The sequence below is a fragment of the Eptesicus fuscus genome, chromosome 22, assembly GCF_027574615.1.
Source record: "Eptesicus fuscus isolate TK198812 chromosome 22, DD_ASM_mEF_20220401, whole genome shotgun sequence".
In the NCBI taxonomy this organism is placed as follows: Eukaryota; Metazoa; Chordata; class Mammalia; order Chiroptera; family Vespertilionidae; genus Eptesicus; species Eptesicus fuscus.
In genome coordinates this window covers 19,152,414-19,274,309 of record NC_072494.1, presented here as the reverse complement: position 1 = coordinate 19,274,309, position 121,896 = coordinate 19,152,414, and the positions used below count along the sequence as shown (strand labels likewise).

The 121,896-nt window shown below is 43.2% G+C and overlaps 2 protein-coding genes and 1 pseudogene across 2 annotated transcripts; 1 reads left to right on the top strand and 2 right to left on the bottom strand.

The window, feature by feature from the left end:
* Positions 1-1,601: 1,601 nt before the first annotated feature.
* On the top strand, positions 1,602-50,716 carry SLC9C2 (solute carrier family 9 member C2 (putative); the record flags this gene model as incomplete). The annotated part of the gene is made up of 27 exons (XM_054712258.1): positions 1,602-1,761; positions 4,428-4,528; positions 5,676-5,804; positions 9,551-9,716; positions 11,490-11,606; positions 12,997-13,158; positions 15,821-15,920; positions 17,899-18,042; positions 19,815-19,983; positions 21,670-21,751; positions 23,180-23,346; positions 23,849-23,959; positions 26,866-26,963; positions 28,037-28,156; positions 30,104-30,302; positions 30,986-31,174; positions 32,127-32,276; positions 33,360-33,411; positions 35,756-35,904; positions 37,273-37,398; positions 40,201-40,299; positions 41,903-42,070; positions 43,082-43,213; positions 45,518-45,703; positions 47,081-47,165; positions 49,006-49,067; positions 50,634-50,716. Coding segments are annotated over 27 exons (3,459 nt in total), but the record flags the coding sequence as incomplete, so codon positions are not given.
* Positions 50,717-54,436: 3,720 nt separating this feature from the next.
* Positions 54,437-63,555, bottom strand: PRDX6 (peroxiredoxin 6). Its single transcript, XM_008145862.3, has 5 exons — positions 63,383-63,555; positions 58,775-58,931; positions 57,643-57,789; positions 55,603-55,749; positions 54,437-54,708 (listed from the first exon to the last, which is right to left on the bottom strand). The coding sequence occupies exons 1-5, from the start codon at positions 63,475-63,477 to the stop codon at positions 54,580-54,582; spliced, it is 675 nt and encodes a 224-aa protein (XP_008144084.1). The 5' UTR covers positions 63,478-63,555; the 3' UTR covers positions 54,437-54,579.
* An 11,329-nt stretch (positions 63,556-74,884) lies between these two features.
* LOC129148039 (small nucleolar RNA SNORA44) lies at positions 74,885-75,006 on the bottom strand (annotated as a pseudogene).
* Positions 75,007-121,896: the final 46,890 nt, after the last annotated feature.

Sequence of the window (121,896 nt, the reverse complement as noted above, 5' to 3'; positions counted from 1 at the left end):
AAGAGTTTGGGTTGAAGAAAGAAAAACAGTGTATATATTTTTAAAAATTTAGGAGGAGGTTCAGTCTACATGGTCAATGACCAGGTCAGCTATTATTTCAGGCAAGGAAAATCAGTTAAGACAGTTGTTGGTACCGACACAGCTTGAGCAGTAAGCAATACAAGCTTCCCTGGAATTGGATCACTTAGCTGCTTCTGGATTGGGGGTGGGGATGGTGTATGTAGCCAATCAGAATGAAAGTGAGTTGGCAAGAAACCAATAGGAATTGGGCATGGAAATGGCTTTCAGGGTGATAACAGTTGGCAGTACTGACCTTGGCAAACAGACGCAGAGCTGAGTGAGCATTGTTCTTGGTGGTTTTTGACAGCCTTCATCTGGATTTCAGTTCAGAACCGCTGAGCCTTGGAAGAAGATACCACTGGTCTTGGTAGTTTTGGAGAACTTGATTTGAGAGTGATGCTGGAGATACAGGATGTGAAGATGCCAAGGACCTAAAGACAGGTGAAGTGATTTGAAGACGTAACATTTTAACTGTCATTTCTGGCCCACCCTCTGCTTCCAACTGGAATCACTGTGCTCTACCAGGGGTAAGGATTGACTTTCTTGCTTCCAGTAGTTGAGGTATAATTGACATGTAAAATTATAAGACAGGATTGACTTTGGGGAAGTCAAGCTGGAGACAAGATGGAAAAGAGGAGGTGGTGTCTTAGTCTGCTTGGGCTGCTGTAACCAAAAAACTATAAACAGCTCTAAACATTATTGGGGATACTTCAGGAACCTCTAGGAATTTTCAGGTTAAGACTAGCCACAAGGAAAAAGAAAAGAGATTGAGTCCTTCTCAGGACCGCCATACAGGCTATGTGCCACACAAGGGAACCAGCACACGGGGGTGTGGAGGCTGACACCCAGGCTGTTGTTCACATGCCAAGCCATGTGCCCTGTGGTCAGGAGAGGGGACCTTTTCTAATTCACTCACAGATACCACATACTTTAGTTTTTTCTTTTCTTTTTTTCGGGCTATTCGTAGACCTCACCACCCCTACCTAACTGGTGTAACTCAACTTTGACCTTGTTTCCCGTTTGCCATTTTGGTTTGGGAGGGTCCTGGAGAGGAAAAGGGGCCATGGGGCTGCAGTAGGAGAAGGGAATTCCAGAATGATTTCTCAGAGCTCAGTTCATCACATGTTCAGGGAGAGCCTATTGTGTGCCATGCGCTGTCCACAGCCTTCAGAAAAATTAATATCCAGCCCTCGCCCTTGTGAAACTCGCTGTCCAGAGGGAAAGGCAAACAATTACCATATCAAACAGTGGGAAGTGCAGAAATCCACACAAGCCCTCCCCAAGGGGCATGTAGCATCTGAGAAGCACTAATACTGCTGTCTGTTTCCTGCACAAAGTCCCGGAGCACAAGCTGCAACAGGAGGTCTGAGCGAGTGCCCTGTGGTGAGAAATGAGCTGGGATCTGAGTGAGGTCCACTCCTTGGTGGAAAGAAGGGATGTGTGTGCGTGGGCTCCTGGCAAGTCTCACTTCCTCCTTTTTGCATATTACCACAGGTTGGTCTGTAGTCGTGCAAGTATCAGTAATAACTCACCTATGAATTTCTCAAGGAAGGACTGAAAAAGCAGTGGCAAAAATGAATACCACCTTCTGGGGGACAAGAAGTGGTAACACAGCAGATTTGCTCTGTGGAAGGTCGGCTGACTACACTTTCGTGCATGGGTATTTTACAATGCTTGTATGTTTCATTACTGTTTTGGGAGGTAGGTAACGGCTTTTATTTTTTATTTTTTTAAACATATATTTTTATTGATTTCAGAGAGGAAGGGAGAGGGAGAGAGAGAGAGAAACATCAATGATGAGAGAGAATCATTGATCGGCTGCCTCCTGGAGGCCCCCTACTGGGGATCGAGTCTGCAACCTGGGCATGTGCCCCTGACTAGAATCAAACCTGGGACCTTTCAGTTCACAGGCCGACGCTCTATCCACTAAGCCAAGCCAGCTAGGGCTACATGGTGGCTTTTAAATCTCATCTTTCCTCTGCCCTTTCAGCCTTTGTCAGTGCAGAAAGTAAGCACAACTACATCAAAAGAAGGGTCGCATGCACTCATAAGATGTGAATGAATGCTGTCCCTCTAGCTCCCTTTAATTATAAGTAGCATCTACACTGTGTTCCTTTAGTCAGTGACATTGGCTGAGCACAGTAGTGGGGTAGGCATAGGAGAATAAGACAGCCCTTAACCTTCAGGAGCTCTCTCCTGGGGGCAGTGGGCAAGCAGATCATTATGATGCAGTATGGTTAGTGTAATAAAAGGCATGGCCGGCCATCTCTATGCAGGAGGCCTTACACTGCCTGCCTACACCTGACCAAAATAGTTGGGATGAGGGGAGGGCAATTGGGGCAAATAGAACCTAGACATTCAGTTCACAGGAGTGGGAAGATGAACCATTCATCCCAACCCCTGCTGAGGAATTAGGAGAGGCCTCCCGAGGAAGGGCCTCTGGAACAGCGATGAGGAGTTCAGCACGTATGGTGAACGATATTCATGCACATAAAACAGCATTCAAAAGTGCAGGTGCTTGGCTCCACCATTCAATGCTAGTGATTAGAGAAGTGTCCAGTTCCCTTTAAAAATGTTTATTTGGGAAAAATGCCAGCCATTTTAAAATCCTTTCTGGATGGATGGAACTAAGAGAGCATTATGCTAAGTGAAATAAGCCAGTCGGAGAAAGATAAATATCACATGATCTCACTCATTTGTGGAATGTAATGAACAACATAAACTGATGAACAAAAATAGAACCAGAGACATAGAAGCATTGAACAGACTGTACAACTTATGAGGGAAGGCGGGGGGGGGGGGGGAGGGGGAGGAGGTTTGAGGGGGTAAGAGATCAACCAAAGGACTTGTACGCATGCATATAAGCAAAACCAATGGACACAGACAGTTGGGGGGGTGAGGGCTTGTGCTTGGGGGAGGGGATGGCAGGAGAGAGGTCAATGGGGGGAAAAAGGAGATTCATGTAATACTTTAACCAATAAAGAATTTTAAAAAATCTTTTCTGGAACTAGGAAGACTATAAAGAAGCAAACAATGAAGCAAACACACCTAAAAAACTTCCATTTTACTCATTGTATTAGGTCTTTAAGATATTCACTAAAATGCCAAAACCGGTTTGGCTCAGTGGATAGAGCATCAGCCTGCGGACTCAAGGGTCCTGGGTTCGATTCCGGTCAAGGGCATGTACCTTGGTTGCGGGCACATCCCCAGTAGGGGGTGTGCAAGAGGCAGCTGATCGATGTTTCTGACTCTCTATCCCTCTCTCTTCCTCTCTGTAAACAATCAATAAAATATATATATATATAAAAAAAGATATTCACTAATGACCCGGTTCCCTGTTGCTACCAGGAGGTCTGGTGACCATGAACTTCATTAGTTCTAGATCTTTGATGAATCCAAAAGAGATAAGTGCTCCAGCAGTAAAGGGCATTGCAGAAATAGTTCGAGGAACATACCTTTGTCTGGTCTCACAAATAAGAAGTAGCCAATACATATTTACTGATTTGGCTAGACCTGCAGTTGGATGTCAATAAATGCAGGATCTGGGATGCCAATGAATGTCGCCTGGGGCACACATTAATGGGATTATAGTCTATATATAACTTCTGGAGGCAGTGAACCTTAGAGCAGACTTTCAAGGCACGAAAATGCACATAGACAGAGTTAACAAGTATCTTTGTTACTTACCCGGTGAAGGCAGTTTTCACTGTGGTTAGAACTCAGTTTAAAAGTACTTCTGGCTTTTAGGAAAATTATAGCATCTATGCGGCTTTAGCTCAGGATGAGTAATTATTAATATATAGTGTACTGTGTAGCTATGGAGTTTGACTTTCCATAATTTCTCATCAGTAGATCCATAGGTAAGTGACACTGGGTGGGCAAATGGGAGGTTTTTGGCACTTCAGTATTTTCCAAATTCACCTGTAAGAGATACCTCATTATGTGTATCTTATATTTAAGAGGCAGCATTTGTAATGAAATGACATTCAGCCGAAACCGGTTTGACTCAGTGGATAGAGCGTCAGCCTTCAGACTGAAGGGTCCCAGGTTCGATTCCGGTCAAGGGCACGTACGTGGGATGTGGGCACATCCCCAGTAGGGGGCGTGCAGGAGGCAGCTGATCGATGTTTCTCTCTCATCGATGTTTCTGTCTCTCTCCCTTCCTCTCTGTAAAAAATCAATAAAATATATATTTTTTTAAAAAGAAAGAAATGACATTCAGAGGAAGTTTTTTTTCCCCTGTTAAATTATTTATTCATAATTATATGACAGAGTAACTTTAAACTTAAATAACTAGAGCGAGGGGATATGAAACCATTTTGAAACTATACATGATGTCTAAATAACACATACATTTATTTCTTTAGGATTTCTGAAGTCCTTTATAAAGAATTCTGAAGTCATTGTTTTGGCAGTTCTCTCACTAGCAGGATTTGTGATAGGACACCTGGCCTACAGTTTTATTCAGGTGATGTATGTACCAGAAGCTAGAGAGTAAATAAAAGAACAAGGACACAAAACAAGGTCCACTCCCACTCATCCTGAACATATGGATTTTTTTTTTTTTTATGTGAACAGCTGCTGAAAAACAATCATCTGGTAGTAACGTTTTTGAAAATGAAAAACCATTCGGTAAAGGAGACATAAATTAAAGGTGCTTAAGAAAAAGCACTGATTTGTAAGTGTGGACAATGTGATTGCATTCTTGCGTTCTTCATCGTCTTCCTTTGGAGCCCTGCCCTGGTTTCCTGCCCCTGAACATAGATTGGCTTCTTCCGGGCTGTTGTCTTCAACACCTGTGGAGACGCTGGTTATAAAAAGCAGCTTCATAGTAAAATAGAAATATACACTGAGTGGCCAGATTATTATGATCTCTGAACGCATAATAATTTGGCCACTCAATGTGTGTGTGTGTGTGTGTGTGTGTGTGTGTGTGTGTGTGTATTTTTTTTTTTAGAGGCCCGGTGCATGAATTCATGCATGGGTGGAGTGATGTATGTACCAGCCAGCCTGGCCAGGGGGAGGGGACATGGGTGATTGGCCGGCAGGCAGGCAGCTGGTCAAACTCCTGGTTGAGGGGACAGTTTTCATATTAGCCTTTTACTATATAGGCTATACACTGAGTGGCCAGATTATTGTGCGTTCAGAGATCATAATAATCTGGCCATTCAGTGTATATGACACACATCGTATATAATATAAATACACTGAAAGATTTTTAAATCCTAAGCAAATGTCTGTGCAAGGGTTTTTCCCCCCTCTTAATGCAAATTAGAATAAATATCTAATAAAAAATACTTATCTGTGAACCACCTAAAATCATGTCAGAGATCTCCAATGGTAGGGGTTTCATTTTTGAAAACACTGTTTGCTTACACAAGCAATATGCATGCAGCCCAAGCCCACACAATTCTCTGCTGAATAGGCTAACACATATAACTCAACGGGACAGTTAGATCAAGAAATCTCCCTTGGGCCCCCAGGACTGGCCTTGCAGATAATCCCTCATAAATTACAAATTGGATTATTCTAAAATGTTGATTGACAGACCTTCAACCCAATTTCTAATACTTCAAAATGGCAGCAAACTAATTTGTTTGCTTTTGTTGATTTAGGTGCACCAAATTATCTATACTCTTCTAAGAACTCCAAGTTTTTCACTTTATTGTTATGTTTCACCTTTAATTATATTTATGGCTGCCTTGGATGTGGACTTTTATATCCTCAAGAATGTGCTTTGGCAGGTAAGAACACATTTTTAAAAGAAATTATGGTTGCCCAGCCAGCGTGGCTCAGTGGTTGAGCGTTGACCTATGAACCAGGAGGTCACGGTTCAATTCCCCGTCAAGGCACATGCCCGGGTTGTGGACTCCATCCCATGTGGGGCGTGTAGGAGGCAGCCAATCAGTGATTCTCTCTCATAATTGATGTTTTTATCTCTCTCCCCCTCTCCCTTCCTCTCTGAAATCAATAAAAATATATTTTAAAAAATAAAAATAAAATAAAATTATGGTTAATTCCTATTCATGTTGACAGAGAATATGATTGTCTGTAAAGAAAGGTACTAAGTCACAAATCCCACACTTTCAGTTGTCGTGCCTTCCTCATTCTGCAGAATCAGTAATTAGAGAGAGTTAAGGGGAGGGAGAAGGGATGACTATTTGCCGAGTGACCACTGTGATTGAGGAAATACCATCTCTCTTTGACGTATAAACAGACTGCGGTTCAGAGGTCACAAACCAGGCTGATAAATGGCAGAACCTGGATTCTAATTTCACAGCTGACTTAATCTCAACTGTATCTGTAGATACAGTTTTTTGCTAAGATTGTTTTTGGGGTTTTTTTGTGCCTTCTCTTTTTTCTTAACCATACTTGCCAGACTAATTTAGTTTTCCTTTCAAAGAACATTTTATTTTCTTTGGTTTGGTTTTGATCCCCTCCCCTAACATCTTGAGTTAGTTGTTTGATTTTTAGCTTATTTTTTGTACTTTGTACATTTAAGGTTTTAAATTTTCCTGTAACTACTCTTTTAGTGTAATCCTACATGATTTGATGATTAGTGTTTTTATTATCATACAAATCCTACCTAAGTTTATTATACTTTTTCCTTAACCTGTTAATCATTTTGAAATTACTTAAAAATTTCCAAATATGGCTTTTTATTATTATTTCTTTCCCCACAGTACAACCAGAGAATGTGCTTTGTATATCAACTCTTGTAATTTGTGGAGCTTTGCTTTGCGGCCTAGTATGTGATCAGTTTTCCAAATGTTCTGTGTTTGTTTTCCAAAAATGTATATTCTCTAATTGTTGAGTACAGGGCCTGAATTTTTTCAGTAGATTGTTTTCTTACTTATGAAGTTTGGTATGGTAATAGAATATCACTCAGCAACAACAAAGAACAACAACTGACAGGAACAACATGGAAAAATTTCAAATGCTAGAGAAAAAAACCCAGACTCAAAGGCCACATGTTGTACAATTCCATTCATACGCCTTCCTTCTAGTAACGGCAAAACTATAAGTGTGGAGGCCGAAACTGGTTTGGCTCAGTGGATAGAGCGTCAGCCTGCAGACTGAAAGGTCCTGGGTTTGATTCTAGTCAAGGGCATGTACCTTGGTTGTGGGCACATCCCCAGTGTGGGGTGTGCAAGAGGCAGCTGATCGATGTTTCTCTCTCATCCATGTTTCTAACTCTCTATCCCTCTCCCTTCCTCTCTGTAAAAAAAATCAATAAAATATATATATTTTTAAAAAAAAAAAATAAAAATAAAAAAACTATAGGTGTGGAGAACAGATCATTGGTTTCTAGGGACTAGGAATGAGGGAAGAAATTGACTACAAAGCAGCATGGGACGTGGATCTGGTTTATTTTTAAAAAGATTTTAAAAAATTGATTGTAGAGAGAGGAAGAGGGAGAGAGAGAGAAACATTAATCGGTTGCCTCTTGCACATGCTCCGACTGGGGACCAAACCTGCAACCTAGGTATGTGCCTTGACCGGGAACTGAACCCGCCACCTTTTCAAGGTGCACAGGACGATGCTCCAACCAATTGTGCCACCTGGCCCGGGCTCTGCTTTGTTTTTAACTGAGGTCATGGCTAAATGACTGTATGCATTTGTCAAAACTCATGTAACAGTACTCCCAAAAGAATGAATTGTACTGTTTTTGAATTAAAGATAAAATTTAAAAAATCAAAGGAAACAGATTTGGCTTTATTTCTCCCATATAGTTTTGGACTCTGTAGTTAGCATGCTTCCCCTTTGCTTTTTCTCACGCTTTCTTCTCTTCTCAATCAAGTTGATTCACTTTTCTTTATATATTTTTTGTCTCTTCTATTTCCCTTCTACTTCTATCTCTGAGGCAGCCACTGCCGATTGCCTATTTGATATGCATTATCCCTTTCCCCTCACTAACAGGAACTTACTATTGTTTGTTTGGTATGGTGTTAGAAGCTGCCCATTGCCTTCACTAGCAGAGAGGTGTGGACAAGGAGTTCGGAAGGCTGGTCAACCTTGAGGCTTGGCAAGGGTCAGAGCCATACACCCACTGTCTGGTTGAGACAAAGGGAGCTGAAGCAACTTCCACCTTAAAAGCAACTTCCACCTTATGTAAATCCTTAGGATAAGATAGTTTGCCTGTTACTGGAATTGCCTGCCAAAGGGCTATGGGTGGATCCTAAACCTGAATAAAAGGGATCGAAAGGCCAGAGCAAAGCAGAGTCCTCTCTTGGGCTTCCGCCTGGCCCCCACTTCCCAAATTAGTTATTTTCTTGTCTAGTCTCTTTCATTTGCGTGTGGCCTCCTCCAGAGCCCGAACCCTGAACCTGAACGCTGAACCACGCGGGACGTGGGGGGTACACTCGCAGTATGGTAGTGGTCCCACTGTAAAATACCACGTTATCTAACATCTCTGATATATGTGGTAGCCTAGAAAACTCTGGCCATTGAAATGTACTATACAGAAGTTTGTTAAATAAGGTTTCTTTAGAATGCTCTTAATCAGGGCCCCCAGTCAGCTGGCATGTACTTTTGCCCTTTGCTGTCCTTCTCTTTCTACCTGGAGCCCAGCAGATGGCGACACTGAGGAAACCAGGAAATGTTTTACAAAGCCATGGGAGAAGTTTGCATTCTATTTTAAGATCATCATTTTGATCTTGAGAACTCTTGAGCTGGAAGAACAACAAGAAATCTTGGGGAATCGGTCTTTTAACAATAAGATAGAATCTCACTTGTTTGGAAGGGATGGTTTCTTTGTGGGAGGTAAACTAGAATACCTTTTGAAGTGATCTTCCAGAGGAATTGTATAAAATACTAGTGGCCTGGTGCACAAATTCGTGAATGAATGGGATCCCTTGGCCTGGCTGGTGATTGGGACCAATTGGGGCTGTCTTGCCCTGTCCCAACTAATGAAGGCTGGCCAGCCGGGGAGGGACTGCAGGAGGGCTCCAGGGTGTGTCTGGCCCTCTTGTCCAGTCCCAATTGGCCGGACCCCAGCAGCAAACTAACCTACCCATCAGAGCATCTGCCCCTGATGGTCAGTGCACGTCAGAGCAACTGGTTGAGCTGTCCACTGAATGGTCAACTGATCAGTCGGACACTTAGCGCTTTTCTTATATAGGATGTAACCAGCCCTAGCCAGTTTTCTCAATGGTTAGAGTGTTGGCCCGTGGACTGAGGGGCTGGGCATTTGATTCCAGTCAAAGGCATGTGCCCTGGTTGCAGGTTCGATCCCCAGCCCCGGTCAGGGTGTGTGCAGGAGGTAGCCGGTAGATATGTCTCTCTCATGTCAATGTCTCTCTCTCTGTCTCTCTGTGTCTCTCCTGCTCCCTTCCACTCTCTCTAGAAATCAATGGAAAAAATATCATCTGGTGAGGATTAACAATAACAACAAAAATATGTAACCAAGATCTGATTCTTATGTAAGAACATGAAGTCATGCCATTTTTAGATGTTGAAACTAATACTGTGTAATGAATTGGTTCCACAGGTCTTATTAACTGGATTCATTAGCTTCTCTACGGCATTCATCATAGTTGGATACGTGGTTATAAAATTCAGTAAGGCTGAGTGGGATCTGCAATGCTGCCTGCTCTTCAGCATGACCCTTGGCATCATAGATCCTATTCACTCTGTGAATACACTGAAAACAATCGGTATGTTGGATGTGTTACTCTCTGATATCTTGAAGATATGATGACAAATTATCTGCTTCTGATTATATTTTTCTTGACAAATTGTGCACCCAGCGGAGTAGATGTTTGTGCTGCTATTCTTGGAGATGGGGCCTTGATTGACTTGAAGGGCACAATGCAAATAAGGCCACTCAGGATCCGGGTTAAATAACACCAATTCTAATCTCAAAGGATTTTTTTTTTTTTCAAAAAGAAGGTGATAAAAATTAGCATTCTTATTCCATTCCACTGAATTCTAAGCTATAGAGACTGTGCTTTACTCCAATGAAACGTTTTCAAGGCCTCACTACCTCTTGTTGGAACTCCATTTTGGATGAGCTAGCCTTGGGCAGGTGGTTGTGGTTGATTTAAAGGAAATGGGATAAGAGTATAGTCTGGTAACTATGTTATTCAATACAAGCATTCCATCTTATCTTATTTGGTAAAAGATGATTTCATGCTGAAATATCCTCCTTTTGTCACATTTTATTAACTCAGCAATACAAACATGAAGTGGTTAGATGCTATGTTTCTGGTTTTGGACTCAGAAATATGTCCCTAACCAATTTTCAGGTATTGGTTCTATTTTGTGGAAATATATTGCCTAATGATTGGAGTGGGAGGCCTCCAAGCTTTCTAGCAAGTGATATTCCCATTTTTACACCCATTTATCCCTACAGTTGGGAAAACATAGGAGGTTTTAAGACATTTGTGATGGTAATAATCTAAATTCTCAAAGAATCTGGTCCTGTCCTTTTTTCTTTCTCTTTATTTTCTAAGTACAACTTTTTTCTATCTTTCCTTCATCTGTCCTTCTCTTTTAGTCGTTGGTATTTCCCCCTTGTTTTACTCACCTCCTTCTCCCTTTTATGTAGTCTCTTTACTCTAAGTGGCTATAATAAACTATATACTCTAATTAGTTAATGCAGCTTCCATATTAAGAATTGTTTTCAGCAAAGGAGTAGAACAGAAGGCCTTCTATTTCTTGAAAAGAAAACTAGCAAAGGTATTTGGCTCTTAGTTGGTATTTTCTTTGTGTCAAAAATGCTCAGGTGGTACATGGGTTCTGGATCCAAGAACCTTTTTTCCTAGTAAGACAAATTTGCCTATTCTGGCCATTTCATATAAATCAAACTGTACAATGTGTGATTTTTGTGTCTGGCTTCTTTCCCTTAATGTAATGTTTATAAGGTTCATCCATAACTGTAACATGTATCAGTCAGAACTTCATTCCTTTTGGTGGCTGAATGATATTCCATTGTAGGGAGAGACCACAGATGTTTATCCACTCATCAGCTGATGGACTGTGGGTTGTTTCACCTTTTTTATTATTATGAGTAATGCTGCTGTGAACATTCATGTACAGATTTTTGTGTGGACACATGCTTTCAATTCTCTTCGATGCACGCATAAGAGTGTAATAGCTGGGTTGCATTTTATACTTATTTCTAAGACGTGATTCTTTTGAGTCTAATTATTCATGTTTACTCCAGCCAAATGTAGTCTCCTGAGAAGTGTCTTGTCTCAGTCTGAAGCTCAAACCTGGCTTGAGTCCATGGACACTTCAAGGAGCGCCATGGCTGTGTCCCTTTGCCATTAGAGATAGAGAAGGCACAGTGGAGGAATTAAAACCTGGTGACTGCGACCTATCCCAGGCATGGCTGCCTTCTTTTGTTTCTAGCATATTCTTTCTCTTCTGTCTTTTTGTTTCCTATGCAAGAGCATCATTTTCATGTACCATATTTCCTTTTCCAGGCATTTCCAAAATGTATACTGATATCATCCGAGGAGAATCCATGATCATCTGTGGCGTCACAAGCATTTTTTTTGGAATTCTTCGGAACAACTTAGTTCACACGTTCGTGTTTAGGGGTAGGAACATTTTTTTTTGTCTGTATATTTTCTTAAAATTGTGCTTACTGGGTGCATTTCAGTTCATACTGAAATTAAAACACATTTGAGATGTCTTTACCTCTTTTTCTTTTTCTAAATATGTTTTATTGATTTTTAACAGAGAGGAAGGGAGAGGGATAGAGAGTTAGAAACATCGATCAGCTGCCTCCTGCACACTCCCTAGGGGGTATGTGCCTGCAACCAAGGTACTTGCCCTTGGCCAGAATCAAACCTGGGACCCTTGAGTCCACAGGCCGACGCTCTATCCACTGAGCCAAACCAGTTAGGGCTTTACCTCTTTTTCTATACTTACTCTTGGACCAATTAAAACAGCATATCAGGCAACAAGAAAATAACTACAGGCCATCCAGGTCTTTTCTTGGACACTAAGGGGGAAAGAATATTAAATTCTTTCATCTCCCTCAATATGCATGTGCACATGTACGTGTGCGGGTGCACACCCACACACAAACACACACATTTTCCCAACTGGCTCAGATTTCCTTCTTTCCTGGATCAACCTGGATCCCAGAGGCTGGATGTGAAGACCTGGCGTGGTGCTGGTGAAAGCAGAATGGCTCAGGGCAGTGCTGGAGTGTCAGGTCCTTAAAGTGCTAATAGTCAGATTCGTGTGACTCACATTCACTGGGCTGTGGAGCACAGGGTCTCGCTAGGTTTCCAGACACGGTAACAGCAGAGTAGAAAGGGAAAACAATCCCAGTGTGAAGAAGCAAAAGGCACCCATCCTCCTGAAATGTGGGGAGAGAGGAGGCTAGGAGGAGAAAGAAATGTTGGGGTTACAGAGATGTTTGTAGTGCTTCTTGACAGGTATTGAGGATGGGGCAATCTTTGTTACGTGGAACTGCCCATGGCATTGCCTGAAACCTGCTCACTAATTGTCACTACAGCCCCCAGTTATTGTGACTTTAGAAAATTTCCCTCTCTAGTTCTCAAATGCCACCCGGGCTGGGGGCAGGGGCCACAAAGGGACTGCAGGTTGGTGAGGATCCTGGACAAGGTTTGCTTGGCCCTGACGTAGTTTGTGAAATATTTGAATTTGGATGGATAGTCAGGTATCTTTTGGGTGGACATTCACTTTCCAGCTTGTCACGGGCTTTTCACAGAATTCTCCCAGACTGGCTCCTGGGGGGCTGTCCTTGGATGAACAAACCTCAGGCTGCAGAGGGTGAGGGAAATCTCCAAAGAGTCTCTCTTGTCAGCCTTTCATGGGAAACTCCCATCTGCTGAAGATCAAGGCCTCCACTCAAAAAATGAGCAAACCAAAGTGGGTAGACCCAAATACCATCAACAAAAGAAACAAAAGTTATAGTTCAACTATTTTTTTTCTTCTCATTTTCTTTTCTTTTAGAGTTCCATGTACTCGTGGACTTTGTCATTCACATTTTGGGGAGCATAATAGTTGGATATTGGAGTGCAAGAATCATTCAATTCATTCTGACCGACCTATTTAGCAACACGCTGACTAGCATCATTCTTTGCATTTCAATGGTGTACATGACTTTCTACATTGGTAAGGCAGAACCAAAGACAAAAAGTGCTGTCCTCAGTGTGAACTTCTCTATTTTTCCTTGACCTTGAATCCAGTTGCCTTTTCCCAGTCGCTTCCCCCTTGTTATGGCCCTTCTGTGCATCTTGTCATCTTATCTTCCTGCCACCTCCAGCTCTTCCCTGGTCTCTCTTAATATCCCCTTAATTTCAACTCCACGTCCCTTCCCCCCACATTCTCTGTGTAGTGACTCTCTTATTCTTTCTGAGCTCCACCGCTGGACCTTACATCTAGTCATCGGCAGTCCCTGCAGTAGAATCAGCTCTGCGTGATTCCTGCTCTGACCCTCAGCAGCCCACCCCTCAGAGGAGGACATGGGGGAGATGCTCAGGTCTTTAATTCCACAAGCGCCAGACGGAGGGGACTGTAGAAACGGCAGCCCTCGCCTGAAGCGAGAGGGCAGGAAAGGAGGAGGAGGAATCAGGCACGTGCGTGTCTGACAGGGAAGCAGGAGAGGGGAGTGATCGCATGGGCACACCTCCCACCATCACCTGCCAGTCTAGTCCCGTGAGAGTGGGAGAGTTTATACCGGCCTCACTCAGGCCACCAGTCCCGGAGAGCCACAGCAACTATGGTGACCCAGGCAAATCCGGCTGCCCTCACACACGTCACACAGTGGGACAGACTCTATGCACAAAAGGCCTCGGGATTAGGAGGATAATTAGTATTGTGTTACCTAAACATGACTTCCTCTACACAGAACAAGTGCCCCTGGGTGTTGCTCACTGTCCTGAATCAGTCAGTAAAACTTAGAGAAAACATTCATTGAAGGGTCATTTCCTTCAACTTTCTTCATATTTTCCCTCCCCTGTGAATCTTTTATGGATGCCTTAAATGTCTGAAGAAAGTGTTTTTAATTTAATATATCCATTTTTCCACTAGACCAGGAGTTCTTTGAGGTGGAGGCTGTCTCTCATTCCTCTTTATTCATTCTCTTTTCTATGTTCCCGCAGCCAAGCCCAGTGCTTGCCATATGTCCATTAGTAATTTAACACATGTTGGTTGAATACACAAATATTAGTCTGTGAAGAGCTTTGGAGTTTGGCAGATTGGCGTTCGAATCCCAGCTTCACAATTTATTAGCTCGTGACTTTGGAATTTTTCTTAACCTCTCTAAACTTGAGTTAATACCCTCATCTATAAAAGTGATACAGTCACACTACCTTTATAGGCGTATTGCAGGCAGGAATGCGATCATGTGTGCCATGTGGCTCGCTCATGCTGGTGCGTTGGAGATAGCTCTGGCCTGTTTGAGAGCTGAGTGCTGCACCTCAGCCTTTAAAATATATTTAATAAATGTACATACACACTAATGTAGGCATTCATGCCATGTATATTCCTATAGCAATGGGATTATACTAAATACGATGACATCAGTTTTAAGATAAAGTTGTTCAGTGGTTCCCTCATTGCAGATGTTGTCTCTAAGCAGTGACTGTTACTGAAAAAGACTATGTTGAGTTTTAAAATCTAGAAATACTAATTATAGGAAATTGGAAATAAGAATTTGAGAGACATTTTTCCCTATCATCACAGTTCCCAGCACAACTGGTTTTACTGCTGTTGTTACTTATATTAAATTCCGTTTAAAAGTATGTAAAAAGAAATCCAAAGCAGATTTAAGGGATGAGATAAACCAAAGGAAAAATAAAATCCTGTTCAAATTAGTAAATGGTGTTGATTTACTAAGTAGTACAGCCAGACTGTAAAAACAGATAGCATAATAACAACAATGATGATCGTTTATTCATTCTCTTAAAAGTGCGCCGAGCACTTTTCACATTAGCTAATTTAATCCTCACGGCAGGTCTATGGAGTATGGTTCTCTTACAGATGCAGGATGGAGAAAGTGGGGCGGTCACCTTCCCAGAGCAACCAGCTCTGCCCTGCTCCAAAGCGCTTCCTTTTCTTCCTTTCTGCCTGATGTCTCTGTAAGGTTCCAGTTGAAGGCTCTGCAGCCTAGAACTGCTGTCATTTATGGTATTCAAACGGCCTTCGTGGTTGCTTTTCTTCTCTAGACTATCCTTACACAACTGTTTACAGAGCCCAAGGAATGGCAGTTACAGGGGAGTCTGTATCATGCAAAAGAACAGCAGGCTTCAGGACCTGCAGTCACTTGGACCACAACCCCTAGGCCACCCGTTTCTATTAGCCATATCCTCAACGACCATCTACAGCAGGGGTTGGCACTACAGCTCGTAGACCAAATATTCCTATTTTTGCACAGCCCATGAGTCAAGAATAGTTTTTACATTTTACAATGGTTTAAAAAAAACTCAAAAGAAAAATATATTGTGGCATGCAAATATTATTTGAAATTCAAGTTCCTGTGTCATTATTTATTGGACACTTACTCATTTACAAGTTCCCTGTGGCAGTTTATGTACTACAACAGCTGAGTTGAGTAGTTTCAACAGGGACCACGTGACCCGCCAAGACTGCTTATCATCTGGTCCTTTACAGAAGGGATTTGCTGACCCTTGAGCTACAGGATTAGGCCAATCCCTTGAAGCAACTTTCCAAGAACTATTACTCTTATGTTCCCCACCAATCCTTTACTCGAGATAAAGTACCTCAGTGTGAAGATCTGAATGCAACTAATTTTATTCATTTTTTTTCTCCCTAGTGGAATTTTTAAAATTGTCAGGTATGGTCGCTTTAATCACTGTAGGACTGAATTTAGATTCCTTAAGCTTTAAACCGAGGATGGAGTTAATAATAACTAAGTAAGTCTCCTATTGTATGCTTGGTATACATCTCATAGAAATTTAGAGCTTAAGTGGTCCTGCACTTCCTGGATACTAGTAAAACTCCCTTTTCATAACGTTTTTTTTTTGCTTTTTCATAAAAAAAAAAAAAAATCCTCACCAGAGGATATGTTCGCGTGATTTTTAGAAAGAGATGAAGAGAGAGCGAGAGTGAGCGAGCGAGCGAGAGAGAGAGAGAGAGAGAGAGAGAGAGAAACATTGATGTGAGAGAGAAACATCTATCGGTTGTCTCCCCTATGTGCCCCAACTGTTGATTGAACCCTCATCCGGGGCATGTGCCCTGATCCAGAATCGAACCGTGACCTCCTGATTCATAGGTTGATGCTCAACCACTAAGCCATGCCAGGTGGGCAAGATTTATTTCTTTAATGTAAAGACTATCCATTGTTCTGAAATTATAGCCTTCCTACTTTTTTTGGTATTTAAAATGTTCTTTCTTTTATGAAAGTCCTGTGATAGAAGATTGTACTTTTTTAATAGCTCTAGTTGGCAAACATTTTTAAATTGGCTTTTAAAGTTCAGAAGTTTGGGAATAACTAATTCATAAAACATATACTTTTTGTTTTGGACAGTTTCTGAGTTCAGTTGTGCTGTCTGTCAGCATCATTATAAATTATTCTTTTTATTTAATTGTTTATTCTTTTACCTATTCAACCAATCATCGTTTAATGTCTGCTATGAGCTGAACGTTGTATCTTAGGTTTGGGCTATGAAAATAAGTCCCTCTCAGAAGACACTCATTGGTAAGTGGTGGGTGTGTTGATGTAAGAAACTAATAAGTGAAAATAATTAGATGTTTATTGGGATCCTACTATATATAAGGTATATATATTTTAAGGTCCTGTAGAGACATTTTAAAAAGTATTCTACACAGTTATTCCTTCATTTCTAAATTTTCAGAAAATTAAGCATTGGGATTTGCAGTCCCACTCATACCCTTCCTTTCTAGTTCTTTTAAAAAATATACATTTTTTTATTTCAGAGAGGAAGGAAGAGGGAGAGCGATAGAAACATCAATGCTGAGAGAGACACATTGATTGGTTGCCTTCTGTATGCACCCCAACCAGGGCCGGTATCAAGCCTGCAACCTAGGTAGTTAGATGGGTCTCACCCAGTCAGCTGAAGGGGAAAGTCCCAACAGAGGGTCCAAGAGGAGATGAGATTTGAGATCTGCCTTAGAGGTCAGACCTGGCCCTGACCCCAGGCGTGTCACCACATGGACACAGCCCAGTCCCAGGCCCTAACTTCTGTGCTCTGGTCTACTCAGTAAGAGTCTTTGAAGGTGGGTGGGGCCCGCATGTAAATTTTTGGGAAGCAATCTGGGTGATCCTTAATGCTCTTCTCTGCTTACAAATGGTGTAGGTAATGGGCACTGACTGGAGGGATTCAGAGGAGGATCACCTCCAGAGACAGTGCTTAGCATGGTTTTGTGAAGAACACAGAAGTAGAGTTAGCCGTGCAGGATGTTAGGAATTCAGTAGGAGCAGACAGGAGAGACTCCTTGCAGATCGAAAAGGAAGAAGTTATGCACTGGCCATCGAGGTGGATCCAGTCAGCTTTCACAAAGTCAAGGTGACCCAGGTGTAGCTGTGGCAGGCTCACAGTTGATATGCTGCCAGCTGATCTCAGCAAAACTGCCACATCACTAACCTGAGGGTGCAGGGTAGGGGGTAGGTATCCTTATTTTCCTGCCTTGTTTTTATTATTTTGCCGAGAGGCCCACAGGTGTTGGTGTGATGAGGGCCATGGGGAATATGGAACTGGGTGTATTCTAGTTCCCACAGAATACTTTGGAATGCTGATTGTGACAGTGAGCGAGGCAAGGACCTCTTCTAAGGCAAGCATGGCAGATACATGATACATGCTTCTTTGTGAAAAGGAAACTATTAAAAAAAACCACATTACTTAAACATGATTTCCTTTCCATTCATCCTAGGTTCTTAGTCATGTTTTCATCTGTGTTCCAACAATTAATATACACTTTCTTTGGCATTTTAATTGGATGTGGAGAAAACAACTACTTTAAATTTCACACACTAGCTTTCATGTTGGTCTTATATATAACAGTGAATTTTGTAAGGTAAGAATTATATTTTAAAGTTCACTTCCTGGTCTTAGGTTCCCAAGCTCATAATTACAGTTGGGAAGCAGTGGGTTCCAGCACAAAAAAAGCTCTGGCTGTGCAGTCAGGAAGCCTATATTGTTGTCAAGGTCCTGGCCATAGCTGGCTGTGCCATGAGGGATGTGGGTGTCTATTTACTGGTCAAGATTTCACCTGTAATATGAGAAGGGGCAGGGCAGAACAGCAGCATCCACATAACCCAGGAGCTTGATAGAAATGCAAATGGATGGGCCCATCCCAATTTATTGAGTTGAACTTCTGAAGATGAGATTCAGGAAACTGTTTCAACATGCTTGTTCAAGTTTGAGCATCACTGGATCAGATTAATGGCTCCTAACATTATTGTTGACTTTCATCATCACTAATTATCATCCTAGCTATGATAAAGCCATTTATTAAGCAGTTACCATGTACATTAGGACACTCATTTGAATACAATCCAATGAGGTACGTGTTATTTCATCATTTCACAGATGACACAGAGAGGTTAAAAACTTGCTTAGCGTCACCCAACTTGTAAAGGCAGAGTTGGGATTTAAACTTGACCCCCAACAAGCATGCTTTTTCTAGACTGCCATGGCCTACTCGTGGTAGTCCTGTCTACCATAAGAATTTATGACAGTGTCTTTGAAACATCGTTATTTCCATTCAGGATAGGCCTGGCCAAGGGTGCTCACTTTACAGGATGTCCTCTTGGAATGTGGCTTCTTCATGCCACTCAGATAGTCACTGTCACTCAGAAGGTAGTGGATACAGCTCACCTTTCTCTCCACCACAGGAGCTCAAGTGCAAGTTGAGAGTGGTCAGAGAGTTGAGGAAAGACACATGGCCTTTTGCACACTGTTTGTCTCAGCTACATACCCGTGATCTCATTTCGTCTTCCTTACACTAGGAGATATGAATCATTATCTCTATTTTATAGATGAAGACACTAGCTAAAGAAAGGCAAAGTACCTTGTCCAAGGTCGATGTTTAGTATCAGAGATACCATGGGAACTTAACGGTTCCAACTTACAAGAAAGCCTTTAATGGAGAGAGTCATCGGAAGGGGGCCTCAGTATATGGGTGGGCTTTCCATAAGAGACTTGTTGAGAAGCACATTTCAGAGAGAATGAGTCAAACTAAGGCCAAGACATAATAATCATTGCTAACGCACTGAGCGCTGGCCACATTCAAGACGTCATTCTAAGCGCTATGAATGCTGTCTGTCTCATTTAATTGATCCTTCAGAACAATCCTTTGAGGCAACTACAATTATCATCACCATCATCTCCATTTTACAGAAGGAGAAACTGAGGCCCGGAGAGGTTAACAACACGCTGAAGTTTATGTAGTTAGTGAAAGAAGCCTAAATTCGAGCCCAGGTAGACCTACTCCAGAGCCTTTGTTATGCTGCCTCTCTTCGTCTGTTATCAGGACATAGCACACGTTGTTCTATTTAGTCTGGACTCACTGGGATTTTAGAGAAAGATTATTTAGTAAGACTGGGAAGAATTACCTCGCAGCCCTAACCGGTTTGGCTCAGTGGATAGAGCGTCGACTTGCGGACTGAAGGGTCCCAGGTTCGATTCCGGTCAAGGACATGTACCTTGGTTGCGGGCACGTGCAGGAGGCAGCTGATCGATGTTTCTCTCTCATCGATGTTTCTAACTCTCTATCCCTCTCCCTTCCTCTCTGTAAAAAATCAATAAAATATATATATTTTTTAAAAATGTGTTTTCTCTCCCCAGATTGTTTACTATTGTGTTAGTGAGCCCTATTCTGATGCGTGCAAGTTATGAATATAATTGGAGATGGGGAGTTGTGATAGCATGGTCTGGTATCAAAGGTGTTTTTAACTTGCTCTTGGCTCCTGATATTTATAATCTGGCTGAACACAAAGTGGAGTCACCAGAATTGGTAAGAAAACCATGTCTCATGATTATGCATATTTATTCATTTTGTAGCACTTGTCATTGTACCCAGTAACACAGTTGACCCTCTTAAAAATGAGATTGGAAAAATGCATTATTTTAAGTAGAAAGGAGCCTGCAGAGGAAGCTTGACTGATGTTGGCAATGTGAAAGGGACGAACAGTCAAATACAGATTATGGGCATGGGAGACAGATGGACTCGGGATCGAATCCTGGCCCGCCATTCACAGACTGAGTGACCTGGGGCAAGTTCCCTAAACTCGTGGAGCCTCCATTTCCAATTGAGGATGTTTAGTAAAAGCTCAATAAATGTTATTGGGCCTATAAATGCTATTGTTTAATAGCTGTCAGAAAGCATAAAAAAATACCCTGTCTAGAGCAGTCCAATCCCTACAGCCATTAGAGCAAAACCTGAAATGTTACTTAAATATAAACTAGGGGAAGAGAGATTTAAAAAATGTTTTAATTAAGAATCTAATTACATTTATGTCTTTATGGCTGATTTTTAAAAGTTAATTTCTTAAAAAATTTTTGGCTGAAGAGCACATTATGTGTATTGACAAACAAAACTTGGTTTCCTTTTCACTCTCTCTCAAAGCCCTTCCCCGAGGGGCTGGCCAATGGGCAACCTGGTGGTGGCAGCATCTGTGCGGAGATCCAAAGATCCTAGTGCATCTGCTGACCACGTGAGGGCACCTCGTCATTTGTGACAGTACTGAGGTTCGCACTGCAGATCTGTGGGAATGGTCTGGGAATTAATTTGGAGTTCAAACTAGCCTGTGGTTTTGCCAAGACTTTGATCCCTTCCACCATCCAAAGGAAAAGTATAATAACCAATATCTGAAATCCTTCAGTTTTCTTTTGTGCAAAAAATTGGCCTCAGAGCAAGTCAATGACATGTTAACTCACATTTGATTATCATTTCACAGTGTTTCCCAAATCTGTCTGATGTTAAGAATCCCTTTTGCAGCCCCGCCCCCGCCCCTCCCCCCCCCCCCCCCCCCAGACCTACAGAATAGAGTCTGCATGGAAGAAGGGGAGTTGGTGTCTATAACCAGCATTCCAGGCGCTCTGTTGTTACCAGTCAAGCTTGGGAAATGCTACCTGAAGGACATATTGCTATTAACTCCATTTTTCAGTGAAGGACACTGAGGCTCAGAGTGCTTAACTGGCCCCAAAGTACATGGGGAAAATAGCAGAGCCAAGAACTCCAAATGTGGTTGTGTTTCTGCTCCTGAATGGCCCCTCTCCAGACCCTGGCACAGCTCCTGCCTCCTGCAGAGCCTCCTGTCCAGTTGCAGGAAATGCTGGTGGTAGGCACACTTCCCTGTCCCGCCTGTGGTCCCCACTGCCTGCTGTTGCTGGGGTCTCTCCCCCACCCGTTCTGTGCTGGTTTCGTGGCTGCTGCCTCCCAGGGTTCTTCTCTCTCCCAGAAACTACGAAATCTTTGTTTTCTCCTTCAGATTGAAAACTGATTTCTGCCCTAGTATATTGTACTCATGCAGTGCTCACAAAAGAACCTTTGGCCTCAATTTACTTATCAGAGGCAGGATTAAAAAATGTGGATTAAGATAGAATTTTGTTGGTGGTTAACTGAACAATGTTTCCCTTTGAAGAACTTACTGATGTTTTGGCTCTAACTATTTGTGTGTTTTGTTTGTTTGTTTTTTAGTTTATATTTTATGTACAAGTACTATCATTAATGACTATGGGAATAAATTCATACATGATGATTCATTTAGCCAGGACATTAGGTAACGTATATCTATATTTCATTAACTAATTGGGGGAAATAATGTAAACAGATTATTGTTGGGGGTTGTAGGGACAGGTTTTTGTTATTGTTGTTGTTGTTAATCCTTACCCGAGGATATTTTTTCACTGAGTTTTTAGAGAGAGTGGAAGGGAGGGGGAGAGACAGAGAGAGAGAAACATCGATGTGAGTGGTTGCCTCCTGCATGTGCCCCCACCAGGGCCAGGAATTGAGCCTGCAACTGAGGTACCTGCCCTTGACTGGAGGAATCGAACCCAGGATGCTTTAGTCTGTGGGCCCGATGTTCTATCCACTGAGTCAAACTGGCTAGGGCTTATAATACCAATTTCCCTGGATAAACCAAGTTAGTAAGCATACGGTTTCTTAGAAAGCATGGAACCAGTGATAGAGATCATCTTCAACATGTTCATTCATTCAAACGTATTGCTCCCCGTATGCTCATGTTTCCCCAGAGCAACTTTCCCAGATGGGGCTGTGGCGCCATCACATGGGTAGGATGTAAGTAGGCACACGAATAAATTCTTCCACTGTGGTCTCAGCCAGGGGTATTTTAAATCCAAAGCTTCTAACTATAGTCAAACGCATCTTTGTTGGGACCATAGGGGACCCCAGAGAACCGACAAGGATATGCCTCCAGACCTTTTTGAATCCCCAGAATTTCAAACACTACCGTTGACCACAGTGCCCACAGAGAAGGCATCAAGTTAAACAGAAACATTGTGAAACCACTTATGAGGCATTTCGTGTGCAATCAGGAAGAAAGAATTGTTTTACTGAGATGGACCTTCGAGCAAGAGCAAGTAGGCTCAGCTCACTAATTACATTCATGGTTTTGGTAAGTGGGCCTTGTACCTATAACTTTACATTCATACCTCAAGCAAATACAAGCTGCTACAAGTTTTGGACATGTAGATTTGCCAGCCAAGGAAACAGAGATGTTGAATTTGAGAGAGGTCTATTGCAGTGGCCTTTAAACTTTATTACGTAGAAGAATCAGTTGGGAAACTTGTTAAAATGCAAATTCCCAGGCCAGTCTGCTTCTGCTGGCGCAGAATGGAGCCCAGGAACTTGCAGTTGAAGCAGCCCTTCTCCCTCCAGAAGACACACGGAGTTCTCCACACCTGGAGAAATACCCAGCGGTGCCTTGAAACAGCGAGTCAGGTCTATAGCTAGAGGGAAGGAAAGGAAACTAATAAAACATTCTTTAGCATTTGAGTCAGATAAAGGTAAGCTATACAGCTAAAAGGAAACAAATAGTTGGGTGATTTTCTGGAAAGTTCTGGACAAAACGTTGTCTTTGCCCGAAGCTATGCAGGTGATGCCAAGCTTTCACTATGTGGCGCAATGTTCCTGCTTCCCCTCGCAGTCGCCAGTGCAATCTATAGAGCTCTTGCCTTCTCTGTTACAGGTTTGTGCGTTATTTCTCTCCCAAGACAGATGGCCATGCAAAACGCCATTAACCACATCCAGGAGATAATACAGAACACGATAACTTTATTTAAAACGGAGAAAATTTTGACAAATGTTAATTGGACCTTAGTAGAAGAAAAAACGAAGATTAAATACAGAATTTCTGTGAGTTGATGCCTGGCTTCTTTCCCTCCCCGGGTCTGCCTCTCTTGCTTTAGTTTATTATGAAAAACTTAATTCTGCTAATAAAATGTCAGAAAACTTGGGAGGGGGTATGTTTGCTAGCTTTGCTATCTTGGTGAAAAGACTTCTTTGAACTTTGTCTTGGTGATCTAACCCATTTGGCAAATATGGGAGAATTAGTGTTTTCACCAATTGGCTGATTGAATAATCATAAATGGACTTTCAAGCTGGTGCTTCCAACCAGTTCAGGAACTGAGAGATCTCTCTCCAGATTAGTATTATAAAAAGCAAAAGAGCAGTCAAGCATAGACCATTTGGGGGAAGAATTTCACTTCTAAATCTCCCCAAATAAATAGTTACTTTGCCACAATATGCAGGAGGTTATCCACATGTACATGGTCCTTCATTTGAGCAATTCCGAATGAGTATTGAAATCTCTGAGTGACTAATCATTTTCACTTATTTTAACTTTATCTATACACAGTCTAATGCTATTCAGTTTCACCACATTTCAACTGGTGTAAAAGAGCAGGAGTCCCCAACTGATGAAGTTTTAATAGAAGAAGCCAGATTGCATGTAGCCATCATACAAATGGTTAGTATTGTTCACATAATCTGCTTTTAAGTTTGTTTTTATTCTTGCAATGCTTTTAATTTTTACTTATGGTTTACAGGTGACTAGAAAAACATTTTTTTTCATCATTTGATAGTCTATTGGTTGTTAAATTTATGCTTTATTTATGAAAGTTAAAAATAAAAATTAAAAATCTCTTTAGGCTTTAAAGTTCAAGTAACAAATCTCATTCTGTTTTTAAGTCTAGTGGATTTTTATAGTTCACTTTTTGGGGGTCTGAATGATGCGTGATTTCATTTACATATTTAGTAAAGTAAATATCCTCAAATATTTGAGTTCCTTTTATAGAAAATTCTCTCAAGTAATCATTTAATTCTTATAAATCTAATAAGTTAAAATAAATCTAGTGAATAAAAAATTCTCTTAAAATATTTCTAACTTAATATTTAAATGTTCTACTATAAACATAGGAAGATTACTAGGTAAAATCAAGTTAAATCAACTTACCAAATTACACATTTTAAATTGGGGCTACATTCTAAATAAGACAAATGTTACTCAATACTACAAGTATTTAAAATACTCATTATTTACAGAGTCTTTTTTTACTTTTATTTTAAAACGTATTATTATGAAAAATTTCTAACATATACAAAAGTAGGTATGATAGTGTCATGAACCCCCATGTACCCATCTTTAAAAACCCATCCACACAGGACCAACCCTACCCCATTCCCACCTTCATTCACTCCCCCACCTTCCACAGTATTTTGATATCATATCATTTCATCTGTAAATATTTTAGTATGTATCTCTAAATTTTAAAATCTTTTTAAAAAGTATAGTAAAAAATAATATATTGACCTAAAATTAGTAATATCTTAATAGCATCAAATATCAAGTCAATGATCAAATTTCCAATTGTCTGATAAATGTGACCAATGTGTATTTTTAGTTTATATTTTTAAATTGGATTCCAATAAAGTTCACACACTGCAAGTAATGGATATGTCCTTCTCAGAGTTGGGAAGTCTCTTATCCAGTGACTTCCTCTCATTGAATTTGGGCTGCTCTTGTCACATTGAATTTGGGCTGCTCTTGTTTTGATTAATAAAATGCGGGAAAAATGATTTGGGGAATGTTCTAAAGCCTAGGCCTTGGGAATATTTGCAGCTTCTACAATGAATACATTATGAACAATGAGTAGAAGCAATGGGTACATTTATAAGGCAAGAGTACATGATCAGCATATGAGGAAGTTTAGTGAGGAAGGAAGTAGTCCCAGGAGGTAACTTTAACCTCCAAGTTTAATATATCCATGGCAACTAAAAGGTAGGACTTCTCTCTTGACATTTTTTGGGGGTGAGGAGTGACATAAGAATACAGTCTAGTATATCTATTTTTTAGGTAAGCCTCAGGGTAGTCACACAGAAAAAAATGTAGAGTACATAAAGAGAAAGGAATGGAAGAAAACCACTACAAAAATCAATAACAAAGGGAGACAGCTTGAGAAGACAAAAGGGCTGGGCAGGAGGCTCAGTTGGTTGGAGTGTCCTCCGTAAACCGAAAGGGTTGCAGATTTGATTCCCGGGTGGGGCACATCCTACATTGCAGGTTCAATTCCTGGTCAGAGCACATACAGGAGGCAGCCAATGGATGTTTTTCTCTCTCTCCCTAAAGTTAATAAACATGTCCTCGGTAAGGATTAAGAAAAAGAAAAAAGAGAAGATAAATTTTATAATTATCTATCAATAATAACCTTACATGTAAAAGACAGAGTGGCTGAATGGATTTAAAAACAAAACAAAAAATAATATCCAACTATGTGCTGCTTTTAAGAGACTCTTTAAGCTTTAAATGCACACATAGGCTGAAAGTGAAGGATTGGAAAAAGATAATTCATGTAATGGTAACCAAAAGGGAGCAGGAGTGGCTATGCGTACATCAGACTTTAAGTCAAAATTGGTCACAAGAGAAAAAGAAGGTCACTACCATGGGAAGATGTTGGTCAAAGTGGAAACGTCCCATTATAAAATGAGTAAGTTCTGGGGAGCCTAATGTACAGTATAGTGACTACAGTTAAAAAATACTGCATCATAGCCCTAGCCGGTTTGGCTCAATGGATAGAGCGTCAGTCTGCGGACTGAAAGGACCCAGGTTCGATTCCGGCCAAGGGCACATGCCTGGGTTGCGGGCTTGATCTCCAGTAGGGGGCATGCAAGAGGCAGCCAATCAATGATTCTCTCTCATCATTGATGTTTCTATCCCTCTCTCCCTCTCCTTTCCTCTCTAAAAAAATCAATAAAACATATTTAAAAAAAATACTGCATCATATACTTGAAAGGTGCCAAGAGAGTGGATCTTACATATTCTCACTACACACAAAAAGTTGTGATTAAGTGAGGTGATAAATGTGTTCTAATCTTATTGTGGTAATTACCTTGTAATATATATGTGTTTCAAATCATCATGTACATTTAAAACTTACATAATAGTATATGTCACTTATATCTCAATAAGCCTGGGGAAAAAAAGTTTTTAAAAAAGGACAGTTTACTTTTATCTATTGGTAGTTCTTTGTGGGGTAGTTACCCTTGTATCATCTATGCTGCTGTAGAAAGATGATGCTACTAATCCTGTTTGTATTACTAAAGTAAACTCTTCGAACAGTACAAATTTTGAGTTTCCTGAAGCTAGGAACCTTTGTACCTTTTAAAACATCCCGAACAGCACTTTGCAAAAACAGAATATTTAGTAAATACTTAAATTGAATAAAAAGTATTTCCTGCTATAGCATTTTTTGGTAAAAGAATACTTTCATTGTAATGAGTTCAATAATAATAGTGAGGGCTATATAAAGATTAAGCAGAATTCACTGCACTTATGTTTTGATCCTTTGTAATTTTTATTTAAAATTGTATGTTTAGAGTAGCTTTGAAAAACAATGTCAGGATGGAATCCTTGATACAGAGGCAGCTCGAATATTAATTGGTGCAACCAAAAGCTATTGTCCCATCCAAGGAAAGTAAGTATAGTATTTATTTAACTGATATTTCTAAAATTGAATGGATTTGTGATAAGGAATGAATGAACTGAGAGTTAAATGTCCTGATTGATCAATCTAATTATCTCATCCATCTACCTGTCCATCCATCCATCCATCCATCCATCCATCCATCCATCCATGTGTCTATTTCCTGTTTGAGTTGTTTACAGTTCCCTCTCTGAAGATTGGTGACATTAGGAGATTTGGAAGGAAGATCTGACTACAATGTAATTAAATTACAGACTAGGAGAGTCACGAAAGAGCACCCAGATAGTTTCAATTACTATTATAATTATTTTGTCTTTATATCAAATTCACTAAATTGCTGGCTAGGAGAGGGAGGGAAGCCTGGAGCCTGCTATTAGACACTCCAGGAGTTGGAGCAGACTCTGGAGGAATTGACCCAGCTGATAGATGCAATTAAACCTGGTGGGAAAGGCTCAGAATCTCAGAGATACATTGATCCTGGTCACCGTACTGGCAAACAGGAGCTAATGGATGGTTCAAGACATAGCTGCAGGGCAACAATGATAGGGGATTCCATCTGGGTGACAGCTGTCAGTCTAGCAGCCTGGTAATCTAACTGGGAGATCTGGAGTCAGTTCCTAGATAAAGTTTGGGAAAGCTAGGGCCTGCAGGACCTGTAGAGGTTTGGGCTAGCAAGGCATGACAAAGGGAAGCTTGATTCCGAACCCCAAAGAATTGGTCTGGAGAAGTCTTAATTATGTTGTACTCAGGTCAGGAATGGTTCCAGGAACAGACATAGCATGAGTCTGATGCTAAGTATGTTCCTGTCCCATGACCATGAGTGGTCGGTGGATGGATACAGAGGCTCGGCCCTCAGCATGCTTAATAAACCCACATTACATGGAGTATAACTTTTCCTTTTAGATTACCCCAAGGCAGTGGTCGGCAAACTCATTAGTCAACAGAGCGGCAAACCGCGGCTCGTGAGCTGCATGTGGCTCTCGAGCTGCAGTTTGCTGACTACTGCCCCAAGGACAGCTAGCGCTTACTGTTTCTTTTAACATATGCATATGTTTCTCTCTTAGATTCATGAGTATTTATGATGTTTCAACTTATGTAAAAGCTAGAAGTTGGCTTATAAAGTTTAAAAAAATTTTAACTATCTTGGAATATCATAAAGATACGACACTTTTTATTCCATATGGGTAAGTATTGTGAACCGTTCATAGCAATATACTTGACAATCTGACCTTTTTACATCATCAGAATACATTACTTTGGTTTTTCTTATTTAAAAAACACACTGACATTATGGTCAACTGCTACTGGCTGAGTGGCGACCAAGCAGAGTGCTTGCTTGCCTTTCGCCATTGTGTTTCAGCAGATCCTGACTTCTCCAGGAGAGAGGGGCAGGAAGAAGCAGAGGATGGTCAGGTTTGGCTTCTTCAAGTTTTATCTGCCATGTCTTAGAGTCATACTTCATACCGAGTTTGCTCACATATTCTTCTGGTATTTTCCTGGGCTTAACACCAAGCTGGGGTGAGAAATACCAGACATGTGGACTAAAGCTCTCTACTTAATTTCATCTGTGCCGTAGGGTGGCTCTCTTGATGTCTGTAATTAGGAAAAACACCACATGGCACTAATCATCCTATAACCAACTTTCCAAAGTATCACAAGATACAGATTTTACTTAACTTGGGTAGACTCTTACATAAGTTGTGAACTGGTAGATTTGTCAGAGCAGGAAGACAAGGTTTTTCTACTAATAGACAATGTCAAAACAAGAAGATACTGGGAACACTGACACTACTAAATTTTGTTTGTTTGTTAATCTCACCTGAGGATATTTTTTTCTCATTGATTTTTTAGAGAGAGTGGAAGGGCGGGGGGAGAGAGAGAGACACGAGAGGAGGGGAGACTGGTTGCCTCCCAAAAGCTGGAAACAAACCTGCAACCCAGGCATGTGCCCTTGACGGGGAATTGAACCTGCGACCCTGCAGTGCACAGGCCAACGCTCTACCACTGAACCACACCGGCCTGGGTGGGTGACACTACTAAATTTAAGTGGATAACATACCTTTCATAACAAATTTGGACAATTTTTTTCATTTATTAAGTTTAAAGAGAAATATAAAAAATTAAAACCCTAAAGTCTTGACATATACACAGTTAACCTCTTTTTGTTAGGCTCCACTTTAGATGGACTGGGAAAAATTTTTTAAATACATAATGTTTATTGAATAGAATATTTTTCCTGTTCTTAATTTAATTTTTATATTTTTCTATATATATACTAGAGACCTGGTGCATGAAATTCGTGCATTTGGGGTGGGGGGTGGAGGGGTGGGGTTCCCTCAACCCGGCCTGCACCCTCTCCCTGTCCAGGAGCCCTCAGGGGATGTCCCTTAGGAGCAGACCTAAGCTGTCAGTCGGACATCCTTAGCACTGCCATGGAGGTGGGAGAGGCTCCTGCCACTGTCGCTGTGCTCACCAGCCGTGAGCCCAGCTTCTGGCTGAGCGGCGTTCCCCCTGTGAGAGCACACTGACCACCAGGGGGCAACTCCTGCGTTGAGCCTCTGGTGGTCAGTGCACATCATAGTGACTGGTTGTTCTGTAGTTGGGTCGATTTGCATATTAGCCTTTTATTATATAGAATATTTATTAATTTCAGAGAGGAAGGAAGAGGGAGAGAGAGATAAAAACATTAATGATGAGAGAGAATCATTGATCGGCTGCCTCCTGCAAGCCCCACACTGGGGATTGAGCCTACAACCTGGGCATGTGCCCTGACAGGGAATCAAACTGTGACCTCCTGGTTCATAGGCCAACGCTCAGCCACTGAGTCACCTCAACTGGACCCTGTCCTTAATTTTAAACAATGCTACTTTCTTCTCTAATTTTGTTTTCAATGTTTAAATCTTTGCACTGTTTCCTATGTACATTCACCTTGATTTTAAAAAATACTTTCTATGACTGAGATAGATTAATAAGAGCTAAAGTTTTATTTCTCCACTATGATTTTTATATATAGAAAGTATGTTTTAGATTTTTGCTTATCTATTATTTTATATTACTTATACTTTGAACTTTACATCTTGTTATACTTTGAAAGTGATCTAACATTTTACTTGATCTCTCTTTTTTTTCAGGAATAATAAATTTCTGTTATTTATATATCACATTGTATTTTCAGAAGAATTTGACTATGCAGGACATATTATATCATTAATGTACATTTATCCTATGATAATTCATTTATGTTCAGTGGCAAGAAAGTTAAATGAGACGTCTCTGATATTAGTAAACTACTATTTTGTATTTTTATATGTATTACAGTCAGCATTGAAGGTACTGCTTTAAATAGAAATATATCCTATAAAAAGAACAATTCAGATATTGTGAATTTACTTTTGAAATAACTTGATACTAGAAGCCACTTGCTCTAACAGTTGATAGAATCCTAGAATTTTAGTAATCTTTTTTAATTTTCTGGGTTTAATAATGAAATCAGTATAATAGCCACAGTTTTGGATAGCAAATATGGCAACTATCATAAAGTGAACAGACTTTCAAAGGTCAAGTGCCAAGAATTGAAAGTTCAGACAGGATGTTTCCCTCAATTTTTCTCTGTAATGATGCAAAAAATAAATGAGTAAATACAAACAAACTGGGTTTGCTAGGTCCTCATCAGGAGAACTATGTTTTACTTCAAAAGAAAAGATTGTTTTCATACTTTAGTTAATATCAATAGTATCACAATGAACCTGTTTATTGATATTTTTCATGGTTTGTTCTGGGCACTTCAGATTAATTAGAGAATTATATAGTTTGAATTAAATTATGATTTTTTATGTTGAAAATTAAAAATAATTTTTTTGGAATTCAAAATGAATAACTTAAAACCCAACTTTTGGAATATAACTCATTTGTTGAGAATGTAACTGTTAATTTTTAAGACTCCCTCCTACCCCCACATACATCATTGTATAGGTACTATAAAATGACATATGTTCTATTTGTTTTCTAAACAGATAATAATTTTGAAAAGGAAATATTTTCGTCAACATTGGAATACTCTGGAATTTTGTATCCTGCTAATCGGAATTACTGATATGTTTTGTGTATACTTTGTCAAATTGAGATCGGACAACTTGGTTCTTATTCAGTTTACAATAATATTAGGGTATATAAGAATAATTAGATTTATTCCTCTCATCAAGGTAAAACTTCACATTTTAAAATATTGGGTCTTTTTTTTCTACACTTTTTGCTAAATGTGTTCAGAAACCTCGCTGATTTATTTATATATATATTTTTATTGATTTCAGAGAGGAAGTGAGAGAGAGAGAGAGAGAGATAGAAACATCAATGATAAGAGAGAATCATTGCACGCCCCCTACTGGGGATTGAGCCCAAAACCCAGGCATGTGTCTTGACTGGGAATCAAGCTGTGACCTCCTGGTTCATAGGGCGATACTCAACCACTGAGCAACACCGGCGGGCAGAAACCTCCCTGCTTTGAAATAAATGAGGGAAGGAGCTGTCTCCTCCCCTGGAACACTCTATGGGTATCTGATTGGTTCACAGTTTCACCTCCTTCAAGTCATTGCTCAAATCTCTCCCTCTTACACAGAAGGTCTTCCCTGGCCACCGACATAAAATGGCAATGTGCCCCACCCCCTCCCTGTACTCACAGCCTCCCACCCCATCTTCCTGATCCCTCTCTACCTGCTTAAGTTTATTTTTCCCTCACAGCATTATCACCTTTTCCTGTATGTTCAATGTACTCTCTGCTAGGTAGCAGTCTTTGTTTCTGTCATTGATATAACCTTAAAATTCTTTTTTTTTTTTTATTGATTCTTTTACAGAGAGGAAGAGAGAGGGATAGAGAGTTAGAAACATCGATGAGAGAGAAACATCGATCAGCTGCCTCTTGCACACCCACTACTGGGAATGTGCCCGCAACCAAGGTACATGCCCTTGACCGGAATCGAACCTGGGACCCTTGAGTCCGCAGGCCGACGCTCTATCCACTGAGCCAAACCGGTCTCGGCTAACCTTAAAATTCTTGAATGAAGCCTAGCATATGCACATAGTGAGTACTGAATAAAGATTTGTGGAGCATGCTTTTCCTGGTCACGTTTTCAGGTCTCCCCCTCTCCATTATTGCAGATATTAATCCCACCGCTGATCAACATCGCGGATGTGCAGATCAAGAGGCGCCTTAGCTTGATGTACAGTATCACCAAAGGCTATGTCAAAAGTCAAGAGGATGCCAAATTTTTGATAAAACAGATTTCTGGCCGAGAATCAATATATCAGGTAAGAGACTAGCACTGGATCTATGGGAAAAAAAAACACGACAAAACCCAAACAACGAAACCTAACTGCTTATGTGTTCAAGAAACCAGGCAGTGGCTACTCACCGTTAGAGAAGTCACACTGTGTCCAGGCTTTCACGATTATATTCTCTTTGTAGGCAGAATTGGTTCCGACACGCTCTTTTCAGGGTCGTTCTGCAGCCATCTTACAGTTGACTGTGGGCCCTGTTTGGTGTGAAGGGGGCTGGACCACAGTATGTGGCTGCCCAGTAGTTTGACATCTTCCCAATATTGATGCAATGTTATCAGGAGAGGAGAAAAACCTAATAAAAATTGTACACTTTACTCTTATATTCAAAATGAGGGATTTATTACATTTGTTTTTCTAAAACCAACACAACAACAGCATATTTTCACGATTGACACTGATTAAACTCGAGATAACCAACAGCTGCGCTCCGTAACTAGCACCATGCCAGCATTGCGTGGGTGCAGAATTTCAGTCACCTGTGCCTGGCAGTCTGAGGAAACTTCAGTTGTTAGGTCACAGGGGTTTGGGTGTGGCCAAGTGCAAGCTCCAGAAAGACTCAAAGCCAGGGAGTAGTCCCATGAAGAGTGCTGGCTGGGACATTTGACAAACACCTATTGTATGATTGAACAGAGATCGGTGACCCCGGAGTGGAGCTGTGTCAGGAATTATCAGTAGGAAGCATGAACTAATTGACAGCTTATTCTTCTCATTATTCCACTGTTTTTGTGCTCCCAATAGACTGGCTCCCCAAATAACTGCTCAGTTGACTCTCCCCTAGTGAGGGTCTATCTCTGAGAATTCTCCTGGGTGCGTGTGCGGTGCACAATAGTCTTTGCTGAGAAATACTAGTTAGGCAAGCACAACATTCATTGTAACATGAGCGTAAGCGAGGGGAAGGCAGCAGAATCGCACAGAGGGCAGAACTGAGCCAAATATCTCCCCCAAATCATAAACCGAGTGAGATTTTGACTACTGTACTTCCCCCCTCAGATTTTAAAGTTAGAAATGCACTTGGTATAATAAGAAATTAATGTTTTTTCTAACTTCTTACAGAAATTATATGAAATTTTAGAAACCAACAAACGAGATGCTGTCAAAGAACTAGGTAGGTCATTGGAGTATCTGATTTATTGTGTGTTACGTGCCACTGAGTTGGCTTCAACTCCTGGTGACCCTACAAATGAGTGATGTCCATAATGTCCCATCCTCAACAACCCTGCTTACCTCCTGTAGATTCATGCCTATGGTTTCTTTTATGGAGTCAATCTAGCTGGTATTTGGTCTTCCTCTTTGTTGCTGCCTTCTGTTTTTCCCAGCATTAATTACTGTCTTTCCCAAAGAACCCTGCCTTCTCATGATGTGCCCGAAGTAGGACAGCTTCAGTTCTGTCATTTTTGCCTCCAGCGATGTTTCAGGCTTAATTTGCTTTAGGACCCACCATCCCATAATTTAACCAAATGAAGACAAATTCATGCTTTCAATTCTGCAATCACCCATTTACTTATCCAACAACACTTACTGAACACATGTAATGGGCCAGGTATGCAAGCAGTGCAGATATGCATATATGAGTTGATAACTGCAGAAAGTTAGAGGAGTTCTATTATTTGCTGTGGGAGCCTAGAGGAAAGAATCAGATTAAGGATCAGATTCCTTAAGGTTGTAAGAAAAGGACATTTGAAAATTACCTTTGTTCGACAGAGGGTGTTTTGCTTAGTTTTACTTTGTTTGCAAGGCTACTCAGGAGTGTGAGACCGCACGGGGTGCCACTTCTTGTGCATCTGTGGTCACGCTGCTTGAATTGAAGCACACGGCGAGGATTCTATACAAAGCTTCCTGGGTCTGCTTTCCTCCTGAGAGGGCTGTGGACCAGGCTTCCGGTGTGTGAAAAGTAGAGAGCTGGTAGCCTGGAAAATTGTAGGCCCCTAATACATGGAAGTTATTATAAAAGAAAACAAGTAAAACCACTTTGCATTTATAATCACAGTGTAAGATGCCATGTGGACTTATAAGGATCAGACTTTCCAAATCAAAATAGAAAGAATGTGGTCTAATGACTGAAATTTGAACTTCGGAGACAATAGGTCAGAATATTTGGGCACTGTCTCAGCAAATCCATGGCCCATTGTTGCCATTTACATGTAGATAGATTTTTACTTCTGTGCTTTGAAAGATTAGGGACCTAGGAGCTGCTGTCTTACATTATGTTTTAGGTTAGTACGGAATATTATAAAGTTTCCTTGATTCAGTCCTATAAAAGGGAGTGCCTGTTCCCATATGATTACTGCAATGGATTGTTGAATACTAATTATGCCAGGAACTGTGTTCGCAGCTTTATATACGTTATCTCATTTGACGCTTATAATTATTCTATGAGGCAAATACTATTGTCATCTTCATGGATAGCTGGTGAAACTGAGGCTTAGTTAACTTGCCTGGTAAGTGGTGAGCTAGACCTCAGGCCCAGGTGTGTCTGACACTAGAACCTGCTCTTGATCATCGTATCCTTCATTTAACTGCTCTTCTCATTTTAGTTAGAAAAATGACTCGAGTACCTCCCAGGTGTCAGGCATTGCGCTGGATCTTAGGATTACAAAGATGGAGCAGATACAGTTTTAACCTTGACTCCCAGTCCCGTCCATACTTCCTCATGTTCATGAAAGAAGAAAAAAAAAAGGGATTTGATCTCAGAAAGACTCACCAGCCAAAGTCCAGGGGCTCTTTGATCTCAAGTCATTTATTCAGCTAGCCAACAAATGTGTAATTTATATAAAATTATCCATGAGACAGGTGAAAATAATAATACTGCAATGGAACGAGTTTCATAATGGACCAGATAGGAGTGCCATGGGGATAGGCAGCATGAGTGACTTTTCTCCTCGCCAGTGGGGAAAGCCGTTTTCAGTTTTCTCACCCATAAAATGGAGATGAAAATAACTCTGGTTCTACCAGCATCACCAGTTCTGTCTGAGATAGGAACAAAAAGGCTATTGAGTAAATACTTTGGAAATCACAAACTATTATACAAATACTAGAGGACCATTGCACGAAGATTCCTGCAATAGGCCTTCCTTCTCCTGGCTGCCGGCACCAGTTTTCCTCTGGCACCCCGGACCCAGGCCTTGGCTCGCTGCCTTCCATCTTCGCTCTGGCCGGAGCCTTCAGTCTTCACTCCAGCCGGAGCGCCACTCCTGTAGCTCCCTCCGCCCCCCATCCTCCCTCATACCAGGCATCTCGTCCTGCCCGGCCGCTCCGGGCCTGCATGCATGCTATCCAGAGGACTGGAGCGGCTGGGGGGTGGGGTTGCCTCCATCTTTGTTGAGTTAATTTGCATACTCCTGATTGCTGTCGCAAAGTGATGGTCAATTTGCATATTTCTCTTTTATTAGTATATATTAGTCATTGCAGTTATTGCATTGTTTGCTTACTGAGAGGTTTATTCGCATCAGGACTCATAGAGCATGAGGGTCGTGATGTGGTCATCGCTTTGAAGACCAGGCAGGCAATCCAGACCGTGATTGCCAAATCTCTGAAACACCTCACCTTCCTTTGCTCCAGAGGCATTATTGATAAGCACGAGGGCATCGAGATGAATAAGGTAACAAAGCAATTTTTATGTTGCTTGATTCCATTAGCCTGACACCTCTGTAACTTCATTTATTTGTTTGTTTGTTTGTTTTCAATCCTCACCCAAGGATATTTTTCTATTGATTTTTATTTATTTATTTATTTTATTTTTTAAAATATATTTTATTGATTTATTACAGTGAGGAAGAGAGAGGGATAGAGAGTTAGAAACATCGATGAGAGAGAAGCATCGACCAGCTGCCTCTAGCACACCCCCTACTGGGGATGTGCCCGCAACCAAGGTACATGCCCTTGACCAAAACCGAACCTGGGACCCTTCAGTCCGCAGGCCGACGCTCTATCCACTGAGCCAAACCGGTTTCGGCTTTCTATTGATTTTTAGAGAGAGTGGAAGGACTACTTTAGAGTATTCTTCAAATTACACCTCTACACGCATTGTGTTTTTTATTTTTTTCATTTATCACTTTGAAGACTATACAGGATTCAATTGAATGCTTGATACCCATAGATAAATGCTAACCCTTATGAGGAGACAGACTTATTTTTTCCTGTCAATTTGTTTAGAAAGGTAATGGGTAAACAATCATTCCATAGTTACTAACTGAATGCCTGCTAATTGTCAAATTGTCAGCCAAAGAGATATAATTTTCAATCCTAGGTCAGTCTATTCAATTTAATTAAGTAAATATATAATATACATTGGATACTTACTATGTGTTATGGACTCTTGAGGAGATGGGGATAATTAATGGATACAACACTGTCTCCTAAGGTCCATGGGCTCTTCCTCATTCTTTCACTTAGTCACTTGTTCATCCAATCAACAAAAGTGACATAATATGGAGGGCGAAACACGTAAGTACAAATACTATGACTACAATGCAATGAGTTCCATAAGGGAGACCTGTAGATGCCTTGGGAATAAGACAGATAAATGGTTATCTCTTATCTGGTGGGGGAAGCCAGAGAGGGCTTCTCAGGGTCCACAAAACTGGAGTGGTATCCTCTCAAATTAGAAGGGTTTAGAGAAGCAAATCATACACATGAAAATAATGGAGAGAACATGGCATTAAGTCATACAGTAATCAACCTTGAAGTTTAGATAATTTAAGATTAAGGCAGAGTAGAATATAAGTGTTAACTGGATTACAAGAATGATAAATTGAATATGAGATAATATGTCAGTGAAAATAATAATGAGGGGAGAATAGGGACAAAAAAGTTAGAGGACAATTTAAATATGGCGAGAGAAGCTCTGAGTCAAAAATCAAGGTTAAATTTACATAACAGTTGTTTGTTTAGATTTCCTCAGTTTTAACCTAATGTATCTTTTCTGTTATAGGATCTGATCACCCTTGTTCTGTTTGTTTGTTTTTAGGTACTTCTTTCAAAAATAAAAGCACTGAATAACTTTCCAATGGCAATCCCGCCCCCTACTCCTGACAAATATCTTCATAATATTGTTTGGCTGGAAAATAAAGATGTTCTCATTGAGTTCTTCAAGGTAAAGATTCTGTCTTCTATTCTGGCTCAGGTTTGATAATTATTTTTAGTTTTTCCCACTCCCTAATATAAGATTAACAACCACAAAATTTAAAGCAAGACTCCTGTAATGGCCAATAAAGGGTAAGTCAAATGGAGGCCCAGCAAAACCTAGAAGAGTAGATTTCATTTTAAGCCTAAAAAGCAATGATTGTTTTCTCACAATGGATTATCTGCTCAGGATGAGCTCTGTTACCTGATTGTTACCAATCCCATCTTATTTTACGTTGTAGAGTCTGGACTTCCAGATGACCACTCTGGAAAAGACTTTTTAGAGCAAGGTCCTCAAATTTAAATGACTATACAGGTCAGGAAGATAATATAAAAATAAAACTAGCCCAGCCGGTATGGCTCAGTGGTTGAGCGTTGACCTATGAACGGTCACGGTTCGATTCCCAGTCAGGGCATATGTCCATCCCCAGTAGGGGGCATGTAGGAGGCAGCTGATCAATGATTCTCTCTCATCCTTGATATTTCTATCTCTCTCTCCTCCCTTCCTCTCTGAAATAATTAAAAATTAAAAAAGAAAGAAAGAAAGAAAGAAAGAAAGAAAGAAAGAAAGAAAGAAAGAAAGAAAGAAAGAAAACCAGCTGGGCGTAGTGTAATAGGGAATAGTGAGGACTGTGGTATATTCCAGAGTTCGTGTGTTGTCTAAAGTCAACTGAGTGTTGCTATAGGAATTGGGGCTCTTCCAACTAATATTTATCAAATATCCTCTATGTGCCAGAATAAATTCTAGGTTTGGGGATATGGCAGTGAACAAAATAAATGAAGTCCCTGCTTTTATGGAACCTTAGTTTTTCAAAAATCCAATTTTAAGATAAAGTTAGAATTTGGTTCTTTATAGATTATAATTTTCACAAGTATAATTATAACTGATATCCAACAGTGAATGGGGGAGCAATGGGGAAAATGGTGAGAAGAAAATTCCATAAATTAATGATTCACAGACACTGAGGTGAATCTATGAGCAGGACACAATCTTCCTCTCCCCCAGCCTAGGCAAAGCTGTTGGGCTTTCTCTGTCCCCTTCAGATACCTCTCACTCTTTAAGTGGTCCTTTTCCTTAGTGTGCTGGCTCTTGATAGCCACTTAAATATGATTTCAACAGGATAAAAATGGTAATGAGTTGGGAGCACAGGGGTGTTATTCTCATTAAAAACAGCCCAGGGATTGTGTGGATGACTGACAACCACAGAGAAAACAAACACAAACACCCCTTAATGAAGACTCTAAATTCAATCTTGGTCTCCATCACAGTCCCGATAGTTAATTTTCACCACTCCTCCCTTCTTCCATCCTCCAGCAGGTGTGGTTTACTAAAAGCCCATACTCTATAAAGGTAATCCAGAAGACAGTGGTAGAAAAACAAGGTATGAATAATCCATACTCTGGGTAATTGGCTTTAGGTGAACTTTTTAAAAAAAATCGTTAAGTCATCCATGCTTATTTTCAGATAATCCAGAAGTAAACTGAAAAGAGAGGACTGTTCACTCTTCCATCCCACACTTAGTGATAACCACTATGAATGACTTGGAAATACGTTTCTCACACATCTTTGTAAAATGCAAATCTGTCACCATAATTCTCCTGTTACAAACCCTTCAGTCGTTTCCCCCTGATTTTGGAAAAAAAAACCAGACTCTTTAATGGGCCTTCCAGATCCTGCAAGACCTGGCTCTGGCCCAGCTCCCAGTCCTGCCTCCCCCAGGCTGCATCATGACTTTCCATGGGCCCTGCACTCCTTTGCCTCAGTGGGTCTCTTCCTCCATAAAAAAGTTACAAAAATTATACTTTCTGACTGTATTCAGATGAAGATGACTGTATTAGTACTAACTAGTACTAACTGTTTTAGTATTAAAACATTCTCTTCTACCTAAAAGTTCTTTCATTCCTTCTGATTTTATTTTATTTTATTTATTTATTTATTTTTTAAAATATATTTTTTACTGATTTTTTACAGAGAGGAAGGGAGAGGGATAGAGAGCTAGAAACATCGATGAGAGAGAATCATCGATCAGCTGCCTCCTGCACACCCCCTACCAGGGATGTGCCCGCAGCCAATGTACATGCCCTTGACCGGAATCGAACCTGGGACCTTTCAGTCCGCAGACCGACGCTCTATCCACTGAGCCAAACCGGTTTCGGCGATTTTTTACAGAGCCTTCTGATTTTAAAAGAAACTAAAATATTGCTGAGTCCCTAAAACGATTGTGAACCCTAGTCTCTGTGCCTCTTGAGGCCTAATGGATACTGAGTCCAGGTGTCCACTGCGCCCTGCCTGAGACATTCCGTTTGCTTCTGGTCTCTTCGTATACTGAACCCTCTGCCCGAATGGTCTTCGGCTCGCCGAGTGTTGGCCCTGTGTAACTCTTCCATCAGGTCTCAGCTTAGCTGTTCTTTCCTCTGTAAAGTCTTCCCTGGACACTCAAAGACACAGTCCTGTGGCCTTTCTGGATTTTTTCAGGATGTCCTGTCTCTGTCTTCTTATCACACTTTATTGTAAACGTCTACCCAACCTCGAATTTATTGGGTGTTAATATCAGTCACTGTGCTGATTACTAATCACAAAGTCTATGGTTTGCTTGCTTCTCTTTTTCTAAAGGTTAATGAATGTCAGCACATTATAATTCATTAACAAACCAAATAATACAGTTAGTGGTTTTATGCTACTTGAAAGCCATTTTTGCTTTAAAATATTTCTACTTAGGAAAGTAGACTGTGAAGCTTTTGTGTTGACTTTTTCTTTTCTTTTTTACTTCAGGAACGAGCCAAACTTGCCTATTTTGACTATGGAGATGTCATTTGTAAAGAAGGTGAAATGCCACAAGGAATCTATCTAATTATTTCAGGAATGGCAATTGTAAGGGACTACTTCTTTTTTTATTTAAAATGTATTTGAAATAATGTAATTATAGCATATGGAGAAATTTAGGAATCAAGAAAGTTTCAAAATTTTAACATAATCTCTTTTCCAAATGAAACCATTTCTCCCAGTGTGAGTACCACAACTGAGAGATAATACTAATGCCTAACATCTGAAAGGTGCTTCTCATTTTACAAATTGTTTTCATAGCCGTTACTTATTCCTCACAACAATCCTGGGAGGAAGCAGTCTTTTCCATGATGTTCGATTAAGGAACCCAGTACTCGGAGTGGTTGAGTTTCTCACCTAAAGAAAATGAGAGTCAGGATTAAGGAAATGGACCACAATGTCACATCCCCTTGGAGGTCAAATAGGACGAGAATAGAAAATAAAATTTTTCATCTGGCCAATAGGAGGCTTTGGTGACCAAAGAAAAAGAAAGATGTCAGTGGAGTGATGGGGACAGGAATGCTTTAGAATCCAAATACTACTAGCTGAATGCATGGGTGATCCCTAGCTCCTGACCCCAACAATTCCCAGATCCTAGATGACAGTCACATCTCTTTGAATGACTCTACTTCCTTTTCTACTTTTGTGGGCTTATGTGATTATGCTGGGCTCACCAGGACAATCCAAAATCATCTCTATGATCAGGTGGTTAGTAATTTTACCTCCATTTCCAAAATCCCTTCACAGCGATACCTAGATTCAAGTATAATTGGCTTTTCAGAATTCTGCCTGCCACAGATGCTATCTTCTTTTCTTGGTTTGCAAAGAGCAGGGACATTGCTCATTGCTCAAATGGCCTTTGAACTGCACTCAAAATTAAGTTTAAAAAATGTCCAAGTCCTTTGGAAGCATGAATGCCTCCAAAGTCTGAATGGGGATCACGAAGAGAGGGTACAGTTGTCACATCAACCTCTTCAGTGATCCTTGGTTTCCTATTTTCTGTGTCCGGAACAATAACCTTTGTCTTTGATATTTACAGCTAAACTTTCTGGGAAATTCTGTAAACCTTCTGATTGATTCCTGCAGCTTCCTCACGAAGTCTGATGCCTTTCTTCTTCCCCCATTCGTGCCTACCAGTTCTTTTTGTGGGGGGAACTCAACCATCTTGTGTTCACCCTAAAAACGTCTTCTTCTGCTGTTTCCTGGTAGCTATTCTTAAGCACCTTAAAGGGAGGCAGGCTTTTACTGAACTCGTGGCTTGGTTCGGAGGTGAATTAATTCAGATGTCCGATTTATGCATTTATGGAATCAAAAGATGTGCTTGTTTTTTTTTCACGTGTGGCACTGACTTATTCCAATAAGAATATCTAATGGACTCAGAGGGAATGACATTAGTTGCAGATGGCAATAACTACTTCGTGTAAGATTTTACATAAGGAAGGTTTATAAGGAGAAAGTTGTAAAGCTAAAGATAGGAAACAATCCATGCCTCAGAGAGTTGAAATGTGAAAGAAACCGTGATTTTTGTGAAGCTCAATTCACACCTGAGAGGATTCATGTAAAGCACCTTTACCTTCCATCGTAATGAATGCAAGAAAGTGGGAACCCATGGTCTGGCCAAGGGTTTCTAACTTGGTATCTCCCTTTGCAGCTGCATAGTTCACCTCCTACCTTTGGAATCGACAGTGACCATGGGATTAATAGAGGGTCCCAAACCATGTTTACAGAGTACTGTACTTGTGGGGACATAATTGGAGAGTTGAGCTGTCTGCTTAAGCGTGAAATTGAATATACCGCCATCTGTGAAACTATTTTACAGGTAAGGCCCTGGTTCTGTCTACATTGTGGGTTATTCATGAATTCTTTCTCAAGTAAATGACGAATGCCAGCATGTTTGCTTCCTTGGCATTCTGATATATTATTTAGTCCCTCAACCAGCAACTGGGAAGGCACATTTACCATCTGAACTCCTGGCTGTGGCATCTGGAGCGCGGTATTTTTAGCCTCTGTGAGTCTTTGTGTCCTCGTTCATTAAAAGAGAGAATATCTAACTTTTGATATTACGAAGATTGGGAAAACACCTATGTGAAGTGCCTGGCATGTATAGGCCATCATACGAAAGCAGTGTTTTCAAAGAATGCTTGTTCTGACTCTCCCTTTCTTTCATTTTTCACTTGCTATGTAGGAAGTTATCTATTCAACAAATAAGTAGCCTAGGATTCTACTAGCTGTGAGGGGCGGGAGGGGGGGGGGGAGGGCAAATAGAAGAGAGCCAAAGTTTCTGCTTACACAGAATTCTCAAGCTTTTGGGACTCTTCGATGCAACCGAGAGGGACCAGTCTCAGGGGTGTGTGGCACAGAGGGAGCATTGCTGTATCAGTTTCATACCATTTCATTTCTGGAAGGGGATAGGAGGCATGAATTTAGTCACAAAGCTGAATTGAACTCATTGAAGTTCATGTAGCATGAATTCTGGAAGCGCAGTCTTCCTTATGCAGGTAAGCATTTCGCCTCTGGAAACGAAGATTGTACATGAGCCCACTTTATCTACTGTGGCAATAAAAATAGGTAACTTATGTGGCTTAGTTCCTGAATCCTGGGCTCATAAGCCATATCCTTATCTTAGCTATTGACTGGTATGGATTTTCCTGGCCTACTAGTAGGTCTATAGCTTTAATTGGACTGTAAATTGTACTGCCTTATACATAAAGAACAACCTCTCCGACAATACAGTGCTTTTAAATGGCAGAGTTTGATGAAAGTGACGGGCATATTGTTTTCTGATGGTCTTGTACAAATTGAGCTTGCTGCATGACACCTTTCATTTCAGGCCTGCTTTATCTCCCTGGAGGATTTATATGAGGGCTTTGATGTCTTCTGGCCATCCCTGGAATACAAAATATGGTTAAAGCTTGCTCTTAGCACCGCCTATCAGTATTTTGAATCAGCTCTTGTCGATGAGGTAAGTGACACGATTAAAACATAAGTGAACTTTCATTTACTGTATTTTTTACAAAATGCGCTTCATATTTTTGTGACAAAGACAGAAAGGGCAATTGTGTCTGATCTTCTAAAGAAAAATCTCTCTTCTGGAGATTCCAGAATTTATCTTAATTAAATGTACTGGGGTGACATTCATTAATAAAATTCTGTAAGTTTCAAGAGTACAAGTTTAGATTCCAGAATTTTAACAATTCTCAGGTTGCAAAAGTCCAGATATTTGTTAATTTTCTTACATTTTTGGTGCCTCAGCGATTAAGTGTTTAAGTGTTTGTCTCTTTCTGATAGTTCATTATTGGTGTATAAAAATGCCACCGATTTCTGGATATTGATTTTGTATCCTGTTACTTTGCTGAATTCATTTATTAGATCTAGTAGTTTTTGGGTGGAGTCTTTAATGTTTTCTATGTACAATATCATGTCATCTGTGAATAATGAATTTTACTTCTTCTTTCCAATTTGGATGCCTTTGATTTGTCTGATCACTGTGACTAGAACTTCCAGAACTGTGTTGAATAAGAGTGGTGAAAGTGGACATCCCTGTCTAGTTCCTGATCTTCAGGGAAATGCTTTTAGTTTTTGTCCATTGAGTATGATGTTGGCAGAAGTTTTTTCATTTATGGCCTTTAATATGTTGAGGTATGAGCCCTCTACTTTCACTTTTCTGAGAGTTTTAATCATCAATCAGTGCTGGATTTTACTGAGTGTGTTGTTAAAAGAGCCTGGAAGTCTTGGCTCCTCTTGCAGTTTTTGGAAGCTTAAGGATATGTGTTCTTTGAATGTTTGGCAAAAGTTGCCTGTGAAGCTATCTGGTCTAAGACTTTTGTTTGCTGGAAGTCTTTTTATTACTGCTTCGATTTCATTAATAGTTTTTGGTCTATTCAGGTTTTCTGTTTCTTCCTGATTCAGTTTTGAAAGATTGTATGTTTCTAGAAATTTGTCCATTTCATCCAGGTTGTCCAATTTGTTGGCCTATAATTATTGACAATATTTCCTTGCAATCCTTTGTATTTATGTGATGTCAGTTGTTACTTATCCTCCTTCATTTCTGAATTTATTTGGATCTTCTTTGTTTCTGGATGAGTCTGGTAAAAGGTTCATCAATCTTGTTTATTTTTTCAAAGAGCCATTCTTGCTTTCATTGATCTTTTATATTGTTTTTTAGTTTCTCTGACATTTATTTATGCTTTGATATCTTTATTATTTCATTCCTTCTATTTACTCTGGGCTTTTCCTATTGTTCTTTTTCTAGTTCTTTTAGTTGTAGGGTTATTGTTTTTTTGAGATTTTTCTTGTTTCTTGAAGTAGACCTGTAATGCTATAATTTTGGGTTGCTGTTTGTTCATTTTAATTTGTTTCCAGGTAGTTTTTGCTTTCTTCCTGATCTCATTGGTAACACATTCATTGTTTCATAGCATGCTATTTAGCTTCCATGTGTTTGAATGTTTTTGAGGTGTTTTTTTTTTATTGTGGTTGATTTTTAGTTTCATGCCATTGTGATCTGAGAAGATCCTTGGTATGATTTCAATCTTGAACTTGTTAAGACTTATTTTGTGTCCTAATATGTGATCTAGCTTTTAGAATATCCCATGTGCACTTGAGAAGAATGTATATTCTGCTGCTTTGGGATGAAATATTCTATAAATATCAAATCCATCTGATCTACTGTGTTGTTTAAGACTGCTGTCTCCTTTTTGATTTTTTGTGTGGAAGATCTATTCATTGATGACAGTGGGGTGTTAGAGTCCCATATTATGACTGTACTAGAGGCCCAGTGCATGATTGAATCATGCACGTGTAGGGTCCCCTACACGCTTTCACTTTTCGCGGTGGAGCTGGGTGCCTGTCCGCTGGTGCCAGAGCAGACAGGCACCCAGCTCCCCCACTTTTGATGGTCTGCGGCTGCTGAGGGGGGCTGCCGTGGACACCTGGCTACCCTGCCGTTGAGAGGCGCAGCTGGGTGTCCGCGGCAGGCCCCCTCAGCGGCCACGGATCTGGCCGTTGAGAGGCACAGGGGGCGGGAGTCCCGCCCCCTGTGCCTCTCAACAGCAGGGTAGCCCTCCTCAGTGGCAGCGGATCCGTGCCTCTCAATGGCCAGATAGGCCACCCCGAGTCGCGCCCCCCAATCGTGGGCGTAGCGGAGTGATGGTAATTTACATGTTACTCTATTATTAGATAGGATTGTTGTTGAATTTTCTTTTTGATACGTTGTGTCATTGTGTATGACCTTGTGTATGACTTATAGAAAATTGTAATTTTATTGTAGGACATAACGTTCGAGAGGTGTGTGGCATTCAATGTGGCATATGTAGAGACTTTATCAAGCTGTAATGAGATGACTATTGACTGGGCGACCATGAAGTTGGTGATTGTCGTATATGGCAGTGTGATTGATACAAAGACAGAGGCACCATACCTTGCACCTTGCATCTTATCTAAAACCTGTGAGCAGGTAAGGAGGATCATTTCTAGAGTCATTTACATTACACAGTGCTGCATAAGTGGCTTTAATACTCAACTGACCACCTTAAAAATAAATTTAACCTGGAAAGATTCTGCAGGTCTCACCTGCCCTTAACAAAATGGTCAAAACGTACCCAGGATTTCTGTGTACTGCATGCAGGTTGTGCCCTGCACAAGGGTGTGATTGAGGGGCAAGAGCTGGGGTCAGCCTACTCTCTGCTCACCATGCTGTTTGCCCTGGTGTGGGACTGTATCTCCCCAGAAAAAGGAATAGGGTGGGGCAGGGTTTCAGGGAATCACCAGGGCTGAGCAAACAGAAATGGCTGCCAGTCATCCCTGCAACCAGGGAGGTCCCAGCATAGGAACAATGACCCCTGCGAGCACCTCTGTCTGGAAGAAAGCCGCCCCCGAGTTCCTGCCCCAATGCCAGACAGTCCAGTTTCTCCTAGTATGTGTCTGGGTCCCCCAGAGCCTCACCCAGCACTGGAGCTCAGAGGAAGTGGGAGCTTTTAAGTTAAGTTCATGGTGCTGGCCTTTTAAGAGGAGCAGCTGGGTCTCCAGCAGCCTTTGTGTCACTGAGCCCCAATCCCCACTGGATTCTACAGCCCATAGGACTTCTTTCCCCAGCTCTGGGACCCCGGGCTGGACATCTGGTGTGGAGCTGGGACCCCTTGTTCCTCATGGGCGGCCTCCACAGAGGCTATCTCCCTCCCAATTAAAAAAGTGGCATGTGGGTGCTGGACCTGCCGTTCCAGGCCTCCGCACTTCCTACCAGTCTCAGTGTGCTTTCTTCTCTAGTTGTAGGCCTTCCATTCAGCCAGCTTTCCGGCAGTTCTGGATGATGGTTGTTCTGTATTTTAGTTGTAATTTTGATGTGGTTGTGGGAGGCAGCGAGTACAGGCATTTGCCTATGCCGCCATTTTGGTTCTCCCTAGAAATGATAGTTATTGTTACTTTTCCAATACTTGCATTCTGGGAGGGCAGATTTTGTGGGCAAAAACTCTAAGAAAAGTCCATCCTGCCATGTGGGAAGGCTGGGTCCTGAGCCCTTGAATTTCAAAGGGGGAGTAAAAGTAACTCGGTGGATTATGGATTTTCTGTTTTAAGCTGAGTATTTCCAGTCCAGTTACAAGTAAAGTGCAGAAAATTCCTTTTGGATGTCTATAAATATGCAAAAAATAATTTGCTGGTACAAGGCTTTTTGAAGCAACATTAAAGAGGATTTAAAATGAGAAAGATAGAGTGTTGGTTGGAGGCCCAGTTCTAGGTTTTGTCTTATTTCTAATATTCTTGGGAAAGTTTAGGAAGCAGCCAGCTTAGAAATCAAAGAATGCTCCTTTGACTAATTTGCACTTTTCTCCTTTAGGTTCAGGGAACTTCAGATTTAAGCAAGCTACTGATTATCCAAGCAACTGAGCCTGACAAAATTTCCAGTGACGCCAAGGTCACAGGTAAGGGGTATGCCTTTAGTGGTAGGACAACCATTGGGAAGGAATTTTGATAAAACTAATTTAATTGGAAGAAAATGATTTGAGGGTATTGTGTGGGGTTATCATCAACGCCCATTCTTGGGCCCACCCTGACAGCCACATTGCTTCTGGGAGGGCACGTATCAGAGACTTCTAGATGCTGAAATCAGGTGGCTCCTTCTGCTCTATGACCTTCCCTTCAAACCCTTGCTAGGTATGGGGAGCAGCTTTTATGTTTTACCCTCTGCCCTGGGAAGCTGGAGCCACAGAGCACCGTTGGGGAAGAGTGGGCATGGGGAGGGTTTCAGACTCTCAGTGGGCCCTGGTGTGGCGAGCTGGTTTCCCCCCAACAACCTAAAGGAATCTGGAACCCTATCCATCCCCATTGAGAACTCCAAACCATGGTCACTGCCACAACTCAGATGACTTGCTTTGAGGTGTACTTTGGTAGTCACTAAGTAACCATAGTCACTGAATGTATATTAGCACCCAATTTTATGTATCCTGGTGCTAAGCCGTAAACAAAGACTAGATAGGAAGGCCTTGCTCTACTCTAGAGAAAATACATTCAAGGTATTTCATTCAATGCTCAGCATCACCCCTTACAGAGCCCCATAATCATTCTCCCAGCTGCCCCAGCTTGAAAAAAGTCCTCCTTAATTTACTCCTCTACTTAGCACCATTTCCAGTGTTCACAATTTATGTGACCTGCTAACTTAGACATGATGCAATTGTTAATGAATTGTTAATTGGGGGGTGGGCAGTATATATGACTTCAAATTGTGTGCCTAAAGTGACATTTTATTAGTTTATATCTCATTATTTTCCATTTGCAAAATTCTTATAAAATGCAACCCCAATGTGTGCTGGTCACTATGCCAAACAAGGCGTCTACCCCTGTGGGGGGGGGGGAGACAGACATTCAATATGTAATTTCACTTTTCCTTTAGAAGCAAGTTCAACTCAGACATTCTTAGGGCTCACCTTCCATGCCCTGTTTTGGGGTTATATGCAGCATCTGATTTTGGGAGCTCCCTCTGCTCCTGGGCCTCCTGCCCGCACTGGCTTACACCGAGATGACCATTACTGCACCCTCCAGTCTCTTTAGCTCAGCTGCTCCACATTACTCGTGGGACACAGCAGTGTATGGCAAGCCTCAGGACACCCTGAGGGCTGTTGAGTCAGAGATCCTACGTGGAAGTAGGTCCCTATCCTTCTGGGGCCTGCAGGCCTCTCTCCTTCCTTGAATGATTCCAGAGATACTGAGGGAAATATATCACTCTGTATTCCCCAATGAGTTTGGGACAGAAGTCACATATGCTAGGCCCGTGGACTGATGCAGCCAGTACACTGGATTTGACCCGCACATGTTTTTTTTACAATTTTAAACAAGTATAAACATCCAGGAATTTCACATTAAAAAAAAAATTCAGATTTTGAGCTTCTCTTGAAAATATCAGAACACCTGCCAACACTCAGTCCTCATTCCTGTATGTGGCAACAATGAGATAGAGCTGAGTACCAGCTGGCTCCCATTGGGGAAGCAGGTGTTGTCCACACCGCTCCCTCTTGTCTTATATCCAGCCCACTTTAATCACGTGTATGACCTGCCTGCTGTCATTTGAGTTTCTCAGTCCCCTATTGGACTTTTGGGAGCCTATTAACAAATCTCCCCGTGGGAAGAAAGTTAAGGGCCCATTTAAAAGGGAAGGGAAAGGGAGACCTACAGGGAGAAAGCTAATTGATATTTTAAAATATTCTTCTGCTACTTTTATTCTTAAACTCCTGATTTAATTTTTGTTTGATGCATGTGTTTGAATAGGCCCAGCCAACACTGGTCCTCAAGTGACCAGCAGAGATCAGACTTGGAAGAGAAAAGATGAGGTAATAAACTTGGTACTTGAATCAGACTTTTCTCAGTGTGAATATGAAACTACACAGCTGAAATACACTGTGAAGTCAAATAGCAAAATATAGGTGGTGAAGAGACTTAGTGGAAACTCACTGAACTGGAAAATACAGGATCAAACTCACCTGAGTTACTTAATAATTAAAATTATAGAATGTTTTTAGAAGATGCCATTTTGCCCCATCTCCCTCCTTGCCCACTTCCCAACCTCCACCCCTTCCCCCTGATGTTTAGTTCAAAAGTAGGCGTCTCTGGGATTAGGGGTGGGAAGGGTCATTAACATCTAAGTATTGATGCTTCTCCCTTTGGAGTTTGCCTTTCCCATGGCTGTGTGGGTGCTGTGCGGGGGACACATGGGGCCACAGGCTGATCATGGGTACCTTCCTAGAGTGTCAATTTTATTGATCTTTTAAATGAAAAAGTTAACTCATTTCACTGTTAGGTTATTTAAAACATTTTTATATGAAAACAAACATATTCTAGAGTAGGATGACCAATTTGCATGAATTTTTAAGATTAAACAAGAAACCCCAAAACATTTTATTATAGAGTCACTTATGTTTGGCCCCAGTATCTTTTCCTACTTTCCTCAGCAATCAGGGCTAATTTAGAAAAGTTCAAGATGTGCTGGAAGTCATGCCTAGAGTTGGGGAGGGAGAGGGCTCCTCACATTGGGCCAGGGCAGACAGAGGCCAGTCTGGTGGGGAGGAGGGTAGCCACATTACTCAAGGGGTCTGTTAGGCACCTAACGAAGCTCATTTGGGCAAGAGCCCACTGTTGAGTGGAGAGGAAGGCTGCTCTGACAAAATAGGGCGCTCGGCCAATGCAGAAATCGGCCAGGTAGCAGCCATGGTGTCCAGGACGGTGCCAAATAAACATACCCTTAAATACGGTGAGCTGTGTAAGTGCAGCTTCAAGCCCACTGTATCCCAACCGGACAGCTACCCTAAGGCCCTTCTAATAGAAGTTCTGGTCCTGCCATTGTCATTTCTGACAACTCAGGTGGTTTGTAGTGTGTTTGGGGACAGAAAGTTGCATTGACAAAACTTATGGTTAATAGTCCTTTTAAACAAAGCAACGTAGTTCTTTTTAGGCAGTCAATCTAGCGTCATCCTCTCCTCTTTCGTATAGAAACGCTATTTCACAAAAGGGAAACCTATCTGGGAGTCAAGTAATTGGGTTCCTCATTTGTCACTGTTTTGATTATTTTAAAAAATTCTCATTCCGATTTAGGAAAAGTTTCCTGTTACCCTATAATCAGTCGCAAAGTTAATTGGAATTCAATGCTCCTAATATTTCTCTTTTCCTTAAGAGATAGACTACTCTAATTGAATTAATGTAGTCTCTCTTTATAAGCTGACCTTGGATGGTATAAAGATGTACGTGTATTTACTGACAATGTATCACTCAAAGTCCTTGAAGGGAAGGTTCCAGATAAAAAAATGGAAACTTTTCCTAAGTTTTCTGGTTGTGCTTAAGTTGATTAGTTTTTTCCTGAAATGCACACAGCCTAATGTTTTACTTTTGACTTTCTTTTATAGTTGGACAGTGGATCTCATTATAGAAAAGGACACTAATGGCACTAACACGATATGAGAAGTGAGGTTTCAGACTGAGCCAATATCCTGGCTCAAGTGCTGAAGGATCATCTGATGAGAAGTTTACTTAGAAGTTGCTGAAACAATTCACTGCTGCATTTATTTTCTAAGCGATTGATGGGCTGTTGCAAAAGCACCGGTTTTAAGTAGTTGCATTATACCTGAGCGGTTCAAAAATTTTTCAGGGTTAAGATTGTCTCAAGACTCATGGCCCACAAACAGAACCCTGCTCCAGCTGAGAGCAAGTTACAGTGTTTGCAAGTTATTACAAGTATTGTACAATATATTACTGTCTGAAACACAGAATCTAAACTCTGATTTGTGACATTGCTAGAAGTAGTGCTCCCCTAACATTTTCCAAAGTTATTGTCCCCTCCCCCATTTAATAACTCTTGAAAAATGGGTCTATGTTCCATAATCTTAGTTATGAAAGCAAAGTTGAGAAGTTAATAATCTTACCTTGCATAGTACTGTTTGATACTATTTTCATTTTATTTTTAAAAGTCAAATAAAGTTGATTTTCATGATGTATTTATAAGATTCCATTGTCCTTTTCATTTCAACAAAACTTTGAAAGAATGCAAGAATCTCGACTCTAGGGAAAAATCACAATAGAAGGAAACACAAGAGAAAAAGTCAAGCATAACTATTTATGAAGAACCTTCTGGATACCGAGCATGTATGGCAGTATTTCCAAGTGGCCGTGGAACACTCGTGTCAGCCAATATCGGTGTAGCCGCACATTACAGAAACCCATGTGGCTTCATTTTTCTGATGTAACCAGATACCTGGAAACAGGCAGAACAGGGCTGGTGCTGCGGCTTGAGGAATAAGCACGGACCCAGGCTCCTTGTAGCCTTCTCCTCCATCCTTGGCCAGTAACTTTGATTCTCAGATGGCAAATCATGGGTAACTCCAGGCATCCGGTTGGCGTTTCAGTCGGATAAGGAGCTTTCTCCGTAGGAGGCCTTGCCTTTTAGTCAGGAAGGGACCCCACTGAGGGAAGCACGGTCACGTGCCCACACCTATTCTCTTAAGTGAACTTGAACTGGCACCTCACCTCGCCAGCCCTAATGCAACCTAGTGTTTATAGCAAAGAATGGGAAATGGATATTGGGTGCCGTGTCTGCTGTCCTCGGTATCAGTCACCTGGGTTATCACAAATGAAGAACTTCTGGTCACCTATAGAATCAGTGTCGGGGTGGGCCCTGGATTTTAACATGTTCCTCATGTGACTTAATGCATTCTGAAGCCTGAGATCTGCAGTGCAGGGAATAAACTAGCACAAAACAGATGCCTGCCCTTCAGCTCACTTAGGAGGCACCTCACCATGCACACCCATTAGGCTTAAACACTACAGAAATATCTTATGGAAGTCCAGAGGTAGCATGGTTGTGGGCAGTAGACTCAGTGATGATCAGACCTTTTCTTTCTCTTCACTCTATTGACCTTTTGTCTTATTCCATGGCTGGTTCCCCCTCCCAGCAGCAACCCAGGCTTCAATGTTTTCTTGTTCATATTCAATAGGAGACCAAAAAGAATGGCTTCCAATAGTGAGAAAGAATTCTTCTAGAAATTCTAATGATCCTGTATTTGTCTCCTCCCCAAGAACTGAATCACATGCCCATTTTTGGACAATCACTGACAAGAAGGTGGTAATGACCTTTTACCAGGCCATACACCATTTAAGCTAGAATCAGTTATATTCCCTCAATTTGCATTGCCCCAAAGGGGCATGGTCTAATGGAGTAAATCATGAATGCCAGTTCACTGCACCCAAATTGGTATCTTGAGCTGGCCATTTAGGCACAGCCACTCTGGCTCCTTAACCTTTCACTGAGCTTCTCAATGCAAATTCCCACCCTTAGGGTGGAGGTTGGAGGTGAAATCAGATTTGTGGCAAGACCACACAGGAGCCACACGTTGATCATTTTACTAATCTTAGATCAGTCTGTGCTTATTCTTCGAAGTCGTATAGACTTTCAAATTCCTTATGCTTCTCTCATAGCCACCATGGTCATACATTCACTTTCAATTAAAAAATCTTTGGATGCATAATGCAATTTATTCTGTTCTTCTAATGAAAATTGAGGGCAACAATTCTTTATAGGGGAACTCTACTCTTCATGCCCAAAAGTGTTAAAAATAAAATATTGTCTGTCTCTACCACTGGAATGTGAGTCTAGGATCACTTCTACCTAGAAATGCATATTTATTATGTAATATTTACTTGGAAAGGAACTTGTTCCATTTCATGGCTTCATGGTTGCTTAGTGGTAGAGCCAGAACTAAATTTGACAGCACATGAGCCCCTTTCCTTTAAGCTTTTAAAGTGTTTTTATACTGATGTCATCATTACCGGTAGAGTAGATGTACCAGATAGTATTAGTTCTTTGAAGGCAAAATATATCGTGACTTGGAGAAGAGATGAGAACAGGATGCCAACCCTCGTAGGTCTCCTTCAGACCAGCATGCCTCAGGATACTGTGAAAACATGGAATTTTTACCTTCATTCTCAACCTTCTTAGTGTCACCCACCTTCTAAAGGAAACTAAAAGGCCTAACGACTTCTCTGACACATGGCACCAGGGATCATATTTTACTCAGTAAGAATATAGAGGGCTACATGCAAGAGACTGTACCAGGTGTGACACTTCTTTCCAAACTGAGGCCTTATTAGCACAGCGTAAGTCCAAGAGACCGTGAGTTCAGAGTAATTAGTATTCTTTCCAGAAAAGCATACCTATGTGCACCATTATCCTCAAGATTCAAATTCTTAAGCTCAGCAATCCCATTAAGGCATTAGGTGAGCATGTTACATCAGGGGTCACAAACTCAAGGGACTATAGGACCCAGGCAGGTACCACGAAGGAGCAAAGTGGGCCAGGTGCACCTCCATGTTCATTAGAAATTTTATATATCTGTCTCTGGAGAGAAGCATCAATGCCAATCCCAGTGAGGAAACATCTGCCCTCAGGACTCGGGTCTAACAGAGTATTTTAAAACGTGACAACAGAATTCTCTGATCTAGTTTTAACAACGGATTTATTTGCTAGATCCCAAAAAAGCAAAATTCAGAAAGTACCGACCCACCCCCAGCAAGAATAGTCCTATAAACAATTTCAGTCATCCTCTCCCGCCTCCCCAAGGAGAGCCCTTTCTTTGTCATCACGGCGGAGCCGACACGGAAATACCTGCTGTGAAAGGCAGGTGGCACTGTTGTTCTGCTCACACTCTGCTACAGCTTCAGCAGATAAGTGGAGCCTTTTCTCCCTCTTTTGATAGAAATGTATTGAAAAATTTTCTTAGTAAAATATTTAAAGATCCCTTCCCCTGCTCATCACACTTCAGTTCTCTCCTGTAAAAGTACAGAATTGAAGTCTTTTCCCTTAGTTGTGATCAAAACACTGAGTATTGAAGAATATCCGGTTACTTTAACTGCTAGGGTTATATACTTACAGATTGACAGAGGAAACTGAACCTCAAGTTCTGCTGCTCCCCAAAATGTGTAATGGAAGAGAGGATTTGATTAGAACAGCTAAAAAACCTGATGGTCATTCCAGGCTGGAGCAAAGCAGCTTTTCAACCATCAGTGGATCCTACTTTGTTGATCACAAACCTGCAGAGATCCAATATGATGTGAGTCTCAAATACAGACTATATTTCAGAGAGCCAGGAGAGAGGGCCGAGACACGGGAACAGAACAGAATGCTGGTGAAGGCACGAAGCAAAGAATTCCACGGGTGTTTAGTGCCATTTTCATTTAATAAGCCAGTAGTACAGCAACCTAGAGACCGTGGCTATGATCCTAGTGGGATGTGTCTATGGAATCGCTGTGGGACACGTGACTGGCAGCTGGCACCTGCTGGCTCACTGTGCAGGGTGAGACCTACGGCTGGGGCGTGTAGCGCAGGTATTTCTTGCCAGATGGGAGCTCTTTGGTGAAGACTCCTTTAGGGAAGAGTTTCTTGGCTTCCTCTTCAGGGATTGTTGGGAGGACCATCACACTATCTCCAACCTGCGGACAGACATTGGGAATGGTGAAATCCAATGGCAAAGCCTGGAGGCAGGAATGAACTAAAGCCAGGCTCTCTGACTTCCCTCTGGTCCTCTAACATGCCACGCTCACCCTCAGGTAAAACTTCCTGCACTAGGCCTCCCCAACAGCCAGGCAGAAAGCCAGCCTTCCCACCTCTGTACTCCCTTTCTCCCCTCTTCTCTCCATTACTAGTATTCTACGTACCTAACATACTATTAACTAGTTTATTGTCTGTCTCTACCACTGGAATGTGAGTCTAAGAGGTCTGGAACTTAATTGTTCACGGCTATATCTGGGCTCAATATGTTCAGTGAATGAACACAGCATTTTAATTGATATACCTATCAGAAAAACAAAAACTGGTACTCAGGTTAGCATATTTTAAAAAATGTAGCGACATTAAAATACTCTTGTGATATTAACCATGTCTTACATATTGCAGAAATCCTAGAGATTATAAGCTTAAAATCAAGTATCAGAATTCTACACAGATTTAATGAAGCTTAAGAGAAGAAAGACACCAAAAAGTTTTACAGCCAGGACTTAAGTGGCCAAAGTTTTATTGTAAATATTTTGCCATCAGGGAAGGATTAAAGTTAAAAAAAAAATCCTTTTATTAGGAAGGGAATCATTCTGACCAATTAATTTGTCCAAATAAGAGAAAAAAGCTGGAAAGCAATATAGGGAGTTTGTGTTTTATATAAAAGTGTTAATTAATTAAAGACCTTAAATAGCAAATCTAAAACTCAGCCGTGAGGAAAAATCCTCCCAGTGGACTTGCGCGCTGGAAACAGAGAGCCCGAGGGTGGCCACTGGACATTAGCCACGCAGGCCTTTCAGGCGCGCGGGGGACCTGCCCTTTAGCATCTTTACCTTCCAATCAACCGGGGTGGCGACCCTCTTTTCTGCTGTCAGCTGGAGAGAGATAACTACTCTGAGAATCTCGTCAAAGTTCCTGCCGGTGGTCGCGGGGTAGAGGAGGGACAGCTTCAGTTTCTTATCAGGGCCAAAAACAAACACCTGTAAACACACAGACACGTAAATAGGACGAATTCTTTGATATGAAAGCCTCATGGAATGCTTGCCTGTCATTACAAATGTTCAAGGGTACAAACACAAAACGAACAAAAAAATTCCCCAGTATCTAACATGGCACACCAAACTTCACTGGGGGGGCAGGAACCCAGACATTTTTCTTCTCCATGTCATTTCCCTTTTTATAAAAATTTTTTTAAAAACATTTTGATTACAGTGACCCATAGTATTGTATTAGCTTCAGGTATACTAGTACATCAGTGTTCATGTTATTTTTCTGCACTTAAAAGGAGATTATATTTGGTTCTGGCTATCCCAGTAAGAAAAACTGATATGCAAACTGAATCCAGGAAAGGGCTCTGGAAGGTACTATGTTTAGCAGGGATGATTATCACAAAAATAATACTAATGGGAGTGGATACTGGCCCTCACGTAGTTGTACTTTTTGCAGATGAGGGACTAAGTTTGTTCTCAGGTCAGAACTAACCAGAATTCAAAACCAGAGCTGCCTGAGGAAGAAGGACATGACCCATCCCATTAAAGAGGGGTTGTCAGGAGAGATATAGGAAAGATTACTCAATTCTAGAAGTAGGTTTCCAAAAGCTATGAATTATCCAGTTTAAAATTTTAGCTGAAAATTCAGCATGAGCATTACACGTAATCAGTGAGATTGCTACCAGCAGTTATCTTCTTGAGGAAATATGTAGATATCCTATCTAATAATAGATAAATATGCAAATTGACCATACCTCTGACACACCCACAAGCCACACCCACCACCCAATCAGAGCGAGTATGCAAATTAACCCAAACCAAGATGGCTACAGCCACAGAGAGCAAGGTTTCCTAGGTAACAGAGGAAGCCAAGCTTTCTGCCAGCGGTTGCAGGCCTAAGCCTCCACTCAAGCTACAAAGTTTCAATTATAGAAGATAAACAAATTCAAACAAATGGCGGCAGAATGGGGTTGCCACCGGCAACAGGGGAAGCAAAGCTTTCCACACACCCTGGCCGGGCCCACCCGCTTAAGGCAACAAAGTTTCAATTATAACCCCAACACAAATGGCTGCAGGCCTCGGAGGGAGCCCCAGGCTTGGCTCCGCTCCAGGCTACAAAGTTTCAATTGTAGAGGGAAAATAAATTCCAGATACCAGGGCCTCTGCTTGCATTGCCAGGTGGCATGGCCCACCTGCAAACCACCACAGGCCCCTTACTCAGGCCGCCCCACGCCCCAAGGGTACCCCACCCTGATCAGGGACACCCTTCAGGGCAAACCAGCTGGCCCCCACCCCTGTACCAGGCCTCTATCCTATCTAATAAAAGAGTACTATGCAGATTGATCATCACTGCAACATACAATATAGCTGCCCCCATATGGTCAAAGATTCTGCCCCCATGTGGACACAAGATGGCCACCACAAGATGGCCAGCAGGAGAGGGCAGTTGGAAGGCACCTGGCCTGCAAGAGAGGGCAGTTGAGAAGGACCAGGCCTGCAAGGGAGGGCAGTTGGAGGTGATCTACCCTGCAGGAGAAGGCAGTTAGGGGTAACCAGGCCGGCAGAGGAGGGAAGTTGGGGGCAAACAGGCTGGCAGCAGAGTGGTTAGGGGGTGATCAGGCTGTCAGGCAGAAGCAGTTAGGGGCAATCAGGAAGGCAGGCAGGCAAGCAGTTGGTAGCTAGCAGTCCTGGATTGTGAGAGGGATCCCAGATTGGAGAGGGTACAGGCTGGGCTGAGGGACAACCCCTCTCCGTGCATGAATTTTGTGCACCGGGCCTCTAGTTAACATATATTCGCCTGTTTCCTCTAGGTGCTCCAAGCATTTACATGGACATACAGCCTGGCCAGTCATGAGGACTCCAGAATGGACTTCGGTAACTCACCACACGTGCCGTCACAGGCATGCCCTTCTCGTCCTTCTCTGCTGGGTCCAGCATGCCCAACAGGATGGCGAGGTCCCGATTCCGGTCATCGATGATGGGAAAAGGTAACTTTTCTGTGGGCTCCTCACAGTTGTAAGCATTGATATCCTAAAATGCAGATGAAAGAGGAAAGATAAATCTAAACCAGGCACATCCTCTGAATTCAATCTGTTAATAGCCATACCGTAATCATAGTAATTTCTCTAAGCAATTTTAATAAGTAAATGAATGAATGAACACACCCCATCCCAATTATTCATTGACAGGAAGAGCAATAGGGTACTATATTTAGGTTATAAGCATAGACCCCTTTCTTTCTTCTTCTTTTTAAATCCTCACCAGCGGATATGTTCATTGATTTTAGAGAGAGAGAGGCGGGGGGGGGGCGGGGGGGGGGAGGGGAAGGAGAGAAACTCTGATGTGAGAAACATCAATCGTTTACTTTCTGCATAAGCCCTGACTGGGTATTGAACCTGCAATCTAGGTATGTGCCCTGACCAGGAATCAAATTCGCAACCTTTCAGTATATGGGATGACGCCCAATCAAATGAGCCACTAGGCCACGGCTAAGCATAGACCCTTTTCATGCCCAAGTCTGTTAAAATGCAGCTTGTTTTCACTGCTTTAAGAAAGCAGCAGTAACCTCTTTAAAAGCCAAATAGTATAGTATCAGATACCAATCCAAGGTACCTCTGGGCTAGTATCCATTTATATGTAAAAACCATCAGAAATAATGGGTTCCTTAAGTCCATCACATCTGGAAACAATGCCACATGCAAAGATAATTTTATAGATCTGATCCCTGCCTCAAAAACACCCTGACTTAGACATTAAGCTACTGGAAGAGAGATATTAAAAAAAAAAAAAATACACAAAACTCAAAGGAAATATAAGAATGGAGAGTTGAACATAGACTTCAAGGACAAGACAAAGGTAAATCACTAGAGTGAAATCTACATAGAAAACAAAGCATTTCAAGTCTGAATTAAAGGAAGGATGTTCTTGCCTCTTCTCTTTCACCTGCTCCAGTAAAACTTCATTTATTTCTACTCTACAATTTATAACCTCAAAGCACATGCCATGGAAATGTTACCTTGCTCCAGGCAAGATGGTCTTCAACACTGTCTATCGAAAGGGCAATCAGCTTAACGTTCCTCTTGGCAAATTCTGGTGCCAGCTTCGCAGCTCGGCCAAGCTCTGTGGTACACACAGGGGTAAAGTCCCGAGGGTGGGAGAAGAGAATGCCCCATCTGCAATGGAGGCAAAGAAGGTCACAACTGAGCGACAAGGTTATCACCAACAGCATGCAGAATGGGAAGTCGCAAATGGGATAAAAAATGATGTTCTTTTAAAAAATGAATGCTTATGAAGACAATTACTTTTAAACTTTTCTGTTGGGGAATGCTTTTTGATCTCCTTACCTCCAGCAAAACCAATGTTTAAAGCCCAGTTCAATCAAAGATATGACAATCAAGATGACAAATACTTTAAAAGACTAATTTAAGGGTGCTGCCTCTTTTGAGCCACCCTGACTCCTTTTCAACTAATAAAATCTGTGCTACTCAAACCAACTAGCTTATTAAAATAACTTATTTTCTTCTTGCCCTCTTCGTTATTTTTTTCCTAGCCACACAGACCAACATTCAGGTCCAATAATGGGTGTCCCCAAAGTCTCTGACTCCAAACAAATGGCTGATTGCAAGAATAAACAGATTATGTAATCTAAAATAGAGAGGCTGGTATCCTCTATTTATATGTAAAATTAAAGTTGACACGTGGCTTCTTTGAAGTGAATGGCTATAAAACCTTTTATAAGACAGCTTTACAGGACACCCAATATTTGCACCTTGACAAAACAGCACTCTCAAGAGTTTTACCTATCCCTCTCTCTCTCTCTTTAGCTATCACAGCTTTGAAAAAAAACCCACGTTATTGTTGAAAGTATTACATATGTCCCCCTTTTCCCCCCATTGACCCCTTCTAATCCTCCCCCAGGCCTTCTCCACCCTATTGCCTGTGTCCATGGGTTATGCGTATATGCATACAAGTTCTTTGGTTAATCTCTTCCTATCCCACCCATCTTCCCTCTGAGACTCGACAGTCTGTTCCAAGCTTCTATGTCTCTGGATCTATTTCATTCATTAGATTCCACATATGAAGTGAGATGACATGATACTTTCTCTGACTGGCTTATTTCGCTTAGCATGATACTCTCCAGGTCCCTCCATGCTGTCTCAAAGAGAGTTTTATCTATCTCTTCATTTGTGGTTTCTTTTTCTTCTTGCTTCAGACCAAGTAGGTAGAAACCTGATAAGCTACAATGTAGATTCTAAAACTACAGATTTTTAGGTAAATACTACCCAAATCATCACTGCCTGCAGTTAAACTTGTAGAGATTTTAAGCACGCTTTAAGCTGAGCCACCAAGAACCTTTGGAGTCCCAGTTCTTCTCCTTGGTGACCATGGAAACTACTCTCTACTGAAAAGGGAAATTTAACTCTTGGTTTTCCACACTCCCAGGGGCTTACAACATTGAGGCAGGACCCTAACCTAGATGACCAGACCTAGCTGAGATGCCAAGCTGAGCTCACCAAGTTTGCCAAGTTCCCCGAAGCACAAAGAACAAAGCAGAAATGAGGGTACCCCCTTCCACTCACATCTGTCACTCAACTCCAAGGCTTCGGGGAAGGAAAAGACCTTCTTACAAAAAGGATGGAGGGTGCTATGGAAAGTCTGGGAAGAAAGAGGTAATATCTTCAATACTGTGTGGTAGGTCTACTTTTTTTAAAGGACAACAAGGGCGACATATGTCTTTTTGTAATAAATAATGTAGCTCTGAGTAAAATGTAGGCCTTAGATTCTATGGGAAAGGATCTGTTTAGGGCTCAGACGAGACTTTTGAGAAGAAATGTTGATGGGGTGATTAATTGGGCAAGTAAGGCGTTTTCCTTCCATTTCCAGTCAAGAGACCATTTCTCTGAATCACTTCACACCCTCTCCTTCCGGAGAAGCCAAGCTCCAGTTTACCACTCAGCTAGGAAGAGCAATAAACTCGGGCATGTCTCTCTGTGGCCTGTCTTCCTCTGAGCCTCCCCACTGCTGCTCCTGAGAGTAAGTTAATTACATGGTCCCATTTCCTTCCTTCCTCATTTTCAAAAGACAATAGGTTTCCTCCTTTAAGGGAACAGTCCGGCCTCACTAACCCCCCCAGAAACTCCAGGAAAACACACGTTTTTGTTTAGTGAAAATGTTCTGTGAAGCTGCTGCTTACACCACATTCATAAAGAAACAGTGATTAAGACTCATTAAACTCACCAAACAGTCCCCAAACCTCTTAGTTGTATCTCATTGTCTGGGGGAGTGGATAAGGGGGTAGAGTAGGTGCCTATGAAATTTATGGTTATTTTAATTTTTTTCTCCGACTTAAAACACCCAAATCAAAAATTGGCAGTCTGAATTGAGATCGCATACAGAATGGAGTTTGGAAAATATTATATTAGGCAAAAGTCCATGTACTATAATGACATAAAGAGCTCAAATGTCATTTGGGGGTGGGGCCAAGTTGTGCAGCCTTTTATTTTAAAAAAATATATTTTCTTGATTTTTTTTTTTTTTACAGAGAGGAAGGGAGAGGGAGAATTAGAAACATCGATGAGAGAGAAACATCAATCAGCTGCCTCCTGCACAGCCCCTACTGGGAATGTGCCCGCAACCAAGGTACATGCCCTTGACCAGAATCGAACCCGGGACCCTTAAGTCCGCAGGCCGACGCTCTATCCACTGAGCCAAATCGGTTAGGGCTTGTGCAGCCTTTTAAATAAATAATTTTTATTGATTTTAGAGAGAGAGGAAGATGGAGAGAGACATCAATGTGAGAAATACTGATCAGTTGCCTTCAGAATGCACCCTGACCTCAAATCTGCAACCCAGGTATGTACCATGACTGGGAATCGAACCAGCAACCTTTCAGTGCATGGGATGATGCTCAACCAAATGAGCCACACTGGCCAGGGCTTGTATAGTCTTTTATAGATGTGGGTATTTTTCTCATCTTTCCACTGGTGGTTCCCAGAGATGGTACCGTTTTTAATCAAATCAACAGAGATCTAGAAGCCAATAAACTATGGCGACGACAACAACCAAAAACCAAGAAAGTGGAGTTAGCTGAGATAGTGACAGCATTTATAATTATTGCTATAGTAATTATACTTTGTTAATATTTATCTTTAATTCACACAGCCTAGGAGTTCTGGTAAGATTCCTATGTTGTGTGGGGGTGAGGACTGAGAGTGGAAATGGGAAGGAACATACTCTGAAAAATACCATGGGGTTTTGGAGAAATAGTAATACCTCGATTCCGAGTATAGACTGGACTTGGTCTGTGTTTCTGAAGCCCTTTCCTGCCTTCAGGGCCCGAATGTTCCACGTCTCATCATTTTCTAGTTGAGCCCTCTCTTTCACAAACGTTAGCTATTCCCTTGATGGGAGGCGGGAAATGGACTTAAAAGAGTTGTAAGGGGTTGGATAGGGCTAAGGTATAGAATCTCTCCCAGGTTCTCTGAACACCCCTGTCCAATCGTTGGTTAATCTCATAAACTTCTTTCTCTCTCTATATATATAACCGCATATAAAAGGATTCAAACCCAGGGAGGAAGTGTTCCGCCTCAGAAGACCACAGGGCTCCTGAACTCCAGAACCATAATGTAACTACACATGTCTGGGATGTTTCTGATTGAAACTGAGCAACTTCAAGTCTGCAGATTCAGGAGCTATAAAACCAGGGTGACAGCAATTTACTCCTCCTAGTCACAATGGTATGATTGCCAGGCCAGATAACAGGTCACCAATTTTTATCGCACCAGCCAGGCCATGTGCTGCTGGAAGCAAGGTGGGGGGGAGGGGCACACCACTGGGAAACAAAGGGTCTCAGGGAGCAGAGGTACACGTGTCCTGGCAAGAGCAGGTCACTGCAACCGGACAGCCTCAGAAAGCCCTTCCCTCAGTGCTGCAAGTTCTGGAATGAAGGGCACACCTATGCACAGAATGTTCTTGGTTCCTCCCAAAGTTCTTATTAAATCTTATCCTGGCCACTAAAGGAGGCTGTGGCCAAAAAGTCTTCCGGCCACTTAACAGGCAGTTGGTGGCTTTAAACTTTACATTTTGCGCCGAGAAGCCTGCAAATCCCAGGCAGCAAGCAGAGCCCTTGTGCCAGCAGCAGAGTCCCGGGACTCTGGCCTTAGACACCCACCTTCCCCCGGGAGCAAGTTCCAGAACAGAGGGAGGGAGGGGGCCCGAGTCTGGGCAGGAGTCCCAGGAGGTGACCGCCGAGGCCGCCGGCTTCTGTCCCCACCGGGCCCGGCTGGACGTGCTACTTGCACAATTTACCAACCGAGTTAAACAGCAACAAACCCTGCTCCGCACAGCGCTCCGGGTCCTGGACCTGCGGAAACCCAGTTTCTTTCCCCTCCCCCTCCCCCGCCTGGAGCCAGCCTGGCCACGCGGGGGCGGCACGCGGGAGGGAACCCAGGGGCCGCCGCGGGGCAGGGGACGCACAGCGAGAGGCACGTGCAGGAACCGGTGCGGGGAGGCGGCGGCGGGCAGGCGCCGAGCGGCCGGAGGACGAAGGGAGAAGGCGCAGGGGAGACACCCTCAGATGGGAGCGGAGCCCGAGGCCAGGGCAGGGCGCCGGGTGGCCACTTACGAGTCTCCCAGATAGTCGTGGAAGCGGATGCGGCCGACGGTCGTATTGGCCTCGAAATTGGGAGCCTCGTCCCCGAGAAGGAGACCTCCGGGCATGGCGGCAGCGGTGACGGAGGATGAGAAGGCGCAGCAGCGACACAGATCCGCCGGCGGGTTCGGGAGGAGGTGCTACTGCGGAATGATCTGGGCCCGGAGGGGCGGGGCGGGCGGGGCCTGGTCGTTGGCGGCGGGGGCGGGGCCTCCGTCGGCGGGGGCGGGGCCAGGCCAAGGCCAGCCAGTGGGCGCTAGTGTGCTCGTCCCTTTAGGTGAGGTCGCCCCAGGCAGGCTCGGGGGTGCGCAGCATTTGACCCTGCAGTGTGCGCGCGCTTTGGCGGTGAAAAAGCGCTGCACAGTAGGAATGGGCCCCAACCCGGGGAATCCCACAGCCGCCCCAGGACCCCGGAGCCGCAGAATCCGCGCAGACCCTCCTGCCCACCCACCACGGGCGACCTTGCACTCCCGGCTCTGACAGTGTGAGTGTCTGGCATTGGGCTGCTTCAGCCCGCCTAGCCATCATGAATAGAGTCATATCGGAGGATGTGGCAAGATCCAGATGTGTGGAGGACCTTACGCCAGAGGAAGTGGCTTTCTTATTGCAGCAGAAATTCTCGCACCAATGTTAGTCAGTGCTTGGGGGAATGTGACTAAAGTTTTCATTTGTATTCCACTCCCCGTTCCCATTTATAGCTCATTATGAACTATAAAATAATACAATTATTCTGAAATCTAAATGTAAATTTAAAAACATACTTATGGTGATCCTCGGTCCAAGCACGACCTAGACAAGATGACTGTTCTCTTGGAGCTATCATTCTAGTGGGGGAGACATAATTAAAAATATCTTAGGTAGCAGACATCCTATTCAGATGAATAAAATAAGGTGTGCTAGTGGTGACTGGTGCTGCTTTGGATTGGATAGTCTGATCTGGGAAACCTCCAGGATCATGTAGGTGAACTACTTAGCACATAGGAAGTGGTCTGGAAATGATAGCTATTATCTGGATGATGATAATTTATACAATAACTCTTGCTTTGCCAGCTATAGGCTAGGCACTGTGCCAGGCCTGGTGTTGCAATGGAAATACAATCCCTGCTCTTACAGGGAAGGCGGCATGCATGCAATAATGATAAAAATGCAGAATAACTGCTGATAGGAGGAGGGCGCCACATGGTCTGAGTTCAGAAGTGGGGAAAATTCTCAGGCTTAAGGAAGGTACATGGCAGTGTTAGGAGAAGTGACTCACTGATTTCAGTTTTCAGCACAGTGATGTTTTCATGTGTGTGGGTGCATACTAATCAGTTCTCCTCTGAGCAAGGACTTGCAGTAAGATTCTTGCTAAAATTTCTAACCACTCAAGAAAGCTGTAACGCCACTATAACTTAATCTCTAAATTAATTTGACTCCAATCTTTGGTTCTAAAAACTCCATGTCTTAGCTCCTTTTGTAGGGGAGAAAGAGAAGAAAGGGAGAGTAATTTGACCTTGAGGCACTATTAGTAGCACTGTGGAGCCAGACTAGAAGACAAAGCTATTACCACAAATACGGAGAATGAATACAGGAACAGGTTACTGGTCTCTGTAAAGGGCATAATTATGGAGCTGACTGTTGTAAATTGAGCAAGTACAGTAAAATAAGAAAGAGCCTGTTAGAATTTACAGTGCCAGGGACTGCACCCCGCAATCCTCTTGCTGCTTGCAAAACGTGTCTACTTTAATCTTTGAAACGTTTTCAATTCTTTTGAACTAGCCGTCAATATTTTTTAAAAAACATGATTTTTCACAAAAATCTGGATATCTGTCTCCTAAAATGTCAGAAGATCTAGCCACGCTGGGCCCATGTTCCATTTGGCAAATGCTGGCTGGGGAGTAGCCACCTTGGAATTGTCTGTCCTTGTTTGTTCAGAAAGTTCTCCAACATCTACTGACATTGTCTATTGTCATTTTAGCTCCCCTCTCACATTGCTACTTTTATTAGAGGGGAATTAGGAGGAAAATGAATCCTACCCTAATATATCCCTGTCTCTGTCAACACTGTGAAGATGAAAGGTTGCCTGAGAGCCACGTGTTTCCAGGAGGAACAAGATAGAGCATGTTTCTTCGTAAAAGTGATCCTGTGTACTTAATATGCAAACAGAGTTGGAAGAAACCATCTGTACTTCTTGGCCCCTGTAGGTAGTTGGGTCTAACCTCTGCACTCCACCGAAGGTGGGTGCTCTGTGTACAGAACCCCATTTCTAGAGGGAAAAAGATAAGCTGCTCTCCCAAGGGCTTGCAGGAAGTGCCAGGGGAAAGGAGGAAAGGAGAAGGGCGGAGGGAGGGACCAGAATGTGGAAAAGGGAAAGTTGGGCTGAGGAAAATATTTACTTTGCAGCGTGGGTGGAGGCTCTGGGACCAGAAAAAAAAGTTTCCATGCAACTGACCTTAGAACCACCTCCTGGGTGACAGGAAGGAAGGAGTGCAGGACCTTCAGAGGGCCATGACTCCTGGCTGACTGCGTCTCTTCTGTCCTTACTGCTTTGGACCGATGAAAGGAAAAGGTGAAAGGATGGGCAGTGGCCATTTGGGAACTCCTAAAGGTTTGGCCCTACTTTAGTGATAAGCATTTGTGACCTGTTAGAGTGGGCATGGGGCTAGATTGCACAAAGGACCCGAGAAGCATTTGGCTACCTTCCTGCAGCCACCATAGCAGTTTCCTGTCTGCCTGCAGCTGCGAATAAAAGAGCAATGTGTCCCTGGTTAGAATTGTAGCTAGGCAAACATTCTTATGCATGTGGGAGGAGATAAATGAAAGCTGAAATTAATCTTAGGGAGGTGGGGTTGTTTTAAAACCAATTCTTATAAGCTTTCTTGTTAAATTTGATGGTCTTTTCAGAAAAAAAAATAGGAGGAGGGCTGGAACATATACTGATCAAGGCAGTGCCATCTACCTGCTATGTGAGAAGGGCTGACCATCTCCCCACTGCTCTTCTTTATTGTGTTTAATGAATATGGTCTCTCCTCCCTCCTGTATCTGCTGTGGGACATCCACAACCTGGAGAAAAATCAAGAGTAGAAAATGGGGGAGCAAAAATGAAAAGACAACAGTTGTTAAAATGTTAGATGATTAACTCACAGAGGGGCTTTGAGTAGCAAATTCCAACACTTCTTGCCCCAATTTCAGCACCCTGCAAGTTTACTGTGTACCCTGAAAGTTACTGTTTAGTAAGTTTCACAAATAATGACTTTTGGGGAGGAGAGCAGAAAGTTTTTCATAAATGGTTACAGGATTAGATTTAAAAACATGATATAATAATTGGATAGCTAGAGACCAAAAGCCAACCTGGAATGGTTTGAAAGATGGCAAGTTAGGTTAACCAATTCTCTCACCTGCTTTTAGTTAAGCCTAAGAGGCCCCATCCTATCAAGAAAAGAATTTATTATGTGTACAGAGTGAGCGGTGAATATACATTTCTGAAGCTTCATATCTATTTATACAGAGACTGCCAGAGAGATGAAAAAGGGGAACGGGAAAGAGGGAGAGAAAGCAAAGAAGTCACAGGAACTGGGAAAGAGAAGAAAAAAGAAACATGAGAAAGGGAAGTGTTTTTGAGAGGAACCAATTTGCATGCCCACCTGGCCCAGGCTCCCTCCCTCCTTTCCTCCAAGAAAAGCTGAGCAAATGGCCCTGCCACTTGCTGGCCTTTGGAGATTGCACAGGACTGGAGACTGGCACCGCAGCAATGAACCTACAGATTGGCTAACAGCCTGTGATGGGGCCTGGCACAAAGTGCTTTATTATTGGGTCCTCTCTTGGTGACTGGAAGGCAAGACAATGGATTCAGTCAGTGGTTCACAGTAGGGGTAGAATCTGAAAGATGGTCAGGTTAGGTAAGCAGAAGCCAGGAGAGTGGAGTGGCAGGGACTGTAGAAGCAAAGGAGCCTGATGCTGAAGGGTGCAAGATAACCCAACAAGTCCTTAGTGCTAAGTAACCTGTGAGCTTCCAAACTCAAACTCTTTGAGACCCAGTGCCAGGGGAGAACTAAAGGTGGGTGGTGGGAGAAGTCCTCCCCATGTACAGGAAATTAAGCTATGCATTTTATGAAAATCGAAAGATAATGGAAATAATAATATTAGTCTATTTGTTATTATCACAAAGATCACTAAGCAAAATCAGTGATGAAATACTCCCCCCAGAAAAATCTTTATGTTGATCTAAATTCTGAACCATTGCTGCAGTTACTGTTGAGTTTTAATGACATGTACATATGCTCCAGATGAGCACATTTTAATTATTCTTTAGTTTTAAAAAAGTATTCTACATAGAAGTTGATTTGGAGAATTCTCCACTTATTCTCTATATATGCAGAGCTCATTTATATTGGGAGTGAACTGGAAGAAATTCCAAATCACTTTGGTTGTGGTTCAAGTTGTCTTCTAGAGTGCTTTCTGTTGCCAACTCTTGAGGAATAATCCAGGCATTTAAACAGTAGATTCAAAGTAAATAACAATAGCTCAGTGATTATAAAGTTAAAGTAACAGAACTTAAGTTATTTTATTGTGAGTGACCACTTGGAATTTTTGTGTTTAAAATTTAAAACATGTTCACACTTGAAACTATAAAACATTACTAAAGACACAAATTAATGGAAAGACATCCCATGTTCATGGATTGGAAGACTTATTAGTAAGATGTCAGTACTACCCAAAGTAATCTACAGATTCAATGCAATCCCTATCAACATTCCAATTATTATTTTTTTACTGAAATAGAAAAATCCATCCTAAAATCCATTTGGAATGTCAAAGGACCCTTAATAGGCAAAATAATCTTGAAAAGAAGAAGAGCAAAGTTAGAAGTCTTATATTTTTCTGATTTCAAAACATATTACAAAGCTTCAGCTATTAAAATGGTGTGCCACTGGCATAGAGATAGACATATAGACCAATGGAACAAAATAGGCCAGAAATAAACCCTTCTGAATATGGTCAAATAATCTTTGACAAGGGTGCCAAGGCCACACAAGGAGAAGAAAACAGTTGTGTGTTACCGAATCAACAGGAACTGAATGTTGTAGATAAAAAATGGCAGAGCAGTAGAAAGAAACAAGAGGATGCCAGACTCATCCTGGAATAATGAGAGTTAGAAGAGTCCGGCGGGTTGTAACAGTGTCAGATATTTGCATGTACAGCATGTTGTTGATTAGAAAAGAAGCTCTTTGTTCTGAAATGTCTTCATCAGCGAAAGTCAAGGAGATGAGCTCAGAGGGGACACAGTGAACTCAAGTCTCCTCCTCCGCATGGACAGGGTCTCAGGGCTGGTCCGCAGAACTCAAATTCACCTTCTGTACCAGCTTCTCCTGGCTGTACGCCTACACGCTCTCCTCTGACCCCAAGGTCCTAGTCTGTCAGCTCAGTGTGTTCTGATGGTGGGAGCAGTCTCAAATTGTTTTATAGGTGCAAGTGTTTGACTCTCTTAGGGCAGGAATTGTGTTTTACATCTCCCTCATGACCCCATTTATTTGTTACATAGTAGGTACACACACATACATGCTAAATGGAAATATTGCAAAGAGCTGTGAACTTGAAGGCAGATGACCTGAACTTGAATCTGGTTTCATACTTGTCAGCCCCATGAGTTTGGGAAAAATGATGACTTTTCAGCTTTCTCATCTGTACAGAGAATAGTGATCTCTGCTCTGCCCACTTACTGGGTTTAATGTAAGAATTCATGGAAAATGTGAATCTCCTTTTGTGAGCTGAAACTTACTGTAGAAATGTAACACCCATCCTTTAGGTCTTTATTCAGCTGGGATAAAGGAACTGATGGGCGGAGGGAACTGATATGTGAGAAGACCCTGGAGGCTAAGCAAGTCTTCTAAATAAGGAACTAGAAGGTGACAAAGAACTGGAAGGTGGCAGATGAGCCTGGAGACTGGGAAGAGAGGAAGAGAATGGCCCAGGATGATTGGGGATTGTGGGCTGGGGGCAGTCACGAGTGAGTGTGTTTTTCTATTTTTAATCCTTACTGAGGATATTTTTCCATTGATTTTTTTATAGAGAGTGGAAGGGAGGGGGAAAGACAGAGAAAGAGAGAGAGAAACATCAATGTGAGACACATCGATTGGTTGCCTCCCACACGCCCCCACATGAGCCCTGACCAGGACCAGGGATCGAGCCTTGACTGGAATTGAACCCGGGACCCTTCAGTCCTTGGGCTGACGCTCTATCCACTGAGACAAACCAGCTAGGGCATGAGTGAGTGTGTTTTAAAATCACTTCACTGTCTGAGGCCAGGATATTCTCTGTCTCCATGTCAAGCTGAAAACATTGCCTTTGGTGCTCACACTTACATACCCATCAAATCTGGGATATATCCTTAACTCTCCCCTCTACCTGACCACTTCATCCCACACCTAGACCTGGTCCTGGGTTTTTGTCAAGAATTCTGGACCAAAACATGAATCCACAACCAAACCTCAGTCCTGAGCCTTGGACTGAATGACCTCAGCATCCTGGAAACGGGAAATGGTGCCTTTAGTTTGACAAAGGACTTTTGAACTCTGGGAAGGTGCACACATAAGTATAATGATGGTGAAGTAAATAAAACCCATGGTATAATACTTTTGTACAAAATCAGGAATAACTTGGTAATCTCTGTGGTCCTGTTTTGTTGATTATTTAAGATGCTTAAAAAGTTTTTCATTATTATCAGATGTATTTCATATTGGCTTCAAAGTGTTTTATATTAGACTTATTAACTAGAAATATATAAAAAAATTCCCTCCCTTGTCCAATCCTAACACTGTCCATGGATGGAAGCATAGTCCATGCTGGTGAATACCCTCTGGCCTGTGGCTTATATTGGACCATTATGGACTGCATGAGCCTGGTGCAGTGGAAAGTTGAAACAAAAATGTGACAGGGGCCCGGCTGGTGTAGCTCACCTATGAACCAGAAGGTCACAGTTCAATTCCCGGTCAGGGCACATGCCTGGGTTGCAAGCTCCATCCACAGTAGGGGGCGTGCAGGAGGCAGCCAATCAATGATCCTCTCTCATCATTGATATTTCTATCTCTCGCTTCCTCTCCCTTCTCTGAAATCAATGAAAAAATATTTTTAAAAAAGTGACAGTGCTTACCCATCTCTATCTTGCTGGCCTGTCTTTCAGTACTTGACACGTGGTAGGTGCTCTGTAAATGTTACTTCTCTTTTTCCTCCCTAGATGCAGTGCTAAATTTCTTAGAGGCTAATGTACATGTCCACCCTGGGAAGTGCTGGATACAGGAGACATGTGTGTGGTTCAGAAGGGTGTGTGGGCCTAGACAGTGCTCCTCCAGGATGGGTCGGCCAGATCAGTACAGCCGGCACCACCTTTTCATCTATTGCAAGAAGAGTAGAATATTATAAGTTCAAGCATGAGCTCATTAATCACTACCAATATTTGACCAGTGCTTTACAGTGTACACAGGACATTCTCATGGATTTTCTCATTTCGTTCTTTAAAATTTTTTTTTCTTTATTGATTAAGGTATTACATATGTGTTCTTATCCCCCCAGTAACCCCGCCCCCCACACCCATTTAGTTCTTGCAACAAACCTTTGAGGTCACCCATTTTAGAAGAGGAAACAAACTCATTAAGTGATTTACCCAAGGTTGAACCATCGGTGATGGAGGAAGGACTAAACCAGGTGTTCAGACATTCAAGTTGATGTTCTCTATGTGGTTCCATACTTGTTGGGGGACGGTTTTTTCCTGCTCATTGGCTTTGCTGTGTAGACAGTAGGTTGCTGGAAATCTTGGATCAGGTCAGCTGTGTAGACAGTAGGTTGCTGGAAATCTTGGGTCAGGTCGTCTGACTTCTCAGAGGTCATGCTTTCCTTTGGTCGAGCAGCTTTCCTGTACGAATGCTAAGCTCTTGGACAAACCTTCTGTGCACCCTAGGGGGATTGACCTTTCCAGGGAGTTGTAGCAACACGCCTTTATAGATGCTGCTGGTAAGACAACTTGTTCAACTCTTTGCAGCTCTTCAAAGAACTCACAGAAGCCCCAGGGGACAGCCGCTGGCTGCTGAAGGATAGTTAATGTTCTTTACTTTGAAATATACCTGGTCAGAGACACCAGTAAGAAGGCTTCGGCTGTAATTGCTTGAATTCCTTTCATAATGAGAACATATTATTACTCCAGTGAAGATGGTGTGCCAAGAAATTCTGTACTTAAAAATTACTAAGGGAACCAAATCGCTTGAACACAGAATAAGTTCGAAAATGAAGATGGCCATGATTCACTATATAGACTCAAACAAAGCCAACCCTTAAAACTCAAAGCACAACCCAATCTTCACTTTACTTGGACCATAAACTGATACAAATCCAATGCGAATTAGGGACTTAAAATTTAAACGTGAGATATAAAACAAATAGAACATGTAAATGACTAGAAGAAAATACACACAATTACTGTATGATCTTTGAATTGGAAGACTTCCCAAGCGTAAATGAAGAAACCATAAGGAATAGATTTGCATAGATGGAAAACTTTTAAATTCCATATATCAGAACATGTAGTAAGCAAAATTAAGAAGCAAATGACATGCTGGGAAAAACACTTCCACTTAGTAAGTTAAAGTGTTATTATTCTTAATATAGAAAATAGGCAAAAAATACAGTTGACAAAGAAAGAAATTTTACTAGCCAGTAAATATATGTGTAATCATTCAAATTCATGGAAAGTCAAAGAAGTGCACGTTCAATTCATAAGTACTGTTTTACCTGCTCAGATTGGCAAGGGGACATTTTCAGTTTTATGTGATTCTGGTAAAACTGAAAAATTTCTAGAGATAATATAGCAATGTGCATTAAGGACCTTACAATTTCTTATTTCCTTGAGGTCATCAAGAAAGTTGCTGGACCTATAGGAAGAACACTAACTTTAAAAATTCTATGTAGTGGAGAAACCAAGATGGCGGCATAGGTAAACACCTATACTGCTGCCTTGCACAACAATTTCAAAACTGCAGCTGGAAGACAGAGCGGACATCATCCAGAACCACCGGAAAGCTGGCTGAGTGGAAATTCTACAACTAGAAGGAAAGATAAAAGGACACTGAGACCCAGAGGAACTGTGGAGGACAGGTGCGGAGACCCGCGCGCGTGCGTGCGGAAATAGCAGGTGGCAGACTCGCGGCGCTCAGAGACTTGTGGCGCTCAGAGACGGCAGGCAGCAAGTGCACAGCTAGATTTCTCGTTCAGGAGGGAAACAAAACCTCCCGACTGCACTGAAATCCAGCTCCGGTACCCAGACTCATTCGGGGAGAAACTCGAGAGCAGCCTTCTCCCAGAGGTGCGTGCAGCCATTGCCGAGGAACCCAGGGGCCTCTTAGGGCAGGGCTGATGGGAAACCAAGGCTGTCTGCTCCACCCTGAGACTCCACCCCATCCAAGCTGAGCACAGAAGCCCTCCCAGCAGAGACACAGCTGATCCTCACAGCCAATTGGCCTGGAGGTCAACTTCCCCCAGTGATACCAACAACAATCAAGGCTTAACTACAACAAGACTGCACACACAGCCCACAAAGGGGTGCACCAAGAGTATCCACCTAAGGTAACTGGGGAGGCTGAGCTACTGGGCCCTTCTAGGACACCTAGCACACAAAGCCACTCCATCAACTCAGGGAAGCAGCTAAAATGTGGAGACAAAGAGGCAGGCCACAAATGAAGGAAATGGAGGAAAGCAAAAGACTGGATATAGAGTTCAAAACCACGGTTATAAGGTTTTTCAAGACTTTCCTAGAAAAGTCTGATAAATTTAACGAGACCCTCGAAGATATGAAAAAGGATCAACTAGAAATTAAGCATACACTGACTGAAATAAAAAAATATTATACAGAGACCTAAAAGCAGACTAGAGGATCGCAAGAATCAAGTCAAAGATTTGGAATACAAAGAAGCAAAAAACACTCAACTGGAAAAGCAAAGAAAAAAGAATCCAAAAAGTTGAAGATAGTGTAAGAAGCCTTTGAGACAACTTCAAGCATACCAACATCAGAATTATGGGGGTGCCAGAAGAAGAGAGAGAGCAAGATACTGAAAACCTATTTGAAGAAATAATGACTGAAAACTTCCCCCACCTGGTGAAAGAAATAGACTTACAAGTCCAGGAAGCGCACAGAACCCCAAACAAAAGGAATCCAAAGAGGACCACACCAAGACACATCATAATTAAAATGCCAAGGGCAAAAGACAAAGAGAGAATATTAAAAGCAGCAAGAGAAAAACAGTTAGTTACCTATAAGGGAGCATCCATACGATTGTCAACTGATTTCTCAACAGAAACTATGCAGGCCAGATGGGAATGGCAAGAAATATTCAAAGTGATGAATAGCAAGAACCTACAACCAAGATTACTCTACCCAGCAAAGCTATCATTCAGAATGGAAGGTCAGATAAAGAGCTTCACAGATAAGAAAAAGCCAAAGGAGTTCATCACCACCAAACCAGAATTATATGAAATGCTGGAAGGTATTCTTTAAGAAGAGGAAGAAGAAGAAAAAGGTAAAGATAAAAATTATGAACAACAAATACGTATCTATCAATAAGTGAATCTAAAAACCAAGGGAATAAAAAATCTGATGAACAGCCGAAACCGGTTTGGCTCAGTGGATAGAGCATCGGTCTGCGGACAGAAAGGTCCCGGGTTCGATTCCGGTCAAGGGCATGTACATTGGTTGCGGGCATATCCCCGGTAGGGGGTGTGCAGGAGGCAGCTGGTCGATGTTTCTCTCTCATCGATGTTTCTAACTCTCTATCCCTCTCCCTTCCTCTCTGTAAAAAATCAATAAAATATATTTAAAAAAAATAAAAATCTGATGAACAGTATTAACTGGTGAATATAATAGAATCAGGGGCATAGAAAGGGAGTGGACTGACAATTCTCGGGGGGAAAAGGGGAGTGGGAGGTGCGGGAAGAGACTGAACAAAAAGCGTACACCTATGGATGAGGACAATGGGGGGGGAGGGTAAGGGCAGATGATGGGGTAGGAACCTAATGGAGGGGAGTTATGGGGGAAAAAAGAGGAACAATTGTAATAATCTGAACAATAAAGATTTATTTTAAAAAAATTCTATGTAGCCATAAACATGCTCATCTCCTCCCAAAGTTTCCTCTCACCCTATCTGTGTGTGTGTGTGCTTTATAGGAACACTTAGTTAGCATAACGTCGAGGCTGCACAGGTGATCTGTAGGCTGCAAGGTGGGGAGGGGGGAAGGGGTTTGGGTTTGACTCAACAGCTGTGGGCGAGGCCCTCCGCACTCTGACTTGAGGGCTGTGATGAAGGTTAAAAGTAACCTCTAGCACTTGAGTGTGCTCGTGAGGAGTAACTATCCTATCTAATAAAGAGGGAATATGCTAATTTTTTTTTTTTTTTAGCTCTAAATCAAAAAGTTGATTCAATACATCCACCTGCATGGACCCAAGCCCAGGTCCGGAGATATAGGAAAGGCGAGTGGCAGCTGCAGGTATTATGCTCACCTGAGCTGTCAAAGTCTCTCCAGGTTGCTCTTGCATGGGAATATGCTAATTGACCATCACTCCATCACAAAGATGGCTGCACCCACAGTGGAGGCCAAGTTCCCGTAATCAGCAGGGACCTGAGGCTACACCCTCCCCCACCCCCGTGGGGCTTGACAGGGGACCTCAGGCCATGCCCCCTGTCCTGGCGTCAGGCTGGGGGACCTCAGGCTGCAGCTCCTGCCTTGGCACCAGGTCGGGGGACCTCAGGCCATGCCCCCTACCTGGCGGGGCTTGACAGGGATCTCAGGCCTCGCCCCCTGCCCCAGTGCCAGGCTAGGGGACCTCAGGCCTTGACTCCCGCCCCGGCACCAGGCCAGGGAACCTGAGGCTATGCCTCCAACCTGGTGGGGCTTGACGGGGGACCTCAAGGTGCGCTTCCTGTCCTGGTGCTGGGCTAGGGAACCTCAGGCTGCTCCCCCCTGCCCCAGCACCAGGCTGGGGGACCTCAGGCTGTTCCCCACACCAGGTGGGGCTTGACAGGGGACCTCAGGCTGTGCTCCCCATCCAGCAGGGCTTGACTGGGTCCTCAAAGTGCACCCTCAGTGCTGGGTTGGGGAAACTCAGGCCACGCCTCCCGCCCACTGGGGCTTGATGGGGGACCTGAGGCTGCGCCCCCCTCCTGGTGCTGGGCTGGGGGACCTGAGGCTGCACCCCCTGCCTGGCGGGGCTTGACGGGGGACCTCAGGCCATGTTGCCCACCTGGCGGGGCTTGACAGGGGACCTCAAGGCATGCCCGCCGCCCCATCTGGGGGACCTCAGGCCACGCCCCCTGTCCTGGCTCTGGGCCAGGGGACCTGAGGCTAGCCTCCTGCCTGGTGGGGCTTGACAAGGGTGGGACTGGCTGGGTCTGGATCTAGCCCAATGGAGGGGGGGCGGCCGGGTCTGGGTCTTACGCGATTTTGAGGTGCATGTGGGTGGGCGGGGACTTGACTTTGGGTCCCCCTTTTAATGTGCACGAATTTCATGCACTGGGCCACTAGTTTAAGTTTAAGATTTCTTTGGCAAAGCAGCAGCCGACAGCTTCGGCCCAGAACCTGCCTGAAAGTTCTTGCTAATTCAGGGCGCCCCTTCCTCTGCCTTTGGTGATGTGGTGATGTCATTTTTTAGTTGTGGCGGATCTGCAACAAAGCTATCTGAGGAGGACTGGAAAACATTGCTAAAGCTCTGTAAGACATTTCATTTAAAAATCTAAACCTACTACATCAACCTCCTCCCAGCCTTCAAAAACATTGGTAGACTACCCACTATTTGCTGGGCACAGTGCCAGGTGCTGGGGATTCAAAGGTCAGTGAGCCACGTGTTCTCTTTCTCATGGGTGGCTCACCCTGTGCCTAGTACTAGGTCAGACTTTGGAGGATCAATTCCTCCTTGGGCTACGTTACCAAGGGCCCCTCCCAGCTACTCTCTCTTCACAAGCAAAGGGGTGGTTTCTATTTATTTAGCACTTAGCAACTGGTGAGCAAATTCTGGGCATGTTTTATTTTCTGTTTTGACGGGGCTCACATTTCTAAGCATGTCAGACGTGAGCAGGTCATTTGGAGAGATGAGGGACTATAGGAAAGGGGAGAAGGCCATTTTCTCTCTTTCTGAAAATATAAAATTCTCATAGAAACAGATATTTGCATATTTCTTTAAAAAATGTTTTAGTATGGAAGAATTTAAACATGCATAAAAGGAGAGAGAATAATAACCCCCCATGTGCCCTCTGCCCAGCTTCAACAATGATCAATTCATGGCCTAATCTGGTTTCACACACAGTTCCTCACCTGTATCATTCGGAAGCAAATTTGATATGTTATTTTATCTGTGAACATTTCAACATGTACAGTAGTTCTAATAGATAAGGACTACTTCTAAAATAGTAATTGCAAGACAATTCACCAAATTAGCAACACTTCTTTAATATCATGATGCATCTAGTCTGTATATACATTTCTAGAGGCTTGGTCAGATTCAGGTTTCATTTTCTGTTAAAATGACTTCCTAAGTGGTGGGATAAGCTTTCTCCTTTTCATCAGGGCACCTTTATAAGGTCACTGCGGTTCCTGAACTTGGTCGGACGGAGCCTGTAAGGCAGGTTTCTCAACCCCACATGACTGGAATGTGGGACTGGGTGATTCTCTGTTGCACAGGCTCTCCACCCTTCAAGGCTGGCACGTATTTAAAAAGTGGTTGTTGAATGAAGGCAGGGACTTCTTCCTTTCTCTCCCAGGCCCTTTTCCCTCTGGGCACCACCATTCTTTCTCTTTCTGCATTGTGTATGGTTTCTTAGTTACAAAACCGATTCCTGATCTTACCATCAATACAATCCTCAGGAATTGAAAATAATGGTAACTCTAGCTCACACCCGCTGAGTGCTTAATACTCGCCTGGCACCAATTCAAGCACTTTAAGTGCTCCTTTGTGGCAAACTTTTTTTTGGCTAGAGATGACCTTTGACCTCATGGAGGTGTACAGTCTGGTTGCAGTCCCACCCTAGCTGGTAAACCCAGCAGTGAAACACCAGTTGCTTAAATCTATTATTCAAATATTGGGAGATATGACTAGAAAAAACAATAACAAAAAGAAATACTAAGCGTGATATCCTTATAGCTTAGACATGACAGTTTTTTTTCTTCCTCTTTACATTTAGGTTGAAATTACTATATTACCTTTCAGGTAATTTAAGCCTGAAGAACAATGTGGGATGGGCTATTGTTTTTTTGTTTTTTTTTTTTTCAATTAGCAATAATTGCGCCTCAGATAGACCTCATTGGCTAAGATACTGCTACTGCGCAAAAGCTGGGCTATTGTATTTATTTATTTATTTTTTTTTTTTTTTCTATGCACATTCTCCCATATACTTTATTTATTTATTTATTTTTTTTTGACATTTTTTTATTGAGGTATTATATGTGTACATATCTTACCATTCCCCCCCACCTCACACCCATACATGCCCTCACCCCCCAGAGTTTTGTGTCCATTGTTTATGCTTATATGCATGCATACAAGTCCTTCGTTTGATTTCTTTTTTTTTCTTTTTTTTTTTTTTCTTTTTTTTTTTTTTTAATTTCTTTATTGATTAAGGTGTCACATATTTGTCCTCATCCCCCCATTCCTATCCCACCCCTCTCCCCACGCATGCCCCAATCCCCTGTTGAACTTAACCGTTGGATAGGCTTATATGCATGCATACAGGTCCTTTGGTTGAACTCTCCCCCTCCCCCCACCCTCCCCCTACCCTCCCCTATCCTCCCTCTGAGGCCCGATAGTCCGATCGATGCCTCCTTGATTCTGGTTCTGTTCTTGTTCCTCAGTCTATGTTGTTCATCATTTCCTCTAGATGAATGAGATCAGATGTCACTAGATATATACTAATAAGAACTGAATGTGAGACGAGCAATAATATTTATGCTGACAGGCAAATGAATCAATCTGTAGCGAGCTTCCCCCTGGACCAACAGTTCTTTTGAGACCCAATTTCGATGTCCAGTAGTTCCTTATGTGTACATGTCAGCACTGACCCCTCAGCTCTGGATGGTGGACAAATGGTGGTAATGGAGGTCCGACTCCCTCTGGTTTGGTCTCGGCCGAACCCAGGGGCACGGCGTCACCCGGACTAAGGGGCACGTGGCCTCACCCATACCCAAGGGGCGCGTGGTCTCACCCGGGCCTGGAACCCAGCCTCACCCGGATGGATCCAGGGGCGCACGGCCTCACCCGGACCCAGGATCTGGCTTCACCCGTACCCAGGGACGCTTGGCCTCTCCCAGACCCAGGGGCACGTGGCCTCACCCGGGCTTAGTTGCACAAGGCCTCACCCGGATCCAGGGACACATGGTCTCACCCAGACCCAGGAACGTTTGGCCACTCCCAGACCCAGGGCCACTTGGGCTCACCCGGGCCTAGGTGCACGAGGCCTCATCCGGATCCAGGGACGCATGGTCTCACCCGGACCCAGGGACGCTTGGCCTCTCCCAGACCCAGGGCCACTTGGGCTCACCCAGGCCTAGGTGCACGAGGCCTCACCCGGATCCTGGGATACATGGTCTCACCCGGACCCAGGGACGCTTGGCCTCTCCCAGACCCAGGGCCACTTGGGCTCACCCGGGCCTAGGTGCACGAGGCCTCACCCGGATCCAGGGACACATGGTCTCACCCGGACCCAGGGACGCTTGGCCTCTCCCAGACCCAGGGCCACTTGGGCTCACCCGGGCCTAGGTGCACGAGGCCTCACCCGGATCCTGGGATACATGGTCTCACCCGGACCCAGGGACGCTTGGCCTCTCCCAGACCCAGGGCCACTTGGGCTCACCCGGGCCTAGGTGCACGAGGCCTCACCCGGATCCAGGGACACATGGTCTCACCCGGACCCAGGGACGCTTGGCCTCTCCCAGACCCAGGGCCACTTGGGCTCACCTGGGCCTAGGTGCACGAGGCCTCACCTGGATCCAGGGACACATGGTCTCACCCGGACCCAGGGACGCTTGGCCTCTCCCCGACCCAGGGCCACTTGGGCTCACCCGGGCCTAGGTGCACGAGGCCTCACCCGGATCCAGGGACACATGGTCTCACCCGGACCCAGGGACGCTTGGCCTCTCCCAGACCCAGGGCCACTTGGGCTCACCCGGGCCTAGGTGCACGAGGCCTCACCCGGATCCAGGGACACATGGTCTCACCCGGACCCAGGGACGCTTGGCCTCTCCCAGACCCAGGGCCACTTGGGCTCACCCGGGCCTAGGTGCACGAGGCCTCACCCGGATCCAGGGACACATGGTCTCACCCGGACCCAGGGACGCTTGGCCTCTCCCAGACCCAGGGCCACTTGGGCTCACCCGGGCCTAGGTGCACGAGGCCTCACCCGGATCCAGGGACACATGGTCTCACCCGGACCCAGGGACGCTTGGCCTCTCCCAGACCCAGGGCCACTTGGGCTCACCTGGGCCTAGGTGCACGAGGCCTCACCCGGATCCAGGGACACATGGTCTCACCCGGACCCAGGGACGCTTGGCCTCTCCCAGACCCAGGGCCACTTGGGCTCACCCGGGCCTAGGTGCACGAGGCCTCACCCGGATCCAGGGACACATGGTCTCACCCGGACCCAGGGACGCTTGGCCTCTCCCAGACCCAGGGCCACTTGGGCTCACCCGGGCCTAGGTGCACGAGGCCTCACCCGGATCCAGGGACACATGGTCTCACCCGGACCCAGGGACGCTTGGCCTCTCCCAGACCCAGGGCCACTTGGGCTCACCCGGGCCTAGGTGCACAAAGCCTCACCCGGATCCAGGGACACATGGTCTCACCCTGACCCAGGGATGCTTGGCCTCTCCCAGACCCAGGGCCACTTGGGCTCACCCGGGCCTAGGTGCACGAGGCCTCACCCGGATCCTGGGACACATGGTCTCACCCGGACCCAGGGATGCTTGGCCTCTCCCAGACCCAGGGCCACTTGGGCTCACCCGGGCCTAGGTGCACGAGGCCTCACCCGGATCCAGGGACACATGGTCTCACCCGGACCCAGGGACGCTTGGCCTCTCCCCGACCCAGGGCCACTTGGGCTCACCCGGGCCTAGGTGCACGAGGCCTCACCCGGATCCAGGGACACATGGTCTCACCCGGACCCAGGGACGCTTGGCCTCTCCCCGACCCAGGGCCACTTGGGCTCACCCGGGCCTAGGTGCACGAGGCCTCACCCGGATCCAGGGACACATGGTCTCACCCGGACCCAGGGACGCTTGGCCTCTCCCCGACCCAGGGCCACTTGGGCTCACCCGGGCCTAGGTGCACGAGGCCTCACCCAGATCCTGGGACACATGGTCTCACCCGGACCCAGGGACGCTTGGCCTCTCCCAGACCCAGGGCCACTTGGGCTCACCCGGGCCTAGGTGCACGAGGCCTCATCCGGATCCAGGGACGCATGGTCTCACCCGGACCCAGGGACGCTTGGCCTCTCCCAGACCCAGGGCCACTTGGGCTCACCCGGACCTAGATGCACGAGGCCTCACCCGGATCCAGGGACACATGGTATCACCCGGACCCAGGGACGCTTGGCCTCTCCCAGACCCAGGGCCACTTGGGCTCACCCGGGCCTAGGTGCACGAGGCCTCATCCGGATCCAGGGACGCATGGTCTCGCCCGGACCCAGGGACGCTTGGCCTCTCCCAGACCCAGGGCCACTTGGGCTCACCCGGGCCTAGGTGCACGCGGCCTCACCCGGATTCAGGGACACATGGTCTCCCCTGGACCCAGGGGTGTGTGGGCTCTCCCACACCCAGGGGCGCTTGGCCTCACCCGGGCACGGGATCCAGCGTCATCCGGGTCCAGGGGCACTTGGCCTCACCCGGACCCGGAGTCCGGCCTCACCTGGACCCAGGGGCATGTGGCCTCACCTAGACCCAGGGACGTGAGGCCTCACTTATACCCAGAGGCGTGTGACCACACCCTAGCCCAGAGGCGCGCAACCCCGCCCGCACCCGGGTCTCAGCGGGGCCCCGTCTTCCCGATCCCAATTCCTGCCGGTCAATCCCCCCTCAGCAATTCCCCTGGCCATCCTTCCGGAGCTCCAGTATGGCTGCTGCAGAACTCGTCGGGCGGCGGCTCGGCGAAGCTCCGGTGCACCCGGTGCATGGCGGTGGGCCAGTCTGGCGTCGCTGTGTCGGCCCTTGGATCTGCATCGGTGGCCGGTCGCCGAGCATGCGCACCTGGCCGCTTCCGGGGCGTTGAGATTCTTGACGGACTCAGAGGTCAGCAAGCGCGGAGTCTCCCACCCCATGTCTCATAGGGGCTCGTCTGTCTGTGCTTGGCTGCCAGTGGAGCCGTCCCCTCAGCCGGAGACCGCCGGGGGAACTGCGCCGAGCACGTTCCAGGCCGCTGTTGTATCGCCTGAGCCATAGTTCTTTTGTGTCGCCTGAGCTGTAGTTCTTAAAGTGTGGTCTTTGGGTCACCGGCATCAGCATCATCCCACATCCCCCTCTTTTATTCTAGTTGTAGAGCATCTACTCAGCCAGCCCTATGGTGTTCTTGGATGGTGTCTGCTCTGCTCTCTTGTCGTAGTCTCAAAGTTGTTGTGGTAGGCAACAATCAGGCTTCCGCCCTATGCCTCCATCTTGGTCCTCCTTTGTATAGTTAAGTCTTGATTGTTGTTGGTGTCACTGGGGGGGCTCTCTTTGTCTATAAAGGAAGAGTTGGTGTGCAGGAGACACGTTTATGGGCCGGGTCTTGGTGCAGCAAAGATTTGGCGCTCACTGAATATTCCCGTTGAATGTGTCCCTTATGCACGTGGTTGAAATCTGGTGTCATCTCCCACAGACCACTAGATGCCCTCGTTTCTGGGTCTTCAATGGGGTGTAGATCAGCTACTGCCTTAGGCACTCAGCAAGGATTACAGCAAAAACTGTAGTTTCTTCCTCCTGTCTGAGTGGCCCTGGAGCAGTCCGACTAGAACAGCAGATCATCTGGTCCGCTGCCAGAGGGCAGTCCACCCACATGCATAAGCCGTTGCTTGGGGCGCAGGTGTGCCTGCAAGACTTGCGGGGCAGGTCTTCAAGACGTGCGGGGCGGGTCCTAGGGCGGGGCGGGGTCTCAGGGCGCCAACAGGCCATGGTGTGGCGAGCCTCGATGGCTGTGAGTCTGGTCCTTCTGCCTTCCATGTATCTAAGTCCCCTCGTTCCGCACTCCAGCGCAGCAAACACTGATTGCTGGGCGCACCTCTGCAAGAGTCCCGCCTCTCCCCGCAGGCATCTGGGTTTCCCGGGGTTCGCCAGAAGATGGGTTTCAGGATGATGGAGAGCTAATCTCCCTTAGGTTTGGAACAAAAGCCCCTTTCCCCCGCCACCAGCCAGACCCACGCACCTCCACACCTCATCCCCTCCGATTTCGCTGGGTGCGAGGCAACAGAACAGCCTTTAACCTCCGCCGCCATCTTTTTCAAACTTCTCAATTTGTACTTCTTAATCCCTTCATTTCAGTCAACTTTACTGAAGTCTAGCGCCGCCGGGAGGTGCACGGAAAGGGCGCCCGGGCCTCCGTCCGGTGCGCGGTGCGCGCGTCCCGCGAAACCAGGCGCGCGAGGGCCGCGCGGCTGGGACGGGCGCTGGGCGGCCGCCGAGCTCCAGGCACTGCCATCGCCGTGTTCTGGACGTCGCCGCCGCGGCGTCCCCCCCAATTTATACTTCTTAATCCCTTGAATTCAGTCAACTCTACTGAAATCTAGCGCCGCCGGGAGGTGCACGGAGAGGGCGCCCGGGCCTCCGTCCGGTGTGCGGGGCGCGCGGCCCGCGGCACCAGGCGCGCGGGGGCTGCGCGGCGGGGACGGGTGCTGGGAGGCCGCCGGGCTCTGGGCGCCGCCGCTGCGGCGGCGTCCCCAGCGTCCCGTGCCGGGCAGCCTGCGGGGGCAGCGGAGTTGCGAAAGTGAGTGAGTTTCCCAGGGTTTCGCCCGGAATGGGGTTCAGTGCAATCGGAGCCGGTGCTCAGCGCACTCCGGAGCCTTTATCTCCTTCCTGCCAGTGAACTCCGGCCAGGTCATCAGCCGCCCCCTCCTCTCTGGTTCCATCCTCCCCGCAGGCGCGTGTGCTCGTGTCTCCGCCCGTTTCTCCATACCTCAGGCTTTTACGGCTTCCCCGGCTGTCCCCGTGGCCTTCTCCTTCCCTCCAGCTGTGGGCATTTCAGTCCGCCAGCTCTCCTGTGGTTCTGGACGATGTCCGTTCTGACCTCTAGTTGTATTTTTGAAATTGTTGTGCCTGGCTGCAGGTTAGGTGTTTAACCTATGCCGCCATCTTGGTTTCTCTGGGCTATTGTATTTAAATGTTGGTTACTTAGGGGCAGCCTTGAAAGAGTTACAGAAACATGAATACCAGGGGGAAAATCACACACAAACAATGAGGGAAGTTTTAATTGTTTTTCAAAAAGAGGTAAACTTGCAAGGAAGATAGACTTGGTAAACTTAGTCGAGGGGGTTCCCCTTTCAGGGGATCCTTGGCTAGGCAGGAAAGGTTTTCTCCTGGGTAGGTGGGATGGTGACAAGGGTTATCTTACCAGATGATGGAAGCAGCTGGCAGGTGACGAAAACTTCCAGGACAGACAAGGAGGGGGCAACATAATATGAGGAAATGGGGTTCAGTGGGCCTCGGGTTCAGAGCTCAGCAACACTGCTTACCAGGTGTTAGCTTTGGTCAAGTTACTTATCTTCCTGGAGGCTCATTTTCCTTATCCATGAACATAGGGGTCAGGTAGCCAATTTTATCAAATAAAAATAAGGACCCGGTTTACAGTTTTGCCAAGTAAAAAGTACCAAATAAAAATTCTTAGTTAAATTTGAATTTCAGATAAACAACAGGCTTTTAATATAAATGTGCCCCATGAAATATTTGTGTCCCATGCAAGAAGGATGCCTTGAATATTGTGTGGACAAGCTCACAGTAAATATCTGAAGTTCAAATTTAACTGGACATCCTATATTTTATCTGGCAACCCTGAGTGGGGGTGAGGGGGGTGACATACATAATTATCTTTTAGATATGTTGTGGGGATAAAATTATATACCACATTTAAGTCTTAACCCAATAACTGGTGATTAGTCAAAATCTGAACAAATGGATATTACTAGAATAGTTAATATTAATAAAGGCATTTATTTTAATTTTAAATTTTTTTCTGCTTTATTGTGGTATAACTGACAAGTAAAATTGTAAGATATTTAAAGTTACATCCTGGTGATTTGATAGATCTAACTAGAAAGGATCCCCACCCCCCATCCCGTCTAGTTAATTAACACCTCACATATTTATCTTCCCTCCCCTTTTTGTGAGAACCTTTAAGTTTTACTGTGTTAGGGAATTTTAATTATATAATACAGTGTTATCATGTTTTACATTAGATCCTCAGATCTTATTCCTCCGAGAGCTAAAAGTTTGTACACTTTTGCCAACCTCTCTTCCTCTCCCCCTTTCTCCTCCACCCTCCCACACCCCTTCCCACTTGGTACTCTCTGTTTCTATGAGTTACACTTAAAAAACTCCACATCTAAATGATGCCATGCAGTATTTGTCTGTCTACCTCTGGCTTACTTCCCTTAGCATAGTGCCCTCAAGGTCCATCCATGTAGTTGCAAATGGCAGGATTTCTTTCTTTTCTCATGGCGGAATAACATTCCATTGTGTTTATACACCACCTCTTATTTATCTGTTCAACATTGGTTGTTTTCATATCCTAGCTATTGTGAATAATGCTGCAATGAACATGAACATGGAAGTGTAGACATCTTGTTAGTATCCTGCTTCCATTTCCTTTGGATAAACACACAAAAACTTATGGCCCAGCATAAATTTATGCTTATTAAATTCAGCATAAAATAAATGTGACTAAAAGTAAAAGCAGGAGAGAGAAAAAAAAAAAAAAAGAAAGAAAATTCTCTAAGGAAATATCAGGGTTAAGGAAGGTGCTGGTGAAATTGACCTAATGGGATTCTTGCTGAAGATAAGCCAGGATGATTGTGTTAGGGGCAGAAATAGAATGTTGGTGATCAGCTATAATTATAAGAAATATTAATATGCTCTGTCAACTGTGATTGCTTTGTTCTGATTAAAGAAAGCACAGTCTATCTAGCCCTAGCCGGTTTGGTTCAGTGGATAGAGCATCGGCCTGCAAACTGAAAGGTCCCAGGTTTGATTCCGGTCAAGGGCACATGCCCAGGTTGCGGGCTCAAACCCCAGTGGGGGGCGTGCAGAAGGCATCCGGTTGATGATTATCTCTCATCATTGAAGTTTCTACCTCTCTCTCCCTCTCCCTTCCTCTCTGAAATCAATAAAAATATATATATATATATATTTTTTTTTTTTTTTTAAATATATTTTATTGATTTTTTACAGAGAGGAAGAGAGAGGGATAGAGAGTTAGAAACATCGATGAGAGAGAAACATCGATCAGCTGCCTCTTGCACACCCCCTACTGGGGATGTGCCCGCAACCAAGGTACATGCCTTTGACCGGAATCGAACCTGGGACCCTTGAGTCCGCAGGCCGACGCTCTATCCACTGAGCCAAACCGGCCTCGGCAATAAAAATATATTTAAAAGAAAGAAAGAAAGGAAGGAAGGAAGGAAGGAAGGAAGGAAGGAAGGAAGGAAGAAAGGAAGAAAGAAAGGAAGGAAGGAAGGAAGGAAGGAAGGAAGGAAGGAAAGAAAGAAGGAAGGAAAGACAGAAAGCACAGTCAACCTGGCTGGGAGTTGCATGGGGGACCTGGGAGGAGAGGCGGCCCATCCTCCACATCCAGGAGCTGCCTATTATCATGGAAAGATTAGCAACCCTGTTGCGGAAACCAGAGGCGCCAGCCCTTTGAAGACCTCCATGCCTTTGCAAACCCCCAGCCCGCATTACCTGTAAACTGCCCATTTTGTATACCCATTCTTATCCCTTTTGCCTACTTCCCATGTAATCTTCATCCTTCTACCCAAAACAGGAGGCTGGCTTATGGTGGGGGGCAGAGCAGATTTTTGTGGAAGCCCTGCTGCTCTCCCATACTGCCTGCATATTGGAATAAACGCTCATATATGATTCAACCCTGTCTCTGCTAAATTGGCTCAAGTAGTGACAGGTAGCCCGGACCCATGGATTGTCTGGCTACAATTGGACATCACCCGAGAGATGCTGGAGCGTGAGGAAGCTTAGCAGGTATCAAAGGCGATTAGATATTGAGTGTGTGTGGGGGTTCTGCTTAAACTGACTTAGCAGGGTTCTTGCTAAAACTAGAATTTATAAGGACGTGCACATGTGGCCTAGGAGATGGAAGGTTCAGGGGCCTGACTAACGTTTGGTTAAGCAAAGGATCTTTGTTTAAAAATTATATTTAGTTTATGTTAGTCAAGCTAATGTGTTTGTGGTTTTAGGTATTCCTTTTACTTTATTTTGTTGGGAAAGCATATTTAGCTTTATCTTAAGGAAATAGTCTGGCCATGTTAAACGTGGTAGGCTCTTTTGGCAAGGGAAAAAAGGCCTTACTGCCACCTGGTGGCCACATCCTCTTACTGCAATGTGCTTAAGAGCTGCCCTAAAGTCATCATTTGACCTTTGCCAAATCCTGAGGACATTAAGGCAGTGTCATGACATTAAGAGCCACAAACAACTGTGTCCTTCCCCCAGATCTCCTCTTTCCCAAGGCTTGAGGTTGAGAATGAGTAGTTGAATAAGGGAGGCGGAGCAGGGAAAATGTGAAGTCCATGACCCTCCCCTTGGCACTGTGGTTTCAAGCCCGAAGTGAAAGGCCACTGAGGGAAACTTTGCATTGAGAACTGGAGAACTGGGTTGGCCTTTTAAAGACCAAGACAAAGGGCCTCTTCGTTTCATAGCTGAGAGTGGCTAGAAAGTCCATGATATTGCTCAGCTTTCACCCAAAGGGCAGAGAAAGCGCAAATGCAGATAGGAGCCTTGAAGGGACAGAGAAAAAAGAAAAAAAAAAAGTGCATTTTATTTGCACCCTGTTGCATGCCGCTCATTCAATACACAGGTCTCCATGCATAAATGTAGCATGAGGAGAAAAACAGTGGGGCCCCCAAAGATCTGGCCTCTCATCTTACACAGGAATAAACCGAACAAACTGAGGTCAAAATTAGTAGAGGCGCAATCCAGGGTAAAGTGATCAGGGGAGTCAGCTCCAGGATTCATAGTAAATGTATTAAAAAAAAATCTTTAAAAATCCCCAAGTCCACGCTAGCAGGGACATGAGTGGCGTGACTTCCGGCCTCTGAGCCTCACCCAGCCACGGCAAGAAGAGCTGGTTCCTTTTGTTCTCTCTTCTGCCCAACGCTCGTTTGCAGGCACTGCAGAGAGGGCTGGAGCTGGTGTGAACAGCGCCTCTTCCCTCAGCTTTCGCCTTCCTTTCCTCTCTCTGAACCCCCTGTCTTCCACCTGTGTACCCCCCAATAATGCCTAACCTTTGACTTCTGCCTGACAGTCAGCCCAGGCTTTCTCACACACTAACTCAGACCACCTATCCTGCCTCCTGGAGGCATTAATATCTCTGTTTGCATGTGAGGGTCCTGAGAGCAGGTGGACTTGCCCAAGGCCATCACACATCTGTAAGTGGCAGGGCAACCTGGCTCTTTGACCTAAGTTCAGACTTCTCTCCATTATATTTGCTGCCTTAGTGTCCCCACCTTCCATTTCTGGCTTCCCATTTTGGTCTCTCTCTCTCTCTCTCTCTCTCTCTCTCTCTCTCTCTCTCTCTCTAATGTGAGTTTTCAAGACGCCCACGAGTGGAAAATGCACTCCCCCCCAGCCAAATCGAGCTTTGCCAGATTCCTTCCAGCTGTGCACATCGAAATGACTAATGAAAGAGCCCTCTGCTGCTGGTGGAACTTTCCCACCTGGCACTGTTGCTACTGCTTGTGGGGACCTGGCCTGTGCATTTACATACTGGATGTCACCCCAAAAGCCCCCCAACCAGGGGATTTCCTGGATGTAATAAGAACACCGCTCTGAGCCTTGGAAGGGGCACTATCTGAGCGCCCACCCTACAGGGCAGGGGGTAGCATTTCTGCCTTGCCAAGCACTCTTTTCCTGGGAAGAGGTCCAGATTGAATCATATATCCATTGGTGCCAGGGCACTGCCTGCGGCTATGAACTGAGGTGCTGGGAATACCTGGATGAGAAAGTCAGGGCCCCTGCAGGCCTGGTGCTTCATGCCTGGTTAAGGCAAGGGACACAAACGCTTGGGTAATTTCAGTGCATCATGGTGCGTCCTGAAGCATGGTGGGAGGCGGAGCTCAGAACAGGGGCGTCTAATTGGGATGGTCAGGGAAGACTTTCCGGAGATCATAATGACTAAGGTGAGTCTTCAACATTTTTCCAAAGTGCTTTAAAAAGAGAGTTACAAAGGTAATACATCTCATTGCAAATAATTTATAGCTTATGAAAATAGGTTCATTTAGGAGAAGTTTAGGGAGTGAAGAGGAAGAAAGAACACTTGATTAGTAGGATTTCTACTCAGTTGAGCTTGTGACTTTCTTCCTGAAAGGGAATAGTGTGTGAGCGCGTGCACCTGTGCGTGTGTAAGGGGTGGAATAGTGCTGAAAAGAGGGAGGTGAAGACCAGAGGAGACCCTGTCCTCTGGCCAGAACCTCTTTGCGATAACGCCAGCCGGGGTGAGAAATCAGCCAGCCACTTACTGGGTACCCAGCCCTATGGGACTCTGGTTTCTCCAACTTGATTTTTCTAGGTTTTGATCTAGGCTCTTGCTGTCTTATAACTTCAGAATCTCATTTCTGCCCACTCCTCCCACTGGTCTATTAAGGTGTTTTGCTAAAGGAAATTGATCTCTTCCTCTGTCTCGACCCACAGGTTGAGAACCGCTAGCAGGGTCACCCAAGACCATCGGAAAACACAGATATTTACATTATGATTCATAACAGTAGCAAAATTACAGTTATGAAGTAGCAACAAAAATAATTTTATGGTTGGGGGTCACCACAACATGAGGAACTGTATTAAAGGGTCGTGGCATTAGAAAGGTTGAGAACCACTGCTCTAAAGAATGACAGGATGAGGTTTAAGATGTTAACAATATTTAACCAAAACAACTCACATTTACCGAGGACTTTCTTTGCACCAGGAATGTGCTGAGAGCTTTGTTACTTATAACGTGAATTTTCGCAACAACCTGGTTAAGTAGGTGTTTCATCATTCCCATTTTACAGATTACACAACTAAGGTTATTACTTGCTCAAACCACACAGCTAAAACTGATGAACAAAAATAGATCCAGAGACAGAGAAGCATCGATCAGACTGTCAAACCTCAGAGGGAAGGTAGGGGAGGGTGGAGGTACGGGGGAGAGATCAACCAAAGTACTTGTATGCATGCATATAAGCATAACCAATGGACACAGACACTAGGGGGGTGAGGGCATGAGTGGGGAGGGGGTGGGGGGGCAATGGGGGGATAAGGACATATATGTAATACCTTAATCAACAAATAAAATAAAATGGAACAAACAAACAAAAAACAAACAAAAAAAACCAACACACACAGCTAATAGTTGGCAGAGCCTGGCCTCAAACTCAGGTCTCTGACTCCTATCTGGGCTCAGGAACGTGATCCTCTGCTGCAATATTTCTCAAACATATCTGGTGACAGAATTGTTTTTTAACTGTGTGACCCTTGTGTCTCAGCATGACTCTTATCATTCCATGGAACACTATTTGGGAAATGCTGCCCCAGAAAACACTTTTCCCTGTCCGTAAAATAGAGATACTGACACAATCTTAGTGTTGTGATGATTAAAGCACATTTTTCAAAATGTGTGCTGAGATTACATACCTTCTACCAGGAACCTGTGTGGTTTAAAAATAGCATTTGTGCCCTGGTTGGTTTTGCTCAGTGGATAGAGCGTCAGCCTGCAGACTGAAGGGTCCCAGGTTGAATTCCGGTCAAGGCCACATGCCTGGGTTGTGGGCTCGATCCTCAGCAGGGGGCGTGCAGGAGACAGCCAATCAATGATTCTCTCTCGTCATTGATACTTCTCTCTCTCTCCCTCTCCCTTCCTCTCTGAAATCAATGAAAATATATATTAAAAAAATAGCATTTGTAATGTCCTTGATAAAATGAAGTAGTACTTTGGAGGAGTTGACAATAAAGATGATGGTTTGATCAGCTCATCAACTCCCAAAGGGGCCATTCTTCTAATCTGGTTAGTTCCCTACCTGCTCCCAAGATGTCCTGGCAGCCAAAGCATCGCATTCCTTTTATCCTCTCCACCGGTTTTGCACAGCTGTCATTTTTCTGTTATAATTGCAGCAGTCCGGTGGATGTGTGCATTGGGATAACACATACTAAAAACAAAACAAAGACAGGCACTCAGCCCAGCGCCTTGATTCCCCCTGGAAACAGCATTTGCATTCTTTTCAATAAATATCAAGTGTTACTAAAAAAGGGGAAAAATCACATAGTTCTCTCCTTGCTCCTGAGAGGGAGGCTTGTTAATCTCATTTCACACATGGAGAGACTAAGCTCCAGAAAGTTCGATCTCATACAACTAAGAGCAGCAGAGCCAGGGCCAGAACGATCAATCATCCAGAGTTTGTCCCTCTGCCAAATGCTGCCTCTTGGACCTGGAACCCTCAGGAGACATTGGGACCATCAAGGTTGGGGCCCTTTGCTCCTGGAGTGGTCCTCAGCAGGCCAAGGGAGGCCTGGTGGACAAGAGAGGTCTAAGGATGCTGACTCAAGTTTGGTCTAGGAGGGGGTTTTGCCAGCACTAACGAAGTATTGTAGAGTCAGGACCTGAATGTGACACCCCGGAATGCGGAGTCAGGCTGGGCAGTGTGCCAGCCATGGTGGTTCCAATTGACTTTGACACGTGGACAAGCCTCCCCCTCTTTTTTCCTTTGCTGTACTCCATCCTTCTGTTCCAAGGTTGAGCCCACCTGCTACTCTTCATAGGCATCAGGTGCATTTGGCTTTCCCCTGTAGCTAGTCCTTGGGGTTCGCTGCTGTCACTCAACCACCCACCTACTCACTCGCCTCTTGACAAAGTACCAGCTGAAGCACATGTTAAGTGTTGTGGAGACATGGAAAGAGAAATGTCAGATGTGGGTCTTGCCTCTACTAAGCTGAAAAATTATTCTGAGACTTGTTAAAAATGGCAAGGAAGACTATTCAAAATTACTGCAGTAGTTGAGAAAATAGAACTCGACTCTTAATGCAACAGTGGGGATTTATAGCCAACGGGCAGGGTGAGGGAGTGGATGGAAAATTACTAAGACGAACATGGCTAAGTATCAGGGTACAGAGAGAGGAGCTTGATTGGCTGTCAAGGGTTGGGGGGATTCTCAATTGGCGGGCTTGCAGGATTCTTTGCTAAAAATGGGCTCAGCAGGGCAAGGGAGGCCTGGTGGACAAGAGAGGTCTAAGGAGGCTGACTAAAGTTTGGTCTAGGAGGGGGTTTTGCCAGCACTAACAAAGTATTGTAGAGTCAGGACCTGAATGTGAGACCCCGGAATGCGGAGAGTCAGGCTGGGCAGTGTGCCAGCCATGGACACAGCTGGACTTCAGCGAGGCACCAGTGGGTGTCTCTGGGATATTCCAGCCACAGGCTCAGGGCTGACAGTCATGCTGGCTTCATCCCATGTTTGTTCATTTCTTACTGCTCTGTGACATCCACATGCTTCTCGGCAGGTGCTCTGCAAGCTAGTATTGCTTGGATTTAATCCTTTCCACCACTAGCAGGCCTGGAAAGTACAAAGGCTTTAAGTAGACCTTGGGTTTTAACCTCGTGCTCCTCTTCCCAGTACTGGGAAGATATCTGTTATGGACTGAATTCTCTCCTCTACAATTCATGTATTGACGCCCTAACCCCCAGTGTGACTCTATTTGGAGGTAGAGCCTCTAAGGAGGTAATTAAGGTTAAGTGAGGTCATAAGGAGGAAGCCCTGACCTGATAGGCCTGGCGACCTATAAGAAGAGGAAGTGACACCAGGGATTTCTCTCTCTTGCATACACAGAGGAAAGGCCATGCGCGGACACAGCAGGAAGGCGGCTGGCTGTATGCCAGGAAGAGAGATTTCACCAGAAACCACATTTTATAGCACCTTGATCTTGGACTTATTGCCTCCAGAGCTGTGAGTTTCCACTGTTTAAGCCACCCAGTGTCTGGTATTTTGTTATAGCAGCCCTAGCAAACTAATACAACCTCATCTCATGAGTAATTAACATCTTAGTGAGCTTATTCCCTTTTCCTCCTGCCATGTGATTTGTGGGGTGGTAAAGGGCTTGTTTACCACTAAATACCTTCCTTGTGAGCGAATGACAGCATGGGAACCACTTCTTTCGATTCAGGCTTGGTTTCACCATGTGGCAAGCAAACCGGTATTAATCATAAAAGGGGACTTTTCTGGAAGTATGCTGTTATCAGGTAGGGATCCTGGTTTCAAGCAGCATAAACAAACTCTGGTTGACTTAGGCCCAAAAGAAACTATTGAAAGGATATTGAATCAGGCATAAACTTGTCAGGAAGGCCTTGAGGCAGGCATGGTCAGAACAGGCCATTCTGAGCTTCCCAGGAGCTGTCCACTGTGGCTGAAATCAACAGCTGTCTACTGAGGGTGTGGCAGGGCAATTGACCTCTGAAAATTGTTCTTTTAAGTATTCCTCGATAAAGTATTGACGGAGTGCTTATTCTGTAGCCTGATACTCTCATGGAGCTTATACATGAGAGGATTTTGGAAATTATTATAAAAACACTTTCTTATGTTCCAGATTAGGAAACCCAAGGTGAGGACATGGTAATCTTCTTGTCATCATAGCTAGGGCAGAACCACAACTACTCCAGAGCCACAGCTAAAACCCAGGTGTCCTCGATTGAACCCTCTTTCTGTCTAGTGAAGTAGGGCCTGCAGGGTAACCATGCCCTCTGCCTCAGGCTTAGGGTAGACTGAGCCCATTTCAGGTGGGTGAAGGTTTTGATCCCCCTGGTCTGCAGTGGCAGAGGTTTCAGGAAGCCAACACTAGTCGAGGGGCTAACTCCGACCAGTATCAGCAGGGGGAAGTCAGAGGGACTTCCCCAGGTTCTTCCTGTCACAGACAGAAGCATTAACGACCTTCACGAAGGAAAAAACAACACCTCAAGGACTAGTCCAGGCTGGGTACGTGTCTCTCCTGGTTCCGCTACTCCTTGGGTTCTACCCCAGGATACCAGGCTCCATTCTGCCATGGTCAGTCCCAGGAACCTGGGGTTCAATGCTGGACTCACACAGCTCCAGGAGCACCAGGGTCTTCTCGTTGGCCACAGGTGGGATATGATGGGCATTTGGACAGTGAAGGGCATGAAGACGGTGACTCTGGGAGGCCTTTCTGACCTCCTCTTCCTGCCTCCCACTTTCACCACACCACGTGGCTCTCTTAGACATGCTCAGCACCGTTCATTAGGGTCTTTATGCTGATCACGTCTGTTTACAATAAACATCGTTTGATGTTCCCTCACATGATTAGCAGAAGGCGGCACATTGGGGCAGTGATTCCTAAATTCAGACGGGTGCTCTGGGGCCGGGTGGGTAAGAATCACTCCGGTGGGTCTTGACTCAGGCCTGGGAATCTGTGATATTAACAAGCCCTTCAGGTGATTATAATAAAACAGATGGTTCTGAAACTCATTTTGCTATTTAGAGGTCAGGCTGTGACAGACCTGGATTTCAGTTCTGGCCATGTTTTACCAACATATCAACTGTATTTTCTTCCATGCAAAGATCCTCTTGAGCCATCAGTTTTCTTGTCTGTAAAATGGGGGATAATAGCAATACCTGCCTCACAGAGTTATCATGCAGAATGAGTGAGGTAGTATGAAGTCTCAGCATGGAGAACTGAAGGACAGGGCTTGTCACCCAGTGAGTCATAATAATATTCACTGTTATTGTTGTTGTTGTTATTGTCATTATTATTAATTATTAATTATTATGCTGCCTGTATATCTCTTTACCTCCCCTCTCCATTGTGACTTTTTATGCCCTAACTACGCATTAACATTGCTTATATAAAACTGTCCAGACTCAATTTTACTTAATACCAATAGAATAAAGTATATGTTACTATTTTGAATTTATAGTTGAGTAGATAGGCCCAAATCACAGAACTTGTAAGTGCCAGAGCCCAGGTCTAGATGTGGGTTGTGGGATTCTGCATCCAAGAAGGGCAAAGTGGAGAGAACCATTCACCCACAGCAGTGGGAGGAGACACTACTCACGTCTTCTCTCAGGCTTCATGGCTTATGTTTTGAGAGTGTCTGTGTCATTGTAAAGAAGCTCAATGACTTCACTGGTCCATGTAAAGGTTTGCCAGCTCACCCCTTCCCTGCCCCGGGAAGCAGATGGAGGAAATGAGGCTGACTGGCTCCACTCGAGTGGAAGCCCAACTCCAGTCTGAACCCACGTTTTTAACAAAGTCACCGGGTTTCAAACTGAGAAGCATTCAGAGGCAGAACCATGCACGTTGTTGCACATGGTAAGATTTCATTCCTTTTTGTGGCTGAGTATATTCCATTGTATATATGTACCGCATCTTCTTTATCTAGTTGTCTATTCATGGACACTTAGGTTGCTTCCATATCTTGACTATTGTAAATAATGCTTCAATGAACATAGGGGTGCATATATCTTTTTGAATTAGTGTTTTAGATTTCTTTGGAAAATATCCAGAAGTGGACAACATGGATGGACCTAGAGGGTATTATACTAAGTGAAATAAGTCAGACAGAGAAAGACAAATACCATATGCTTTCACTAATTTGTGGAATCTAAAAAACAAAATAAATGAACAAGCAAAACAGAAACTGACTCATAGACACAGAACAAATTGATGGTTGCCAAAGGGGAGGAGGGCCGGGGGACTGGGTGAAAGAGCTGGAGGGATTAAGAAGTACAAATTGTTAGTTATAGAATAGTCACAGGGATGTAAAATACAGCCTAGGGAATACAGCTAATAATATTGTAATAATTATGATGTTAGGTGGATACTAGACTCATTGGGACAATCACTTTGTAAATTATATAAACGTCTAACCACTATGCTGTATACCTGTAATTAATATAATATTGAATGTCAACTGTAATTGAAAAAAAAAAAAAAGGCAGAACCATGGTGTGGAGTAAGAGCCTGACCTGAGGAGCAGGGTCCGAGTGCTTGCACAGTTGTAGTGTTTTCTGATGGTTGTAGTGTTTTCTGATTGTGGGACTTGAAATTTGTAGGTAAGAATTACTCATGCTGAGGAGAAAAAGGGCTGGTACACTTAGACAGATGTTGACAGAGAAGGTACATCCCTATTCCAACCAGCACATGGAATAAGGGCTCCTTATTTCTACCCACACGCTTTGGCGTACTGCCACCAGCTCTGGGGGCTCACTTAGACATGCTCATAACTGTTAAGGCGTCACACTGACTAAGTCCCTTTACAATAAACATCTGTGACTGTTTCTTCACCTTACTTGAGGAAGGCAGTAACAACCTGGGAGTAAAATAGCATCTTGGCATCCATCTACCACTTTTGCATAAGGTGACATGGAGAGCTGGTGAGTGGATTTTATGACTCTTCTGGGCCCCAGTGACCTTCTGCCTTGAATCCCATTGAATCAGAGCTTCATTGTGCGTTCGTTTTATGGTTCATTGTTGATTTGTGAGTGTTGGACATGCAGTTCTGACAAAGCTGTCATCATCAAGTATTTTTGGTGCATCCCAAAATTTTTAAGATTAGGGATTATGTAGTTTTTAATTTTATTGAAGCATGACATGCATTCAGAAAAGAGCATAAATCTTACATGTGCAGCTTGAGGGAATACAAAAAGGATACACACCCACGTTCCAAAACCTAGAACAGGAAACAGTTAACGCTATAGTTGCAGACGCTCCTCCCCCCTATCTTCTACTCACTGCTTCCCCTTTATTCTCCCACCAGGGTAACCAGAGGTCTTGCTTCTCATTCTATAGATGAACTGTGCAGTTGGGAGCCATATTTTTATGTCAGGAAAAAAAACTTGATTTAAATCTGCTGACAGTCAAATGGGCATTCCCTTGTAGGTAACTAACTGCTTTTCTCTTGCTGCTTTTAAGATTCTCTCTTTGTCTTTTGCCCTTGGCATTTTAATTATGATGTGTCTTGGTGTGGTCCTCTTTCTATTCCTCTTGTTTGGGGTTCTCTGTGCTTCCTGGACTTGTAAGTCTATTTCTTTCACCAGGTAGGGAAAGTTTTCTGTCATTATTTCTTCTAATAGATTTTCAATATTTTGCTCTCTCTCTTCTTCTGGCACCCCCATGATTTGGGTGTTGGTATGCTTGAAGTTGTCCCAGAGGCTTCTTACACTCTCTTCATATTTTTGGATTCTTTTTTCTTTTTGTCTTTCTAGTTGGGTGTTTTTTGCTTCCTCATATTTCAAATCTTTGGTTTGATTCTTGGGGTCCTCTAGTCTACTGTTGAATTTCTGTATATTATTCTTTATTTCAGACAGTGTATGCTTAATTTCTGACTGGTCCTTTTCCTTTTTTTGGCAATCTCATTAAGATCCTTGAAGGTCTCACTAAGTTTCTTGGAGGTTTCTAGAAGATTCTTGAGTAACCTTATAACTGTGGTTTTGAACTCTATATCCAGTAGTTTGCTTTCCTCCATTTCTTTCATTTGTGACATGTTTCTTTGTCTCTGCATTTTGGCTGCTTCCCTGTGTTGATGGAGTGGCTTTGTGTGGTAGGTGACCTATAGGGCCCAATGGCTCAGCCTTCCCAATCACCTGAGGTGGACACTCTTGGTGCACCCCTTTGTGGGCTGTGTGCACAGTCTTGTTGTAGTTAAGCCTTGATTGTTGTTGATACACTGGGAGGAATTGACCTCCAGGCCAATTGGCTGTGAGGATCAGTTGTGTCTATAATGGAAGAACTGCTGTGCTGGAGACGCCCTTATGGGGCAGGACTTGCTTCAGTGGGGCTTTGGTGCTCACCGAATCTGCCTCTTGAGTGTGTCACTTATGGATGTGAGGAGTTGAAATCTGGTGTCATCTCACACTGACCACTAGGTACACTGGCTCCTAGATCTCCCAGGAGGGGCAAGTCAGCTACTGCCTGAGGCCACCCAGCAGGAGCTATAGGGAGATCTGCAGATTTCTCCTCTTTGTTTGGGGTTTGGAAGTTTTGGAGCTGTCTGACCCAGCTGCAGTTTGTTAGATTAAGCTGCAAAAGGGCAGGCCATTCATATGCAAAAGCCGTTGCACACAGCTCTGGTGGGTTTGTAAATTGGGCGGGGCGGGGTCTCAGGGAATCACTAGGGAGTGGCAAATAGTGATGGCTGCCAGTCAGCCCTCTCTGCGTCTCTGTGTTTCCGCATCCCCATGCCCTGCGCCCCAGCGCAGTAAACAATGATTCCTGCACGCACCTCTGCAAAAAAGCCACCCTCACTTTCCAGCCTGATGCCATATGAGTCTGGGTCCCCAGAGTCTCGCTGGAAACTGGAGTTCAGAGCAGCAGGGAACTTGTATCTCTTTCCTAATTGAAAAAAACAGTGCACCCAGTTGCCAGCCCGATTTGTGCGCCTCTGTACCTCTGCTTTTCCGCGCCTCTGCACGTCCTAACCGGTCTCAATGTGCTTTTTTCTTTCCTTCTAGTTGTAGAACTTCTACTTAGCCAGCTTTCCCATGGTTCTGGATGATAGTCATTTTGTCTTTTAGTTGTAGTTTTGGTGTGGTTGTGAGAGGCAGCACATACAGGTGTATACCTTATGCTGCTATCTTGGTTTCTCCTTGTTTTCTTATTTTAAAATAATTTCAAACTTAAAGAAAACTGGCAAGAATGGTATAATAACTTTTTCTTTTTCTGAACCATTGAAGATGAAGTTGCCAGTATTGATGCTTTATCACCAACTGTACCACCCGTCCTGCCCTATCTTATCCCAGAGATATTCTAATGAGTGATTTCCCTCACATGGACATCCTTCTACATAACGATAATACAACCATAAAAAAAAAAATAGCACTGGTACATTATTACCCAGTAATCTGCAAACACCATTTGAGTTTCGCCAAGTCCAGAATCACATATTCCATTTAGTTGTCATGTCTCTCTAGTCTTCACAGTAGGAGAGTTTCTCAGTCTTTTCTTGACATTCAGGACATTGACACCATATACAATTACAGGGCACAGGTATTTTGTGGAATGGGCCTCAACTTGATTTGTCTGATGTTTCCTCATAATTAGATTTAGGTAATGCTTTTAAAATTTTATTTTTGACAGGGGTATCACAGAAGTGATGGTCTTCTCACTGCCTCCAGTAGGTGGTGCACAATTTCAATTTTTTTATTAATGGTGACATTCACTTTGATCACTTGATTAGGAATATGGGTCAGGCTTATTTACTGTAAAAGCCTTCTTTTTCCCTTTAAAATGTCTATTTTGTGGGAGGTACTTTGAGTCTATTTAAATATCCCATTCTGCATCAAATGTTCACCCATTAGTTTTAGCATCCATTGGTTAGTCTTGTCTGAATCAATAGTATTATGATGGTGGCCAGATAGTGATTTTCTAATTTAATTTAATCATTCATTCTTCATTTACTATTTGGCATTCTGTTGTAAGGAAAAATGTTCTCTAATCTCTATTTGTCAATTAATTAATTAACTAATTCATTCATTTATATAAGTATAGACTCATGGATTCCTATTTGATTCATAGGGTTCTAATCTGATATCAAAAATACTTATAAATCTGTCTTCAAATTGCCCTGATTTGGCAGTGTCCCTATCTTCCTTGAATGCCTAGGTTAAATTTATTTAAATATTTATTACTATTCATCTTTTCTATTTAATTTTGTTTCATTTTGATATTTTGCATTTTTCTAAGACCTAAGCATTTCATCCAAATTTTCTTTTCTTTTTAAAAAATATATATTATTGATTTTTTACAGAGAGGAAGGAAGAGGGATAGAGAGTTAGAAACATCGATCAGCTGCCTCCTGCATACCTCCTACTGGGGATGTGCCCGCAACCAAGTATGTGCCCTTGACCGGAATCGAACCTGGGACCCTTCAGTACGCAGGCCGATGCTCTATCCACTGAGCCAAACCGGTTTCGGCCATTTCATCCAAATTTTCAAATTTATTGGCAAAAAGTTGTTCCTAACATTTTTTAATGATCTTAATATTTGTAGTGCTAACCCTTTTTACATGCTTGATACTAATAATTTGTGCATTTTTTTTTAATTATTCTTGCTAGGGGTATCTAAATTTTATTAATTTTTTTCAAAGAATAGGTTTTGGCTTTGTTGGTTTTTCTCTATTGTATGCTTATTTATATTTTGTTGATCTTTGCTTTTATTTTTACTACTTTTTCTTATATTTGATTTGGGTTAGATATTCTCTCTCTCTCTCTCTCTCTCTCTCTCTCTCTCTCTCTCTCTCTAGCTTTTTGAAATAAATAGGTACTTAGATTATTGATCTTCTGTCTTTCTTCTTTTCCATGCATTTAAAGCTATGTTTTGTTCTAAGTACTGCCTTAGCTTACTATTCCAGAAATTTGAGAATCACTGTCTTTAGATTCACTCCCAAGGTTATTATACCTTAGACCAGTGACAAGTGATTTTCAACTAGGGGTGATTTTAACCCCACCCACCCACCTTGTCCCCCAGGGACACTCAGCAATGTCTGGAGACATTTTTGGGAAGGGAACTATTAGCATTTAGTTAGTAGATGCTAGGGATGCTGCTAAATATTCTACAGTGCACAGGACAACTCTTCACAGCAAAGAATTATCTGGCTCAAAATGCCAATAGTGCTGAGGCTGAGAAACCTTGTGGGCCTAGACCTACCAGTAAACGTATCCACCACCTTCATGATGCCCTCCACATGGCTTGTTTTAAAGGTGAGAGCCAGTGGCCTGAGCTCCATTACTTGGAGCAGATGGAGGGAAAGTGGCTCCTTTGGAATCCACCACAATTTCTAGCCTCTGACGTGATGAAGGGTGCTTGGATTTCCCATTAATCCATGAGGGCCCACAGGAGGAAATTGTTTTGGGTTGTTTTGAATGGGATTCCACCCAAGAGGACTGAACACAATAGAGGGATGGGCCACAAGAAACCAGTAGCTACAAGGAAAGTTGGAAGTGACCCACTGGAGGAGGCACAGCATATATCAAAGGATCGGTAGGTGAGAGATCCTCAGTGATGGAAGTTGTGTCTGAAAAAGTCACAAAACCACTCCAAGAAAGAACAAATTGGCAGGAGAAACCAAGATGGCGGCATAGGTAAACACCTAAACTGCTGCCTTACACAACAATTTCAAAACTACAACTAAAAGACAGAAGGGACATCATTCAGAACTACAGGAAAGCTGGCTGAGAGGAAATTCTACAATTAGAAGGAAAGAGGAAAGCACATGGAGAATCAGAGGAGCTGCAAAGGACTGAGGTATGGAGACACGCGCGGAGAGGAAGGGCGGCTGAGTGCCTGGCTGGCTTTCTCTGGTGGGAGAGGGAAGGAAGCCCCCGACTGCACTGAACCCCAGTTCCGGGCGAAACCCTGTGGACCCAGGCTCATACGGGGGGAGTCTGTACTGTCAGGTAGAGAGAAAGGCACACGGAGACTCGGAGACTTGGGGAAGCCCACGGCAGGCAGGGGTCTGGAGGCTTTCTCGTGCGCGCAGAGAAAACTGACTGCTGAGGTTGCTGCTAGCTCTCCCTAGTGGAAGGGACTCGGAAGCTCCTGACTGCACCGAACCCCAGTTCTGACTGCACTGAACTCCAGTTCTGGGCGAGCCTGGGGGAATCTGGATTGTCAGGTGTAAACTCAGGGGAGCCGCAAAAGGCAGAGGTCTGGAGGTGCGTGTGCAAGGGCAGGGCTGATGGGAAGCCAAGACTGTCTGCTCAGCCCTGAGACTCTGCCCCATCCAAGCTGAGCACAGAGGCTTTTTCAATTTTGCAAGTCTGGTCCTATAAGGCTGTCTCCAGTACAGGTCTTCCGGCATAGACACAGCTGATACACATAGCCAATTGGCATGGAGGTCAATTCCTCCCAGTGATACCAACAACAATCAAGACTTAACTACAACAAGGCTGTACACACAATCCACAAAGGGGTGCACCTCAGGTGACTGGGGAGGCTGACCCACTGGGCCATACAGGAAACCTAGCACACAAAGCTACCCTACCAACTCAGGGAAGCAGCAAAAATGTGGAGACAAAGTAACAGATCACAAACGAAAGAAATGGAGGAAAACAAACAACTGGATATAGAATTCAAAACCATGGTTATAAGGTTTTTCAAGATTTCCTAGAAAAGGCCGATAAATTTAGCTAGACCCTCGAGGATATGAAAAAAGGACCAACTAGAAATTAAACATACACTGACTGAAATAAAAAATATTGTACAGAGACCCAACAGCAGACTAGAGAACGCAAGAATCAAGTCAAAGATTTGGAATACAAAGAAGCAAAAAACACTCAACTGAAAAAGCAAAAAGAAAAAAGAATCCAAAAAGTTGAAGATAGTGTAAGCAGCCTCTGGGACAACTTCAAACGTACCAACATCAGAATTATGGGGGTGCCAGAAGAAGAGAGAGAGCAAGATACTGAAAACCTATTTGAAGAAATAATGACTGAAAACTTCCCCCACCTGGTGAAAGAAATAGACTTACAAGTCCAGGAAGCGCACAGAACCCCAAACAAAAGGAATCCAAAGAGGACCACACCAAGACACATCATAATTAAAATGCCAAGAGCAAAAGACAAAGAGAGAATATTAAAAGCAGCAAGAGAAAAACAGTTAGTTACCTACAAGGGAGTACCCATACAATTGTCAGCTGATTTCTCAATAGAAACTATGCAGGCCAGACGGGAGTGGCAAGAAATATTCAAAGTGATGAATAGCAAGAACCTACAACCAAGATTTTTCTACCTAGCAAAGTTATCATTCAGAATGGAAGGTCAGATAAAGAGCTTCACAGACAAGAAAAAGCTAAAGGAGTTCATCACCGCCAAACCAGTATTATATGAAATGCTGGAAGGTATTCTTTAAGAAGAGTAAGAAGAAAAAAGTAAAGATAAAAATTATGAACAACAAATATATATCTATCAACAAGTGAACCCAAAAATCAAGTGAATTAAAAATCTGATGAACAGAATAAACTGGTGAATATAACAGAATCAGGGGCATAGAAAGGGAGTGGACTGATAATTCTCAGGGGGAAAGGGGTATGGGGAGTGCGGGAAGAGACTGGACAAAAATTGTACACCTATGGATGAGGACAGTGGGGGGGTAGGTAAGGGCAGAGGGTCGGGTGGGAACCAGGTGGAGGGGAGCTATGGGGGGGGGGGGGAGGAGAAACTATTGTAATAATCTGAACAATAAAGATTTATTAAAATAAAAAAAGAAAGAACAAATTGACATTTCTTTCCCCACCCCCCCAAATTGACATTTAGAACATCCCTCACAGAGAAAATACCTATACCAGAACATAATTGTACTGTGAAAGAATACTTTCATTTACCCTATTTCTTTTCACTCACCTCCAATCCCTAAAAGGTCCCAAAGCATCAGCTGGGGAATAAAGGAGAAGGAGGAATAAGAGCTGGAGAGGAATCTAACCACCCCATTTTCTCTCACTATAAACTTCTAAGCCAGAAGTAGGCCAGAGCTCAGAGAAGCGAGAAGTTTTATATTTGGATTACTACACTTGATTAGATTTTTAAATATATGAAGAAAGAGATTACTAAATTTCATTGAATATAAGATGCTATTGATTATAAGATGCTCCATTTTTTAATATACTACTAAGAAAGGAATTAAAAAACCTTTCCAGTTTTGATTATTAGATGATGTTGAGATTCAGAGGTGATATGTTAAATTGGAAAAATAAGTTCATCTTAGAGTAGGTGGAATAGAGTAATATTTTATTATCTGAGAGTGATTGGAAAATCTATGAGAGCTGCTTGAGATTTTATCAAGGGGAGGGTAAATGAAGTAATTATAGATAATTTAAAGGGGGGCAGTGGTGATAAAAGTAAAATTTATTCCTGCCTGTACCATAGAGTGTCCAACTGGTTCAATAAATTGGTCAAATAATGCATTTCTCAATCTGATATCGCCCCCTCTCTCTCCCCCTCCACACATGAGGGAATCCTGCCTTTCACAAAAGCCTGAGCAGCAAAGAGGATCCAGGTGCTCAAAGATTCATTTTAAGGTTCACTTTTTCCAACTGAAATGTGTCTAATCCTGTCAAGAGGCCACAGAACATACTCCCTGAATGCTAATAAGGTGCCAGTTTTTTGTTGTTGTTGGGATTAAAAATTGGGATACATGGAAATAATAAAATACTTGGGATGTTCCCATAACTTATGAAGACTAACATGAAAGGATTAGATCTCATTAACACATTTGCTTACATGTAGAGGTTAACAATATAACAAAAATATCATCTGGTCTCCCTGCTTCTCAGAAGTCTAGATAAACGAATCCTCCCAATTCTATGGTCTGTGAAGGTCTGAAGAGCTCCCTTTGGCTTTTGTGAATTCCTGGAGAACTTTGTCTCCCAGTCCCCCATACCCTCTGCCCCCAACGTGCATCAATCTGGATTTGACACTAGACTCCAGTGATGGTTTCAAAATATGTCCACAAATTCTTTGACACTCTTCAAGAGATGGCATTTACTTCCTCTCCCTTTGAATGTGGGATGGACTGACTGACTTACTTCCAATGAAATGAATATGTGGACATGACATTGTGTGACCCCTGAGACTAGGTCCTAACGCCCATGCCTCCTCCTTGCCCTCTCTTGAATTGCCTGCTCTGGAGGAAGCTAGCCTCCAAGTCATGAAGACACTCAAGCATCTCTTTAGAGAGAGGCCCACGTGGTGAGGACTGAGGCCATATAATGAAACCACCTTGGAAGTGGAGGCGGATTCTTTGGCAATTTATTGAGGAGAAGGGACAGTTAGAAGAAGAGGTCAGAATTTGTATTTGTACTTCCATCAGCAGTGATTACATCAAGGCCCAGAGTCAGTTTGCCCCCAAAATACCTTAATAAGGTAATACCTTTAAAAAGTAAGATAAAGTATTACTAAGGTATAATACTTAATACCTTACTAAGGCCTTTTCATTTATGAGCAACTGGATCCCATGGCCCCTGGATTTTCCCCATTCTAAGCCATTATCTTCAGCCACTGAGATTTTCCTATGTCATTTATTTGATCCTGCTATCAAATGCATCCATGCCCCACCAACTCCCATTGCCTTTAGGAGAAAATCCAAACTCCTTTACTTGGTGTATAAGAACTCTGCCATGAAGTGAGATTGTGGTCACTTCTCTGGCCATGGGATATTGATTTTGAATGTCGTGCAATAAAATTTTTATTTTTCACAAGTTCTGTGTGAAGCAGAAGATACCATAACCTTTACCTTGACACTTCTTTTGCTCTAGAAATGAATGCTTATTTCATATAAATATTTCTCACATACACAGAATTAGTGGACCAGTGATCAGAGATTATGGGAAAGAAAGAAATGACTGTTTTCACACCTACATGGTGGGAATGACTAAAACTCTATGGGCAGTTGAAACTGGACAGGAGAATGAAAAGTTGGTCGAGCAATAGATCTTTATTCTGAAAAGAGTACTGAATTAGATTCTTAAAGAAAAGGAAAATAGTAATTATAGTATATCCACTGTTCAGCTATTGAAAAGAAAAAGGTAGATCTACCTTACTGACCTGGAACATTTCTACCGCAGTGATTTTCAGCCAGTGTGCTGCAAGAATTTTTTAAACATGCAATACCTGACTATTTAGTCAGGGGCACTGACCTCCTTTCCCTTATATTGTCAAATAAAAAAATGACAATAGTCAATACAACAATAGTCATCCAGAGTGAATGAATCAAAATTATACCTGTATTTTTTGTGGGGGTCAGATTGGAGATATATATATATGCCACAGAATCTTAAGTTAGTTGATGTGTGCCATAGGATGAAAAAAATTGAAAATCACTAGTCTACTGTATGAAGTGGAAAAAATGGTTAGAGAACAGTATGTAGACAATGATCACATGTAAGTAAAAGTAGATGTAGATATATGCATAAACAAATACAGTAGAGAAGGCACTATATCAAATTTTTTTTAAATTAAAAAATGTAAACAGTTTCTGTTTAATGATCAAAATTGATATTATATATAGTTCTATTGGAAAAGCACTTCCAGGATAAAATAAACCACAAGTGCAACTCTGTTCCAGTGTACATTCAAATTGTTAACAATGACTGTCTCTGGGGAAGGGGCTATGGGAGGAGTTGTGGGGGTACTTTCTACATTAATCACTTCTGAATTTTAAAAAATATGTAAAATATATACCCTTTTATGATTTAAAAAGATAGCTCCATTTAAAGAAGATCAAGGATCACAACTAGGAACTTTAAATTAATATGCATCCCTTTGTTTTCACACAGACTCTCATTTGAACCCTCCTGGAATGATGGAACCTTTGATGTCAGGGTTTAATCACAACTTGAAACATATTCTGATGGTGTCCTTCAAACCTCATAAGTGGTGAAGACTCTGAATCTGTTACTAAATCCTTCCTCAAAGCTTATCTTAATCCTCATGTTAACCTACATACATTTTCCCCCAGAGTTCAGTTAAATCTGTGAGAAAAGAGTTTTGCTTGAAAAATGATTGATTTTAGCTATAGCTGGTTTGCTCCGTGGATAGAAGGTCAACCTGTGGACTGAAGGGTCCCGGATTCAATTCCGGTTAAGGGCACATACCTCAGTTGCAGGCTCCTCCCCAGCCCAGGCCCTGGTTGGGGCTCATACAGGAGGCAACCAATCAATGTGTTTCTTTCACATCGATATTTCTCTCTATCTTTCCCTCTCTCTTCTACTCTCTCTAAAAATCAATGGGAAAATATCCTTGGGTGAGGATTAAAAAAAAAAAAAAAGATTGATTTTAATATTCTTTTTGTAGCATGTTTCTCTCCTGACTTCCTTGGTCTTTGATCACTTCTTGGAAGCAATATGCTGAAAATGAAGAGCCTGAGGCTTGTTGTCTTCATTTACCAGTAGGCTACCTGTGGGCAAGCCACTACTTAAATTCTGTGTTTTCTCATCAATAAAACGGATGACAGTGCCTGAGAGGATCACAGGAGCTAATGAAAATGTGAGTGTGATCAACAATAGTGTTTTGCAAATATGCTGCTTGACCCTTCTCTTCCTTCTTTCTCTCTTTTCCTTGCTTCTTTTCTTACCAGAGTCAGAAGAACTCCGCGCATCAGTGTCCTCTTCTGTAAAACAGAATGGAAATAGCCTCTACCCTTCTGTCCTTCAAAGCGTCCCTTTTTTAAGACTCAGCTGGGTAAATGCAAGTTCGAGCATGTGGTAAAGCTTAGGGTGCTGGCGTTAGCTGCATTTGCATTTTGCCACATGGTAGCCCTACAATTGGGTTTGTCATCCATCCCATTGTACAGACAAAGACATGGTTGGAGAGGCTGTGACTTGACCATAGTCTCACAGCACTAGAACCCAGGTTTCTAGATTAATAAACTATTTTGAAATTTTATTTCTCTTCCGTAGATTCAATAATTTCAACTTTTTAAGCTTTTCTTCATAAATTCCACACCTCAACATAACCCACAAAGAGAAGCAAAATAATTGTTCCAATTGGTAGGGGAAAGGCACATAATAGGAATAGAACCACAGTTGTTTAATGATTATTCACCTCACTAAATATAGACAAGAGGTTTTCTTATAGACCCTGGGATACTGGAGGATGTGTTGCAAGAAGAAAAACAGCTATAAAGATAAGACCATCTCTAAGCCCGGATGGGCCCATTACTTAGAAAAGAAAATATATTTTGAGAGCAGACTCAGGACAGGACATGCTTTAATTTGGTTGCTGTGCCTGGACCCTGACCCCATCCAGGAGTTTGCCTCAGGAACGCTGACCATTCTCTCTGGTCCTAGGAATGGGCTGAGCTGTTTATAACATCATAAGAGATTAGCCACCTTGTTATGGGACTTCGAGTTCCTGGAGGCAGACACACACACTGCAGACCCTAAAACCCTAAAATGCCCCTGCTACACTGCACACAGCTATTTTCCCTTTCCCCTATATAATCATCCAGCTGGCAGGAGAAGGGGGGAGCATGAAGCCCGCTGCTCACTCCATATTGCTGGCGATATGAAATAAACGCTCCTAAATGATTCCACCTTGTCTCTGCTTATGGCTCAGTAGTGTGACAGGCAGTAACGGACTTGATTTTTGGGGGTCCAGTTTCACAATGACTTTCTTCTCTGAAATTTTACTATTCAAGTTGGGTTGGATCAGTGAGCACTGAGTATAAGCTCATTGCTCACAGATTTAATTCATCAAAATGCTGGGAAATGAGTGTTCTGATTCACTGAATTTCTATCAAAACATATTAAAGTTCTATGTAAAATAATAGTTTCTCTATCTGCTTTGTTCATATACTAGGTATAATTGAATCAGAAAATCTGAGTTGAAAGCAATGGTATAATTCAACTAATCCAACAGTACTGTGTCATATATATCAAGACTTAGACATCAAGTAATTAAATGAACCTTTTTTTTCCCTTTAAAGGCTGGATTTTGGAGTCTATGGAGTAAAACTCTCATAACAACAATGGCTGTCATTTGTTAAGCCCACGGATCATGTGTTTTGCAAACAGTTTATCTGCTCTTTATAAGAACTGCATCGATATAGGCATTAGAACCTCTGCTTTACTGATAAAGCATCTGAGGCTCAGGGACCTAAGTAACTTGTTCAAGGCCAGACTAACAGTAATTGGCAGACCTGGGATTCAAGGTCAAATATACTCTCCAATACACCATGCTGCTACTGTAAAAAGAGGATCAACTCATAGTAAAAATATTTTGGAGATTGATCACAGAAGTTATAGCAGTTTGGATGGAGTGCTTACTCATTCCAGGACACTGAAAATTATGTTGATTTTATTTTTTTGAGGATGGGGGAGCAAACTTCTCTCCACCTGAAAGTAAAGGTTAGTGAAAAGTTAATTCCACTTGCTTTAGTTCATGTACATAGCATTGCACATCCAGTGATCCACAAAGTCCAGTTCATTTGGACAGTGAGACAGTTGGCTCTCGCAACTACAGAGAGAGAAACTTGACCGAGACTCTTGGGGAAATCCCTACACTAAGAAAATGCCTCCCAGACAACCAAGTGCCCCAGAGACCTTTGAGGTTCTCTAAGGGCTGATAACGTGCAATCTTCACACCTGTGGCAGATACTATCTTTCTTGTCTTCCGATGAATGACTGAGGTTTTCTGCCTTTATTCTTCTTCTCTCCTCTTTCTCATAGGAAGTTCCTGGTTGAAGAAACCCTTAATATGGCTGGACTCTGGGTCTACTTGGTCTTCCCCAGGGAGTTTAAAGATCAAAATCAGTTTTTATTTTATCTGTCTGTCATCATTGTCATCTATTTTGGAAAAGGTTGGGGATTATAATAAGCAGCCACCAATAACCTATTGAGCCTGGGAATTTTTTGATCTCATAAAACAGATCAGTAAAACACGCCTTCCTGTGAACAGAGAAACAGCCCAATAGTAATTTTAGCCATTTGAGGATGGGTTTAAACATCACTTAGTGCTTGTAGTTGAGGAAACCCTCAGCTATGACACTATACCCTTCTACCCCCATCCCCATACCCCTGCTCACTTTGGGGAGATGCTGCAATTCCAATTAATCTAGTCATCACAAGTTCTGAGAACACAGATGAACTCTGAATTCATGATTATAAATTTCGATTATTTTTGCAAAATCATTGTTAAGCATTGTCCCAGAAAAAGCCTTAATTCCAGGCTCATACAGCAGTCAATACAAAAAGCATTTATGAGAGAAGCAAATTAATTGTTCCAATTGATAGGGGAAAGGCACGTAATAGGAATAGAACCACAGTGGTTTAATGATTATTCACCTCACTAAATATAGATAAGAGGTTTGCTTATTTGTGTGAATCTTCTGATAAAACATGGTGCAATTTAGGAAGTAGGCAGTAGAAAAATATTTTAAGGAAATAGGCAGAAAAATCCTCAGTTCCCTGAAATCATGTAAATGTCAAGCCTCGATCCTGTCCAGCTAAGTCCTTTGGCATTTTCTTTTCAATATGTGCACAACATTCCTCTCCCAAATGGACTTCTATAACCATCAAAATCAGTGTAATGAGACAAAGATATCTACATTTTATAACTAAAAATATCAGAATTTACCCTCTCCCCATCCCAGTTCTTCCCCAGGATATGTGGCTCCATTACGGATTTAACACCCTATTCTGTAACCATTCCTTTGCTTCTTTGCCTCCCTCACTAGGCCAAGCCCTTCAAAGGCAGCTAAGAGTGCCTGCCTCACTGTGATTGTCTTAGATAGGATTTCACTGGAAAACTCCCCCAGGAGATAGGATATTCTCACGAGCAATATCTACAGGGGAATGAAGTAGGATCATGCAGAGGGAAGAGTTGAAATGTGAAACAGCTACAACAAAGGCCAAATAAGAGCCAATAGACACTTTGGATGACTCCAAAGCTGGGATGACTCCTTTAGAATCTTTCCACCTTGAGGCAAGAGGGCTTTTATTGCTCATCCCCCTAGTTGTTGGATAAAGGTTGGCCCTTCCAGGGAGGCAAGACCTCAGGCAAAGCAGCTTTCACAGGCCGGGGCAGTTTGCAGAGAATGACTCAACCCAGAGCTGTCCACTGCTCCCTACTCCCAATGCTGGGGGAACACTGAGTGTGCTTCAGTTCTGAATGCAGGGATCTGGGTGGCACCCCACAGCATGCACTACAGTACTCGGGAAACTCTTACTAAATAAGCAGTATTAGAGTCCAGCCATTTCGCCAAGGATTGGTGTTCTGATTTCACATATATAAAGTGGAATATGTTAACCTGGGGATGTATCATGTCTCGTTATTAGTTTGGAAGCATCACTTTTAGGTACTAGTGCTATAGCTGCTAGGTTTCAGCGTGAATTTGATTCGACATAAAATTCATTTCATTTATTCAGTGTGACCTGCTTGAAGAAACTCAGACTTGAGCTTAAGACATGGGTTCTTTTCAGAACTCTGCCCCTTCCTCTCGGACAAGTCATTTTGTTTCTTTGTTTTAGTTTTCTCATCCGTAAGACAGCAAAAAATTACATTTGGGGCAACTCTTTCACATGGTAGTAGCAAACAATGACAAAAATGATGCTTATCGAAGCCCTTCATAAATGGCCGGTTTGGGCTGAAGAGTCCTGGTTAGCAGGAGGAGCTTGACTTTGAGGCTAGTGTAGATACAAGTGTGGACGGTTCACACAGAGAAAGGAGGGAGGAGATTGCAAAGGAAAGGGTGAGGAAGGAAGGTAGAGTTTTCTAGAGATGCTCCAAACCATCTCTTCTTATACCCCAAACCATCTCTTCCTACTTCACCCAGGCTAGTTCAACTGACGTGAATTCTTCAACAAAACAGAACCAAACAGAAGAGACAGTCCAATCACTCGAATGAATTATATGCATTAAGTAAATCCTTATGCATCTTAGAACTTGTTTCTCTCTCCTGTCCTCACCAGGTAGAGGCTGCAGCAATCAAATTATTAGGAGGAGAAGAAAACCACTGTATTTGTTTAGTTCTGTGGATTCTTGGCTACCCTATAGGATCTATCACCTCAACACCACTTTGACTCAACTTGTTCATCCGAAAGCAAGTGGGTGTTCATTTCTAAGTTTGTCTTTGTCTCTCTCTCTTTTTGTTGTGGTCGTGATTACTTTGGTCTCATTTTTAGTCTTTCTCTCTTAGTCCCTGTCCTGAAAGTGAGTGATCATCCTTCAGGTCAGGGTAGAGTTAGCATGGACTTCCCCAGACTCTACCCACAGCAGCGGAAATGTTTCCTTTGAGTTTTAAGCTTTTTCAACCCTGATTGGCACAACCATGGTTTTGGTTGAAAACTAGAGAAAAATTTCATGTGGTCTTCCAGGGAGGTGTAATTGACTTATTTATAACCAGAGGCATTTCCCAACTGGTTGCACACATGTGGCTAGTTTTCCCTTCTACCCCAGATGTTTTCTGTCGCATTTCTGTCTTCTCTCCCTCTTCTTCCTTCTCCCAATCCATCTATTCATCCAGCTCCTTCCCTCCCTTCTGGTAAAGGGGCAATTTAGGTTGCATTGCATATTTCATATTCTCTTCTGCAGCCTCCTTGCTTGGGCCAGATATGAATGGACCATGTCTTCAATTTCAATACCTTGCTCCTGGGACCCACATTTTTTCTGCTTTGGCTCTGTCCCTGTGAGTTGGTGATTGGCCAGGATAAGATATTGGAAAGTTTGACTTTAATCCAACGACACATAATGAAACCCATTTTGCCAGAGGTTACATGGTGTAAACAAGATTTAAGTTCCTACATTATATTTCTGGCCACCAAACATCTAAATAAAATACCCCAAACACTTCTGATATTAATAAATGTGAAATAAATATGAGTTATCTATCTATATAAAAGCCTAAGCAACCATTGCAACCAAACAGACAACCGAACAGACTGCTGTGTGGGGCGACCAGATTGGCAGAGGGGTTAGTGAGGGGCCACCAAATGACTGAGAAGCAGGCTGCATGGGGTGACCCAGCCCGCAGCGGGGTTAGTGAGGGATGATTAAACGACCAAGCAGCAGGCTGTGTAGGGCAACCAGGCCGGCAGGGGGTCAGGGGGGGGCGGGGGGGGGGGGGGGGGGGGGGGTGTAGTTGGGGTGATCAGGCTGGCAGGCAGAGGTAGTTAAGGGTGATCAGGCTGGCAGGGGGGCAGTTAGAGGCGACCAGGCCAGCAGGGGGGGGGCAGTGAGGGGCGATCAGGCAGGCAGGCAGGTGAGCGGTTAGGAGCCAGCGGTCCAGGATTATGAGAGGGATGTCTGACTGCCAGTTTAGGCCCAATCCCGGGGATCGGGCCTAAACTGTCAGTCAGACATCCTTGAGGGGTCCTGGATTGGAGAGGGTGCAGGCTGGGCTGAGGGGGCCTCCCTCCCCTCATGCACGAATTTCATTTACCAGGCCTCTAGTACAGACATAAGAAAGATGAGTAAAAATGAGTTTGATCATTATTTTCCAACCCATTGATTTCAGTTTAGTGGTGGCCAGAGCTTCTCCCAGCAACTCAGGGTGTCCTACCATCACAGGATGACCAGGGTAATTTCAATAAAGCATTAGGGTAGATTGGGGTCAGACCTATTTTGCATTTCCTGTTATTTCCAGATTTATGGGTTGGATGAATCTGGCACTCAACCCTGGCCTTGTCACCAACTTAACAAAAAAGAAATCTGTGTTACCTTAGAAGGGGACCATACCAAGTCTGGGTAACCTGACTTGGACTGTGACCAATCTGGCCTCCATACCAATGATCTTTTTCCTGTGTAGGCAGATAACCAGCACCTCCCTGCTGCCTCCCCTGCTTCCTTTATTTTCTTAAAGGAAATAAGATATCGCATATCATGAGACAGTGTATGAATATAAGGGAAACATTTTTCTCATGAAAATCAGCTCTCACACCACCCACTCCCAAAGGATAGACCGGGTACCCTTTTTATGCACTCTATTGTACTTTCTCTTGCATTTTTTGTTTGTTTGTTAATCCTCACCTGAGTATATTTTTCTCATCAATTTTTAGAGAATGGAAGGGAGCGGGAGAGACAGAGAGAAACATCTATGTGAGAGAAACACATTGAGTGGTTGCCTCCAGCACGTGCCCCAACTGGGGCTGGGGAACCAGCTTGTGACCGAGTAATGTACCCTTGACTGGAATTGAACCCTCAACTCTTCAGTCCATTGGCCAATGCTCTAACCACTGAGTAAACTGGCTAGGGCCTTTCTCATGCATTTTCTGAATCTTTCTCTTCTATTAGATATGAATACCAAAAAGACAAAAAACAAACACACACACACACACACACACACACACACACACACACACACACACAATCTCTTGGTCATCATTGTGTCTCCAGAGCCTGGAACACAGAGTGTCCATGTGTCTGTTTACTAATTAACTGGACTTTGAAACATGTGGATCTTCTTCCAGTTTCCTAAGAAGGAACAGAAGTAGCAATAACTGCTTTTCTGGGTGCCATCTACACAGGGCTCTGTGGCTGTCGGAGAGGCGGGGCGAATAGCAAGTGAATGCTGGGTTCTCAAATGTGACTTTGCCTCTCCATCACTTAAAAAAATATATTTTTATTAATTTCAGAGAGGAAGGGAGAGAGATAGAAACATCAATGATGAGAGAGAATCATTGATCAGCTGCTTCCTGTATGCCCCCTACTGGTAAATAACACATTTTTCTTGTGTCTCCTCATGTCTATTAACATAGGGGGAAAAATGTTGCTTAGCAGTATGTGTCCATGCTGTCAAGATTCCTCCCAAGCTTTTATTTTTTCCTTCTTCTGTCCCCCTACTTCACGCTAAGCCCCCTTCCAGTCTTCTCTCCTGCTATTAAAAAGGCCACCACATCAGACATAACTTAGAGTAAATGACCACTAGGGTGTGGTTTAGGTAGCTTATCCATTGATTTTTTACAGAGAGGAAGGGAGAGGGGTAGAGTTAGAAACATCGATGAGAGAGAAACATTGATTAGCTGCCTCCTGCACACCTCCTACTGGGGATGTGCCTGCAACCAAGGTACATGCCCTTGACTGGAATCAAACCTGGGACCTTTCAGTTCCCAGGCCGACGCTCTATTCCTTCCTTCCTTCCTTCCTTCCTTCCTTCCTTCCTTCCTTCCTTCCTTCCTTCCTTCCTTCCTTCCTTCCTTCCTTCCTTCCTTTCCTTTCCTTTCCTTTCCTTTCCTTTCCTTTCCTTTCCTTTCCTTTCCTTTCCTTTCCTTTCCTTTCCTTTCCTTTCCTTTCCTTTCCTTTCCTTTCCTTTCCTTTCCTTTCCTTTCCTTTCCTTCTTTCTTTTTTAAAAATACATTTTATTGATTTTTTTTTTATAGAGAGGAAGGGAGAGGGATAGAGTTAGAAACATCCATGATGAGAGAGAAACATCCATCAGCTGCCTCCTGCACACCCCCTACTGGGGATGTGCCTGCAACCAAGGTACATGCCCTTGACCGGAATCGAACCTGGGACCCTTGAGTCTGCAAGCCGACGCTCTATCCACTGAGCCAAACCGGCTAGGGCTATTTCTTGATTAATGTTTGGGTTGTTTTCAGCTATTATGAATCAAGCTAAGAACATACATGTACAGGTCTTGGTGTGGAGATAGGTTTTCATTTTTCTTGGGTCATTACTTAGGTGTGGAATTATTAAGTATTATGGTGAATGTAAATTTAACTTTATAATAAATGACCCAAGTATTTTTTTTTAATGGTTGTGTTTTTTCAATTTCTACCAGTAAAATATGAGGGTTTCAGTTTCTCACACATCCTCATTAATACTTTTTATTGTCAGTCTTTTAAATCTGAGCCATTCTAGTAGGTGTGTAGTGGTATGTAGCTGTGGTTTTATATTTCCCAGATGACTAATGATGTGGAATATCTTTTCATGTACTCATCAGACATTTGTGTAATTTTTGTGAGATGTGTATTCAAATATTTCAGTCATTTAAAAAATTAGGTTGATAAATCTTTTCAGTATTCAGTTGTAAGAGTTCTTTATGTGTTCTTGATACAAAAGTTTTTATCAGTAGTATGTATTGCAAATTTTCTCCTTGTCTTTGGCTTTTCTCCCCGCCTGCTCTTTTGAAGAAGATTTTAATTTAAATTAAATTTATCAACATGTATTTTATGGGTCTTGCTTTCTATGCAAGAAATATTTGTCTACCCTAAAGTCACAAAGATGTTTTCATCTAGAAGTCTTGTACTTTTAGCTTTTATGTTTAGGTCTATGATCCATTTTGAGTTATTTTTTGTGTATGGTATGAAAAGGTCAAAGTTTATTTTTTTACAAATGGATATGTGTTGTTCCAACACCATTGATTGGATTTCCTTTCCCCAATAAATTATCATGGCACCTTTGTTGGAAACAATTGGCCTCATATATGTAGGTAACAGAATAGGTCTATCTCTGTGTTGTCCATTCTGCTTGTGGTTTATTAAGGTTCTTGGGCCCGTGTTTTTTTTTTTTTTTAAATTATCGTTTTGAAGTATTCCAGTGTGTGAATATTTTTCTATTCTATTATTGATAATCATTTAGGGCATTTCCAGTTTGTAGGCATAAGGAATAATCCTTTTATGAACATTCTTGTACATGACTTTGGTGGAAGGAATAAGCATTCACATCCTATTAATAAAAGCCTATGTGGTCTTCACACCCTCACACCGTGATGCCCTCACATCGCAACAAGCAATCACCAGGAGGCTGTGTGTGCAGTGGGCACTGGCAGGTGGGCAGGGCTGCGTGCACGCGCGGGTGGGTGGGGGCTTGACGCTGCATGTGCGGCGCAGAGGCTGGTCCCGCGGCTCCGTGTGCTGAGGCTTGGGGGTCCCGTGGCTCCACGAGGCGTGGAGGTGGGACCCCCCCACTCCTCTTTGGCCTACCTCTTTGGGGCAATCCATCGAGGAGCCCCGGATGGTTGGGTGGGGCCTACCTCTTTGGGGCGATCGATCGTGGGGCTCCCATACTGTGAGAGGGCACAGGCCAGGCTGGGGAACCCCCCCCACTCCAGTGCACGAATTACGTGTACCGGGACTCTAGTGTACTGATACGTGCCCAAGAGTAGAATTGATAAGTTATAGAGTAAGTATATGTTCACCTTAGTAGATACTGCCAAACAGTATCTACTAATAAAAATAATTGTAACAATTGATTCTCCTACCCATGCCATACTGTAGAAGAATTCTAGATGCTTTATATCCTTGCAAATACTTGGGATTGTTTGTATATTAATTTTGGTAATTCTGGTGGGTGTATAGTATTTCATTGTGGACTTTAAATTTGCATTTCCCTGATAATGATGTTGAGCATAGTTTCATGTCTATTGGCCATTTGGATGTGTTTTTTTTCCTTATTAAGTAACTATTTGAATTTTGGCTAATATTCCCCCAACCCCCTTTTGGTTGCCTACTTTTTTTTCCTTATTGATTTATAGAATTAAAAAAAAAATATTCTAGATAACTTTGTCAGATGTGTGATTAAAAAAAGATAGCTCTCTGTGTGGTTTGCCTTTTCATTATTTTAAGAGTGTCTTTTAATGAACAAAAATTCTTGATGTGAAGAGAGTCCAATATATCACTCTTTGCTTTTCTGGTTGTATTTAAAAAAAAAAAAACTTTATTGTTCAGATTATTACAATTGTTCCTCTTTTTTCCCCGCATAGCTCCCCTCCACCCGGTTCCCACCCCACCCTCTGCCCTTACACTCTCCTCCCCCCGCACTGTCCTCATCCATAGGTGTACGCTTTTTGTCCAGTCTCTTCCCGCACCCCCCACACCCCTTTCCCCCGGAGAATTGTCAGTCCACTCCCTTTCTATGCCCCTGGTTCTATTATATTCACCAGTTTATTCTGTTCATCAGATTTTTTATTCACTTAATTTTTAGATTCACTTGTTGATAGATATGTATTTGTTGTTCATAATTTTTATCTTTACCTTTTTCTTCTTCTTCCTCTTCTTAAAGAATACCTTCCAGCATTTCATATAATACTGGTTTGGTGGTGATGAACTCCTTTAGCTTTTCTTATCAGTGAAGCTCATCTGATCTTCAATTCTGAATGATAGTTTTGCTGGGTAGAGTAATCTTATTTGTAGTTTCTTGCTATTCATCACTTGGAATATTTCTTGCACTCCAGTCTGGCCTGCATAGTTTCTGTTGAGAAATCAGCTGACAATCGTATGAGTGCTCCCTTGTAGGTAACTAACTGTTTTTCTCTTACTGCTTTTAATATTCTCTCTTTGTCTTTTGCTCTTGGCATTTTAATTATGATGTGTCTTGGTGTGGTCCTCTTTGGATTCCTTTTGTTTGGGGTTCTGTGTGCTTCCTGGACTTGTAAGTTTATTTCTTTCACCAGGTGGGGAAGTTTTCTGTCATTATTTCTTCAAATAGGTTTTCAGTATCTTGCTCTCTCTCTTCTTTTGGGACCCCCATAATTCGGATGTTGGTACACTTGAAGTTGTCCCAGAGGCTCCTTACACTATCTTCATATTTTTGGATTCTTTTTTCTTTCCCAGTTGGGTGTTTTTTATTTCTTTGTATTTCAAATCTTTGACTTGATTCTTGCGATCCTCTAGTCTGCTTTTGGATCTCTGTATATTATTTTTTATTTCAGTCAGTGTATGCTTAATTTCTAGTTGGTCCTTTTTCATATCCTTGAGGGTCTCGCTAAATTTATCAGCGGTTTCTAGAAAATTCTTGAAAAACCTTATAACTGTGGTTTTGAACCCTATATCCAGTCGTTTGCTTTCCTCCACTTCTTCCATTTGTGACCTGTTTCTTTGTCTCTGCATTTTGGCTGCTTCCCTGAGTTGATAGGGTGGCTTTGTGTGGTAGGTGACCTATAGGGCCCAGTGGCTCAGCCTCCCCAGTTACCTGAGGTGGACACTCTTGGTGCACCCCTTTGTGGGCTGTGTGCACAGTCTTGTTGTAGTTAAGCCTTGATTGTTGTTGCTATCACTGGGAGGAACTGACCTCCAGGCCAATTGGCTGTGAGGATCAGCTGTGTCTATGATGGGAGAACTTCTGTGCTGGAGACACCCTTATGAGGCAAGATTTGCTTCAGTGGGGCTTTGGTGCTCACTGAGTCTGCCCCCTGAGTGTGTCCCTTATGGATCTGAGGAGTTGTAATCTGGATGGTCTCACTCTGACCCCTGGGTACACTGGCTCTTGGATCTCCAAGGAGGTGCTAATTTAGCCTCTGCCTGAGGCCACCCAGCAGGAACTATGGAGAGATCTGCAGATTCGTCTTCTTTGTTTGGGTTTTGGAGGTGCCCAGATGAGGCCCAGCTGTGAAGCAATGCAAGCTGCTGTGGGGCCTTGGGCCTTCTTTTGGATATTCTGGGTCTCACTGACCCAGCTGCAGTTTGTTAGGTAAGTTTAGATTTCAAAGGACCAGGCCATTTATATGCAAAAGCCTCTGCGCTTGGATGGGGCAGAGTCTCAGGGTGGAGCAATTAGCAATGGCTTCCCGTCAGCCCTGCCCTAAGAGGACCCTGGGTCTCAGTGTCCTGTGGTAATCGCTGCAAGCACCTCTGAGAGAATGCCGCCCTCGAGTTTCACCTGCTGCCAGACAGTCCTGTTTCTCTCCAAGTCTGGGTCCCCAGAGTCTTGCCCAGAACTGGAGTTCAGAGCTGTTGGGAGCTTTTGTCTCCCTCCTGCTTGAAAAAGACAGCCACGTACTCAGATGCCAACCATCTCAGTGTGTGTGCTTCCGTACCTCTGCCTTCCACAGCTCCTGTGAGTCTCAGTGTACTTTTCTCTTTCCTTCTAGTTGTAAAATTTTCACTCAGCCAGCCTTCCTGTGGTTCTGGATGATGTCCATTTTGTCTTTTAGTTGTAGTTTTGAAATTGTTGTGCGAGGCAGAAGTTTAGGTGTTTACCTATGTCGCCATCTTGGTTTTTCCTCTGGTTGTACTTTTTGTATGCTATTTAAGAGATCATTGACCTCTCCAAGTTCAAGAAGATATTCTCCTATTTTGTTTTGCTAGAATCTTTATTGTTTTAGCTTTCATATTTAGATCTGTGATCCACTTGGACTAGGTTTTTGCATGTATGATAAAGTTGGAGTTAAGATTAATTTTAAAAATGGATATCCAATCAATACAGTACTATTTATTGAATTGTCTATCCTTTCCCCACTGAACTGGCATCTCTGACACAAATCAGGTGACTGTGTGTATATTACTGGTTCTCTATGTTTTACCACTGTTTTATTCTTGTGCCAATATAAGAGTGTCTTAATTTCTTAAATTTCATGTCTTAATGCTAGATAGTGTAAGCCCTCAGCTTTATTTTTTATTCTGCAAGATTGCCTTGGCTACTCTAGACATTTCCATATAAATTCCATGTAAATTTTAGAATTCGTTTGTCCAATTCCAAGCAAAACAAACAAAACAAAATATGTGCTGGGAGTTTAGATCAGCCTGAACTGAATCTACAGAATAATTTGCAGTGCAATATCTTAACAAGTTTCAGGATTATAAAACTGAACCAGGAGAAATAGTATACTCTTTTATTTTGTTGTCTTCTCTAATTTCTCTCGGCAATGTTTTGTTATTTTCTGGGACTACTTTGTTAGTGGCAAAGAAGTTAATTTTAAGAAATATCTTCTAGATCAATTGAATCTGTCAATCTTTCCATGCCTTTTTATTTTAGGTCAGTTATCAGCACAGTTTTTTTTTTCCCTATAAAGTGCCAGTGTAAATATTTTCAGGTTTGCAGGCCATACATTCTCTGTTGCAATTACTCACTTTGCTCTGTTGTTGCAGAGAGAAAGAGCCGTAAATAGTATGTGAACAAATGGCATGCTTGTATTCGAATAAAGCTTTATATATTAAAAATATAGATGATGAACCTAACTCAGCCTGTAGGCCATGGTTTGCCCACAGTCGTAGATGGTTCTCTTATAACTAGCCTATAATGGGATCTCTGTAAATGGGATATAACTGAATTTTAAAAAATGTAAGTAAACAATATGTCTTTTAATTAACTTTAGTCCATCATATTTTAAAAATTATCATATATATATTTGATTTTTTCCCCCTACATCTTACTTTTGCTTTGTATTTCTTTCACCTTTTTATGTTTTTCCTTGTCTTTTCATTAATTGAATTTTTGTTTATTTTCTTCCAACTTTCCCTCTTTGTTTCTATTACTTTTAGGGATTATCTTTGAAATGTTAGCATCATAATTGTCAAAGTCTACCTTCTACCTTTTCTGAATAAAAAGACCTAGAATATTTTAATTCTATCCATGTTCCTATTAACATATATACTACTATTATTATTTACTTAGAAATGCATCATTTTGAAGGATCAGAAAGACGAGTATAAGAGATATAAAATTCATCCCTTCACTCAATCATTAGTTTCATAACTAACTGAATATCTGTTCTCTAGCAAGCACTGTGCAAGGTACGGGTACCATAGTACAAAGGACCATATGTGATGGGACCCATATGATGGGAGAACATAGGAACATATTCTGAATTCCAGGTTGTCTGGAAAGGCTAAAGAAAATGAAAGGAGATGTGGGGTCTCCCACTTAAATCATCTGAGAGGGTTTCGATGAGTAAGTCTCATTGGGTACAGCATTTAGTTCTGATACAAGAAGGACTCCTGCATGGGATTTTTGGTGGTCATTCTTCCCCTAGTATAATCCTACCTCTTTCACTCATCATGCTGTTTCTGCCAAGAAACTCTCTTAGAGCTCGATCATATAAACAACGGTTAAGAACATGAGTCTTGGAATCAGACTGACCAGGCTCAGTTCCAGTTTTGTCATTGATGAACTTTGTCATTGAAGAGGACTTAAGGTCCCTGAATGTCACTTTTCTGTCTGTTAAATGGGAGCATTAACAGTACTTTCCTCATAGGATTGTTGCGATGCTTTCAATGAAATGAAGACCAAAGATTTTAACATAGTGTCTGCTTAATTAGTTAGTATTAATCATTATTGAAATAACCATGGATTCATTTATAAAGTACTTAATAAAGTCTCCACTTTATGCCTAGTAGCTTACTCATGAGGTGACAGTGTCTCCCCTTCCTTGTCACCTTTTACCCCTCATTTTTTTGTTCCCAGAAACAGAGCCTTCTCTGGAAATGGGAGTATACTGGCTAGAAAGGTGACACTTGTCATGGCAGGACTTCAGCCTGTGACTGCCAGGTTTCAGACCACTTTCCCTCAGCTCTGCCTTTAGGCCCCTTTCTGATATTCTCATGGTCAGGACATCAGGAGCTGGTTGGCCAGAACACATCCGGAGCAGCTACCTTTATGACAGATCACAACTGCTACGAATTCCCCTATGTTCACCCAGACAGGTTTCTGTGTCATCACTGTGGAAGGTGGCAGGGTGAAGACCATGAAACCAAGGGCTGCTTTCTTTCTTTCTTTTTTTTTTTTTTTACCACCGACAGTTTCACTCTGGTTGAATGAGTTCAAAGAGAATCTCTCGCTCTAACTGATGGCCTCACTACATCTGGACTGTTGGAAGCATAATTATTATTATGCTGACTTGTTCTGAACACCTAGGGCTCTTCTTCTTAGGGCCTGTAATTGTGTGTCCTTGTGTGAAAAGGAGGGAAATGCTGCCTTCAGGAGTTACCTCCTATCACAGCATCGTGGTCAGATGTCACCCTTCACATCCAGCTGCAGAAAATAAAGCAGGAAGCTCAGTGCTTGCAGAGGCCCAGGGACTCAGGAGCCTGGTTTTGATTCACCCAATGACCTTTTATAAATTTTAATTATAGTTTACATTCAATATTATTCTGTATTAGTTTCAGGTGTATAGCTTAGTGGTTAAACAAT

Coding starts and splice junctions, on each gene's coding strand:
- PRDX6 (XM_008145862.3), bottom strand. CDS start 63,477: ATGCCCGGAGGTCTCCTTCTCGGGGACGAGGCTCCCAATTTCGAGGCC. Junction 57,790..58,774: donor ACCATCTTGCCTGGAGCAAG/GTAACATTTCCA, acceptor TCTGCATTTTAG/GATATCAATGCTTACAACTG. Junction 54,709..55,602: donor CCACCCCGGTTGATTGGAAG/GTAAAGATGCTA, acceptor GTCTGTCCGCAG/GTTGGAGATAGTGTGATGGT.